Source organism: Falco cherrug, chromosome 4 (assembly GCF_023634085.1).
Source record: "Falco cherrug isolate bFalChe1 chromosome 4, bFalChe1.pri, whole genome shotgun sequence".
In the NCBI taxonomy this organism is placed as follows: Eukaryota; Metazoa; Chordata; class Aves; order Falconiformes; family Falconidae; genus Falco; species Falco cherrug.
The window spans coordinates 72,743,386-72,871,332 of NC_073700.1; the positions used below are offsets into that span (position 1 = coordinate 72,743,386).

At 39.2% G+C, this 127,947-nt stretch overlaps 2 protein-coding genes across 3 annotated transcripts; both read right to left on the reverse strand.

Moving 5' to 3' along the window:
- Nucleotides 1-10,959: 10,959 nt before the first annotated feature.
- On the reverse strand, nucleotides 10,960-44,496 carry LOC102051676 (macrophage mannose receptor 1-like). Its single transcript, XM_027800493.2, has 30 exons — nucleotides 44,328-44,496; nucleotides 42,244-42,642; nucleotides 40,826-40,999; nucleotides 39,700-39,864; nucleotides 39,260-39,376; nucleotides 38,252-38,395; nucleotides 36,701-36,883; nucleotides 36,365-36,519; nucleotides 35,339-35,452; nucleotides 34,505-34,620; nucleotides 33,509-33,657; nucleotides 32,885-33,084; nucleotides 32,379-32,500; nucleotides 31,502-31,589; nucleotides 30,646-30,790; nucleotides 30,137-30,172; nucleotides 29,880-30,049; nucleotides 28,951-29,018; nucleotides 27,225-27,325; nucleotides 25,877-26,019; nucleotides 23,604-23,718; nucleotides 22,290-22,438; nucleotides 20,650-20,752; nucleotides 19,559-19,791; nucleotides 17,798-17,963; nucleotides 16,884-17,036; nucleotides 16,503-16,619; nucleotides 14,897-15,064; nucleotides 12,973-13,014; nucleotides 10,960-12,544 (listed from the first exon to the last, which is right to left on the reverse strand). The coding sequence occupies exons 1-30, from the start codon at nucleotides 44,386-44,388 to the stop codon at nucleotides 12,300-12,302; spliced, it is 4,341 nt and encodes a 1,446-aa protein (XP_027656294.1). The 5' UTR covers nucleotides 44,389-44,496; the 3' UTR covers nucleotides 10,960-12,299.
- Nucleotides 44,497-48,456: 3,960 nt separating this feature from the next.
- LOC102051513 (macrophage mannose receptor 1-like) lies at nucleotides 48,457-115,050 on the reverse strand. Of its 2 annotated transcripts, none has more exons than XM_005432149.4 (30): nucleotides 114,816-115,050; nucleotides 110,550-110,951; nucleotides 108,901-109,074; nucleotides 103,912-104,076; nucleotides 100,636-100,749; nucleotides 98,150-98,296; nucleotides 93,369-93,551; nucleotides 89,124-89,281; nucleotides 84,278-84,391; nucleotides 82,775-82,890; nucleotides 81,252-81,400; nucleotides 79,476-79,675; nucleotides 78,253-78,377; nucleotides 76,993-77,080; nucleotides 75,911-76,055; nucleotides 74,356-74,397; nucleotides 74,074-74,237; nucleotides 72,918-72,985; nucleotides 70,851-70,951; nucleotides 70,203-70,345; nucleotides 69,373-69,487; nucleotides 67,337-67,506; nucleotides 65,300-65,402; nucleotides 64,209-64,438; nucleotides 62,968-63,133; nucleotides 61,918-62,070; nucleotides 57,501-57,617; nucleotides 55,390-55,557; nucleotides 50,932-50,985; nucleotides 48,457-50,555 (listed from the first exon to the last, which is right to left on the reverse strand). In XM_005432149.4, the coding sequence occupies exons 1-30, from the start codon at nucleotides 114,874-114,876 to the stop codon at nucleotides 50,305-50,307; spliced, it is 4,386 nt and encodes a 1,461-aa protein (XP_005432206.1). In that variant the 5' UTR covers nucleotides 114,877-115,050; the 3' UTR covers nucleotides 48,457-50,304. The 2 variants fall into 2 exon arrangements, with proteins under 2 accessions (XP_005432206.1, XP_027656286.1); XM_027800485.2 differs by having other exon boundaries at nucleotides 110,837-110,951; nucleotides 114,816-115,041.
- Between the last annotated feature and the right edge of the window lie 12,897 nt (nucleotides 115,051-127,947).

Consider the following 127,947-nt stretch of genomic DNA (forward strand, 5'->3'; position numbering starts at 1 on the left):
TTTTCTGAAAGAGGAAGGAAACTTCATAATTAACAGCACAGAAGGAGATGGAGAACGCAGATATTCACAGGGACTGTTACCAAAGAAATTTCTTGACTACAAAACTATAAAAAGAACTGTAGGGCTTGGTTTCTTCTTTTTTTCTAGGAAGTTATATGCAGTAGTTCAAATAAAAAGTAAAAGGAGCTCTTTGAACAGCTCTCGGGGCTGGCTTTAATCTGATTTTTCCCAGATTTCTCTGTTAGAAAGGGAATCTAAAACTATTATGGCTCTTCCAGGTGTAGTCTGAGGATTGCACTATCAATGCAATCTGTTTTTCCTTTATTTCTTTTTGGGGCTTGAATTAATAACTCTGGGAGCAGAAAGCAGTTTTCCTAAGACTCAATCATCAGTTCAGTTTACCTGCTTCTCACAGCTGCATAATCCTGAAGCTATCGCCTTACTTAGCCTGAACATGCCCTGGGCACACTACTTTGGTCATGCCATTTGTGCAGAATTGCCCGTTTTGGAGAGAAAAGTATCTATCCATTGCCTAATGTAATCCTTATTTACACAGTCAGTCATCTGAGCTCCACTAATAGGCATGAAAAGAGCTAAAAGGGTGATGGTCATGGTTAGGATTTATGATTCGGATCCTGTTTGTGGGGCAAGTTTTGTTTGCGCTGAGAATGCAGACCAGGCATGCCACAGGGAGCTGAGGCCAGGGCTCCAGGGCTGCTTTATACAGCCACCAGCCATGGCCATGCAGTTACCATCTCCCTCTTGCCTCTTCTCTCTGACTCGCCTATTCCTTACTGCATGGACACAAAAAGGGGTGGAGAGCATCCTCACCTAAGGAAAGACAAGCACCACGTTTAGGGAACTTTGAAGGGTTTAGATTCAACTCCTTTTACCCACTGCTGGCATTTGACAAATATCTTGGCTGTTACAAACAAGACAGTCACTAATCTGCAGCCACTGCTAGCATCATGTAACCATCTTTAAAAAGACTTCAGTAGACCAGAGCACAAAGTGTTGAAGGCATCTAATACTACTTGTTGAGTCCTGCCTTCTCAGCGAAGAGGTAAGCGCCTAGCATAAATGCACCAAGCTGTTTTGTGGGGTTATATATCCCAAGAAAGTGTAGAGAGGGAGAAGCACCCATTGTACTGCTTAGCACTCTGCTAAAAATAAATCCGAGAAAAATTGAGAAAATTGAGGGGGGGGGGGAAGTGATCAACCTGGGCATTTCGGACAGGAAGACTGGATTGCACTCACTAATGTCAACAGCCTGGGAATTATCTAATGTAAAAAAAGAAAAGAAAAAAAAACAACCCACCAGGTGCTCCTTTGCATTATTAACCAAAACCTAGCAATTTCTTCACTAAAGCATAGGTGGAGAAAGAGAAAACGGGAACTAGCAAAGCCGAATCTTGCCATTCCTGTCTCTGCCACAAATAAACATTAAGAAGATGGAAGAAGTGAAAAATAATTAAGAATGTAAGAACAAGCTATACATAGAAACATCCATTGACAGACAGCTGTGAAATGAGCTGGTCATCTCCAGCCAGATTTCCATGGACTAAACCAGAATCTCTATGGCGAGTAAGAAAATCTTGCACTTCCCAAATCTGCACTGATTTTCAACATATCTGGACACAGAAAAAGCTAAAGTTTACTAGTTTTGTTCCCAGCTCTGCCTGCCCTTGTGCAAACCTATCAGGCCACCCTCCTTTCCAGTAAAACTATACATCCTCTAATTTTTACATCTGCACAAAAATGGTGGTGTTTTGAAGTCTGACTGACATGTAGAAAAATCTTTTCAGTTCCTCAGATAAAAGACCTTGTGTCACAATACATGGCATTAAAAACTGAGGGTGATCTGAACTACCTCTAGAAAGCTGGTAAGCCTTGGTTGAAACTTCAAATTCAAGTTACAGCCAGTTCCCAACTAAAGGACTATTCAAGGCCACATTCTCTGCAGCCGGTGTCATGCTTTTTTTTTTTCAGTTAACACTTATCTTTAAGTGTTTGTCTAAGTAGACACATCGTCCATCGAAGTATCTTTTTGTGGATGCTGTTCATATCACTCCATGTACAGAGTGCTCTTAGCTGAATTTACATATTTGTGAAGCCACTGTGCATTTGAAATAAGTTTGGGCTCCTGCCCACATTTTTAGTAATCTTGCTCTTTTTCTTGGCAGCATCGTGGTCTGTCAAACTTAAGTCTGTTCTGGACAGCTTCAGTGCAGAATAAATTTTCCTTATTTTATCACATGATGCTGTGTCACTACATTCATGAGCTTAATTCGTAACCCCATATGTTATTTTCATCAACTATATATATATTTTTTTTTTAAAGAAGATAAATTTGATTAGTCTTAACACTTAGAGACTGGCTGGAGTACTTGGTGAGTTTTATAATTCTCTGTAAATGCTGATGAAAGCTAGTCAGGGTTTGAGTGTATCAGAAAACAACAAACAGTATAAGAAAAAGGAGGAAACAAGGAATTATAAATCAGGCAAACTAACCTGAATTCCTGGAAAGGCAGTAGAAAAAATGGTAATATTTGTTAAACATGAGAGGATAACTAGACAGTAAGGAATCATAGTCCCTAAGGAAAGAGCAGTGATTAACAGTTTATGTTGAACTGGAAGGTGTAATGACAAGGGTTTTATGGAAGATTTAGTGCTATTCTGTATGTTAGCAGCTCAGGTAATGGCACAAGGTGTTCTTAATAAATTATCAACACTTGGCAAATGAACTTAAACAGCGCTCAGGAAGAGATGTTATTGCAGTTGTCTATCCTGTAAACAGATTAAGGCATGTGTCCTTCACCTGTGCCAGCGAGCACTTCCCAAAAGGGACTTCTAGGTCCAGTTTGGCACATCTGACGTTCGAGGGACCATTCCCGTGAAGCAGAAGCAGGTTGAACATAGCCACCGCCAGCCTCTTCTGGAGCAACCTAGAGCTTATTACTAGCTGGGATGCTCTAGCCTAGCTGTCCTGAGAAGCTGGCAACATTGCAAAGCACACTGACATTATTAGTATAGAAGCTTTGATTAAGCTGCCCAGGGGAGGAATGAAATAATCATCACTGTTGGAAACTATAGAAGGCTGTATCTGTCAGCAGCTGCTTAGCTTTATCCAACACTGCTTTTGGGCAGGACCTTTTCAGTTCCCAATTTCTATTGTGTATCTGATAAAAGGTTCCTGTTCACAGGATATATACAATTCTAAGATCTTTAACCTTTAAATTATGTCATGCCTTCTATTGTGTACTTCAGCATTAGAAGAAACCCCATTAGCACTTTTCTTTTGGTTGCATCCAGAACAAAAGAGAATATGTTTATTCAAACATGATTGAAATCTCTCCTAAATTCAAAATCAGATATTTTTTTAAGCTTACAAATCTGAAGTGACACACTGTTCCACAATATAGCTAGTGTGACATGAAGTGACACGTCCCAGTACAAGAACATAACGTGTCTGTGTACTGAAGCTTTATAGACTGATTTGTTTTATCAGACTTTGAAGTAAAATGCAATTATATCAGCAAAGACCTTTACACTTCCAGTATCACAACAGATTTGCACAGATGCTGTATGTTAGGAATTATAATTATTTTTGTAATTACCTGGCTGGACTTCAAAATTTGAGTAGTATTTCTGAGTGATCCTGCTCTTGTGTACAAACTAGAATGGCTGGATAACTTCTACACTCCATGTGCAGGATCATAATCTACTTTTCCTCACTTACCAGGGGAAGCACCTTTGTGCTTTTCTGTCCTCTGTTGCTTCTGTCCCTTTGCACAGACAGGAATGATGTGAAGAAAGAGACTGGATCCACATGTACTCCTCCATGGCAATTTGCTTTTGCAGAGACCAGCAACTAATGGGCACTCACTGAGGGTCCCTGCACATCAGTCCCGTCATGAGAGATTGAGTAAAACAGGGAACTGGCAAGAAATGTGTAAGTGTTAAGATACTAACAAGAAGCAGAGGCCTGACAGGTAGATAGCAGTCTTGGAAGTGAATCTGACACTGAGGGACAGAAGATAAGTCACTGCAGGATGACAAACAATGTGTACCCACAGACACTCAGAAATATGAAGAGGAGGAAAACATTGCTTTGAACTCCTGCCTCCTTACTTTTTCTCAGTTGATTTCTTTGGTTTGTTTGGTTGTTGGGGGTTTTTTCATGATGACACTATAATTAATTTCCTGAGGACATGGGAGCTCAGTTGCTTGGAACCTCACATCTGGTTTGGGCCCCGATTTGGAATACCAGCTGCAAGTTTTACAACCTACTGGAAGCACTCATTTAATTGACCATAGGAGTTGAACATATAGGAGCATCAGCCCAGCTTTCCAAGTGGGTTAATGTAGTAGTAATCATGGCCACAGGAAGCGATCCAGAGTATCCTGTCTGATACAGAACATTGTCCAAAGAAAGTGCCAGTGAACTGTAATGAATGGAGATACATGTATTTTGAAATTAATATTATTTTATAAGCATATAACTTCTCAGTTAAATTAAAAAAATGCCTGCATTAAACCATTGGTAGAAACTATGGATTTGACAGTGGTGCCAAAAAAAAGCTAACCTTGTATTTGTGGTACCCTGTTGATGAGCCCTGAACTGTCTGGCTGTGAAGCCAGGCACAGCTTCGCTGCCAAGCTGCTCTGAGCAAAATGTCGTGCAGCAGATTGGGGAATCAAGTCTTGGACATCTGCAGCCTTGATAAAGACTCCACTCAGTGGTAAATAAAAGATTCTGCAGCTTTTAAGGGAAGCAGCGTGTTGGGAAGCTGCTTGTGGTCCCTGTGTCAGAGCCAGTGATCTGAGCTGGCCGAGCATCACCTCACTCCTGTCTGCAATCCAAAGCCTTGTGCCCAGGCTGATCTGCTTTACACAGTGAGACAGGTGCCATGTGAGCCATGCCCCCCAGACACCCCCAGTCTGGGTCTGGTGGGGCTCTGAATGCCCTGCCTGGTCTCAGCAGACCCGCAGCTGCAGCAAAGTCACTCCCTCGCCAACCAAGAGCAGGCCGTGACTTCAATGGACAGACAGCTTTCCCTGAAACAGTAAAGATCATAAGAATTTTTTTAAAATATAGGGTAAGGAATTACTTTATTTTACTCTGAAATTGCTTGCTTTTATCTCTGGCCCTGTTTCAGCAAGCGTTACCAGTGGCACGAGATCTTTAGCTCATTATCTACAGACAAATTCACAAAATGGGCTGGCTTTTCTAGCTATGTTTCCAGATTTCTGCCATTCTTATTCTTTATCAGTAACTATATTTATTACTCACACTGGCATGTATGTGTATGTTTCATTTCAGGTATTTTTACATCTAAAAATATATGAGGAATATTTTCATGAATATCTAGAAGAGGCCTCATCTTGTGCTTTATGGGCACATACATTTTCTGATGAAGCCCAGACACTGGGGCACAGAGGGACAGCAGGAAACAGCCATAAACTAAACCACAGCATGACGTTCGTAAAGAATATGGCGTGACTGGATAGTGAAATGAAATGCAAACCTGAAGATTCATATGCAAGGAAAGATGGACCAGACAAAGTTTCCTTTAATGAAAGCAATAGTAAAGGATAATACACACAGAGAGCTACCACTGCTCTTCACTGAAAGGTATGAATTAACATTTTAGTTGTCTGAACTAAACAAAATATTCTACCATTGGGCTACTTACAAAAAGAGAAGTATATTTGTTCTCAGAGATGCTTTCTTTTAGATAGAAATCATCAGTTGAAAAACCATGAGCAAGCCATGTTGGCATGACAGCAGGTATTAAGCAGGTTTATAGAATATCTTTTAAATTGGAGAAAAAAAAAACCAACCACCCAATATGTCTCTTCAAGGACACCAGATCTCTCTCTTCTGATGCACAGACCACTAAACATCTTTCCATATTTTGACACCATGTAAGTTATGCTACACTGCCCTAAGATGTTCATTCTGTGGGGCATTTAGTAAGATGAATTTGTCAGAAAAGAAATTAACTTTTTCTATGGTTAGAAAAACACAGCAAAGAATATTCCTGTTGGAAATTGTCTTGATATGTGTGAAGTATCAGAACATCTGAAGGGATTTAATAGGAAGAAAAAAGAAGTAAGCATGCTGAAGAAATACTGTATACCAGTACTGACCACAGAATTACAGAATGGTTTACACTGGAAGAGACCTCTGGAGGTCATCTGGTTGAACCCCTTGCTCAAAGCAGGGCCTCAAAGCTACATACTGTCACAAAGGTTGCTCAGGACCTTTTTCAGCTGAGTTTTGAGTATTTCCACAACTAATGACATTTCTATTGAAAAATTTATGTATGTTGACAGACTGAAGTGTAAGAACAGCCAGAAATAGTTTACAAAACTCACTCTGAATGGCACTTCAACTGTTTGAACTATGAAACACCATATGAATAATTGAGCAAAAACCCCACTGTATGAATATTTGGAGTGAGTTTTTAAACTTTTAGAATCTTAACATTTAAAACTTTTGGAAGTGAAATGATTCTAGTATTCACTGCAATTTCAATTATATTATAAAAGTGCAGAAGCAGAAACAGAAAAAATTTAGAGGAAGACAATTCATAGAATGTGCTTTCTCTTGTGATTCTTTAGCTGAATGCAAATAGCTTTCATGCAAAATTTAAGGATTTCCTTCCTTTTTATCTTACTTCCAGCTTCCTCATTTATCTAAAAACCCTTCCCTATTTTGTGTCACTATGCTAAAATTTCACATCTTCAGTAAGGTTTTAGTAGCATAATCGATTCCCTTTCATGTTTAATCTGAGAATGAACAGCTCCACTGTTACATGCACTAAATGTATCTGCTTTAACAAATAGTCAAGAAGCTAAATGGTCTCTTCTTGCCCAGACGTTTGTTATCTTTCGATGCATGAAGGTTGCACACTTCTACTTTCCCATTTCCTGTTAAAATTTTTTTCTTAACAGCTTTACCTCTGAATAGATCCTAAATTTTGCTTTTTTTAAAATGCATCATTAAGTCAGAGCATGCAGCAAACCGTGTCTTTAACAGATAGCAGCCTAACAACCATCACCATCCCACGTGGTAGCTCTGAAATTAAAGGTACTACCACCAGTAGAAAAGGCAGCTGTTTCCACTGCCTGGTAGTAAAACATTTTCTTGCGACATGGGGTGCAGGAGAAATCTTTGGGCAGATGGGAGATGTTTAATCAAGCCTCATTACTATTCCACCTGCCTCTTGACAGCTGACTCATCCCCCTCATTGATCACAGGCATTGTACACCTAATGCACCTTTTCTTCTTCCTATTTTTCTTGCTTCCCGCCACTCCACTAGGGGTAGACCCCAAGCTGGCCAGATCCAGCAGGCGGAATTTTCAGCACCTTTTCTTCCAACTGAACATGTCCCAGGACACCAGAAAAGCTTTTATTCTCTTAACAGATTGTTTAAAAACAAATGTCTCAATTCTCCACAGTATCTTCGCAGAGAAAGTGCTTGCCTGTAAGCTTTCTCTCAGCGGTTTCTTGGGTTGCAAAACAGCCCATACAGTTCCTCTGTAGCTCTTCAGGAGATGCCTCTTCCTTTCCATCACCCCAGAGGCTTCCCCACAAGTCCACTTTCTGTTCCTCTTAGGAAAACCCTGGTTTCCTTCCCATCTTGTGCAGTCCAGCATGGTGCTCCAAAGCATCCCTCTGCCTGCCTCCTGTGCACACTCTCCGTTCTCAAAGAAGAAACCATCTCCTCATCATCCTAGACAGTTCTGCCCTGTCAAAGATATCAGGAGCCAGGGCAAGGCAGGGAAGCAGTCTGCCTTCTCCCCTGATCCCCAGCTGTGGCCTTTCTGAAGAACACGGAGTACCCAGGCACATAGGAACAAACACACACCCTCCCTTTCCGCACCCCTCCCTTCCCTGGTCTGAATGGTGCAGCTGGGCTCCTGGAGCAACATTTCACTCCAGATGGCTTTTTCTCTTGGCTGTCTCCTATGCAAAGCATGCATGGCTTCCCCATGACCAGGAGTCCTATCCTCCTGCAGAAACCAACCATCCCTTGAAGCCACTGCATTTCCTGGACCTCTGCTGCGCCAGCCCATTGCTGACTGGCCCAGCCTTGCCTGGCTTTCCCAGGGATGGTCAGCACTTCTGGCCTGATCCAAACTCCTTAATTGCGATTTTGGCCTTTCCCTTCGATCTTCTTGTTTAGACACCTCACGCTGTATTTCTGTACCATTCCTTTACCAACCTCGGTCTATCTTTCTTGCTGCACAAGCTTCTATTCCTCTTATTACTGAATGTTATTTCCTCCAGAACCTCTGTCCCACTGAATATTATCTCCAGAATCCCTATCCCATCATTAGCCTCTTCTGGTGGACCACAGAACAAGTGTAACTCCTACACGTATGTTCCTAACTATTGACTATAAAGGAGAATTATGTCAGTGGGCTCTAAAACTAGGTAAGAAGAATTTCACTTAGCTGTCTAGATCAAGGGGCTGGATAAAAAGGCAGTATAATGGTTGCACTGTGTGCATTCTCCTGAAATGAGAGTAAATATTTACTCAGAGGAACCAGAACCACTAACCATAGCCTTAAAATGCTTTACATATCATTTAACAGGTAGCAAATTAAAAGTTGTGCCCTGCAAAATGTCATGGAAGGGGGAGAGCTGGATATGTCAGATAAGGACACAGCTGAGAAGAGACAAAATGAACCCTGGACTGTTCCTGTGTCCGGATGCAGTGACATCAGGACAACTTTATGCTTACGGAGCAGTTCACACTCTTCCTATTGACCTGGGAAAATCTGGCTCTCATCTGCTGGAATCTGGCCTGAAGGCACTAGTTCATTTCACAACTATCTATTCTGTTTGCGGGGTTTTGTTCCAAATTACTCTTCCCTTCCTTTTTCGGTCTCCTAGTTTCAGCAATGTAAATGACAAAATTAAACACTTCCAGTTCATAAACTTCTTTTTAGGTTCCTGCTTTAGCCAAGGAACTGCAGTTAATAATTTATTTTCTGTTCCAAATTACTGGTACCAATATTAGCAAATAGTTTCTATGTAAACTGGTATTCTTTTGGAGGAGGATGATGTTCCATTCTTCTTTGTACATCTGTCTGCTGTGGCTGTGTCACTGTCTGACATTACAGAAAGTAACAATGGTGAATTGTTCCACAGCTTTTCCTTCCCTAAAGGCAGTTACTACTTCTTACTTTGTAATAAGTTCAAGTTAGCTTAAAAAATAACTGATTGTTATCTTATAGATTAGGGATATAATGAAAATAGTGAGAAAAGGTGGGATGTTCTTTCAAAAATACCACCCTAATAGAGAGAAAGAAAGGGCAAGCAACTGAGAAAGTAGTTCTCCACATCTTGTCTATGTGGAGAGACATTTTATAAAACCTATTAGGCTGCGTGTAAGCCCAAAGCCAGAATCTATGTGGAAGCTGGACAAACCGCAAATTGTGGTCCCCCAAACATCTGCTTACAGCAGCTTAACCATGAAGGGGCCTAGACCCAGTAAAAAGCTTGCTTTCAGCACTAAATTCTCCCCATATCTGTTTCTGGGCATGTGTCCAAGCACCTCGATGAGCACTTATTTCATGTCTCCATGTAAGTAGTGTCTTTAAACTAGGTACTAGATTTGTCTCGTCTGAGGAACATTCTTGGAGCAGGTCTGTTAGCCAGGACTTGATATGAAATGCAGCAGCAGCCTTCAGAAATCCAGCTGCAGGAGAGGAATATGGAATCAAAAACATGAGAGACATCAACACTTTGAGAAGAAAAAACATCATACCAGGGTGTACAAACCACAGTTTCTTGTAAATTCCCTTTTCACTGATAGGGATCAGGGTGGGAGGAAATGCAGGTCATAAAGCAGTATTTCTTAGAACAAGGTTGTTTGAGGTTTTTTTCACTAAGCTGTTATTACTAATAGAATAAAACTCTTATAATAAATATCAAATAACTATCCACCCAGCACATTCACTTCTTCACTTGCAGACCTCATTTGCAGACAGTCACCCACAGCTACCTGGTCGGAGCTGTGTTTGGAAACCAATCCCAGCTGCACAGTCAGTTGCACAGAGCCATACTGGCACTCCAGGGGATTTTGGGGAGATCTCTGAAAAGTCTCTCAAAGGGTTGTACTCATCATTATCAGATAGAAGCCACTGCTGTCTCAGATGTCGTTGAAATTATACAATCCTCTGCTGATGCTTGTGTGCGCTAACAGCCTTGTACAGTCCCAGCACATTCTTGGCTCAGTTCTCACAGACGCTAGAGGACTACTAGCCTATAATGTTTATCAGTCCTTGGAAAATTTCACAGACTAACTTCTCATTAGGCACCTTTCCTGTCTTTGGTTTATTGTTTTCTGGTAGCCATTTCTGAATCCAGACCTACAGATCCTGTAGAACCAATCCAGACAGACAAGTCCTTCTTGGCAAGTGTTACAATGGTGGATTAATCTTTTTGATCTGCTCAGTGTTGTTAGGATCTCACCTGAAATACCTTATCCACTGGTACGTTGTACTGTCAGAAAGACCTACATGCCACAGAGTAAGGTTTAGAAGGGAACAACAAAAAGGATTAGAGATCTAGGAGACATAGCTAGTGAAGTAAAAAGGGAAGAAATAGTGTTGCTGTCAGAAAATACAGAGAGGAGACGTGACGAGCTACTAAATATATAAAAATCTATCTCAGAAACTGCTCATCAGTACAGCACATCAGTAGTCTTAAATTACACTTCTACTAGATGTTTATTAGGGTTCAAATGTCGGGGATAAAGAAGCAATGAGATACACTCTTTTCCAAGATGGTAAAGACAAATCGCTACTGCTATTTAAGAACATGCTAAGACTAGGAGAAGTGACTGCTCATCTGTGTATAGAAGTTTAAGAATCCCATCCCCTCTTCCTGTTATCTTTACTTTTATGATAAATTGTTTGGTTTAAGAAGACACACAAACTTTTACTTAGAACTAGCCTTTTAATGCCCATTTAGTGAGCCGACATAGAATAAAAACTTATTTACATGTATTTCAAACACACACAAAATATTTTAATTTAAACACAATTAAAATCTGTCAAAAGGTTAAAATATCAAAAAATACCAAATTAAATAAGGACCTTCTCTAGACTAAGAGCTTTGAGTCATTTGATTTGTTTACATTTGGCATAAAATACACCAGAAAAGTAAAAAACCCGCAAAACTATATGTGAGCCTGTTGTATATTTTTAGGGTTTATGAACCCAGAGAATATACCAGTAGACCAGTATGACATGCAATGTTATCAGCTCCATCATGATGGAGGTTTCGAATGATACTCAAAGAATTAAAACAGACAGATGGGGGGGATTTGGTTAGATACCCACTAGTCAGAAAAGACTTTTTCATGCTTTATCAGGCTTTGAAAATATGGCCTAAAAAGGTATGAAGTCTTCACTGCCACTGGAGGTTTTAAGAATAAATTTAATGTAATTTTTTCAGGTATGAATTAAGTATGAAAAAATGAATAGGCATGTTTATTCTGCCTATTCCCCCCCCCTTTTGCAGAATCCTTTGAGAACCCTATTCTACTATTTAAATAATAAAATATTTCTATTCATAAAACATTCCAGCCTCTTATTACAGTTGATCTTTCAATGCTTATGTTACAGAATTATAGCAGAAGAAAAACAATTTACGCTTTCCTTTCTATCAGTCATATACAGAGGAGGAAAATGCGTTAATTCAGATATTACGGGCAGCACAAAGGGTTTCTGTGGGTAGCTCAGTAGCAAAAGGAAGATGTGGACCCACAACACTGGAGCAGGCTGCCTGGTTGAGGCAGGGAGCTGGTCCTGCTTCCAGCACGGACATGAACCAGGTAAGCTTGGAGATCCTGTCCAACTTGTGCAATTCTGCCAGTTTGCACTGGAGATCAGGGTGGCATTTTCAGGATACCTACAGATCCGGATGTACTTTTTTGGAGTGTGCTAAGGAGCATATTGTCACAGCTGCCTGGGTGAGCATGGTTCTTCTTGTGCCTAAAGGTGGTGCTGGACTGATGCAGAGACTGGAACTGTCTTACACAGCATGGCTCCAGGTCTGTATGTACGCTCAACAGTCCTCCCAGGTACTACATTTTGTGAGCAGATCTCTGGACCTGCCCTGCAAGATTGCTTGTTCTTGCTAGTACAGAAAGCAAGAAGCATCCTGTGCAAAATGAACTAGAATTTCTGTAGGAGAAAATTGCTTTGCCTTAAGAATTCTTGTATTCCAGCACTTTAATTCCTTTCAAAATCAGGCCCAAGATTACCATGCTTATTAAACTGTTGCCTGCTCATTTTGTTCAATATTGGTCACAAGACAATTTGATTCATGAGTTCCAGGATCAGCATCACCACGGTATATAGCATTTTCAAAACTGGCTGTAAATGTTTGTCGATCACGTCTTTTCTTATAGAAGAAATAGACTATAAGGCCAGTTCCTGTCAGCAGAAGGAAGATCAGTATAACAACAATCCCACCTAAACTATTTGCTGATGAAACAGCAGCTTCATGTTTTGATGCTGTGAAAGACAAAACAGAATAATTACTACAAATGTCCGGAGACTGCTGTTGCATACAACAAACATCTTGCTAAGTAAACGGAGTGAACTGCAAAAGTTCACTTAACGACCATAACAACAGTTAAAACTGATGCATGTTCTGGATGGACAATGCAAAATTGGGCTCAATCTCTTCTATGTTCCTTTTAAAAGGAGCATTATATTGCACTACGGTATACCATTTGTAAAGAAAGAAAAAAAATATTGCAATAAGACATCCAGTTTGAGAGAAGACCTGTTCTTTTACACAGACTTAAAATAAAATCATCTGTGACAGTTAAGTGGGTATTTAAATGAAACTTTTCTGAAGGCAATTTTACTTGTAAATAATAGGTGCCTATGAACTTACTGAAATTTCAGTTTAATGGGCTTATAAGAAACCAACTTACCCTTATTGACCAGTGAATCATGGGTTGGCTCAACTTCAGTAACTTTAAAATTAAAATATAAATATATATTACACACAGTTTGCAAGCAACCATCCAAAGACTAAATACATACTGCATACATAATTTTTACTTTGTGTTCCTATCAAATTTTAAATAACTGCAGAATCATAGAATGGTTTGGGTTGGAAGGGACCTTAAAGATCACCTAGTTCCAACCCCCCTGTCAGGGCAGGGACACCTTCCACTACACCAGGTTGCTCAAAGCCCCATCCAGCCTGGCCTTGAATGCTTCCAGTGATGAGGCATCCATAACTACTTTGGGCAACCTTTTCCAGTGCCTCACCGCCCTCACGGTAAAGAATTTCTTCCTAGTACCTAACCTAAGTCTACCCTCTTTCAGTTTAAAACCATTACCCCTCATCCTATCACTACACTGTCTGATAAAAAGTCCCTCTCCATCTTTCCTATAGGCACTGTAAGTACTGGAAAGCTGCAATAAGCCGCAGAACATTTTCTTCTCTAGGCTAAACAACTCCAACTCTCCCAACCTGTCCTCCTAGGAGAGGTGTCACAGCCTGCTGAGCATCTTTGTAGCCCTCCAGTGGGCCCACTTGAGTAGGTCCATGTCTTATGCTGGGGGCCCTGGAGCTGAACACAGTACATGGACACGAAAAATACATGAAAACATTATCCCTGACCATTCAAGCTGAATCCATCAAACATTCTTGTTAAAAATATTTGGAGAAAAAACAAAACAAAAGACCAAAACAAAACTGTTTTCTCACTATTAATTGACTTGAACACTTTTTTTGGTAGTGGAGACAGATGTTCAAAGTTTTTACTCTTCCACAGTGTAAGGCTTGACACTGAAAAACTGGATTTTTTTTTACACTTTCAAAAATGAAAAGCACATTTGTACTTGGCATTTAAGCTGTTGCTGTTAGGCAACTTCCTTTTCCTCTCTCCATGGCTTAGGGAGTATGATTCAGTTAATTGCTTGCAGGACTGGCTGGCTGGGCCCTACAAAGTTCACGGATGACTCCATTGCCAACCTGCCAACATGTGGAGATCCACAAGCAGGAGACTCAGCTGGTTCCACATTGCAGCGGGTCTGTTTGCCAATGGCAAACCTGGCCTATTTCATATTGCTTCCCAGTTGATGTGGGCAAACACAGACTGAATCCATACATACATGGTGACTCGCTCTAGCTGCATGTGTGCAGATTTACATCCTTCATGCTTTATGCAACACTGCTGTGCATGCAAGGGGGACTCACCTCAGCCTGTAACACAGTCAGATTTTGCGTGAGTTGACATCCAAAAAGTCATAAGGCCACAAGCAACCATTAAAAATGAAATGCACTATGCTGTCTGGTTGTCTTGGCATGTCTCCCCAGGTCTGTGTCAGCAGACACATAAGTTGGGCCCTGCAGCTCACTCTCACTTGCCGCTTTCTTCTTGGTCATCCAGCAGATCCCAGCACACTTCACTGGTACAGACCCCACTGGCAGCACCTCCTTCCTTTCTGCAGGAGTTCAGTGACTTTGTCCTCCTGCCCCTCAGCTTAGCTATCAAGAGAGTGCCTTCTCACCATTAGTCACCTATTCATCATCTACTGCCCCTTGCAATCTGACCGTTAATGACTATGGATTTTCTTTGCACTCTCAACAGGTTATGTGTTCTCCCCTGCCTTGGGGTATGAAAGATGCCAAGACATCAACGCTTTTAAATGAAAGGAGGAAACAGCAGCTCAGGTTCTTCTCCAGCATTATTTCTCATTGCCTTGAACAGAAATTACTCTTGGCTTTGATGCACATGCATCAGCGTTGGTGCATAAAGCATACCTAGTGCATAAGCAGTATGGCTTGATGTATATTAACCACTACTGCTAAAATAACCCAGTGCACAGAAATTCAAAACTTACTTTTGGGGATTTTGCAAATAAAATTCTGGTCAACGGAGCAGTAATAGTTCCTCCAGGTTCCACTTGAGACATCCATGTCAACACAGTGTTCGTCAAAAATTACTGTAGGCTCTCCTTTCTCCCAGTTGACAAATTCTACTGCGCTTCTGTCTGTCCATAGCCATTCCCCTAAAATCAAAAGTATTACCTAGTGAGGGACTGAAGTGGGGGATCATTTCTAGTCTACCAGGCACAACAACATCAGACATGGAGTATATTCGTTGATTAAAATAACATCAAGGAGGACTTATTTCTCACTGGTTTAACAGCCAGAGATACTCAGACAGGAGTGTTCCAAATGTAAATACTCACAGACAAAGTGAACTCCATCAGCCTTCAGGGCCATGGCTGCCAGTGATGTAGGAAAGACATGCCCAGGCTGCCCAAGCATGTTTAGCTGAAGCCTGTGCCCAGGACTGGAGCCTTAAGAAAAGCAGAGCACCTGTGCAAGCCACGCTCTGCAGTTCAAGGATCCACGTTGCTTGGGAGGTTTTCTTTATGTGTGTATCCAAAATCGGTGAATAGCTGCTTTATTAGAGCTGTACTAATCAATTATCTTTGCAGACTGAATCAGCTCTCTTTCTGTAATAATAACTCTCTGCTCATCTCCTGCTGAGGCGCATCAAGTAGGAATAATTGCAGTCTCTGCTCCCTCAGCATGTGCTTTCATGGCAGCATATCCTGATATAACTCACAACTGCCTCAGTGCCACCTCCTCTGTCCCCCTGACTGCAGCTGCACTTTCTTCTTGCCTCTGCTTGCACTGCATCTAGCTGTGTGGCAGCATGGTGGGCCAGGTCAGGAATAAATCTCTGCTTTTGTACTGTTAGCTTTCAGCTAGATCAGATGAACCTGGCCCACCATGGGACAAGGTACCTGCCATTGATGGTGGGGAGAGACAGGGACCTGGGCAGCCGTACCCAAGGCCACTTGCTGCAGCCCAGCCCAGACTCATTCTGGAGATGTACCCTCAAAGTCTGCCATGAGAAACAGGCTTCAGAATTACAGTAATATAGAAAACAGGATCAAAAGTGCAATTAAGAAACAAAAAGCTGAAATATTGTTGGGTGAAATTAAAAAGTTCTAAAAAAAAAAATAATTTTGAAACCCCCCTGAAATTTAGATTAAGAAGTGTTGCTAGGCAGCTTATATGAGCTGCTATCTTCTGTGTTGTTTAGAAAAAAATTTCAATTTAAGGCTGCCTCAGCTTTTAATTACAAGACAACATTTTTCTTAAAAGACTAACATTGGTTAAATGTTGAGCAATTTGAATTAAAAAAAGCAAAAGGAAACATTTTAATCAACTAATGCAGTGCTAAGCTAGAACCATTTACAGACCAAAATATGCTCTAATTACAGTAAAGAAACAAAATGCGTAGACTTCTTGGTGGTTTACATTTTAAGTATTTTAGCAGAAAAGCTATTAAACATTTAACAGTTGATTTCTTTCTCATTTATTTAATATTTAGTATATTAACATTAGTATTTCATATGTTAGTGTTATTTAGTATTCTTTCTGTTTATTTATTATTTATTTTCATCTCAGTATGCATCGTGAAATAATTACCATCAATATTTTTGAACAATCCTATCCAAAACTTTCTGAAGTCACTTGCAAGTGGAGACAAATAAAGTAAGAGAAAGTTCATTTCAGCTGAATCTTCTATGGAAACCAGAGAAGAACCTAAAAATATCAATTAAATATTACATATAATATCAGCAACATTTTACATTAGAAATTAATTAGCTCAGTAAACAATCGTGGCATGTTTTGTGATCAGTTTTTTCATATAGTAGAAGAGCTTGATAACAAATTTAAATTAGCTGTTGCTTGTAATTGATATACATACACACACGCACATCTATGTATAACCTCTTAGTTCTGGATTAAAAAACCAAACACACAAACCACCTGTAAAATATCGTCATAAAAACCTCCAACACTTACCCATTTGAATACACGTCATGGAAGCATCAGGCCAGCTTTCCTCAGTATCAGTGTGAACATAGTAGCAATGACCACGGAAGGGAATCCAAGACCTACCACGCTTCGGTTCAGGACACTTTCCAGGAAGCTGTGGTGGTTCACTGGGAATTAACTCTATTAAGACACACAGGTTTTAGTAGGGTCTTAAAAACTAAGGGAAATGTACTCCCGCACCACCCCATCAGCTCTACCAATTTGACAGTGATTCCAGGAAAAGGTATATCCCATAGACTTAACTGATGATAAAAGATTGAACTAAACGTGGTAAATCAGTAATAAACCATACTGGTTGGAGCTGGTTCTCCAATCTGCTGAACAAGGCTTACGCCAGTCTAACTGCAATTGTTTTCAGCAAGGCAAGTTCTACTTAAAATTTGTGAAACAGAGTGAGTCAATATACATAAAGGATCTCGACACCACCACCAACACAAGCCAGTGGCATGTTTCCAGCCAGTTTGTAGCAAGATTGGTCAGAGAAGCTGTTTGTACCTGCCCTTGTACATACATCCTAAGCTATGTAAAAGTGCAATTAGTAGCCTATCGCATCGCCTAACTCAAGCCAAAGTAGAGCTTAGATGAATATAAAATTTGCTGTGAAGTATCGTGCAGAGATCATAAAAGAACTATTGCATGTGTCATGAAATATTGCAGTTGTCTTTATCATTTGCATGTGTTGACTGGCCTTGTGGAATTAAATGTCTGAAAATCATTCAAGACAGACTGGATCTGGAAGTTCTTCCTTGATAAACGCAGTAGTTTATCACAAGGCATACACCATCTATCACAACAGTTCATATGCAGAAAAGATAAATTCAGATAAGCCGTTAATTGAAATTCCAGCATCCCAAATCACATTTTTCCCATTCACAACTTACCATCAGATTGTTTACAGAGAGATAAAAATGTTTCGTTGCAAGGTGCTGTCTTCCAAAACCCATCCAAATCTAAGTAGACACAAGCTGTGTTCTTATTTGGTTCTCCACTTGCCCAGTTATGATACCTGCTCCTCCTTCTATCTGACCATATGTAATGGCCACGGCTCTAAAAGCAAATGACAGTAAGGATTATGTCACATAACAGAATTAGATTGAAAGAACATTAAGACATTGAAAGAAGACTTGAAGGTATATAAAAATTATGAAAAATCATGGTTGTTCACACAAAATTGATTTGTCCTCTCTCATGAACACATAACAGGCTGGTCCAGACTTCCACTCCCCACAGCAGTTAGGGCATTGGTCCTACAGATGTTTATTTAGTATGCAACCTATGTTATTGAATTCACACCATCCATCTCAGGCACTGAACGGTCAAAGAGCCTTGTGGTGACAAATACGAATATGTAGATGAAGATTGTAACTAGAGGAGTCCACATATACACACAGATCAAATACAGATCCTCTAACCCAGGGTTCTCTCTCTATATAGAAAGCAAATAGAAGAAGCAGAAGTTCCACTGGAGAGAGGAATACTGATGACGTTTTTCATGAGGCATGCACTGCAGACCTCAGCTACCCCTGCTAACAGGGCTTGTGGTGGTAAGTTTTTAGCTCTTGCAAGGACCAGCTACTAGAGACAAGCTAAGCATGCATTTTTTCAGCGGATTTCACCACTATTTGCAGAGCGTGAGCAACGTTAGTCACATCTGTGGCTTCTGTCACCCCATACTGTGCAGCCTAGCCCCTTCTTCCTGCAATCTTTGGAGACAGGCTCCCATCCATTTTTTTTGTGCCAGTTCCTTTCCTGTCCTTTTTTCCTTTTAAGTCCTTGGCCATGTTTCATTCCGGATTCCTGTCTCACCCTGGTTTCCCAATGCCTGCTCTCACTGAAGTGCCTCTCCCGTTCCTCTCACCTCAGTACCTATGCCTGCTCAGTCCTGTGTCTCACCGAGCTCCGGCTCTGCCTCCGTCCTCTTGATTCCCTCAGAACTCTGCTTCCACAAACACCCCGTTACATCATCTTTCTTCATGTTCTTTTGACATGCCTCTAATAGGTGTTTCCCCTTCTAGTCCTTTCCACTTTTTGTTGACTGAGTTTGTTGGCAGTTTTCCCCAAGGCCCTGGCTTCAGCTCCAAAAGCAGCCGAAGGCGTCCCAGTTGCCAGAGGTCTGCTCCCGGCCCTGCGCCGCACTCTGCCGTTTCCCCTATTGCCTGGCACAAGCACTTGTAGCGCTGGGCTGTGAATTAACACAAAACGTGCAATAACCTCAAGAAGAAATAACTGGTTTTAACCCCAGTTTTTCCCATGGTGTCTCTACAATGTGCCTTAAGAAATGGCAGTGCTCCCCGACACCAGTGTGTGGTAGACCGTGGCGTAGGAAGTGGAAACTCCATAGCCACTTGTACTGCTGAAACCGCTGCCGACGGCGCTCCATCCTTGGTGCCCTTTGAAATGCAGGCTGGGGCAGATCTCACTCACATTGTGGCCAAACAGTTTGATGTGTAAAACCCCTGAAGCGGAGGGAACTTGGGTACCTCAGCAAGGTTTTGATGCCTGCCACACATTCAAGGGTCTCACCAGGAGCACTCACATGGGAGCAGGCAGCACCCACAGTAGTGGATCCTGTCAACCTCTGAGCAAGATCTGTGCTGATCTAGGGTAGCAGTAGGATTGTCACAAGCATTTGATGGACTCACCATGTCACTGTTTAGACCAATCCATGCAGGCTCCCCGTGCTTTAATATTTGCAACCACAGGTAAGATTCAGCATAAGGATCCAAAACGCTGGCAAGTTCTGCGAACTGCTCTCTGCAGTTTGTCTGTGCCGCTTCCCAGGTCATTTTGCGGTTGATGACTGCATAGCTGTCATTACCGTAACTGTTAAAGCCAAATATCGGAACCATGGGTTCAGAGTTCTGCAGTTTGGGGTCTGTAAAGAGCAAACAAACAAAAGGGAAAATCAAACACTTTATATTGGCTAGACATGTAACACTGAGAGAAGATCTAGTGTACTGGAGTAGTCAAGCAATTAAGAGAGGCTGGAATAACAAAGATGTGTCGCAACTATAACTGCAGCGATGAAAGCCATGTTTTCGTATTCTTTGACAAAATTTTCAATTCTTGTCAGAATAACCTTTTAGCATAATTAGCTGTATCACCTCCAGGAACATGCCTTGTAAGCTCTAGACCTTCCCAAAGCATACTGTAATGATGTAGGGCATTGAAGGGAACAATTCCTCCGCTTTTTCCATTATATATTAGCATTTGTTGTGTTTCTGACAAGGAACAGGGTGCAGTAAGAACACCATGAGCAAGCAGAGGGATACAATGGCTGCTGATGTAAGATTGTAGCCCGAGTAAGACTGAGTAAGTGAGACTGAGAAAGACTGTAAAGGAAATCAGGCAGGGCAGTTTTTCAAAATAAAGTTGCAGTGCTTTTCAGTATGACAGTATTATTTCATTTTGAAGAATTTAGCTATGCAAAGAAAGACAAAGTACTGTCCTCTCTGTCCCACCTGATCACCAACAATAGTGAAATACATGATGATCGATGATTTATTCATTTTTTTTTAATTTACTGGTCTAGTTCTCAAAATAGGAAAGCTTAAGTGTTTTTCTCCAAAAAATAAAATGTGTGCTCGTTTTGTTGAAATGGTCAGTAGCACATGTGATACTGTCAGATTAATTTCAGTTAACATAGGGTTAATGTGGGAAAATCACTTTTAAGACCAGTTTGACATAACCACAATTAATCTGCTGTACTAGGAAGTGGTGAAAGAAAACTCACCAGAATTTTTATGGCATATGTAGCTTTTGCTTGTTTTACATTCTTCATCTTTCCATTTCCCTGCCTGTTCAATAGGGTTCTTCATCATAAAGACACAGTCGTCCTATAGGGTAAATGAGATTGACAAGAAAAAGATATGGATAGATAGGAAACATTCCTACTCCTCCTGGGTATACAGACTAGCTTATCACACACAAGCACACACAGATGGATAATACAAAGGTCATACACGCAAACACACACAAGCAGTGGTCAGGAGCCATGATATGACAGTAAGCATTTACAACTCAGCCTTAGGAAGGTTTGCACTTGGATGATGGGGGGAGTTGCAAAGCACAGCACAGAGGCAGGAAGAAGTGTTTTGGACTACCGGTATGTATATAATCCCTGTGCACTCACTTATATGCATGTGTGTGTGCCAGTAGACGTGCGCCTGCTAGCTCTGGCCCACAGGACATTTCAGCTCCGTTGCTGTTTTCCTGGAGGCTATGAGGAAGCTCCCCTCAGCACTGGTGCTCGTCTGCATTGCTGCAATCCTCCTCCTGCCCCAGTGTGGTACTTGGAACCAAAGTTGTCACCGCAGTGCGGTAATGTAGAGGTAGCGATCAGACTCAGCCTTTTGTGGGGGACACCTCCCAAACCCTTTGCACTGCAGGTTGGGCTTTTTACCTTCCTCCTTCTCCTCCCACATCGTGAGCAGCTGCTGCTTGGCTTTCTGCAGCAGGAGGCAGTGGCTCTCCCCACTTCATATCAGCACAGTCTCATGCAACTTCCAACACCCTCCAGGGGCATTAGCCCAGGTCTTGGTTGCAAGTGAAGTTGTATCTGGAGGAATTTGTGTAGGGAAGTGGGCACAGCCTTCTACAGAAAGTGTATGCATTTGTGAGATGGGGAAGTCCTAGAGAGCCCAAACCCCAGCTCTAGGCAGCAGGGGTTAGACCTTGCAGAACTTTTTCCCATTTTAAATAAACTCAAACAATTCTGTTATGAAAAAAGAGAGAAACTTGGTAAAGCTAGCACAGCAGGACAGAAACAGTACTAATGTAGAATACTAGGAGCAGTATTCTACATTAGCCATTTTACAATTATTGAAAAACAGTCATGTTTGTCTTGCATTTAAACACAAAATGATATAGCAGTGCTGAAAGTTTCAAAGCATGCAGAAGAGATCTTTCAGAAGGAAGACTAGTGGGGGAGAAGATAAAAATGGGAAAGGAGTCTCCTTCCCAGTCTCCTTTTGAGGATTTTGTTCAATCCATTTATCTGAATAAGTTCAGTCTAAATAAATATAAATATATGCAGTCATCTGAGTATTTTCTCCAAGTCTAAATAACATTCACTGTATCCCAAAATTACGCAGTTACTGCTCTACTGTGGTTTACTTGAATCTCCTCATCAGTCATGGTAAAGTGAGGGAAATTGCTCAATTGTCTGAGTTTTGCATAACGCTTCCAAACCTGTGCTGGATTCATAAAGAACCATACAAAATCTCCCACATGATTATTCTGCTTTTAAAAAGCAATGACATTACTAAAAATCTTCATAATGAAACCTTACAGAAAATATGGTTGTAACTACATATTTTTTATCCATCTACCAAAGTTATAATGTTTAAGTGATAAACAGAAATTAATGTTTACCTTACTATAATAACTTCGGGAACCTTTTGCCCAATTTGTATAGAAAACTGGGCTTCCATCTGTCCATAAGTATGTGTGCTCCTGATTTATGTCGTTCAGTCCAATCCAAGCATCAGTTGCAGCATTTTTCAGGAGGGACATGAGGAAAGCTGAAGAATAAAGAAAAATTGTACAAGCAGGGAAATTGAATGCACCTTTCCCATACAGCACAGACTTTAGAGTGCCTGGAACTGGGATGATGAGTTTAGGGTTTCTCTTTATTAATAAGGTGATAATCTTATGATAAAAATAAAAAGAATAGTCATTTGATGTTAAAGTCAGAAAAAGTATTTACAAACTCAAAGATGTGCAATTTTTTAAAAAAATGGGAATATCTTTGTACACTTCAGTGTTTTTCATCATCTGAGCTAACAGGGGAAATGTTTTAATGGTGTTACAGAAATTAACATGAGTATGCTAAACCCTGGCACAGGAAATGAGTCTACAGGCTGTGCACTCCCTTTTCTTCTTTGGTAACTTCTTTGTTAGCCAGACTTAATAACCTCATTTCTAAGCAGGCATAACACAAATAAAACTACTTAATAACCAAGTATGTATGTACTGGGATCTCAGCTTTTTGGAAGGCCAGATTATGTTTCCCTCAGCTCCTGCCTAGACTGACTTCCCACTAAAAGAATGTCCTTCTGCTGTGGAAAAAAGTATGAACCACAAGCACTGGTAGAGTGAGCCAGGAGATGGTCCATGTGCAGCCCTCAGGACCTGAGGCATTACATTTCCTAAGCAAACATGAGGCCTCACAAAAACCCCTGTAACATGCTGAGCAGCAAGACCAGCAAGCTGAGCAGAGCAAGGGGAACGGGGAAACTGGGACTCCAGCATTACAGCCTTCTACTGCCTGAGGATGTGTCCTCCACTGACACCCACAACATTTGGCTCAGCAGCTGGTGATTTGCACAGTGATTTGTTTGGGACATTACTCTCTTTGCGTGCTATTTTTAGATGTACACCTAAAAAAAAATAAAATATGGACATTTTATTATTTGACAAGCCCCTAATACAAAATCTTAATATTTGAACAGTATTCATTCCTTTGTACATCCTATATTAACTCAAAGCTATGATTTTAAAAGTTAATCAAGACACTAAAACCAATGCAAGCATTTTTGCAAAAGTGCAATTTCACATTCAACAGAACTTTGTATTAATACAGCATAAATAACAGCATATATTGCAGAACCTATAACACCTGATTTAATCTGTTTATCAGGAATTACTTAATATCTCATCCAGTATCAAAACATTAGTACTTTATACCTTGGATTTCCTTTTTGGATATAGTAGCCAGGTTTCCTCCAAAATTAATACAATTGTTCCTCGCAGCGTGCCATGTCAATGTATCATTTTCATTAAACCCAAATACTTTGAAACACTGAAAAAAGAGAAGCGTGACAAATATGTAACAGAATGGTGTTTTAATTTCTGGTGAAAGCACCTCTGTTTGTAACAAACAAGATAAAACAAGATATTTTAAGCAAAAAGGCAGAGTAGCTGGTTTAACAGTCCTTTCTTGCTTGTCTTTAGGTCTTTAAGAAAGAGAAGATCTATACTAGAAGACTAGTATAAATCCCGGTATTTCAGCACACACTTAGGAGAAGGAAAATGTCAGCCTAATGATTTCAGTAAAAATTATGTTAAAGCTTCTGGGCACACTTCTGAGGTGTGGCTTTGTGGGAGGAATGCCTAATGAGACCTCAGAAAACAAACAAGGATAAGATACGTTTTTGAAGCTGACCATCTCAGTTTCTGTTGCCTTATTTGTCAAACCAGGTTTGGTTCTCACAGGATAATCACAGAAAGAGAATGACTGTGACATTACAAAGAAAACCATGATTTACCATTTCTTGTAATATGATCTGTGAGATTTAACCAAGTCGTCATTAGCTTTGTCATAACCAAGCAAATCAATGTGCTGATTAAAGTAGGCAACTGGAAAGTTAATCAAGCAATTTGGGAAAAAAGTTGAGCAAAAGCGAGGTAGCTCCATCACCGTCAGAAGCAGTGTGTGAACACTTCAAGAGGAGTCAAGGAAGGAGCCTTTGGAAGCTCCTCTTGCAGGAGATGGGGAAGAAAGAGACATTTTATCTTGAGAGAGGACCACGAATGGGAACAAACTCTGAGTTCATGACTCTTTTTCCCAGGACTGAGAGAGTGAAGGAAAGAGGAGGCCGCAGCCAGGGGATCTCAAACAAAGGAGCTCTATCAAACTGAAATCATATTTTGGTTTAGTGTGGTGCGTTGACCTTAGTTGGGTACCAGGTGCCCACCAAGCCTCTCTGTCACTCCCCTCCTCAACAGAACAGGGGGGAGAAAATAAGATGGAATAAAAAAAACCCTTGTGGGTCAAGATAGAGGCAGTTTAATGAAGCAATAGCAAAAGGCACATGCATGGAAGTGAAGGAAAACAGATGTTATTCTCTACTGCCCATCAGCAGGTAATGTTTGGCTACTTCCCGGAAAGCAGGGCTTCAGTACACATGGTAGTTGCTCCGGAAAACAAATCTCATGAATAATGACTTCCCCGCCCCTCCTTCTTCCTCCTTTCCTTTAGCTTTTATATCTGAGCAGACATCATAAGGCACAGAATATCCAACCAATCACTTTGGGCCAGCTGTCCTGGCTGTGTCCCTTCCCCAGATCTTGCCCACACCCAGCCTGATGGTGCTGGGGGTGAGGTGAAGGTTGGGGAGACAGCCTTGATGCTGTGCCAGCACTGCTCAGCAGCAGCCAAAGCACTGGTGTGTCACCACCACCTTTCTACCTACCAACATAAGCACAGCACTGTGAGGCTGCTGGGAGGCTCAGCCAGCCACGACACACGACACACGTAGCCAAAAGGAAGACAGACAGAGGTAGATAAAGAGATGTCATCAAGGCTTGTCATCATTTCTAGCTGCGTTCTCAACAGTGTACACTGTTCTCTTACAGCTTTTATAGCTTCATTGATGACAATCTATAGATTTAAAAAATATATATATACAGTCTCTTACCCTGAACTTTTGTCTTTTGAGAAGGCTAAGAGTAATCTTAACTAATAAAGTGTAGTGAAGGTTAAAATTGGATTATTTAAAAACCTTACCAGGTGTTTCAGTTATAGAAAAAAAACCTGATAAATTTGCTCAAGGGAAGGTGCTTTTGTGGCTTAAGAGCCAGTGCATAGTAAGCAAGGGACAAATGAATGTTATGACAACCTGGGACAGCCAAATAAGCCCAACACAGTAAATGGGAACATACAACAGCTCCACACAAGGGAAATTGCTCAGCCACTCTTGGCAACACAAAACACTAGCAAAATTATAAGAGGAAGCTTTCTTCTTGTATGTGTCTCATGACCTCCCTCGTAACTGCTGTAATCTCAATAGAGGTTATAATTTTTATTTCAGGAATTTTATATTTATAGCCTTTAAATATACACAATCAGAACATATTTTGTGAAAACTGAAAACCCTGCTGCAACTGAAAAACTGAACCAAACATGGGTTTTATTCTGCTCTTTTTGAAACACAATATACCAACATTTCATACTGCACCTTGTTATCAAAGAGGAGCCAGCCTTCTGAACAGCCACCCTTTGGTGGTGGTGAAGTGGGAGCTACAGCTGGACGAACAGTGTTGTTAAGCCTTTCACAGATGAATAACTCAACACTGCCACAGTTGAGATCGTTCCATGTACCTGAAAGCAAATTAGAATGAAAGAAAAATGAAATGCAACTGAGACTGGGATAAAAAGTGTCCTTTCCTGAAGCAGATCTATCCTAGGAAATAGAGCTAATTCCAATATTTGTATTTCTCTGCCCCAGAAATAGAGTAATTTTTATGTATGTTCCTTAGAAATACTCAGGTTTCCAGCAAAATTCAGAATATGAATATTTTTGCCTGAGAACAGAAATATTTCAATATTGCAAAATAATAGCATTGCCAAAAGGGAGTTTTAGGTTCAAATGCTTAGTTCACCTCTCTAAGACCTGTACGATCCCTAAGTTCACTCTCTCTATATAAGGTACTTGGTCCTCGTTACCTGAGGCTCTTATAGTCTTCTGGGTATCTTTTCCCCCTATGGGAATCTGATGTAAGGATATAACACTAACATCATCATCCCCGTTTTATGGATCAGGAATGAATAAGAAAATGGCCTTCATTTCATTAGCTGTAGACAACTACAAGGTAATCCCACCTTATGTTCAATGTCATTATAACTCAGGGAAATTAAGGACATTATTAAAGATCTCCAAAAACAGGACATAATATTTACTCCGCAAAAGTGTTCGCTTCCTTCCATTGACCTCTAACAGAGCCTAGGAAGATTACCTCAGCTATAGATTTTGAGACTAGAGATGCTTAAAAGTAGAAGAGAGTAACTACTCCGAAGAATAAGTGCTTGGCTAACGTAGGCACAATTACTTCCAGCTCTCTCTATTACAGGATATCTGTATTTATTTTAACTAAAATAGTGTATAGCAGTGTTTAGTAATAATCAAAACCATGCCCAAGCCTTCAATTTTTAGGAACTGCAGAAATGATAACAGACAGCTGATGTCCCTGAGAGGTAGTCTTAAAATTGACAGAAGTTAGAGGAAAAAAAATACTGACTCTGTCTGCAGATAGTCTGATGCTTAACTGATTTGTTCATGTTGAAATTTTCTGACAAAGCTAGGAACCGAACTGCAGATGTAATCCAATGTGTTAGCTACATAGAGTTGAATTTTTTTAAAAGTGCATAAATGAAAGAAGAGGATATGATTTATGCTCTTTCCTATGCTTTTTAAACACTCTGTCAGGCACCAGCCTGCTCAGCATTATAACTCACCCAGCCTTGCACATGCAGCCCTCCCAAGCCTATGCCACACCATGCAGGCTGAATGTTGTTACAGCACACACCTGTTTGGGTATACATGACCACACAGTTCTCATCATTATTTGCAAAATTGGGTTCATTTGGAGCCCAGGCAACATAGTTCACTGGAGTTCCATCCATCCACCTGAAAGAAGTAATACAGGGCAATAATAATACTTCGTTGAATGAGTTAATATTTATTTGTAAAGGATGTATTAGAGCTTTGTATTTTAAGTTTCCTATAGCCTAGCTTACAAACACATGCTGTTCTCTGTTGAGAGAAAACCAAGACCATCCATTTGGAATTAGTAAAAAGTAACTTTGTATGTTTGGTCTGGACCAGATCTGAACTAACCGTCTCAACTGGTGGTCCCAGACTTTCTTGGTGTCTAAGCACTGACAGCCTGCAGGGAACACGCCAGCATAGCACTGGATGGACCTGGCTTTCTCTGAAGTACAGGAACAGAAACCTGAGCCTAATTTAGTAATTTCCTGCGTCCAAAACCAGTAATATGAGATCTTGCAGGGTAAGACAGAGCCCTGAACCACATACTGGGGACCAATTGGAACCATTTTGTTAAACAAAGGAAATCTTTAATATTATACAGCTATTGCTTTCAGGTGTACAACAATCATTTCCTAGTTTGGTGATTCACAAATTTTTTAAATTTTTTTTTTTTAAAAGAGTAGTCAAGAAAAAAGTGGAAAAGACTCAATGTGATGGAAGGAGGAAAGTCAAGTGGGGAATCTGCCGAGACTGAGAGACTTCAGACAACATCAGCTCCAGGGTAATTTAGTGGGTTTCCAGGTAGGCATCAACAGGATGCCTTGGTGCTTCTACTTGCAAATCTCCTGAGCCAAATAGGAAAAACCAGTACATAATAAACTGGGAGAAATAATATAAAGAATATAGTGGCACTGTCATCCAGCAGGGAGGAGGATGAACCTAGTGAGGGAGCAAGGGAGAACTGGACAAACAACATGTCTTCTGAGCAGTGGATGTGATGCAGAAAGCAGTAGCTCCAGGAGATGACACTATCCAGTTTTGTGGCTTGTGGCCAAGACAGGCATCCTAAGGCAACAGCAAAAAGACTGAAACGAAGAAGCTGAGACTCATCTGACTGAGCTTCAAATCCCAGAAGTCACTAGAAAAAGAGGCGGCGGGGGGCGGCAAAGTGCCACAGGAGAAATGTGTCTGTAACTCATCTAAGGCTCCAGGGGTAGTTTAGGACATTCCCAGGGCACTTTGTTTCCAAAGACATTTGGAGAAGTGTGATGACTCCGTGTAACCTGAAGCTGTCCTGCCCTAGGCTCTGACAGCACAACCATCTGGGAATTACCTGTCAGACAAGGGCTCTCCACTATTGATACTTCACCTCTAAAAACCACCCTGATGCCTCTCACTTCAGGTTTTGAGGGTTCTTTTTCTTTGATCATTTGTATATTCAGTAATGTCTGCAAGTACCATCTGGAACATCCTAGAGACCTCCAACCAATTTTATCTGTCATCTAACAAGGGGATGACACCACACCAACTGTGAGTGAGTATCTCAGCTGCACAATACAAAAGCAGAGTATAGAACCAAAAGAAGGGGAAAGAGAGAGTGAAATTATTAAGAGATAAATGCTCCCCTGAGGAGCAGAATCGTATTTTAAAACTGGATGTCAAGACATGGCTGTAGACAGGTTGTATCAGTCATTGAACTTCAACAGTCTCTTACAGACATGCCAAATACTCACATCTGACAAACTTGTTTTGTTTTGACTTACCGGAATGTCTTGTCAAGGCTCACGCTTAAGCCAATATAGAAGTTATTTCCCCAGTCTTTATAGAAAGTCTAAAACACAGAAAATAAGGATTTTAATGAGCTGTAAGAAAACAGATTTCAAATAAAATAAGCAAGCTCTCAAAAAAACACTTTAGTTTCAGTTGTAAAATTGCAAATTATGCAATGTCCGGGGATTTGCTGGGATTATGTGCCTGAACTGCAAAATGCAATTTTTTTTTCTCCTATTTCTAGTCTTTAAATTTAAAAAACAACCAAAAAAAAGGCAGAATGGCATGAAGAAGAAATGGAGCAGAAATCTGTTAAGAAGATAAGAACAACCTCTTAAGCAGATTATAAGATAAAGCAATATTTTTTAAGAATTTTAGGAAAACATCGTGATAATTTGCTGAAAGACTACAAGTAAATGGTGGGGTTTAGTACTTAGTCATGTGGAGGAAAGGCTGGAATCATATTTGGGTTTAATAGTAAGGAATTATTTCCAAAAGAGTATATCATCATCAAGTTATTCTTTTCCTATTAGAAAATATTCTGACTTAAACATTTTACTGAAAATCTGACATCTGTTTTGGCAAAAAAAGGGAAAAGCTTTTCTTGAATTCTGTGAAGAGAATGAGTTGGAAAAGAAAATATACACAGTAACTGTAGCTTTCAGATAAACACAGCAAGGTTTTTGAAATTTGCATCCTGAGAGTGTTCTTGAAAAGAAGCTGAGGATTTCTCTACATGTAGCAATTTATCAAAATAATGATTATGGTAAAGCTCCTAAGTAGATAAGCCCATAAAAGGTTGTACTGATTTTTTTTTTTTTTTATGTTGGGGACCGCTTTCTAATATTTCACAAGCCAGCTGAAAGAGATGCCTCAGTGCAGGACAGAACAGCACATCTTCGAAGTAAAACATGTTTCTTACGTATTTCCAAAGAAAATTTTTTTCACTTTCATTCTCAATAACAGCAAGATCACCACCATTCTTCTTGCAAAAGTCCCTGGCTTTTTCCATAGGCATTGGTTCCATGCTGAAGTAGTATTCCTTGTGATTATGTATTATCCAGTCATCTTCACTAACAATATATTCATAATCTGCAAGGTAAAACATTAATTTCTATTACAGACTGCTTAATGTCGTTATTGTGAATTGATTTCTGTTATTGGAAGTACAAGACTTACTGAACGTGGAAGTAGGCTCTGGTTTCAGTGGTACTCCTGCAACATAAATCAGTATCTGAGTATATTACGTTTCTCAGATAACTCTCGATTAAATATATTTATACAGTTGTTAGCATTTTAATTCCAAGTAATAAAATTAATCTTAAGGGTTACTCAGTATGCTTATTTTTGTCACAGAATTTCTCAGAATATCTGGAAAGAAGGTGTTACGCTCAGCAAAACACCATGTTATAGCTGATCACATGTTAAGCTTACAGAAACTATGCCAAACTTTACGTTGCTCTATTTCACTTCCTCAACATGCTGCATATACATCCCAAACTTACGTGTGTATCTCATGGATGAACCCATAGTTTTCAACTACTTATATTTAAATTAAAATTTATTAAGTGTTTTTTTTTGTGCTTGATGGCACAGATGACCCTAATACCTGCAGGTAATGTGATCTGACCTGGAAAGGATGTTTTTATCTGCCTCTCAAATTTTCTTAAGAAAGAAAGTTATCTTACCTTTTTTTATTTGGCAAACATAGTCCTGCATATGTTCACAAAATAAATCATTCCAGTTCATGTTATTGTAGCCATTAAATACACCACATTTTTCATTTCCATCATAATTGTTTGGTTCGCCACTTGCCCATTTTTCAAAATTTACCTATAGTGGAAACACAGTTTTGTTACTGTTTTCCTTTCAAGGTGAAATAATTGTCTTATATCGTCCTGTTGAAGAAGAATGTACTTCATTTGATTTCATGGTCTGTCTTGTGCTTTGATGACAGTCCTTGTAAGGAGAAGGACATGACCCTTGCATAGCATAATATATCAGCCATGTATTTATAAGCCATGTTAATAAGCCAAGAAGTTGTTGCCCTCTTTGTTACCAGGAGAGATAAAGTTCTCCTGTCAAGCTCTAGAAAGAAGTATCTAAGTACCATCCTCTGCCCCCTGGTTATCCTTCTCTGATGTTCCAACCTGAGACAATCCATCAGTGCTGCCATATGGACTTGGGCCTTGCAGACCTTGATCTACTTAAGATGGTGAGGGCAACAAAGCCTGGCTTGTGGAGACATACAAAATTATTTCTAACATTAAATGACAAATAGTAATATAGACATAAATACAGCCAGTTTTGCTTAGACCAAGAAAGATATTCCATGACCTTTGGCGTTATTTCATTACTCTAAATGTCATACTGTTAGCTGTAACTATGAAGTATCAAAAGATAAAAACTTGTTCCTAGAGTGGAATTAGGTAATAAAAAATAATATGGTCACTGCTGGCTTGTATAGGAGGAGTTGTGAGAGCTGCTGCCAACACAGACATGGAAAAGTAGACAAAAAGCTGGAACAATAAATTATTTACTCACTGGTGAGCCATCACTCCATATAAATCCACTGTCAGAGTCCAAGGCACTTAAACCCATCCAGTAAGATAAGTGAAGATATTCTCTGTTTCTGAATGATTATAAATACAGACAATTAGACACAGTGTGAAATAAAGAAGAATGTATAGCATATATTATATTATTCTCAGCGTTTTGATGCTAGAAGTACCATTTGAGACAGTCATATGAAGTAATCGTTCAATTGTCATGTAGGGAAAAACACCCTGGCACTGTATGTGGCAGGAAGCAAAGAAACACAGAGCTTCATGGGGAAGATCACGGGTGTCATACGTTCACAAGTACTGTGAACTTAAATGAAAATATATTTTAAGGTCTTGGTTCCACCAAGTAACAGGCATCCAAATTCAGACCTGTGTATACTCATAGGCTTGATTTAAATATTTATATAAGCACATCAATAGGTCAGGCTTTCCTTAGTCTCCCAATTTTTCCTCTTAACTAAGGAAGGAAAGGAGCACAAACTATTCTTTCAATCAAAATTATTTTATCTCCTGATCAGCTAAGAAGATCAGTTTTATCTCTTTGAACTAAACTTAGTTGAAACCAATTTTGGTGATCCTTCTTTCATTTTTGTGGATGTTCAGGATACTTCCATTCATAGCACCACTTCCCAAAGCCTGTCAAGAAACCCTTTGGCTCACCTCTTTCCACCCATTTCCTTCTGCCTCTTTGCAAGGATTTACACCATCTTTGCAAAGTAGAAATTGATCACCAGAAATCCTTTACGTCCTTCAGAAAGGTCAATTCTTATTTATTTATTTATATGTGTGTATATATATATATATTATTTATAATAAAATGTGATGAGGTTTAAATGATAGTCTATGCAGATACTTACAAGCCAGCTATTAGGTTTTGTTCTTCTTCACTGTGAATACATGCCAGATCTCCCCCGATGGCTCTGCAAAAATCTCTTGCACCAAACCATGTTTGCATTTTCTCCCTTCCTCCCTGAAAAATCTATGAAAAGTAGACAACTAAATACTGTGCTGGGTATTACAGAAATTTAGAAACAGAACTCTGGGCTTCTACCTTTCTTCTGGTCTCCTGCCCTCTATTTTTATCACTTACTATTTAATTGTGCAATCATAAGCCTGTGGTCATCTATCAAATTTTATTACTGCAGCTTTGCTTTCCCTACCATTTCAGACTCCCTGTGACTCCAAACTTCAGTTCAACCTACAGACGGCACCTTCCAGCACTTCCCAGCCAGCCACGCCGCCTGGAGACATGTTGCCACAGGCCACCTATCAGGCAGGCAGGGTAAGATGCACCTTCCATGCCTACACAAACGTATTCTCATTTGAAAGAACAAGTGTTTGCATTCAGACATTAAACACCTACTTTGAAGCAGGAGCTGCTCTGAGGAATGGATTTCCATCCCTCTGGGCACGATGGGAGAGGGGTCGTTGTTGGAGGAGGTGGGGGGGTCACTCCCTCCACCAGCTGCTTGCAGACAAACATGTTTGTTTCTTCACAGTTCAAAATATCCCATAATCCAGCTGAAGTTCCTGTTATCATCGCCACGCAGCCTGACTCCTTTCCTTCATGAAACATAACATTTTTAAACTTTATTGATACATGGCTGCATCTTCTCAAAACATGTGCTACCTGCTTAAGAGTAACCTGTCCCCACTGTGGATGCCAATAGCTCACAGTAATCCACATGCATTTCAATTAAATCATAAAAGAAATTTTATCAATTCCCTTTTAAATTATACTATGAATTACTTATCAAAACCATCAAACAACAGAGAGTGAATGATGCCGACAGACATATGCAGTCCCAGGCAGTCTACTGGAAGGAGCTACCACAATCCCTGATTTAATCCCTTTAGCACAAATGGAAAGTTGCACTGACATTACTGCCACTTTATGCCAGAAGTGTTTCTAAACCACTTTTTAGCTTTCAAACTGTCACTTCTCGGGTCCCCAGAGCAGAAACTCGGTGGCCCCCATGGCACATACCTGGCATTCCTGCATTCCAGTGAGTGAAGGTGACAGCATCCCCACTGGCCCATCTGAATGTCCCCTGCTCCTCTGCATCTGAGAGACCAATCCAGAAATACCTTGCTGGATTGAATCCAATTACAGAAGTCAGAAAAGCTTGTTCATATCTGTGAAGAATAAGTACCAAACGCATCACATTTTATCATAATTTGTTCATTTCTTCAAAGTGTTCATGGTAGCAAATCTGGTAAAGTTAAGGTGACTTAATATTTGGGAAAAGATAAGTATGGATTGAAGCAAGGGCAACAATCTTACTTTTAAAGTTCTAATTGTCACATAAATTGATTTTTATTTTATATTTTGGTAATGTAATTCATATTTAGAATTTAGAGTGACTCTATTCATCTTTTCTACTGCACAACGAGCAACACAAGCCAAACAATGCTTGAGTTAATGCATATATATTATTCATTCTGTATAAATAAGTTCCACCGTGTTTTACTGAGATTTATGATAAGGTTAGATCTTTAAATTTTGTTACTCTGGGGGAAAAAAATAATCTACTTTTATTCTAAAAAAGGTAAGTTTCCAGATACGCCTGTTGCAAAGAAAAGGCTGAAAAGTTCAGATCCAGAAGAAATAAATAGTTCCACGTTTATCTGTTTATTTTTAGTTCAAAAACTTTTACAACAGTCTGGCAATCTGGGGTTTTGGGGAGGTTGTCTCAATTTTTTAGTTCCTGGAGTCAACAAGAGTGTAGGTGTGTAGTAGAGTAGAAATGGCTTGAATGCTTGTATTGATGACATATCATATTATATTGATGACATATCAAATTATCATGACATATGAAAGCCCCTGATGTACTTTGTCATACTTCTCCAGTTCTACCACAAATTTTCCAGCAAAGGAGTGATGCCATGCTAGACACTATGAATAACTAACTGCAAAGAGATTTCTATTTGGCCCTTCTGTCATGGTTGCACGTATGAAAGGACAAGAATAATGTTTCCATACCTGTCTCTCACAGTAGCCAAGTAACCTTTGTTTTCTTCACAGATTTTTTTTGCTTCTGAAAATGTTGCTGGTAACTGCCCCACAGAGTAACAGTAAAAGCCGTGCTTCATCCAGCCCTGTCAGTGTCAACAGCAGAGATGCGCGGGGGGCGGTCAGACTGCACAGCACAGTGCACTTCCAAAAGCCACATTAATACCACACCCCAAGTCAAAATTCATCTCCAAAGCCATGAGAAGAAACAAAAAGGATAATCAAACAGAGCTTTTGTAACCTCAGCTCTTAGTCTTGCCCCTTGATAAAGGACACAGGAGGAGTCTTTGCGAGCAATGAGCTGGGGCTATGACTCGGAGCTGGCAAGCACACTCACAGCCACTTTGCAACTCCTTGTGTAATGCCTGCTCCACCTTATTGTGTAAGTGTAGCTGTTGCAAAAGGCCACACACAATCTGCAAAACAGTTGGCTCAAATATTCCTGCCTCCTGTGGCAGATTGATTGGATGGAGCAGGCTGCACACAACCCAAGACCAGTGAGTTGCAGCATGAAAAAATACCAACATGCTCTGCAGAGAGTGGCTTTTCTGGGTGAGGTGACCAGTTCTGCACTTGAAGAGAGCTGAGTGAAGTGCACGTGTAAAAAAGTGAAAAACAGAAGTCAATCTACATTTTGATTAAATAAAGAAAAAAATTCCCCGTTAGTCTAAGTATCAGTATATACGAAATTAACAATTTTCTAAGGTTCCACCAAGAACAGTCAAAATAATTGACTTGTGGGTTACCATCACAGGAGTGAGAGTAAGATGCAGTGACCTTTTGGTACTTGTGTTTTAAACTTACTTTTTGGCAGCCTGGGTAAGTAACCTCGCCTTTGTCTGATTCTTCTGCCAAAGGTTTCCTTTTACAGATGTAACCAAGTTTCGTTTCACAAGCGCTGTCAGCCCATGATCCATCCTGAGGATGGTAAAGAAGAAACAACAAAGAAAAGTGAAATCTAAAGAAAATCGATCCAACAGGAATATTCACCATCCTCAGAGAGAACCCTTCTCACTTGGTATGGCTAAGACTGTTCTGGCTCTCTTCCTTGCCTGGCTGCTTTCTCCAAAACTCCCGAATAAAGAACACAATAAAGACAATAAGGGCCACATTTCCTCAGAGGTGGGAGGATGAGGGTTGCGTGTATTAAAGATTCAGTGGCTGATGAGAGCAGGAAAGGAACACGCTGTTCCACTCTATTCTCACCAGCATGGTATTTACTATGTTCATATAACCAGATGACAATAGCAAAGAAATGCTGGATAGACTAAACACAAAATATTAAAAATGTATTGTTTAAGTCTTTTTCCATAGTATTATGGTGCATCATTTTATGCTGAGCATAAAGCAAGATAGAATTTTTTGTACCTAATTTTTTGTGCTTCCAGTAATATGAGCCTTCAAATTAGCTCTAATAAAACTGTATTTTAGGTGGTTTAGGGGAAACGTGAGGAAGTCCCTGCTCCAAGAATCATACTATGCAGCTATAATCAGCTGATGTGGGTGACAAGTTACTTCAACCAGTTTCAGGTGGGTGATTTATCATAACTGCATATCTTAATGATATGTATATCATAACTGCAACTCTGATTTGCAGAGCAAACCAAGTCTCAGTCCAGTGCATTGCCTCTGGTGCTCCACCATACACCTTCCTACATCTGGTCTCCACTCTCCCTCTACACTAAGATATTCTGAATTAAACCAAGTTTATAAAGCCCTTTAAAACCCTTGTCATTTGTTTGTTTGTTTGTTTGTTTTTGTCACCAATGTTTTCCTTTTGGGGGGCACAAAGGACAAAAAAAATGAATAAATTGGGAGAGAGATTTTTACCTCCCCCTTCATAACAATGCAGTCTGCTTTATTTGACGTGTGGGTCGGCCCTCCGTGGTGCCATTTGGTATAAGTCACAGGTGTCCCATCACTCCATTCAAAATACATTTGAACCCTGAAGTCATTTAGACCAATCCACAGCTCATCATCTGGTTCTGGGAACACAAAGGTAATTGTAGTTGTGAGTATGTCTTAAAATGGAACAATCACATCTCACACCCACTCTTGACTGAAGAAGGGCTTTTTAAAAACATTTAAGATCATGGTTACAATGATTATATGAATAACAGCAACAGTATAATTCCAGATCAAAAAGTGACCTGCAGGAATACTCACTGTACCCAAGCTGAGACACTGTGAAACTGTATTCCTCAATATTATGAATACTAGCCAGCTCTCCATCTTCTTTTCTACAGGAAGACTGGGCTTCTTTCCATATTTTGGGTGTTCTGTAAAGTCTGTAGCAATGATCTGCATAGGCCACCCATCCTCTAGGGCACTTAAAAGTCTTTAAGTCACCTAAAAAAAATATTTCAAACAATTAATGCATAGTCCTGTTCAATGTTTTCTTTTAATCAAAAAGAAAATGACCTTTACTGACATGAATTTGAAATATTGCAGTGCATACTGGCAGAGGAGAGAAGCAAGTGTCTGAGGATCACCAAGAATACAGAACAGATTAATACAACACAGTTGTGCTGGGAGCTATCAAAAAAAAATTTTTACAGGATTAAATAAATGTTAAGTAACTTGGCAGGTGAACTTGCAGGGCACAACTCTGTCAAATCCCCCTCAGAAGGGCTCTGGGTACAGCCACATTCCACAGAAAAGAGCCTCTTTTCCTACACAGGGGCTTTATCTTGGTGACTTTAGGATATTTTGCATATTTTTTCTCTGGAAACACCAGGTGCTTGGGAGTGAGTTGGAGCTCCTGCACAGCCCAAATCATATATCAGAAAGCCCAGGCGCATATATATACCAGACATCAGAAATCCCAGCTGCACAGAAATGCCACACACTTTGCTCAGCTGCTATTTCTTTGGTGTGAATTTAGCATCGCCAACCATCTTCCACTGCTTTGAAAGTTCACATGGTCTGCACCCACGCGGTAAATGGGAGAGGGCACAATGTGTACCCAGCGTTGGCATGTGATCAGCCACACTGTTCAATGCTCCCTGCACATAGTTTTGACCAGCGCAGACTTGCATTCCCCTAAACAACATCCAGGCATGGTTTGGAAGTCAGCATGGGTCAGAAACCATTCCCAGTGAGCTGTCTGGATACAGCCAGAATGTACAGGATAGAGCTATGATGTGCCATTCATCCCTTGAGCCAGAGAATAATCTTATATCTCTGTATATATGTAGTTGAGGGACTTATTGGGGATACTTGCATGCTGGGAATTCCCCGATGAAGTAATAGCGCACCTTTTTCTTGACGTAGATAAGACCTAGTCTGCCCCAGGTGGAAAGGGAGCTCAACTGGGAAAAGGTGCCAGCCCCATATTCTGAATTTTTCCTTTCGGTATAGAGTTAAAAGGGTCAGAGAGAGCAGGGAGAGCATGAACTCTGGCTCACATCTTTTAGCAGGGCACATCTTTAGTGTATTTTTTTAGAGCATAGGATATTCATCAGTATTTTGTGGTCCGGATAACATGTCTAAACACTAATGATGCCTTCTTTGGTACCCTGGGATCTTTTCAAATTGATGAACAACATCTAGACATCATCTTTAAAATGAGCCAGAAAATTAACGTCTTCTTAGTGTTTGACCCAGGTCAATAAGTATAATCCTTTTGTTTTGAAAATATATTGTCATTTCATACACGGCATCCTCCCAGTATTTCTCACTGACTGCAAAAATAGCCTTATTTTTTGACCAACTTACCTGAGGCAATAGTGGAGGAATCGAAGGAGGAGTTTCTCTTTTGGCAGATATATCCCAGTTTCCGATCACACACCTGGTTTTCCCATTTGCCATTCCTGCCTTGGAAGGTCCCACATATCTTTCCAGATTCCACAGAGGGATTTCCTTTAGGACAGAGGCACAGAATCCCTCTGTTAACACTGAAAATGTTCACCTCATCACAGGAGGGAACGCACGGGTCTTTTTCAGCTGCAAAGCCACTGGTGTATTTATTATTTAGAGTGATAATTCCCAAGAGTGGTGACAAGGGAGCACCACTGGGATGGCCGAGAGGGCCAACATTTCAAACATAAGACTTACCCCTCCTCTCCCATGCACTGCTTTAGAAGAAATTCAGTGTGTTTGAAGTATAGCAGCACACAGAAAAAAGCTTGCAAAAGTTCATCTAAGACACAGTTCCTTATGGGGTGGTAGTACTGCAAACAACTCACTGTCCTTTACTGTTGGACATTGGACATGAAATGCATATTGAATTCCATGAGAGTGCTCGCCCGTTGGATTCCCCTGTAGCTACAACTATTATGAAAATAGGTAACATTGCCACATGCAAGATGGTGACTTAGATCCTAAGAAAAGAGTGGAAATTTATTAAGACAAAATATAATGGCTAAAAGTCAAAAGCAGTAGCTGAGAACAAGTGAAAATATTTTTTTATGCACTGTTTCTCTTTAATTTTTTAACATGCCTGTTGATAAAATTGTAGATTAAAAAAAAAAAAAAAAAAAAACAAGCCAGAATGAGGTGCGGGTATTTGTTTTAAACTGTTTTCTGAACTATCTGCATTTTCTGGGAAATTCTCAGAACCATCTCTGGTGTGACCTCTATTACTGTAACATCCTACCTTTCTCACAACCTCCTGGAACCTCTTAAAAATTCTGTGAAGCCAAAGGAATTATGTAACATAAATTTGAAGAAGAGAAGAGAATTCTGGCCCAGACCCTGATCATTGTTTCAGAAAAGGACACCTACCTGGAGCCCAGTTGAGGTATCTGAAAGGACCGCCCCCAATCCATTGCCAGCCACTGTCAAGTGCCCTGAAAAGGCCAGTCCAGAGCTTCGCATTGACACCCAGGTCACTAGTGAGCCCTAAATGGCCAAAAGGAACATTCAAGTTATTAAATGCCTCTGGTTTTGTAAATTATTCAATAAAACTTGAGATCAAATTTTAAAGCCCAGAAAAAGGAAAAGTGTAATAGTAGATATCTCTTTTTAAAATATAGGTTAGATTTTTTTCCACTATTTCAATACCATTGATTTTAATATTTTTTTTAGAAAAGGACAAACGTTTTAAAAACGTCTCTAAGATCTATTTTCACAAGGTAAGTATAAGTATCCCTGTTCAAGCTCTTGGAGCTGACCTACATTTCCAACATATGTATTAATTTGTTTGGGGTTTTATTTTACTTTACCTAATAAATACATTTCTTCATGAAGGTCTGTGACACTTAATAATTCTGCATTCTGCTGCTGGCAGCTTTTTCTTGCTTGGTGCCATGTCAAAAGCGACTCTGAATTTATCTGATAGTAGGTTTCTGTCACAGGATTTGTTTTCCAAAGGTTGTTGTGTATGGTGTCTATAAAACAATGATAACATTTGACAAGATAATCATACTTGCTAACACAGAAAATAAAATCTTCATTGCAGACTAAAAATATGTAACTATGATTTGCTAATTTTTATTTATAGTTTGCCCCACTTAAATATATTTTGTTCTATATTGATAATACATTAATCACATAAGGAATTATTTCTCCTTCCAAACCTAGTTTTTCTACGTTGACCCTGTTCCTTCTTATTTATATAACCAATGTACTTCTCTCACAGCTCAGTCCACATTAACCCACTCACTGATACATTCTACCTCTACACACACATTTCTCTATTCCCCATACAGAAAATCTTGGTCTCCGCAACCATTTCTTACCTTGGAACCCCACTTACGCTCACTTAGACTCCCAATGTGACAGAAACGATCATTTCCAATCAATCAGATGTGAAGGGGTAGAGACTTTGTGTCGTTATTGGAAAGCTGTGTTGGATGATCTGTGGGTGTAAGGAGCACTGGAGCACCTAAGGCAGGTGAAGGTCGCTGCTCGTGTCCTACACCCTTCAGTTTACTCCAGCCCTGCTGTTCTCTGCTCCATCCTATGATACACCACTGTCTCCTGCTTCCCTATATCTCACCTTCCTCATTCATTGCAGCTTTTTCTGCCTTTCATTTGCCCTGACTTTCTTCTGTCCTGGTCCAAGGGATTTTCTCTTCCTTTTTCCATCAGTCCCAGTCACCATCCCCAGAATACTCCCCAGATGTACCATAGTCTCAGAAGCACTGTAGACCACTTCTCATGTCTTCTGGAGAAACAGTGAGAGTGAAGAGCAGATACCTCATCTTATTGCATAGCTCACCAGTGAACTAGGCTAGCCAGAATCCAGCTTGCTGTCCAATGCTACTTCCACATCCCAAGGAGACTTTGACCATGAGAGTGGAAGAAACTTGTTTAATGCCTTTCCTGAAATCTTTATAAATAAATTACCTTTTAATGGACACTTTCCAAAAAATTGGTCTTTATCAAAATCTGAAGAAGTTGCACACCAGAGAAAGCTTGCACTGCCACTCCAAGGGATGCACTCAGCATACCATTTACCATTGAACTTAAAAGGGAACACACAAGGTGCACCAAAGGCATTTCCTTCCAGTGTATAGATATCTACAGAGAGAAACATAGGTCAATAGTGGTCAGTTGGTACCAGATGTTCACCACAGTCTCTGCTCATAAGCGGCTCTCCATGGACACAACAGAGCTGTGCAAGAGCTTAACACATCAGTACTTCATTACCACAAAGCCTTCCAAGGCTGTGGTGCCAGTCAGGTATGACTATAGCAAAATATTCAGACCTAAGGCTCCCAAACAACCCTTAATTGGCCCTGAGACTAATTTCTGTCTATCGTTTCCTTTCATTGCTCTCTGGACTACTGTGTCAGAGGTGCTTATGACTCAGCTTCACCTGTTGCATACATACTTCTGTCCTTGGATGATGTTTAGGTTCTTTATTTCCCTTTTTCCCCTGTATGGTTGAAGAGGCTTGGAAAGGAGATATCAGAATATTTTTATTAGTCATCATGAGAGGAAGTTATATCTTAAATTTACATGTGACTGTGCTGGGATGTGACCCTCCCATCTCTATGCAGTCTAATTAGCTGCTATCTGAACAAAATCATGACAAATTTCAATCTAATTCAAACTGCTGTAGAGCACAACAAAAATTTCATCCCATGGTATTTAACTTCCCACCCTGCCAATGTCACTGTAGAAAGGAAGTTGAACACTTGAGCCTGGATGACCACGCTACATAGCCCAGGAGGGATAATAATGCAGGAAAAGGAGACCTAACTCTCCAGTGTTCCTTTATTAGTGTGTTAGGACTTACTGCATCCTAAACTATTAAGCACTGGTTTTCTTTTTGCTTTTTCCTACTTTTTCTTCTTGCTGGGCCTGGGAAACCCCAGGTAAGCACTGTTAAAAGTGGATTACATATATGTTAACTAGAAATTAACTTCTTAGAGATAGTACATGGCCAAACCAAGTAAAAGCAACAATAAATATTCAAGTATAACACAATCACCACTTCTACAAATTGATCAGACATATTTTGAAACAGTCATAGATTTCCTCCCACTGTTGCTGTACAAACAGAATTCCCATTCTTCCTTATGATTATATCATAGGCCTTTGTCATTTTATTCCATCATTTGAAAGAATTGTGCTTTCCAAGGTTTGCAGAAATATATACAGTCATGTTTGCCTTGCATTTCTACACCCTATTTGTAGTTAGCTCTGCTACTGATGTCTCTGTAAGAAAAGGGTTGCTGCATGACAAGCAGGCAGTGGAATGTTTTGCAAACAGGGGCAGTCAAGCTACCTAGAAATAGAGATCAATTTTCAGTACTCACCCTCATAGTGCTTAGAGCACACGCTGTCTGCAGTTCCATGGATTTTCCACCTGCTCCCTTTGCCTGATCCTTCGGACAACCTGATTTTCTTCCCCTTGCCTTTGCCATAGTTGAAAAATAAATCCTTGCCATGGGTTGCAAGTGTCTCATTTCTACATTCCCACCACTGGAGCTCATTTGTCCTGTTACAGGATTCCAACATGATGGCAGCCTCGTTGTCCTTGCTGAGCACTCCCAGGCACAGCTTGAGCGCCATGCTAAGCAGCTGCGTGGCAGAGACCCACCGGAACTTTTGAAACTCATTGTGCTCATCACAAGTGGTAGTTATGACCGAGCTAGAGTTTTGAGCTTCAGCACAGAGCTTGCTGTCTTCATTATAGATTGAAAAGATTCCACTATCTATAAAATAAAATGAGAGTGCAAACATTTGAGGAGAGATTTCAGAAGAGGTAAGTCAGCTACTTGCTATTTGTCAGTCTGCTACAACAAGAAATGGAATATGTAAAAGAAGAAAGCAAGAGAGGTGAATCATCAGTATGAAGGGTATTCATCAAAATGTTCTTAAGATGCAAGCAACACAGAAGCTGAAAATATAGCTCTTTCAAGAGAAATTACTCTTCTTCACATCCCTCCACACTGTTCTCAAATGCCATTCAAAAATTACCTTTATTAAATTTCATGAGTTCTTCAAAGTTCCATCACCACACAGCATACTAAAGAGGCTTTAATTTTGGAAGTAAAAGGAATTTTTCCTTTAGAGCTATTAAAAATGGTTTACATATTCAAAATTCAACCATTTTTATATTTGGCCTAGGATGACGTTGCAGTTTGCAGCTTATCAGGCAAGAGGGGTATTATTAATTTCCGGTTAATTATTTTGGAAATTTTTGGCAAATGTGCAAAAAAGTTGTTTCTTCACAGAGTTCAACTTGTCAGTTTCTCAGGAGGGAAGCCACAACTTGCCGCATCATCACTTTGGTTTTGAGCATAGTTAAGCTAAGTAAGTATCCTGTGTGCCATTAATAGCTACACTTGTAAACAGAAATGTGAGGCACTGCACAACAGGGTTTTGTTTCTTAAGACCAGCTTCAAAAAAGGGACAAAACTTCAGCCTGCTCCAAAACGTAACCATTTCTGCACCTTGCCTCGCATCCCTGAGCAACTCTTTAAGTGACAGCACCATCATCCAACTCGCTTTGTTGTGCCATTGAATTTTACTGCCCCGCAAAGCTTCTTGCCGGGGTGGAATAGTTAAATGGGGCTTCATAACCACCCCCCCACCCCCCATCCCAGGGCTGCCAGGGGATGGTCGAACAGCCTCAGTGACGTTTCTTTGAAAGGCTTGCAGACCTGAACAAGCCAGATGGCATTTCTGGCACAGCTTTCCTGCCGCAGCGGTTCTTGAGAAGGTTAGCAGAGGATAGATTAGAGCCAGATTGGTCTCACCCAAAAACATGTACAAAGGAAATTCTCCTGTAGTGGATTAGATCTGCATTTGGCTAGTCCCTGCTGCCATCCCAGTGATGGCACTGGGCTCTTGCAGTTCTCTAGCTGGGAGTTTCCTGTGAGAAAAAGCTGCAGACAGAGCGTCATTTGTTTTCCTCTCAGCAGTAGGAGTGTCTGAAATCTAACAGAAGCTTTTAACATCCTTCCTAAAGCCATCAGCTTGGAAACAGGATTCCAACATGCAACTGTTCATAGGCCATAATCTCTATGAGATATCTAAGAAATTCAAAACACGTATCAGCCAATGGTTCTGTGCATGCTGAGAGGACTTCTGAGCTGTCCTAACCTCCAGTGGAGTAATTTCAGACCAGTTTTTGTCTGCATTCAGCTGGCAGATTTTCAAGAATTAGCACTAGTGCCCACATCTGTTGGTGTATTTCCTTCATTCATACACCACCTCGAAAACTGGGTTAAGGAGACAGAATGCCTATATAGATACCACCAAATTTAAGAATTGAATAAAACTGTTTCAAATTACATGCTGTGACTAGATCTAAACTCACTGTCCAGCAAGGGCATCAGGAAAGCACAAGAAAGAACTTGTAAAACTCCCTACTCAGCAGAGAACAAAGACTTACCAGCCATTTGAAGAGATGTACTAAAGGAAGAGAGAAAAATCAGAAGCAGGTAGACAGCCATGGCCAAATGTTTCACTCTCTTCTCCACTCGCTGAAGTGCTGAAGACCAAATCTTGTCTTGCAAGAAAATCCTTCTGCACTGAACCTGATTAACAAATCCTTTTTGTTTTTTAAGACTCAACAGATACAGGGAAGTTCTGAGCAGCAAATAGGGAACTGGATCATGTCACATGAGTAATCTTGAAATAATACATTAATGAATAAACTTTTCTTTTTAAGCTGGTTTCTCTACTATATGAAAGTTTTCTCTTCCGTGGAAATATGAGATCTAAGAGAGAACATTTTAGTGAGGATTTTTGGAGACATACCTTACAGTTCAGGATCATTATTTTTACGAAGAGGTGACATGAATGTCTCTTTACCAGAAAGAAATTAAAAAGGTGAAAAAGAAGAGGGGGATCTTTCTGTATCGATAAATGATGAACAAAGCCAGAGTGAAATGCAACACTGTGAAAAATTGGCTAGGACACCACGCAAATCAGGTAACTACGACCTTTGAGACAGCGAGAACCAGAATTTCCCATGTCTGCAGTTCCACAGAAAAGAGAAAAGCTGTAGAAAACGGAGCCTGCATTCTTGAGGAGGCACCTGTCCCCTCTTGTGCTCCATTCCTGACTATATGCAGCAGCAACGTACCCAAACTGACAGCAACAGCTGATGACATTCTGAAAAGAAACCACAGAATTCTAGGGAGAACCTGTAACTGGAAAATAGATTTTCAATTATTGTTAGAGAGGAAAACTAAACTGGTAAGGAATACTGCCACATTTTTCGTGCCACTAGTCTGTGAAAGTTTGCACCCCATACAGTGCACACCCTTCAGGCATTCTGACAAAATTCTGATGTTTAGTCTGAAAAAAGCTCTCTCCTTCATGACAGGTAAAAGAATTAGAAAAACGTCAAAGGCAGGGGAAGAGAAAAGGCACTCCTGAGGAAGGTTTACATCCCTTTTTTTTTATGGCCTTTGAAAAATTTCTGTTACCAAGTCTTCGGGAGAGGCTGGTTTGGGATAACTTTCCCCATATTGTATTTGAAGCAAATACCCTTTATGGTCTTTCCCTGAAAATCGCTGCTGTTGCAAGCAATGAAAACACCTACCTGAAGATGTGTGATCCTGCTTCTATTGTTCTGATTTAGACGCAGATAGATGACTCACTGGGTCTAAAAAGATGCACAAGGAATTACAGCAGAACAAGAATTACAACAGTGAGAGAAAATAGTGGGACCTGAAGGCCAGCAGGTACAGCTAGACCAAACCCATGGAAAGAACAGGAGCCTGAGAAGGACACTGAGACCTGAGGAAAGTGGGAGAAAAGAGAGGGCTGCCTCCGCAAAGCAGCAGATGGTCAATTATGCAGTGAATTATGATGCATAAGAAAAGATGGCTGCACTGAGTCTGGAGTAAAGCGTTCTGGTACTCCACTACATGGAAATGCTTGACTCCGCAACCTCAACTTCCCAGCTTTTCTTGCATCCTTGTTCAGAAGCTCCACGTGTGCAGATGGAAAAAACTCTTGTTTATTATTTAGGCAGGAGAAATGTAATGTCTTGTGGTTCTGCTGCCTCCAACATCTCAGCATCTCCAGAGCTACGGGGAGGCAACGAGTACAATTACAACAGGGAAAAACAACCTAGTTTTGTTCTGAAGAAAGATCAGCGTTTGGTGAAGGACTGTTACCAATGATCTGCTGGGAGATGCTGAAAAAAAGTAAAACATACTGAGGTCGGTTCCACTTCAGTGTTTGTATGTTTGTCTGAGCAGACCCCATCACAGTCCACAAAGCAGGAGAGGAAATCAGAAGACTGCAAAGGTGCACTCCAGCATCTTCCACTGGGTAAGGCACGGCCTGACATTTTAGAAGCGGCAAGGAAGAAAGGCTGCTGGGTTTTGTGTTGAGTCAGCATTGTTCCTTTGGCAATCTGCTCCCAGGCAGGAAGTTCACTCACAGGGTGCAGATTCACCACCTTTTCTGTGAAGTCTGAACTCTTCTGGAGAAAAGGGGAAATGAAAATTAAGCAGAAGGGTATCAAGAAACGTAGCAACGTGCAGAGACAAACCTTTACACGCTATCAAATATTGCCGTCGAGTCATTCCTCAGCTGCCCACAGAAATGCATGGGTGAGTCCATTCGCATTCAGCTGGATGTTTCCCCACAGAATTGAAATAATTCATTTTCAAAAAACACTGGTAGTAAAATCTGAAAGGAATTTTGTGGTCATTTAGCCTGCTATAACTTGATATAAGATTTCTACTCAGAATCCCCACATATAGTACAACCACAGTTTCCAACACAAAACAATACTTTTACCAAAAAAAAAAAAAAAAAAAAAAAGAAAAAAGATATGCTCTAAACCTCAGTAGATACATTCTAGCCTGGGGGTGGGGGGGGTGGGGGGAAAAGAGTGAACAACTTTTCCATTTCTCTAGACAGGCTCAAAACACACTAAAAGAGCAACATAAGGGATCCTGCACTTTCATGCTATATTTTCATGCTACATAACCAACATTTATTTTTCTTTCATGTATCTAAACCGCCAAGATCAAACATGAGAAATCTTGGCAGAATCAGAGGATTATGGATATGAATTATTAGTGATCAGTTAAAAATTTGCTTTGCTTTTCTATCCATCACTTACGTCTCATCTTGCTTGCCAAGAAATTATTTTTATTGTCTTTACAGCAAGAATATTTCAGAAAAGCAAGATCTCAATTCCTCTGTGAATGTATATTTACACAACATCCAGCCTGAAACCTCCCCTAAGTAGCGGCACCTACTCAGGAGACAAAATAAGAGAACACAAGAGCAACAGGGCCGTTCTAAGGCAACCGACTGATCCTGATAGGAATAGTAGCCAGTAGTAGAAAATGGCTGAAAGAATTGGTGGAGGGCCAGAATACATGAAGCAACAAGTTACATTGCGTCCATATGAACGTCAATAATTTCCAGGAAGGCACACTGCTTTTTTTCGGTCAAATAGAACAACGTGGATAACTTCCCCAGCCCAATCTTTGAAACTTTTTTGATGTAGTCAATCACTTGTCAGGAACATTGCAGCCTTAGCAGCAGGCAAAAGACATGATGCCAGATCACCAAATGGTGTTTGGTAAAACTATTACACAACAGCTGAGGCCAGGGAAGCTGGAAACAGCATGAGGCTGTGGAAAGAGAATACTAGTTTGGAAGCTACTCTCCCAATTTTTCTTGAACCTGTATGATCAGTTTTGTCACAAGTATGACCAAAGGAATGATAATGTTAAAAATCTGGGACTAGACTCTGTATTCAGACAGTCTAATAAATGAGTAGCCATCACTGAAAGGTACTAGCTGGAAAAAAAAAAGTGAAAAAAGAAAAAGCAAACAAACAAACAAAACCGCCACCAAAGCAAAACCCCAAGAAATTCTACTTTTTATAATTAGAAGTCTCTAGGTAAAATATTTTTTTTTTATAATTACAAGTCCCTAGGTAAAGGGCTTCCATTTAATCGTATATAAATTAGGTATTGTTTAAAGTGTTCACGCCTGTTCATTTCTCTATCTTCCATTCAAAAATTCCTGTTAGAATTTGTGTATAAGGTTTCAGTGTTTATCTTCAGCTTACTCCACGCAACTGTAATGATTACCTGTGCTGTAAATGCCACTCTTCCGTGTTTTCTCTTTTTAATGGGAAATTCGCTTCAATTCCATTGCATTGCAATAGGAGGGACAGTAAACCATACAGCTTAAATTTCCTCCTCTTCCGAAAATCTTGCAAGTCTTTTTCACTTACACTCTTTCTAAAATGAGCAGGCCAAGTACAGTCTCAGATTTGGAACCTCCTCTATTTTTCCTGCACCCATTTGGACAAGAGAGCAGAACAGACGCAGCATCTCACAGAGGCAGCTACACCCACTGCCAGCTATTAACTAGCATGGCATTTTTAATTCTCCTCAACTGGAAGATGACGCTGGATTTCAGGCAGTATAAACGCATGAATAGGCCCGGGACTACCCAGGCTCCAGTGGCCAGATTCTCTCCCTGACACTTTTTAGCTGTACACGTACCTGACAAGTATTGCAAAGAACCAGAAATGAGACATTCCCTCAACCTTTATTTTCTTTCCAATCATACATTTGCATACATACATGCGATTAAATGTTATCTGGAAGAATCACTCGAGGTGCAGACACGGCCTTAAGATTGTGCAGGGCCCCAGAACAGGACTGAACTTCTTTTGGGTAGAGACTGCAGCCAGCGCAGTGAGGCTCGGATTCCAGTTTGGGCCTCTTGACCTTTCACTGTCCCTTTCACATACCTTTCTAGCTGGCAACGCTTCTCCATATCATTGAAACGACATCATCCTTAACATCATTAATCAGTCAGTGAGGAGGCTTCTGGCACATAAGCCCCATCGGGTGGCACGAAGAACCATTAGAGGTACTACCCCTTGAAAAGACATGCTCAAACAACTGTGCATTAAAAATGGAAACAGCAGTAGGAACACAGGCAAGGAAATAACTGGGAGAAAGGGAGCAGAGCCAGAGAAAAGTTTTCATGATAAATTTCCCCATCTTACCTACACACACATGTAATTCAAGATTTTTACGAAATCACTCAGCTGACATTATTGTTTTCATTTTAAGCAGACAATCCTGGGACAGATTCAGGAATATATAGTCAATATATTACTTGATTACTACTTGGAATGTCTCCACAGTTGTACCATCTCCCTTCTAACTTTATCCCGTTGCAATGTCTTATATAAAGACTATAAAATGAAAAACTATTTTAAAAAAATCAAAGCTTGTTGCTGTTTATTTCACAAAACAAAATCTGAAACCACAAAATCAAACCTTGCAAACCTTTGTATGCAAGTGAGGCATCATGCATGATTTAAATTTTACAAGATTTACAAAAATTAGGAATATAACCTCCACACTGAGGAATCTAAAATTTCCATAAATGGTAACTGATCTAGCCATTTTAGAAAGGAAATAAAATCAATAGCAACTAATACACTGATAAAGCTAAATTGTTCTTGACTTCTAGCACACATCCCACAAACCTGTGCTACTCAGTGAAAGGCAGTAGGAGAGCAGTACCAACATGTGATCACCGTAACAGCTATCCAGTGCTCCTGTAGACCTCCAGAACACATCTAGGTAATGTTCTCCCCTCTCCTCAGTAGCTGCCGTCCTGATAAGAAGAAAGTTTTGCCATGACCTTCATCACCTCTCCCAGACAAACCCACTTGTGGCCAGCCAGAACTCTGGCAGTTAACAGCAACCACACTTCTCCATTCCAGAGGCCTGCCCCCAGATTTTACCTGGTTAAATCCTAGAGTGCATAAATACAAGAACTACATACTTGGTTCTCTGTTATGTGAAATCGTGGAAACTGAAATTACATCATAAAATTATTTTTTCCCCACGTAGTTCAAAGAGGATGTGCCTAAATACAGACTTGTAATCCAGCAGTTATCCCTGTAGTTAAGTCCCTAGGAATATTTGAAAGATGGTAGAATCAGAGAGGTGTTTGATGAATAGCTTGAAGAATCTGTGCATTAGCATGGTTTGAAATAAATCTGGTACAGAAACTTCAAATCTTGGGAGCCTTCTCAAGCGGATCTAGATACATCCATTTCTATTGTTCCTTTTAATAATTATTCAATATTATATCTTTTCTTAAGACCCAAACTCACCAGTGTGGGTCATCAAATTGTGAGATCTGAAATCTGACACTTTATACAATGGTTACAATATAAAGTAATTGCTGTATATAACATCACACACACACTGAAACCGGCTACTGCAGTATTTGCACATGAGAAAATAGCTTTGGCTTAATTCTAATTGCATAATTTTATTAAAACAAGGCACATTTTACTTTATTACATTACATTTTACATTACATATTACATTACATTCCATTTTATTACATTACAGTGTTGCATGTTCGTTCCGTTCTATGTTGGTCACAAGATCCTTTGTGTCACTAGTTCCAGGAACTGCATCACTATTAAAATACAAATTGTTCTCAAAGCTGTCATTTGTTGACAACCGATTCTTTCTTCTCTTGTAGAACAGATAGCCAGCAAGGCCACTTCCAACTAGGATGAGGATGACAACAATAACTACAACACCTGTTTTACCATGGTTCAGAGTAGGAGCCTTCTCGTCCTTTGTCATCGCTGAAAACATACAAAGAAATCAAGAGGATGCTATATACTCTGTCTGATTACTGAAAACAATTTCTTTAGAAAGCATGATGTTTTAAGAAGTGTTCCATTTGTTTCAAAATAATGAGAGACAATGGTAGCCACATAAAAGTATTAGATTTTAAAATGCTAACATTGTATGCTATATCACAAATTATTATTTTTTAAAATCTGCATTTATTTGGATACCAAACGGAGTATAACTTATTCTACAAGGAAATAATATGCTCCTAGGAAACAGATATGGTAGTCAGGCATACCAGAAAATGTAAGAAAGAGACACGATACAGAATATGATTTGTCCTGTTTATGATCTAGTTTTTGTCTACTTGAAAGAAAATATTCTTACCCTTTGTAGGCATTTCAGTTGGTGGCATTTCAGCTGCTGGTGGCACTTCAGTTGCTGGCATTTCAAAACAGTGAAAAAGAATTATGTTACCATATTACTCTGTAATTTATTTCTATATTATTTATTTCTATATTTTGAAAATATCCAAAATCATATTCAGAGAAATATATGGTAAAACATACCACGAAATACTGAAAACACTTGGGGTTAGTTCACACAAAGCTATAGACACCAATCAAAAGGCATAGCACAACAGCTTATTCTGTTCTGGTCTCATATGTAGTTATTTACATAAACCAGTAAAAAAGAAGCATCATCAAAGAGCCCCACAGAGACAGATCCTGACATCAGCGTAAAACCACGAGAAAACCTACCCAGCATCTTCAGGCCAGAGATGATCAAACCTAATCCTTAATACAATTACAAATCCTTGAGTACTTATCTTATATAAGCATAGCAGATGTAATAAATTTGGTTTGCAAACAGACTTTAATGGCCTACTTACACAGAGAATTGAAATCACTCATGAACTCCAAAGTGTCTTAGCACATATCACATTCAAACTAAAATGTTTGTAACTCATTCAAAACTTAATACCTGGGCCACAAAATCTTGTGGGAAAACCAGGCCACTGTTTAAGATGAAGATCCATATTTTGCCATGTGGACATAAAAGCAGCCTATAGCTAAATCTTGAATCAATGCATCAATGCATTGCATTCACTCCCACTGTCCATGTCGCTGACAAAGATGTTAAAGAATGCCAGTCCCAGTACTGACCCCTGAGGAACACCACTCATCACTGGTTTCTGCTTGGACATCAAGCTGTTGACCACAACTCCCTGAGTGAAACCATCCAGCCAATTCCTTATCCACCAAGTGGTCCATCAATCAAATCCACATCTCTCCAATTCAGAGACAAGGACGTCATGCGGGACAGTGTCAAATGCTTTGTGCAAGTCCAGATAGATGACATTAGTCATTCTTCCCTTATCCACCAATTCTGTAACCCTGTTGTAGAAGGTCACCAGATTTGTCAGGAACAATTTTCCATTAGTGAATCTGTTGGCTGTCACCAATCACCTTATTTTCCATATGCCTTAGCATAGTTTCCAGGAGGATCTGCTCCTTGACCTTGCCAGGCACAGTGGTGAGACTGACTGGCCTGTAGTTCTCCGGGTCTCCCTTTTTTCCCTTTTTAAAAATGGGGGTTGTGTTTCCTCTTTCCAGTCAGTGGAAACTTCATTGGACTGCCCCAGCTTCTCAAACATGACAGATAGTAGCTTAGCAACTTCATCCACCAGTTCCCTCAGGACCTATGGATGCACCTCACCCGGTCCCATGGTTCCTTAGATGGTCTCAAACCTGATCTTCTCCTACAGTGGGTGATTCTTCATTCTCCCAGTCCCTGTCTTTGCCTTTTGCGATTTGGGCGGTGTGGCTGGAGCACTTGCCAGTGAAGACTGAGGCAAAAAAGTCATTGCATACTTCAGCCTTTATACCTCAGGTAACCAGGTCTCCCGTTTCCTTCCAGAGAGGGCCTGTCTCTTCCCTAGTCTTCCTTTTATCACTGATGTACTTACAGAAGCTTTTTTTTTCTTGTTCATGATGTCCCCGGGCAGATTTAATTCTATCAAGGCTTTAGCTTTCCTAACCTGATCCCTGGCAGCTCAGACAATTTCTCTGTATTCCTCCCAGGCTCCCTGTCCTTGCTTCCACCCTCTGTAGGTTTCCTTTTTGTGTCTACGTTTGTCCAGGAGCTTCGTGTTCATCCGTGCAGCCTCTGGCATTTTTGCCTGACTTTGTCTTTGTTGGGATGCCTCGCTCCTGAGCGTGGAGGAGGTGATCCTTGAATATTAACCAGCTTTCTTGGGCCCCTCTTCCCTCCAGGGCTTTATCCCATGGTACTCTACCAAGCAGATCCCTGAAGAGGCCAAAGTCAGCTCTCATGAAGTCCAGGGCAGTGAGCTTGCTGTGCACCCTCCTCACTGCCCTAAGGATCTTGCACTCTGCCCTTTAATGGTCACTGCAGCCAAGGATGCCCTTGAGCTTCACATTCTCCACCAGCCCCTCTTCGCTGATGAAACCAAGGTCCAGCACAGCACCTCTCCTTGTTGGTTCCTCTATCACTTGGAGAAAGAATTTATCATTAACACATTCCAGGAACCTCCTGGATTGCTTATGCCCTGCTGTGTTGTTCCTCCAACACATATCAGCGTGGCTGAAGTCCCCATGAGGACCAGGGCTTTTGAATGTCAGCCCACTCCTATCTGTTTATAGAGTCCGTCATCTGCTCAGTCTTCCTCGTCAGGTGGCCTGTTAGCTAGCATACCTCCACTATAATGTCACCTGTCCCTGCCCTCCCTGTAATCGTGACCCATAAGCTCACAGTCATCTCCTCATCCATCCCCAGATGGAGCTCCATGCACTCCAGCTGGTCATTGACATAGGGGGAGACACCCCCTCATCACTTCCCCTGCCCATCCTTCCCAAAAAGCCTGCATCCTTCATTCCAACACTCCAGTCATAGGAGCCATCTCACCATATCTCCCTGATGCCAATAAGATCATAGCCCTGCCGACACACACATGTCTAAACTCCTCTTGTTTATTCCCCATCCTGTATGTGTTTGCGTAGAGGCATTTAAGTTGGGTCCCTGGTAAACTGACTTCCTGGTTGGAATGGCTGGAATTCCTTTGTGCTGCTCTTCAGGTGCTCTCCTGCTGACCTGTGATCCCTCTCCAGGCTCTAGGCATCTACTGCTGACACTGACATCAAACTGGTAGGAGTGGGATGGATGGAGGTTCTCCTCCTCCTAGCATATACCTAGTCACTATTTGTAGCACAATCAACTAGCACCCGATGAACTGCTGAACAGTCCTTTAGAGTACCTCCTTACTTACAAAATAAAGTTAATTTTTTTATGGAATAGACCTGTTACAGGATTTCAAACTACTATGGTAAAAATTACCTCAATAAATGGAACAGAAAATAGCATCTATTCTATGGGAAGACTTCAGTCACAGTTTTGCATTCACAGTCTCTTCAGAAAACAGCAAACATAAGCCATAGCAAGCACAAGTAAGTAAATTCATGCTTCAAACACCCTATTTATTAGGCTATAGCTATTTAATACTTTTTTCAATTCTGTAAATGGAGCACTATCACAGTTTTGCAAAACTGTGCCAAGCCAAGTTGCATTTTTACAAACAGTGTAGGACTCAACTGTGTCCTGTAATTGAGTGAGCAGCTATATAGTCCTTGCCTTGATGCTGACATTTGGCTGACTCCATGGCATTCCAGCACAGGAGACTGGACTGGCTGAAGCCAATTGTAGAAAAGTAACTAGCTTTCATCTGCTGCAGCTCTTTGAAATGGCTCAGTATCAAAACTGCATGCCAGTAGCAGCATAAACAGAATTGAATGGTTGGAAAGGAGAGGTGGTCAGTGAATGTTTACACTTGTTACCTACATCTATGACTATTCTGGAGAGAGAATGAAAATAAAGTGCCTTTTTGTTTGCCAATCACAATATAAAAAGACAGGTAAGTAGACTCTGAATGGCTGGTTATGTCTGACAGTTCAGCAGTATTTCCTGTAAAAGATACAGTCATCATTACAAGCAGCTGATAAAGTAAGAATAACTGCATGAGAGTAAATTTATAGAAAGTATAGCAGAATTTCTCTCATTTCCAGTCTTGTAGAGGAAGTGGGCAGATTTCAGCTACTGCACGCATTCCACTCTTCTCAGTAAACATTAGTAAGAGATTTTGATATTGCAATACAAGCTGGAAAAAATGATTAGGATGACTTTTAGGAACACATATGCACTAGATGTCCTTATTGTCAAATCTGCACATTCAGTTATTTCAGGACACTTTCAGTTTCTCACATTCAGAGTATATTTGCTTTGCACATCCAGACTATGCTATTTGCTTTGCTTTTCATACTCTCAAAACAGAACATAGGCTCAAAAAGTCCAAACCTGTTCATTAATTCAAAATTCACAGAAACACTACTTCATACTCAGAAAACGCATGCACATGAGACTGCCAGAGGGAAATAAGCAAAGAGTACTCCTTGGACTGAGCAGAGGGGGAATGTGTTTTCAAATAGATGAGACGAATTTGTGTATGCAGGACACAGTACTAACACTGATTATCCAACAATTACTGATACAGAGCAGGCAAACTTGTTAAGTGTACACACCAGGTACAGTTAAGACAGTCACACAATTCTTTTAAAACAGATCTGAAGGGACTTGAGCACTGGTCAGAAGTTCTACTTTCTAACAAGAGTTATTCTATCTTTTTGTAGGCAAGCAAATTTGTATTCCTTGGTGTTTATAAGAGCTCAAAACACTCAGCTAAAAAGTACTGTGTATAATGGCCATCTATTAATACTGGCACACAAGGAACATACTGCATACATAAAACAAATTCATAAATGCAGCACTTACTTTTTGGCTTTTTACAAACATAGCCTTTGTAGGAAGAGCAGTAGATATTATTCCAGTACCCAGAGTTTGCATACATTTCAACGCAGTGCTCATTTTGTTGAGGGGAAGGTTCTCCTACATTCCAGTTGACAAAATTCACTGCAGTGTTGTCTAGCCACAGCCATTCTCCTAATTGGAAAGACATTGAACATGGAAAAACACGATAGTATTCATTTCCATCTTGACACCTGCTCCACATGTACTGCCTTCCTCAGAAACCTACTTGTGGCTACTCTTGGAGACAGACCACAAGACTACTTAGGTTTCTGGTCTGACACACCATGTTGCCCTTAAGTTTTTATGCAAATGATGTATCATCAAATTTGGAAAATGGCAGGCCAATCTGGCTTGTGATGTTATAAAGGCAAGGAAGTTTGAAGAAGTATCTCCCACAATTTATTGCAATGGTTCAGTGTCAATTATTTATTGAGGTTATAGAAATTACTGATGTCAAAACATAATTTGTCTTCACCAGCATGCCCTGTATTTCAGTAATTGTAGGGAGCTTTTGTATTATTCTTTTTGAACTCCCCACTGAAGTCTTTCTAAGCCAAATTTTATTCCATATGTTTTCCAGTTTCTGCTCCTTTCCACTGACTTTTTTTCTTTTTCTGACAATTCACTGACAATTTTTCTTTTTAAAGATCTACTTCAAAAATCTCGTGATCAGTGTCATTGAAATACACTCACTGTTGTTCAACTATGCTAGAACTTTCTGTCTCTTCCTTCCTGTTCCTTTTTTTTTTCTTTCTTTTAATAGTGTTATTTATTTAGACTAAGTGTTCCCCTTGTGACTCTTAAGTAGTACTCAAGTAAATTCTTAGACTCTGCATGAAAACTGTGTTTTGATTTCTTATAAGATTCTTCATATTTTGCTTTTTGCTTTGTTTTTTGGTGTTTGTTTTTAATACCTGCTACCCTTTGTTTCAGGGCATGGCATCTGGATACAATCGCTTTTCCAAAGATATGAAATGTAGTTATGTGGTTATGCTGAAATCACTATAATCACTACCTACTAATATGACATGTACTTGCTGAAGCAACTCTGGTGTTTATGATCACTGTAAGAAGTCTATTGTTCTGTACCTGCTCTAGAACCACTTTAAAAAACACTTTATGTGTCCGTTAACCTTTTCTTTATGTGTTTTGCTTATAAATCATCATTCCCTTCAAATTCTTTCCTCCTCTACAGAGAACTTTTCCTTTTCCTGGTTTAGTTCAAGTACTGTAATTGAATACTTGTCTTCTCCCCAGCTAGTTTGACACGGAAGAGTTGAGCAGGCATTTATAAAAAAACCCTCCAAACCCAAGGAAACCCCACTCCAAATCACCTGAACAATTCTAAAGTCCTGTCTCTGATATTGTTATACTGGAACTTTTAGTCTGAAAAGCACAAGACTGAAGCAACTTCTAGGTCTATTGTAAAGACAGAAATATCCATATAATTGAATACTAACTGTGTTAATGAAAAAGCAATAATTAGTAAATGCAAGAGTTAATTAAAGCTGTCTATTGCCTGTTCTCTCTTACCTTACCTTCCTTACAGTGAAGCAGAAAACAGAAAAACCTGTGATACACAATTCTGAAGACACAAACAATTCTAGCTTCAAAGTGAAGATGTTCTGAGGGCAAGCTGTAACTAAAGATGGTTGACTAGTCATTCCTGGATAGTGATTCCAAAAACTAGAGGTAATGTTAGCTACATTATTCTCTAGCTCAAAAATTGGAGTATCTCAATGACAAGCTCATCAACCCAGGGTGTCTCCACATTTGAGAAGAACCACTTGACTTGGGTTCAACTTCCAGCATGGTCCTATTTGTAGTTTACTATATGCATGTTTGTGCCTTCCTTTGTTGTGAATTATTTTTCTTGCTTTAAGATGAATTTTCTGTGCCTGGTCTTTCTGTTATATATAGCTTGATTACAACTGAGCAGCTTCCCCTGTGATGATAATACATTGCCTTTTCTAATTTCACTTTTTATGTATTCAGAAGCATAATGTGAAATTTTCAACATGTCAAACAGCTTGTGACAATTATCCACGAAACAAAAAGATGTCAAAAGAAATTACCATCCACATTTCTGTACATTCCTGTCCAAAAAGTTGATGTTTTCCCTTCAAGTGGTTCAATGGTATATGCCAGAAAGTTGGCTTCTGCTGAGTCTTCAACTGATACCAAAGACGCACCTGGAAGATACAGAGAAGAAAAAAAATCTCTTTGAGACATAAGTTTCACAGTGGAAAGCATTCTCATTGTCCTGTCAAATGTCAGTCTTATTTTTGCCACTTAATTTTGCCCAATTCCAGAGTTTAAAGTTAAAACAGAAACTAACTTTGGAATATCTTATATGAAGGACTGTAGCATTGTTGTTGATGTATTTCTTATCATTCCCATGACATTGCACTAGCATTTTGTGTGTTGCCTCATCCATTGGGAAACGGCAACATAACCTAAGAACAACTCCAGGCAAAATACAACAGGCCAATATGGTAAACAGTATAAATCTCTATTGGAGTGTTACTATTAAAAACAAAACAACAACAACAACAACAACAACAACAACAACAACAACAACACCACACACAAAAAACCCCACCCAGCACTCTAAAAAAATAATTTAAAAAATATTTTTTTAGTAAAAAGTATGTATAACTTCAGTCTGTCCACAGTATAACTTTGCACATTGATAATTAAATGTTTTCTGAGCCTTTGTATAGCTCATGCACCTGAAGCACAGTCCTTAGTGTAACTCCTTAATCAGGTCTTTTTTATTTTCCTACATTCTCTTTGTAGCCATCAGAGAAAGAATGATCATCTTGGTCATCTGTTGCCCAGTTAGTGTAGCACACTGTTAGTCATCCACATACAACACCTGGTATTCTGCCATGATTCATTCTGTATGACGCTCTAGCAGTCAAGGAGTCACAGCGTGGAGCCAGCAGACAGAATGAGCTACATGACTTTGTATGGAATGGCATTAAACACTGGAGAAAGAGCATCTTCAGTTGTCTTTAGTGTGGGCTTGTGTCCAGTCAATAGGTATGGAGCAATAGCTGGTTTTGGCACTTGACTGTTTTGATTTGGCCGTTGAATTTTTGAAGGTATTTTTTCTCAGGTAAGGAAGGCACAGTTACAGAGAATGAAAATATAAAAGTAATTTGAATCACTGCTGAGCTACTGACAAATTCTACTGTGGTTCAGAATTCTACTATAGGTAAGATGTAATTGGATAACGTCCAACTGCAAACAAAACCCAGAGTGCAAGCAGGGACAGCAGAATATAAAAGAACATGAAATGTTCCTCTTTTTTCACTGCAATCTTTATGTTTTTCTAGTTGTTCCTCTTCTGCGGAACAGTATCAGATGTTTGGTTACTGATAGGCTGTGTGATAAAAAGCTTTACTGCACATCCACAAAGGAGCTGAGTGAAACAATAGCAGATGGGGGACCCCTTCCTTGGCTACTCATAGGCCCATGACAAGAGCCATCAGCTCATCAAAGGCCAATCTCCACAAGCCCAGAGGAGCAAAGACGCACAGTGACAGGGCAAGAACCCAAAATATGGACTCGGAGGATATGACATCCTGCTCAGGCCCCTCCTAGGGTTGCAATAGGACATCCTCAGCCCTTGTGTCCAGATATGAAACCCATCAAGAAAAGTCAACATCAGAATACCTTTCAGACTGAGGGGACTTACTGCCTAGAGGTATGGGACACACAATGAGATACAGAAGAGCATTTCAAGATTGCACAAGACTTATTATGACATGTTCAGGGCAAGATCCGAAGACAGGGAAAGGGATGGACCTAGATGATTGGCGAAGAACAAATATGGGAAAATAAAGGGACAAGGGGATAAAAAGACTGGTCACGTGTAAACAGTTTTCTGGTCAGTACGGTTGTCTAGCCATACCCTGTACCTGATCTGGGCAGACAGTCTTGTCTTATTAACCCTATTTCTAACTATTTTCATGGGTGAAGGACTCTTCACTCTGTGTGCATGTGTGTTCATGGGGGTCTAAGTACCAGCAACTGGAGTGGGACCATGAGTCAGAGACTCTTGTGTCTGTGGTGCCAACAACTGGAGCAAGTGCAGTTAAGACAAATAAGCGTGTAATCGCTAGGGAACATCAAGTCAGCCCAGCCAGCAAGTAGGTGAGCCAACTCTGTGTGTGCATCACCAAGGGTGAGACCACAAGTTGAGCTGGTTATCAGAGGAACCAGGGGACTCTCAGCCAGCTGCTGAAGGGACCTTAAGGGCTGAAGGTCTCTAAAGGTGACTCCTGCTGGTATGTGTGCATTTCTAAGGGTGAAACCAAGGAGCCAGTGGCTGCTGGGAGACCAAGGGAGGTTCAAATAGCTCTGCATGTGTGTGCCGCTGTGTATCTCTACAGGTGAGACCATGGAGGATTGACTACTGGAGGGACCAGTGTGAGTGTGTAGCAGGGACAGGGTTTGTATCAGCAACAGAAGCCAGGCCGATGGCCATGGGGGCTCCTATTTCCAGGTTCCAGCAACTGAGGAATAGATCCATGGGGCAGCTACTGGGCAAACTGAGTGTCTGAGTCCAGCTGCTGGAGGGATTCACGTTGTATTTATGTACATATTCCCACTAACAGACCTTCACCCTGATCAGCTGGAGAGTGGAACAACATGAGGGTGTTGGTGCAGGCTGTGTTCATGTGAGTGCTCTGTGTTTCTGTCTGTGCTGATCTGTGTGGCCAGCCATTAATGTATGTATAGCTGTGTCGTATCTGTGTGTACACCTACAGGGAACACACAGATCTCAGCCTTGTCATTGCTTGGACTTGGGAGCATAGAGCCATGGTAAAGTTGCTTCTGCTGTGCTGCCGGATTCAGCCTGCCCTAACAATTATGATGAAAAATTAGAAGGGAAGGGGATGTCAGTGACATGAAGTCTTAACCATACTAGTATTCAAATTTTAAATTCCACTTAATGCCAGTCCTTTACCACACACGCTGAAACAAATGGTCAGTGTCTTTTATCAGGAATCTTAGTTTTACAGAAAAATGCAATTCTGATGTAACTGCAGATTCCAACAACAAAGACGTGTGGACAACCTGAGCCAGTGAGTGGAGGCACCTGCCATTACACGCAACATCATTATTCAATTCCTCTCAAACTTCACCTTGAAACTCTTTCATTTATTTGCCACACTCTTCTTACTGAAAGTCTGTTTCAGAAACTCAGTCCTCCAAAAAAAAAGAAATGTTATTTAATCTCTTGCACAAGCTTATTCAAAATTACAATCATTCCACTCTAAAGCAGAGAACTGCAGGTAACAGATAACAGCTGTTAGGCACACAGCTATCAAGGTCCTTTTCACTGTTCCTAACTAAGAACATTCACTGCAGCTTTCAAAGACTGACCATCTGTCATGTCAACTAAAGAACTCAGAAGACTGTATGGAAATGGTTCACACTGTAACAATTGTCAGAGTCTTAAAGGCTGAGCTACAGCAGGAGTTTTCTATTGTGGAGACTTTTCTATATTTAAAAGTATATTATCCAATACCTTTATCCAAATGTCAGACAAAGTTGACGTGGAAAATATAGTAAGATTTAAAGAACATATAACAAAACTTGAATCTTCCCTCAAAAATACTAGTTTCTCAAACTAGAGCTGGCAACAAACTAGGTCATGAGAATCCAAGAATGAAACTGAGAACGAGCAGAAAGAGTGAGAATTTTCCTACCCAGCTCTAGATGACTATATTTGGCATGGGTTTCACTGGTAGGTTTACAATCAGTGGAGAGCTAATCAACCCAATTAGTGGAGTTTAGGGGTCAATTCACCTGACCAAATGTCAATATATACTTCCAGTGAAGATGAATCTGTATCCAGTTCCACTGACAGCATGAACAAGATCTCTGCATACTCTAATTGAAGGTTAGACACCTAAGTCACTTTGCCACCAATGCTATAGACATAGCTTTGTCTTTAGCAGATAGACAGAAATGGAGCATAATGAATCTTTCACTTTCCCAGAAAAAGAAGTTGCAAGAATGAAACAACACAACCACCCCATTTTATGAATATATTGTCCAGCCTAGAGAGCTGTAGCTTTCATTCCAGTGGCATAAAACTGCAACAATCAAGAGGCAAATTAGATCAGAAATACAAAAGATATAAAATGCCCTTAAAGTAAGATTTAGTGATCGCTGCGGATGAGGTTGACTACCTCCTAGCAGGATCAAAGGGCAAAGTTCCTGCTTTTGTGTTCTCCACTCCAGGCCACACAGCTCCTCTAATGCCTGGTCCCCCATACAAGAAAGACAGTGTGTGCCACTGGTAGACAGCTGTTTGCCATCTTCTTCCAAATTAAGGTAATAATTGGATGCAATCGTCCTGTCCAACACTTGGACCATCCTTGAAATCACAAAACTACACAGCACATGTTCAGTTTTCCACAGAGAAGAAAAACAAATCAAAAGATGTGCTCTTCGCTTAAGGAGTATACTTACCTAGTCGAAGACATTCTAAAGATGCCTGGGCCCAGTTCCTTGTAGATGAAGATTCAATGTAGTAGCAATGACCTCGGAAAGGGATCCAAGACTTGTGTCCTTCTGATTCAGGGCACTTTCCTGGAAGCTGAGGGGGCTCGGTGGGAGCTTGAACTGTTTAAAAAAAATATTTAAGATGAGGCACAAAATTTAAAGAAATCTTATAGATTCTTTTATCATTAATAGATTATTTTAACCAACTGCTGGAAAACTCACTCAGGTCTTAAAAAAGTGTAAACATGGTAGTTTATACTGCTTAGTACAACACAATAATGGAAAAAATCCCTAAATCTATGAACAAAAGGTACTGCAACTGCAGTCTTAAGAAATCTAATTTAGCAAAGAATACAAGTATATTTTTATCTTTTAACACATTAAGTTCACCTCAACTCTTTACTCACAAATGTATTTTCATACCTGATTGCTTTGCTCAATTAGGGCCCATATGAACTTGGTCATACGGGCTGTGACCTAGTATCATGGAATGCAAAAGGCATTATCTGATGATAGTAACAGGAGTTTTGGGTCAAAAACATAAAAGAAGGCAGCCTAAAGAAGTATCCTTAAACATTCCAATACCACCTGTACTTTGTTATTCAGTTATAAAAGGAAAACCTGGAAAGCTGTTACAAGTAAACATTCCTTATGGGCTGGTCATTCAGCTCTTCCCCCTTCAACACCATACTCGTTGACTAGTATCTAACATTCATTGCCTTTCGATTTTTGAGGGTTTTGGTCTTGCGTGCTTTCACAGTATCAGAATAAATAGCAGAGTAATGTGAGTCTTAAGTTTTGCAAAATATATCACACATTACTACTGTAAAGTGATGGCTATTCACAGTCACGCTAGCTCTTTCTTAATATGTGTTGGCCCTCATTTTAAAGCAGCTTTCATCTGTTTAGTTCTTGAAATAAAAAACAGCATCTAAGTACGTATCAGCAGACGATCCAGCCCAACGAACTCTAAAGAGATAATCATAGTAATTACAGTGGTTAGATGGAAGTTCTTACCATCGGGTTTTTTGCAAACAGAGAAGTAACTTTCATTGCAGGATCCTGTCTTCCAGGTTCCAGCAATGTCTAGATAGACACAGCCTATTTTCTGCTTTGGCTCCCCTTCAGCCCATTTAGTATACTTCATTCTCCAGTTATCAATCCATTCATAACGGCCATTGGTCTAAGAACAAAACAAATGAACCAGAATGATTAAACTCTAATCATTAACCATCCCTTCATCAGTCAAATGTCTGTCTATGCAGCACCTATCCTAAAAGGTTTTTTTAGAAATCAATAACAAAACCAAATAGCTCAAACTTTTAAATGTATGTGGCAACAAGCAGCTATTCATTGAGAAATGCAGCAGCACAACAAATGCTTTTCAGTAAAAGGAAATGCAGAATAAGCGACACTGAATTAATTTTGAATGTAACAAAACTGTTAATTTGGGATGAATAAAAATTTCATTTAAAATTATGTGTAGGAGCGCAAGTCTGATGACTAATTTTTGTACTATTGGTTTCCCCCCAAATTTCAAGAAATGTAGATTATTTTAACTTAAAGTATATTTGAAAACTTAATCACTTCCCATCAAAGCTGGTGAACTCAGTGAATCATCTTGTTGATTAGGTTAGGGGAATTTTTTGGGTTTTAGGAAGTGGTGTGTTGTGTTCACACATTTGTCTTTCTTTCCTGTGTTCAGCCAAACAAAGTGAATATGGGACAAGTGTCTGTGCCAAGAAGAAAGGGTGGTGTATTTTAACATCCAGAAAGTATCAAAATATCAAAGAACTAGGAGAGGGAAGACAAAATTAAATTAGGTGAACAATTAATTATTTGGCTAACTATCCTCAAAGGTGTTAAAAGAGTCAAAGAAACAGCACCCTATTCCAATTGTGAAAATTAGGTATTGTTATTTAGAATAAATGCTTTCTACTGCACATCTTAAAATATGTGGATTTTATGTCAAATACACCACATATCAAAGAGGTATTTCAAAATGCTAGCCTAAAATGTCTTATTTGAAGAGACTGTAATATCACAAAAGAAGTGTGAAAAATATGTGTAATATATACAATTTACTCAGAGTAATAGAAGAGGATGGATTCCTACCTGTAAACCTGACAGCACATAAAAGTATTTAGGATCAAGGTATAAAGTAATAAGCTAAAGCAAAGCGAGATAGTAAGACTTTTCAGTTCCTGATTTTTCCATAAAAGAAGTAGCATCATGTTCAATTAGTTTGATGTTCTTACCACATTACTGTTAAGACCAATCCACATAGGCACTCCATACTTTAATATCTTTAGCCACAGGAATGAATGACTGTAGGGGTCTAAGATGCTGGAAAGGTCAAATTGATCACGTTTGCAGTTTTTTCGTGCATCCTCCCATTTCATTTTGGTATGGATGAAAAAATAACTACTGTTACCATAACGGATAATGCTGGATGGGGATGAACTTGTAGAAGGCAGAAAATCAGCATCTGTAAAATGAAATGAAATTATGAAAAAAGATTCATATACTTGTTCAAAAGGGGATTATGATTTTGCTGTGGTTGCAAATAGAATTAAACAAAAAGCTTTTTTTCTTGATTTCACATTCTCTGACTTTTGATCAGCGTGGGCTAGATGCGCTATTCTTTAAGCCAGATCAGGAGTAAAAATCAATTACAAAGCCATAGAAAGGAAAAGAGCTGCTTAAAGCAAGCTCTGACGAGGAATAAAGGAGCATTCTGTATAAACCTCCAGAACAGTATTACTGAAATGAATTAGGATTAGATTAGGTCACAATTTCTTTAATAAAATACTTTTTCATCAAAAGAAATATTTTGCAGAGACTGTGTCGTCTTCCAGGGTTGTTGATTTTTTTTTTTTCCAGAGAAAAGAAAAACTCCACAACAGACCAGTCCTTAAAAGTCAATCAGATATTTAAATTCAGGTTTTCACTGATTTTTAATTTCCTTTTTGGAGTAAAATCACTCAAGTTCAGTGTGAGAAAGTTACAGTTGTATTTTAGACAGTTCATGCTGCATGTACAAGCCAGTATTTTCCAGAACAGCTTTTGAAAGCCAATGCGTTCAGAAAATGACAGAAAAAATCATGAAACAAATACCATGTCAAGGGGCATACAAAACACAAAGATACAGATACAAATTCCAGTTCAGGAAGGCAGCAACACGGCAGTTACTAGGAAGGGTCAGCTGAGAGCAATGACTTTAACTGGACCTTTGACACACATGACCCTTGTGTTCCTGCTTGAAAAACAATTTATGGAATCCACACCCCTGAGCAATTCCCTGAAAAACCATAAGGTTTGGTTGTGTTTTAACTAAAAAGACAAGTACCTGCAGTAATTTGGCATATATATCCTCTGTTGTTATCACAACCTTCATCAGCCCACTTCCCTGCTTCTTTAACAGGATTATTTCTCATGACAACACAATCAGCCTTGAGGCAAAAAGATATAAAATCAGTTACAAGTAGCTAGCAGAAGCAAATACAAAACTTTTGTCCCCCTTTTACATCTACAGACACAAGTAATGCTGTAGTTTTACTCTCACATCTCTGTAACATCTAATAGTAATGTTGTTCTCTTTTGCACAACATTGAGTTGGATAAGCAGACCAGAGAAATTCTGGTATTCTCATATCTCCAGGCATACAGCAAGGAGAGAAAGCAAGCCACAGACAATTTAAAGAGAAGTGAGATCAACTATTGCAGAACAGACCAGTTAGCTTTACCCAAGAAAATAACCAGAACCCTCAGGGGGCAATACAATGTTTCTGACACATCAGTCTCCAAATTTATTGGTGAAAGCTGTAACGGCACACACAGCAAAATTAGAACTGCTCCTGCCCAAAGACAGCCACTGACCTGTCAGTACCACTTACAGTGACATTTCAGCTTCTCTGACATGGACATGATAGCTACAACCTATGTTAGCCCAAATTAGACAAACAGTGATGAATGCAAAAAGCTACATGGGTACAAATGGTTTTCTGCAATGAAGCATCCAGATTTATTTTATTCTATTTACTTATTTGATTTTGCTGTCCAGGAGGAGATGCACAGAGAAAGACTTAATTTGTAAGTGAAATTAAGAATCTAATCTTTCAAACTGAACAGCTGCATAGTATTTTGTATTAACTATGATAACTTACTTTTTGCTAAAGTCAAGTAAACTTAAAAACAAATCTGAACTTTATAAAATAGGGTCTTCATAAGTTTGCACAGAAGACTTCATAGAAATCCTACTACTTTACATAAGAAGAGAAACATATATATTGTTCCTCCCAGAAGATTTTTTTAAAGATTTTAAAGCATTTTAAAGATGCTTTCTCTTTTGAACTTTGAATTCTCCCACATTTTCTCCCTCCATTAGAGATAAGAAGCTCCAAGGTACTACTTTACTTTTAAAAACAGGAAAGAGGACATCATACATAAAAATAATATTCCTACATTAAAAATGGCATTCAACACAAATATAGCATAAGATCAGAGAGAGGAATTCTATGACCTATCAGATTAGTTTGTATGGCAGAGAAACAGCAGAAGTGGGTTTCTTTTTTTGTTTATTTTTTTGTAAAAACTGAATGGCTGTCTTTTTATAGAAGTACATCCTTCCCACAAATGTGACTGATAGAATTTGCTTCTATGTAAGACACAGCTGTTTGAGGGGAATGTTTGTAAGTGCCTCTTGCAAGCTACATAAGACAAGAGGAAATGGCCTCAAGTTGTGCCAGAGGACATTTAGACTGGATATTAGGAAAAATTTCTTCACTGAAAGGGTTATCAGGTATTGTAACAGGCTTCCCAGACAAGTCCTTGAGTCACCATCCCTGAAGGTATTTAAAAGACATGCAAGCATGGCACTTAGGGACATAGTTTAGGACGGATTTGGCAATCCTGGCTTAACAGTTGCAGTTGATGATCTTAATGGTCTTTTCCAACATAAATGATTCTATGATTCTATGCCAACTGAGAAACCTGCTAAGTTCAGGCACATCTGTGGTCAGAGGACTAGAAGGATGTGCTCATTCAGTGTGCTTTTGGGGCAGATGCCATGAGGCAGGAATCCAACTATTCTCTTTACCAGAGCCTATGAGAGACTGGGGGGTGAACACAGAAGCAATGTAGCCTTCATGGACACAGAGAACTGAAATCTGAAATCACTCTTTGTAAAAGAACTGCACGGATATTGTCACAAGCTAAGACAGCAATTGCCCAGGGCTTAAAACCATTCACTGTATTTGGATTTATATTTGGCATGTATATATTGTATGAAAGTAATAAGTCAAGCAGTAACATGTCTCAAATTCCAACAAATACATAAATGCAATCTAAAATCAAATTTCAGTGAAAATTTTGTGATTGCTATTTACCTGGCCATCATATGAGTATAAATCTGTATGTCCTGATGGGAAGCCTTTGGCCCAGTTTGTAAAGTAAACCCCTGTTCCATCTGTCCAGAGGAACCTCAGTTCATGATTTATATCATTCAGTCCAATCCATGTATCAGTAACAAAATCTTTCATATGGAAGGTGAGAAAAGCTGAAGTAATAAAGAAAAAGAATAACACTTTTAATGAGGGACCATTGAAAGGTCTGGCCTCACTGAGGTTGGTGGTATTAAAATATTTTTCCTGAGATACAGAACACTTCATTGTTGACAACACAAGCAGGTAAGATGAAAAGAAGGTGATTTTTTAGTTTAATGAACAGGCAACCAGACATACAACTGTGGGTTTTGGCAAAATACTTCACCTAAGTATCTAACCTGGTACTGGGATGAATCCCAAGAGCATGACGGAAATGCTTTTTTGTAATGTCTTAAGACATTTTTGAATCCTAGTCCCACATTTGACTTACAAATTTATATCTGTGCATATCACACACATTTTTTTATAATCCCACCAGAGTGGTTACCCCCCAATGGCATCACACAGCACCACTGAGCACCTGCTACTCGCACATCTGCACAAATGGTGCTGTTATAGAACTGCAAGTGTTTCCTCTCCCCCTGGAACACACGGGCAATAGCCTGCACTGTCTTAGCAGGGAGCAGAATGCACCAGTGACAAGTTTAAAATGAGTCTCAACAGAACTATTCATCACAAGCAGTTCAATTGCTACAGCTTTGCACCATCCAGGAAGGTGCTCATGTGTCTTAGCTACCATAGCTAACTGACAAATAGGGCAGACTAGGGCAGCTGGTATTCACTAATCTACAACATATCAAACAGTGTGATAAAATTAATATATCGTGGCTTTTTCCAGCTGCTACAGTCATTCTTATAAGCATACTTTTCTCAGCAAACAATAGATGAATTTGTGTCTGCTCTATTAACCGTTCACCTTCCTTTAGTTTTTTTTAAAATGAATGCAGCTTCCAGGAATGAAACCTGTAGATATCTTTGCCAAATGTTGACATTGCTGTTCTGCCAGAAACTGAAACAGGAACTCGAGCCTTTATGCCTACGTTGCCAGCAATAACAATAATTTAGTGCTAATAGCTTTATTGCTCATTTCTCTTTTACCTAGCATTCAAGCCCTGTGCATGAACCAGCCACCTGAAATCCGTACTGCAGTAATTATGTTGGATAAGAATTTAATTCAGCTATATTTGAAAAGTGAATGTTTGATTCTTGATCTCTTCACATGTAGAAAACATAAGTAGTACTAAGTTCATGTCAGCAGTCTAAATTTGAACTATTTAATTGCTCAGATGACAACACAGACTTGTTTTACAATGGTTGCTTTTTCAGTATGCTGTTTTGAGTTCACAAAGAGTATGTGTTATACAACATCTATTTATCTTCGCTGTAGTATAAAACAGTACTTCTAAAAAGAGGGTGTTATTAACATCTATCAAAATCTTCCCCAATTTTTAATTTGAATGTGTACCATGTTTATTGAAGTACGAGGTAATTTCCCTGTGTTCATCTCCCCCTGTCACAGATGCAGCACTTAGGTTCATTAAAATAAGCTCCTCTAGTGAAAAGAATGGTACGTTTATGTGGTGAGTTGTGGACAGGTGTATGAGCAGTCAAACCTCTGCCCCAAGCTGCCCAGAGACATAAAGTTCTGAGCCTCAGGGCTCAGAAAGCCATGCAGCAAGTTAATGCCACCTAGTGAAACCGCATCGTTTGGAATGGAACTTGCTCAGTCCAGCTGGCATCATGTGTAAGCAGAAACAGCACTACTTTGGCTGCCAGCACAATATATGTGTGTATATATATATAAGCCGACATTAAAATTTGGCATATTCAGGTGAAAACTTCATTGTAAATTACTGAAGTCTATATGTTTTGGAACAGAAATCTTTATTCAAATCCTGTCCATATTCACACAAATACAAAGCCATTCTGTAAAGATTAAATGTCATCTCATCTAGTTGCTACAAAACTATACACAGTACCTTGCACTTGTTCATTAGGGATAGTGGCCAGGTTTCCTCCTAAATTCATGCAAGCTGTTCGTGCAGCATGCCAAGTGACACGTTCATCTTCTGTAGATCCAAATATTTTGTAACACTAAAACATAAAAAAATTCTCTATGTATTAGCTTTATTCCAATATCCCTCACAGATTTAAAGCCATGCTTTGAGCAAAGCAGGGTGGAGAAAAGGCAGTAAAATAATACATTTATCTGAAAAAAACACATTCAGCTTAAAATAAACTTTATATGCTGGTCCTTGTTCTATATAAAGGTCTCAAGAAAGTGTTTGGCTCAAGAAGACATATACTAGTTTTGATCTGAAATCCCTAGAAAATAAGCAAAAACTGACTTTTTATAGACACTCATCTAACAGTGGTAAGTTATACATGACTGATATTAGTCTGCCTATTTGTTTATTTGACTCTACAAAGCATACTGTGCTAGCAAAGTTAAGGAAGACAAAATGTATTCAGTACTGAAAAAGTGTTATGGTTTGGCTAAAAAACATCAAGATCAAAACATCAACGCTTCAGGAACTCTGTCTAAACTCTCTAGGAAACATATCAAAAGGTTTGAAGAGATGACTTCCATCAACTGCAACTGAATATGCTTCATTAAAAGCATCAAAAAAGCATCTTTCCTGCAAAACAATGGATGGGCAAACAAACAAAAGCATGCAGGCATCAAACAGCTCTCTAAAAATTAATAATATTTTATGCTAATAAAAAAACCAATATTATTAAATAATTCCCTTGTTTTCTATTTAATGCTTTGCCAAATACCCAACATGCACTGTATTTGTTATGGTACCTTATTATGAAAGGAAAGCCAAGTTGGATGACATCCTCTTGGAGTTGAAAATGTTGTTGGAGGAACAGTTGAATTAATGGAACTGTTGTGCCTTTCACATATGTAGGGATTTGGATAACCACAGTTTATATCATTCCAAAATCCTGAATGTAAGATAAATGGGGAACTGTATGACACCACATCCAGAGCTGGTTAAATGGAAATCAACTTCACTCGTTCTTGCACAGAGTGCTTTTAGTTGAAAGGTAAGATCAAATCCTCAGTATCTCAGTTTATTATCATTCTATATCAGCATCTAGGATAAATATGTCACTTTATACACACTGTAATTACAGAATGTTAAAAGCTGTGTAGAACCAGGTACTAGAAATATCAATTTTATAGTGGCACAGTAGGCCAATTTTAATAAAAAATACAAAGCAGTTGTATAGCAATCACAGACCTCTATCAGAGCTTCCCCATGCCAGGCTTAAGGTAAACACAAAAGCACAAAACTGTTATAAAGTCCTGAAAATAATACTATGGTCTGCTCCTATGATATTTTGCAAAAGAGAAAAAAAAGTGGGGGAAGGGTGCCTCTCAGAAGAAAAAAAGTTGTCACACAAACACACAAATAATGAAACTCAGGAACAAACACACAAAACTCACCTAAATTCTTATACATAACTACACAGTTTTCATCATTGTTTGCAAAGTTAGGTTCATGTGGTGCCCAAGCCAAATAATTCACTGGAGTGCCATCCATCCAGCTTAAGAAAAACAATCCAACAAACACTTCTTTAACATACAAATAGAATTGCTTCCATGTTACAAAAAGTAATTTTGCAATATGCTTAATACAGCCAGTCATAGTTTAAGGTGTATAAGGTTTTTTGACCAATTTGCCTCTTCGCTGATGGCACTAAACTTACTCTCTGTGCAAAGACATAGGTTTATATGTTGGAGTCGTGTTTACTCTGCATTTAAGCGATGTGCTAAAACTTTTGCAACTGATACGACAATACTCAACCATTTGGGCCAATGTGAAAGTCAGACATCATTTCAGCATAACAGAGCCCCAGTGCTCACCATTTCCCACACCCCATGTGCCCGTTACAGGGGAAAGAGATTTTATTCATAACACTGGTAAAATGCTTGATCTTTCCCCCATGCAGAGGAAAAGGGCATGACAAACCACCTAAAAGGAAAATCCTGTGACAATGTGCCTTACCATAAGGTAAAATACCAACTTTGAAAAAGTTGTACACCCATGTAGATTAAACAGTAAAGGACGAAACCAGGCAACTAAACACTTATTAGGAGACGTATTCTTATTGGACTGCAAGTGCAGAAGTGCACAGGCTTGCCTTTCAGGCACATACAAAAGGTACTTCACTTAGAAGCACTTTCATCCTACGGACCCTACAAAAACAATGGAATATTTCATTTTCAGAAGGTGATCTGGGTCCCCTAATATCCTCATTATCCTCTGGAAGTTCCTTATTGTCACTGTGGACTATAAGGAGAACTAAGAACTACTAGGCATCTATCAAGGCACTTCAAGACCCAGAATGAACTGTATCCAGGCCTAAATTAACATCACTTCTAAAAAATTATATGTTACTGCATACTGACATTCAGAAAGGCTTGCAGAAAACCTGCTTTTTGAGTGCACCTGAAGTTATATAATGACAACAGCTATCTTTTTCCAACAAAAAGAAAATGGGTTGCATTTTACCCTCTATTACAGTCTGTTCCCAAAGGTTAAGCACAGGGGAAAAGAACATTTTTACCTACCAAAACTCTTATATATTTTGAATTGGGGCATCTATTTATATTTTCAATATAAATCACGGCATAAAGGAAACTAGAATTCCTGAATAAAGCCCCAAAATATATCATCTGCGGTGTAATTTTTCTGCTAGCTTTGGGTGAATTCTACTTAGGAAACATGCAGTATTTCTCCTGGGTAGTCTGGAACTAAATTAACATGGAATCAAACCACTTGACAACATTAATATGTTTAAATTAAGACTCAAAACTAGGTATGTCCTTTGAAAATCCATGCCCTATTGAGTTAACTTCTTTGGTCCCACAGACTACAAGGTCTTAAAACAAACAGTAAGGCAAAACTTTCCAAATCCAGCAGATCTGATGTAAAGTTATAACAAAATTAATGCTTTTATATTGTTAAAGGATAAGTCAAGTTTTAGGGTTTATGAATCTACTCTAGCTTCCAGTGGTGTCAAGGAGAAATTCCATTTACTTAAGAAGGAGCTGGTCTTCTATGAATAAAAGTTTTCACTAGTATCCACAAGAAACACTTTTTACAAATTCCTTATATTGGCTATATTTTCTTGGAGTATGGACAGGACAGACAAAAGCTGAGAGCAAAATTCAAGTCAAGCTTTCTTCCTGCTATAATCAAATATAGAATAACAGTAACAATAACAGGGTGAGAATGCCTAATGACAGAGAACCCCCAGAAATGGGAGTCAAAAAAAAGTGGATTAAATATAATGCTACACTGTGGTACATTTACTACAGAGTACATTTTTACAACCTTCATAATTAAAAAACACTAAACACGAAAATCCCACAGAATTCAGAGGAAAAACGTACTCATTTGTTTTGACAGGCCACAACTTCATTCAAGCTCTTCATTATTTTTGCTGCGCTCAGTAAATTTCTTTATTTTAATGCCCAATGCAAGTTTGATGGTTCTAGTTGGCCTACCTTGTTCGTTGGTCAACACTCAGTTGTAAACCAATGAAATATGAATCCTCTTTGCCATTTTTCAAGATCTAGAATGTAAATATTAAAATTGTATAAATGTTCTCTCTTTATCACAGAAATTATTATGTTAATAATGATTAATATACATCTGACTGACAGAGGATATGACCTGATATATTCTTTAGCTGCAACATTCAAGTTAAAGCAGCTCACCGTGGACAGTCCACAGTCAAACTTCAACATTGGCCAAAATCAGCACCTCTTGCATAGTCTCTGCAGTTGACATCATCTGACAAATTTCTTGCAAAGGACAAGCCTCCTACAATTTGGATATAAATCAACATAGACCCTTGTGTCAGCTCACTGCCACTCTTTAGGCAGCCCAGGAAAAGTTCTATGTAGTTCATATATGACTTTTAAACCCACTCCTGATTAATGAATTTGGACTCAAGACAGTATAAACAGGTAACCAACCCCCACCACCAAGGAAGTATCATTTAAAAGCTCTTTCTCATGGCATAATCCATTATTCAAGTTGTTCTTCCTGCATAATTATATTCTTCTTACAAGAAAGGAGGCAAAGGAGCAAACTTGAGAATGAAAAAGAGGCTGCTGGATAGACTACATCTCAGATATACTGACAAGATCAAAAGCCAATGCTCTGAGTGTTGCATGTAAGCCAGTATCTGTTTTGATCCACTAACTTAAGATATCTTGAGTTTATCTGTGGATAAACTGTATTTTCAGTTAACTCACCTGCCTTACAGAATCATAGCTCACAAGTATACTACTTCTTGCTAAAATGAAGCCACAGAACAATTAAAAGTAAGCATAACATTTACCTTAACACTTTACTGGTTGCAGATAGATATAATGTGGTGTAACTGCTACTTTGAATAGGAAAAGTAGATAATGATCTGTTTAATGCTTACTGTAATTATGTCTATACAAAACACTAAACCAAAATGTTCTTTGACTCAGCTATGAAACAATCTGAAAAAAAGACTTGAGTTTGTTCTTCATATTAATCTGGCTTAATGCTACTACAATTACACTATCATAAAACTTGCAGGGAGAACACCGGGATGAAAAGAATTTGTGCCCATGCTCACTTGTTTTGGATGATTTATTCCATAGTATTAATGATTTTTCTTACATATCGCCAGAGGAACTTTCTTTCACTTTCACTCTCAATGACAGCAAGGTCTCCGAAGTTCGTTTTGCAGAACTCCCGACCTTTTTCCATAGGAACACTCTCCGTGCTGAAATAATATTGTTTATCTTCATGTACAATCCATCCATCATCAGTAGTCTTGTATTCTGTAAGACAAATTGTAAGCAAACTTCATTGTTCCTGAGATCAAGACATTCTCATCAGTAAAATTTTTTAAATGCTTTTAAACATGCACACACAAATAGTAATAACAATAAAACTTACTGGGTGCAGGAGATTCTGTTGGTTCAGGCTTTACACTTGCTCCTGTAAGGAAAAAATATAATAGTATGATTGTATGCTTTCTGCTGTAAGAGAAAATATTTAGTATGATTGATAGGCATGTTTTTCTATTGACATTGAATTTCACAGTTAGCAATGGATTTAACACCAAAAAGTAGAAGGAACTAAATAGCCTAAATCTCTGATTTTTCGTACACTATTTAATTTTAAACACATATTTTTGTTTCCTGAGGCTATTCCTTATGTGCAAGGTATTATAAAATACCTTGAAATTTACCTGAATTAAGTAATAATTTTTGGTATTCACTGGAGGCAGAAAACCTTATGTCCCAAAGCTTTTAAAGGGGATTTTATGTCCCAAAGCATTAACTTGATTAAGACAGTCCTGTATCCCCCTCTTCCTCCTTTCCTCAGGTCACTTATGCATTAATTCTGGCTTAAACCAGAGGCAACAGGAATGTAGGCTGGGTTACCTTCTTCCATGGTGCCCTAGCTAATACAGAGTGAAATTCCTTCTATCTTTCTCTCGTTAAGAGGAACTTCTATCCAGATCTTGAAAATTTCTCTAGATAAAATCTCACTGGAGAAGATCCCAAGAAATTTAACTGGTCCCCGAAAAGAAGACTTCAGGCTAAAGAATTCCCCTGTTTGTTTTTGCTATGGTATCATGGAGATGGCGTCGTGGATGACATCATTAGACTCTCAGAAAAACTATTTCTAATACAGGAGATCTCTGTCTTTATAGGTTTATCAATTTATTTTATGCTAAAATATAAGCTCAGAGATACTGACTTTTAAAAAGAAATTATCTGCCTAAGAAATTCTTTTACCAATACAAAGCAGAGCTGGTATTTTATTGTCAATAATCTAATGCAGAATCTTTATTTTGCTCCCCTCCCTCCCAATATAAGAATGTGGTAAAATTTTAAATGAGCACTTGCTAAAATACTCAGACTTAAGTAGATGCACTGCTTGTGGAACTCAAGGCTTCCCTAAATGATAATTTTTGTCTCAATGTCTTCAAAAAAACCCAAAATAACCAAACTCAGCTCTCAAGAGAATTTAGCAAGAAACCAACATGTGAATTACTACAGATTCAATTAGCTGAAAAAACGGGAACTGAGCCAAGTAAAGGAGAGAGTTTTCACACACAAAAATTCAAGTATGTGAACTGATTTGCAAAGTATTTTCTAATAACTTGAAAATCCGTAATTTATTGGCAACAGTATGAACTTTTTAAAGTGAAAAGTCAAAAGCGAATGTGAATATTCGAAGGAACATTTCCTATTTCTCAAGTATCACATTTCTCCTTCTGAAATCATAGAGCAAGATCAGTGAGAAGTCCCCACAGGGCACCAAAGGCACTGTATCTTCAAATGCATCAAAACCTGGGAATCCTTATATCACTTGGATATTTCACATTCCACAGGGAATCATCCTGATAAACAGGTTTTGAAATTTTTGATTTCTTAAAGTAAAGGAAAAAATGAAGTGAGAATTATTTCTTACTATACTAATACCCAGGAGTAAGCGATACCTTTTCTTATCTGGCAAATCCATCCATACAGATAATCACAGTGCCTGTCATTCCAAAGCATGCTGGAATCACCACTGATCTCTGCACAAAGTTCGATTCCTTGATAATTATTGGGTTCTCCAAAGCCCCAGTTTTCATACCTCACCTATGACAGAAAAGGTTTTGTGAAGATTCTGTTCTATAGAAAGAAAATAATTGAAAGAGGGAGGGGAAAGCATCAAACCACAGCCCTACACCTTGTTCCTACTGTCAGTTTTAAAACTTAGATATTGGGAAACCAGAATCTCCCCATGCAAATGCTGACATTTCAAACTTTTTTTCAGATTTCAACTGGACTGCAGCTTAGATAACAGTTGTTTCTGATCACAATTTGAAGAATATTGATGGTTTTTATAGGACCTAAATTCTGTAAAATTCATCTGATAACAATGATGGGTCATGATACATGTTGATATTAAATTAAGTAAATGTCCTGTATGAGCTAAAATAGTATGACATTATTGAGACACAATAAAAATATTGACATTTTTCTCAGAAAAATATTATTGCTATTCTAATTTTTCCGTATAAATTCCAGTTTCAGTTTTCTGTATGGTAAAATTCCTTCAATGTATTTTGGTCAGCCTTGCATGACTTACACCCACATCTCCAAAACCACTTTTTTTTTTTGACAATTTTATATCTTAGTCTAAAGTACAGTCAAGTCACACCAGCATAAAACAACTGCCTTCAGCTACACTGAACATAGGTCATTTCAAATAAAGATCTAATTAGCAAAGAAGAGAAATACTAAAGATGTACTCTTTTATTCACAAAATCCTTGCATTTATAAGAACATTCTCTTAGTCTACAAGAATTTAATTTTCTTGTTGATTCAATGCACATTTTCTTATCACAAATCAATAAGTTTTAGCCAAAAAAATCAAGCCATGAAAATTGCTATTCATAAGCTTTCCTAAAGAGAGCATGATATACTAAAGGGTTATGATTAAGCATAAAATTACACAGAAACACATACACCACACACACTTGAGAAGCACAGGGACTGCAAAATAACAGCTGTGGAAAATTAAATCACTCACTGGAGATCCATCACTCCAAATAAAGCCATCATCAGGATTCAAGTAATATAAGCCCATCCAGAAACGCTGGTGGTAATAGCCATTATTCCTAAAAACAAACCCAAAAATAATAAATGTCCCATTTATAAGAACTTTAAACATAAAACCAAAATTAATAAGAGGAATCCAATATTTTTATAATCTGTCATTCACAACAGTTAATAAACTTCTCTAAAAATAATCCTTAAAGCTGTTAGAAACAATAACAACCACAACAGAAATTAATTAAAATGCAACCACTTCTAGCTGTTATCACTGTACATTAACTCAGACAGATTGAAATACTGACCAAGAAAATGTCCAGATCCAGTCCAAGTCCTGAAAATAAGGTGACTTAATATTTTTGTGTAATGGTTCAATAACTACTGTTGCTCCATTTATCAACTCTCCATTTTCTCTGTAGAGGCACTTAGGGTTTCCAAACACAAACAAGGAAACACTTGTTGCAGTTGAAATGCATTTAAAAACCAGCACCTTAAACTAATTCTTGTCTGCAAGCATACACATTTACTTATCTTAATTTATTGAGTCAATTTGTGATAATACAGCATCTAAGACTTTTTCCTTGCTGTAAGTATGTAGCTGGGGTTCTAGTACTGTTAGCATTTTGCAAGGCTGCTATGTTTCAGTCTTGCTTCCTAGTTAGACAAGGATGTAGAAGTTAATTGAACCCAATCTATTCAGGTCATATTGCAAGTGTTACATTTTTGAGGGTATTTGACCTCATTCCAAAATCTCACACCTGCTTTTAACATTCAGGAACTCACTAACCTTAGTTACATTCCCTGTGTAGGAAAAAATGAAACTGAAGTTGCTTCTGCTTTCTGATTAGTTCATAAAAATGACAAACAATCAACATATCGACCAGATTTATATCACAACTGTTACCCTATTTGTACACTTGCTTATGTGAAAACAACTAGCATCTGTGGTAATTTTATAAGATCCCCAAATCCCCAGTAAATATTTTTACATCAGATGATAAATGTTGCCTCAGCTAGATATCTTGCCAATCTCATTTTAGCATTAGTTTCTGGGGTAATAGCCACTAGTCATACAACTCCTGCTATTTCATCAGCTTTGCTTTTTTGCTGTGTTTGATAAAGATGCAGATTATTAATGCAGACTGGTTTATACAGAAGTAAAAACATACACCTTAAATAAAATGTTTCAGAAAGGTCAAAAAACTAGTTAAAGGATGACCACAGTACAGATACTCACGCAATAGAACGCCATATCACGTACTGTTCTTCTTTCCCATTAATGGAGGCCAGATCTCCTCCTATAGCTCGACAAAACTCCTGAGATTCAAGCCATGTTTTCTTTTGCTCTCCTCTTGAAAAAGGCTAAAGAGAGCATTTTGCAATCAGGCAAAATAGGCCATAGGTCACAAGATCAAGATTAGCTACCCAAAAGCAATTAATTTACAATTAACTTGTTCTGTGGGGATGTGGTGGTTTAACTCCAGACAGCAACTAAGTATCACATAGCTGCTCACTCACTCCCCACCACACCTTCAACAGGATGGGGAGAAGAATCAGGAAAAAGGTAAAACTCAAGGGCTGAGATAAGAACAACTTATAATTGAAATAAAATAAAAATAATAATAATAATAATAACAATTGTAATGAAAAGGAGAGGGAAGGGGAGAGGAGTGAAATCCAAAGGGAAGGGAGCAAAAAACCCAAATGATGCACAAGTGATGCACTCCCTGACCAATGCCCAGCCAGTCCCCGAGCACCTAGCGGCAGGTCCCAGCCCACTGCCCCCAGTTCATATACACAGCATGACATTCTATGGAACGGAATGTCCCTTTGGACAGTTCAGGTCAGCTGCCCTGGCTGTGTTCCCTCCCAGTTCTTATGTCCCTCCAGCCTTCTGGCTGGCAGGGACTGAGAAACTGAAGTGTCCTTGACTTAGTATAAACATTAGGTAGCAACAACTGAAAACATCTGCTTTATCTATCTTATTCTCACACCAAATCCAAAACACAGCACTGCACCAGCTACTAATAAGAAAAATAACTCTATCCCAGCTGAAACAAGGACAAAGGATTACAGGAACTTTGAATATAGGGTTTCTGAGTGCTCATTGCTGTGAAACACAAGCTTAGTATGAGGGTCTTCAGGCCCAGTTAGCAAACTGCATTGCTGACAAGAGTATCTGCTGCAAGACAACAACCAGGAGAAAGGCATTTTTACTCTTAAAAGAATGGGAAGTTCAGTCTTAAACAAACTGGAAATTCAGAACAGAAGATCAGACCTGAAGATCAGACTTTAATGGAAGAAACAAAACCATAAGCATTTCAACAAAAAGGGAATGAGACCTCTACATTTAATCTGTAAATAAGCTTATGAAACAGTAAGACATATGTATACTGATTTTTATTGCATACATGTGCAGAACAGAAACTACCTTAATGGAGAAATAAGCAACATACTTACTTTGAAACAGAAGCTAATACGATTGTTTGAGTCCCAGCCTTCTGGACACCGGGGAATAGGAGTTGTTGTAGGAACAGGTGGAACTGTCACTCCCTCTGCCCACACTTTGCACAGGAACTTTGCCTTTTCTTCACATTTTATTACGTCCCATAATCCACCTGCAATTCCAGTCTTCATGGCAACGCAGCCTGGCTTTCTTCCTGGTTGTAAACAAGAATGCACAAAAGCAACACTTAAAGAGTCATAAGAGTTCAGAAAAATTCATATTCTATCCTGACAGAAATTAAGTCTTTGTGTAGAGTCAAAAATGTTTCTAATGTTAGAGTAGATCCAGAGGAGGGCCATGAAAATCACCAGTGGGATGAAACATCTCTTCTGTGAAGAAAGGCTGAGGGAGTGGCATTGTTCAGCCTGGAGAAGACTCCAGGGAGACCTTACTGCAGCCATTCATTATATAAGAAGGGCTAATAAGGAAGACGGAGAAAGACTTTTTACCAGGGCCTGTAATGACATGACAAGAGGCAGTGGTTTTAAATTAAGGAGAGTAGGTTTAGGTTTGATATAAGGAAGACATTTTTTTACTATGAGCCTGGTGAGACACTGGAACAGGTTGCCCAGAGAAATTTTGGATGCCTTATCATTGGAAATGTTCAAGGTCAGGTTGTAGAAGGGTTTGAGCCACCTGATCCAATGCACGATGCCAATGGCAGGGAGGCTGACTTGGCAATCTTTAAATATCCCTTCCAAGCCAAACCATTCTGTGATTCTACAATTCAATGATTCTAATCCATGAAGTTAAAAAAAATTTAAAAAGAAAGAGAAAAAAAGAAAAAAAATCTGTGGTTCAGCCACATCTGATACTGAATTTTGCCTCACATCAAATCACCTCCAGTGGCTGACTCTAGCAACATCATAACCTTCTATCCAACAACTTCTCCCCTAAAACAGAAGATGTGGTTAGAGCTAGGTTCTCAAATTTGTTTAATCTGACTATGATTTTCAAAAACAAACTTGTTATATACAAGCCTAGTATTGGATTCATGGTCTACATAGCCTTACCACTCCACCTGACACATTCAAATCAGCATTTAGGCACTGAAATTAAAGAAAATTAAAAGATCTCCTGAAAGCCAAATGCCAGAACCTTGATAGCTGATGACTATCCCCTTTCTGATGTGATCATCTCAGAGATGAAATGACCTCCCAGTCCTATAATCTAATTAGCACACAAAAAAATGCCATGTTTTCATCAGCAAAACCTGGCAAATAAGGAAATGACAATTAGTCTGGTAAAGATATTAACTGAGAAAAGATTAAATAGAAATCTTCCCTTTGACATCCTGTCCTTCCCTACAATCCCATTTTCTCTAGGACCGGAGATGCTCCATGCATGCTGTGATCTCACACATCTCAAAACGTGCAGCTAGCAAGTGTGCTATGAGATATGGCTGAACAGGCAGGACTTGTAAGCAGGACGCGATATGCCTGCAGAGGTTGCTTTTCCATAGTACAGACACAGACTTTCTCAGAACAGATGCAAATCAGAAACTTGATCTCAATTTAAAGTTTATTCCCAAGCTCATGCTAAAAACTCATTTCAGCACTAAGCTGGAAGTTAGCAACAGCACTGCACACTTAAGAAAGCAGCCAGATACATTTGAGAGCAGGCAGTCAGCATACCATCAAGAGAGGACTAAGGAACGAAGTAAAGGAATTCAAGTAGTGAGTATTGCTTTTGGGCACTGGATTTATTAAACAGTATAGAGTCATACCTACCAGGCATTTCAGAATTCCAGTGTGTAAATAAGACAGATTCACCATTAACCCACTTGAACGTTCCCTTTTCTTCTACATCTGAAAGTCCAATCCAGAAGTATCTTTCTGTTCTCAGCCCAACCAGGCTAGTCAGATAGGCTTGTTCATATCTGTTCAAAAGAACACAACCGTTAATTTAATACTGTTAAATATATTTTTTAAAGTTGTAAAAGGGTTTTCTCATAAATTTATCAGAATGTTCTCAGAACTTCAACTGTAAGTTCTTGAAAGCATAGCTTAGATGGATTTACTTGAAAAAAAACACGTAACAAAAAATTACATAACAGATATTTTGTAAACTTCATAATACCAGAGTATTCTGCCTTCTCTTCAGATATCCAGTAAAGAAATTGACATAGTCATGGACTGACATGAAATTGGTGGGAAAGAAGAAACCTGATATGACTTATATGTTATAGCACTGTATTTTTTGAGAGTTTCTAGTACCCTTGCATTTTAATGACTTCTTGCTTCAGGCAAATCCAAAACTGGAAAAGGAATCTCATCATTATTGAAGAAATACACAAAAATAGAGGCTAGAGTAGTATGATACTAAATTATCAAAACAAGGAACACTGCAAATTACATCCAATGATCATGCAAGAAAAGTTATGTTTGGGAAACCAAAATTATGTAGAGGTAAAGCCTGTCATGGTTCATTATGGTGTCTAAACAAACAGCTCCTAAGAAATCAAACCAAATAAAAGTCTCCCCTTAACAAGGTTTAGTCTGAAGACCACATTAATGTTAAACCATTTGTATGACAGCTGCAGTGCTACCTACATTTAAAGAGCTACCGTTTGGATATAGAGCTTCCACACTAGAACAGATCTATGTAGATTATATAGAAACAAATAAAAGAAAGTGTCAATCATTGAGTCAACTGCAAGCAAAATAAGCTGTTTCTTAACCCTTTCATTTTCCCTATATGCCGCATTCAATAATGTGCACCAGTTGTTCAGAAATGGAGAACACACTGAACCCTGTCTGAATTGTGATGGATTTTCAGGTACCAAGCACTTCTATCATCACTGGTTTCTTATTTAACTTTTTTCAAATTAGCTCAATTCTGAGAAGACCAGATAGGTGCAAGCGATATCCTCTTGTTCATTTGAACTAGTTTTGAAAGGAATTCAGAGCCATATCTCTTCATTTAATAATCAAAACTGGATTCTGCACCCTTCACTCAAGTAAAACCCATCCTCAAGCCACTACAATTAAGGAAATAGAAAACATAATTCTATTTTTTTTTCCTTGACATACCCATCTATATCAATACTGAATTTACAGCCATAATATATTTTTACTATAAACTGAATTCCTGGATTTTAATATACAAGCAAAAACTGTGAGAAGTTCTGTATCTACAGACAGCTGTCCTCTCAAGCAACATTTTTGTCCAGATCAGTCTTTATTTGATGTCCAGATGATGCTAGGTGTTAAATCCTCATGTGATCCCCTCATGCAAGTAGACTTTTACATACCTATCTTCAATAGTTGCTAAAAAGGCCTGATGCCTTCCACAGGTTTGATTTGCTTGGGAAAATGATACAAATGTATTTCCAATGAAGTAACAATAAAAACCATGTCTTTTCCAACCCTGCCAAAATAAACATTACATGATCACATATGTTGCAGCTTTTTAAAACATCTTTAAAAAAAAAAAAAAGAAAAATAAAAAAGAGAGAAAGAAAGAAAAAGAAAATGAAAAAAACCCAGCAAAAAACAGAACTGATTTATACCACTGTCAGTTAACCACAGGACAAAGGAACAACTGAACTGAAAAAGCCAGACTGAAAACAGGCAGGATCAAAGCTTTTTAAAATTTTGTTTCATAAATCAATTTTTCACATATAATGAATTTTTAATCAGTGCATTACACTTACAAAGGCATGAGAGGCTTTGCTGTGTGCATTTAATGCCCAGTATAGGATTATAACTGGCACAGAGGCATTGTACAATCATGGGAATGGTCTTGAGAAGCAAATTTCAGCTTGGTTTTTCAGAAAGTGAACGACACCTCAAACAAGTTTGTTTATTATTAATCAACAGTAACACTCTCTTCTAATGTTTTGTTGTTCAAATGTCATTAACCCAAGAATATGCTTACAAAGGAAGAGTTTGCTCTGACCAGCCACATTTCACACAAATTTTCTTCTAATGGTCTCCAATTTCTAACCTATGAGAGACTTTTTCTATGAGCACACACTTAGTTCTCTAGACAAGGATAACATCCATAAAAATGAGAATCCCTTTATCTTCTCCAGTAGTTGGATATTTAAGGTTCCTGGGTAGTCTTTTACAAATATCGGGAATAAACATCAAAGACTTCCTATGCAGCTGTAGAAAGCAGACTTGGGAGAAAAGGCAGTTTCTTCATGGAAGACAAAAACCCAGTAAGATTCCTTGTGACATAACAAATTACAGTAGCTTTTCCAGAATTTCTGAGTGTTATGTTACCAGAAGGCAAGCATTACTGAATAAACAATAGACCTGCTGGCAGTTCAGAAGGAGAACAACGGATTCGTTTTGCTCAGACACTCCTAACAAATTTTTCAAGTAGAAAGCACTGCCAGAGACCATAGCAAAGCCTTGAGAATAGTATGTAGACAAGCACACCCTTCCTGCTGTGAATAATTTTAAGAAAAATATAGGCAGAGCTGAAGAGCAAAGGCTGGTACAGGCAAATTCCTTGGGAAGGCTTGAATGCCAATCAAGGAAAAATGGCCTGCTGCAGGGACAACAGGTTTCAGTGTTGGTTTATGTTCCAGAAAAAGAAAGGGAGCATCAAAAGCCAAATGACAGTCAAAGCCTAGATTTATTCATATGTATCACCTATCCCATCTGCCATAGAAATGAGAAGGCCAAATCTTATAATGACAACACAGAACCCATTTTCCCTGTTTTATCTGTCACCTAGGTGGCATTTTCTCCTCTTAATCATTCCTAGCAGCCTACTCAGAGCAGACAGCTTTCTGATCACTTACTCTCTGGCAGCCCATGTCAACAGTTTCATCTTCTGTAGGAGCTTCTGACATGGGTTTTCTTTTACAGATGTAGCCAATTTTCTTTTCACAAGAACGGTCTGCCCAAAATCCATCCTGAATATAAGAAGAGAACATCACAATCAAGTGGGATTTAGCCTCCAAATTTTTTTGCTAGCTTTAAAAGAAGCAAAACCTACATCTAAGTTCAGTACTTAATTTCAACCTCGTTCCAGTCTCACTTCTACTGGGGCTGATTCACCATTGATGTACAATGAAAAGTGAACCCTTGGAGGCAACAGCAATACAACATCTTTACAAAGACTACTGATTTAATAAGCATGCAGGAGGAAAGGGAAATGTCATCTCTCTCTGCAGAAACCCAGTTTCAACAGAAAAAAAACCAAGAGAAGACTACATTCCTAGTTAATACTTATATAAAAATCTGAAGATACAAAAAGTTCCTTGTCAAAATTAGAATTACCATTGTTACTTTTCATACTACAGATTCTCAGAAGCAGTAATGACATTCAGTGAGAGCTGTACTGAAGGTAAGGAACCTCACACCATGTTCCCACTATATTTTACATTTTTTTTGGTTTAAAAGATGAACTAAGGTATTGGGAGAGTAAGAGAAACGTCTGCAAAGCACTCACTCTCCTGTGCCTTAAAGACTCCACTTTCATATAAGTAAAATCATATCGGTTGGTGGCAATTTTTCTCCCCCCCCACCTCGCCCCGAAATATAAAATAATCATCATGGTAATACACTGTCTCCTGTGCCACAGTGTGCAAAGTTCTCATGAACCTTTGCTTCCAGCAAAAACTCTCCCAAAGCTCAACACTACTGCCTACAACAATGAAGAACCCTAGGATGTTCGGGTAGTGCTTGTGTCTTTTCTGTCCTATCCTGACTGCAAGGCAAGTCCATTGGTGGCTGCCTCATCATCTCCTACTATTTGTTTCTCACTCTCACTAGGCTGGTAGGCACTCCAAATAACCACCCAGAATTCTGACCTTCTCAGTCTGGAAGAAATAAGCACAACTTTCACAACCTTTAGATTTCATCAACACGGGAAAACTCACTCTGAAGCTTTGGCGCTCTAGTTGCAGGAAGATCCTTTGCTGTCTTCCCATAACTGTGTCTTCACTGGGAAATTCATACAGTAATTTCTAGGGACTTCTTACCATGTCTTAGGAGCTGCTTTTTGCAAATATCTTTCTGTTTTCCTACCTCCTCATTAACTAAATCCAAATACTTCCTTTAAAAATAAGCTGGTGTCATTAACAGGGGCAGGTTTTGTTTCATAAAAATAAGTGATGGATTCAGGTGACTTCAGCCAAGGAGTGAATAACCCGGAACAATCAGCAATGTAACCATACATGTACTCTAGGTAGACAAACCGCAACAAAAACCAGGGAAAACCAACTTATAATTATTCTTTGGTCAGTTGATGGCTGATCCCAGGAGATACTGGACCAGTGCAACTTCCATGGAATCTGAAGTTACTTTTCCTACTAAGACCAACTATTAAATAGATATGTATTTTGAAAGAGTTCAGAAGAATCCACAATAAAATTAGCCTTCTACACAAAAGTCACATGAAAAGTCTGTATATAGCTAAAATGTGTGTAGTTCTTTTAATCTATAACTCTCACAATAGAAATTACTGACTTTTTAACCCAAAGGAAAACCTGGTCTGATGGAAAGCATCAAGACCTTAAAATTTAGCCTTGAAATAAATATTTACCAGTCTGACTTACAACTTGGTATAGAAAGCAAAAGAGTCTTCTCATCAAAAAGAATGGTAGAAAAATGTGGACAGCTATCCTTTTGAATCATTAAACTGGACAGATAGTAGCTTCTTTATATTGTAACAAATTTGTATCACATTAATTTGCATCACTGTCCAAAAGGTACTGAGTCAAATTAAAGTAAGAACAGTGAAGTGAAGGAGGAGTTCAAATAAAACTGCCTCAACAACCATAAAATTCAATGACAAATAGACAAAAATTGTTACACAATGAACAAACATGTTAAAAATAGAAGTCCTTTTTAATATCATTGTTGTATGCCTTGCTGTTATAATTAATTTCTAACTTTCTATTAGTGGAGTGAGGGCACCAATAGACCTAAATGGCCCCCCACCATCTTCACCTGGGGCCTCCACCCACCTGCCTGACCATGGGCCCTTGGAGCTCCACTTAAACTCAGACCTGGGCCTTCCATCCCTGCCTACACTGTAACAGAAGTACTTGTCTCCAGCTCCAGCAATGTCTGTACCTGGCTATGGGGCTTTTTGATCCAGACCCTGACCTTTGGACTGCCTTCCTGGCTTGATTTTGGGCTTACCTTGTCACTATGGGCTTGCCCAGCCATCACTGGATTGTGTCTGACCCTGGTTACTCCCTCCAGTCCTGATCCTGACTCAGCTACTGGGCTGGACCTTGGACCCACCTTATCATCCCAGATGTGGGGTGTGGTCTGCCACCAGCTGCCTACCCCTCCTGCAGTGCTCCTTCACTGGGGACAGCGGGACAGGCTCTGGCCGGACAGGCTCTGTCCCTGCAAGCTGGAGTATTTTGCTTGGCTTCTGGCTCCTCATCTGTTAGGAAGGAGTTGATCCTTGTTTCTCACCGGTGCTTTCTGTTTTTTCATTATACTTGAAGGTTAATGATCTGCTGTTGCATCTATGGGCAGCAGAGAGACCAGCCACATAAAGCAATGGGTATGGAACCGTTTTGTAATAGTTCACACTCTCTGAGAACCAAAGAAGTAGTTGTAAAACCTCAAAACATCCTTTCTCTCAGTCCCTCAGAGGGGAAGTAACTTATTTCAAATATCCCCGCTGGCTTCCAGCTAACCTGTTCTTACTCACATTAAAAACCCTGCTGTAAGTAGCTCATTCTGCCTTTTTACTAAATGAACTATTGGAAGAATTGCAACCTCTGTAAAAAGCTGTGTATACTTGAAGACTTTTGCTCTTTTTCAAATTTCTCTTTCACAAATCAAAACTCCCTTTTATTTCTTCAGCCAAAACCTACATCATGCTTTCCATATTGCTTTGGAGCACTAATACAAGCAAAAGGATGACAGCTCTCCTAAAGCAGCAGAATGGAACAGCAGGCTACTACTTTTATTTATAGCTACAGCCATAAACATCTCTATCCATTGCTGTTGGAATTAAAAGGGCCCCTGAGGTTCAGATACAAGTCTCACTTGATACATATTCAGTGCTGGAGGACCCCAAGATCCTTCTGTACTGACAAGCTAGGTGAAGGAAGAGGAAAAAGCTTGGTGTACCAGAGGATGGAGTGTTCTGCTTCTTCCCTTCCCAAAGTCAAGGCCCAGCAACCCAAACTGGTGTCTTCATCTGATTCTTGACCATAGCATTGAGCATGCCAGCCTGCCATCAGAAACTCCACTTCTGAGTAACAATCACAGGTTACCTAGCTGCACTGAATGCTGCCACTTTTGGCATGGCATATTGGACACGACCAGTCAGTCCAAATCTTAATGCTTTGAGACCCTGACCACTGAATTAATTTTATTTTATACCCAACCACATGTTGCCCTATGAGGTAAGCTCTGAATAGTATTCAGGCCAACTGGGAAAAAAAAATTAGTTCTCTTCAATTTATAAGCACACTCACCAAAAGTACAATGCTCAAGTTTTAATTTTGCATGGGTAAACAGGTTTTTTTCCTCCTGATAAAATAGGTAAAGCCTGAACGAGATGGTAAATTCAGTATTATTAATTATCACAAAAAGGAAAAATACAATTTTTCAAAATCACACACAGACTTCTGCATTAGGCATTGTCTCTGTTCCTGTAGTACACCTTGGTCATCAACCATTGTCACACTCTGGAAGACAGCCCTTTCAAAGCACAGCTGTTCAGTTGTAGGTATATGTTGTAGTCAGAGTCCAACTCAATCAGCCTCACACAGGGCACCGATTGTTGTGGCACAATCAAACCAGTAGACTGCAACAAGGATTTACCATTGGTCAGATTCTACTGTCCATGCTCATGCTTCCACAAGACAGACCACACTGCTCCTCCCCCATCCAGCCCCCTCTCCCACACCCCTCAGGGCTATTTAACCACTTAGCAGGACGAGCTACAGCTGCACATCATCCATGCCAACCAACCCACTGCCTCTGAGGCAAGGCCACAGCTGCATGTGATCAATGCTGATCAACCCACTGCCTTCATTCCTCTACAGGTATACACTCACTCAGTAAAGGCTTTTGCTAATGCCACTGCTAACTACTTCTCTCGTAGCTCTTCATGGGCAGTGCAGATACAAGCATAACATCTAATCCACCTAGACCTGAGATTTATAGCTTTACCTAGAAAAAGAAAAAGGTAGCTTCTATTTTCTTCTACAGATAGTATTTCTCTTTAACATAATTAAAAATTGCTAGTACATTTTTTAAGGTAGGTGTATATCCCATATTCAGTCAAAGCAGAAAAAATCCAAACATGTCCGAAATGTCTTTGAAGTTTCCTCAAGAAAAGCATTTACATGTTCATGTGCTTCACAGTGTAACTAAAAGTTTCTCCAAAAGAGCCCACATGCACAAACTGAAATCCAGAAATATGGGCCAGGGGGGTAATTGCTCCCAAGCAAAGCCACCATTTGTGTGCTTCTCAAGGAAGACAACAAAAACAACTTTCTAGCAACCTTGAACAGGGATGCTTCCTCAAAAAAGTAACACCTATAAGACTCTAAAATAGTCTGCTTCAAGCACTGATATCCCCTACTTCTGTGCTCCTGCACAGAAAAAAACCCAAATGATAAATGAAATTTAAAAGTAATTAAGTTAATAACTACATGACTTTACCTTTCCCTTCATAACAACACAGTCCTCTTGCCTGTTGTTTGCATGAGTGGGTTCTCCACGAAGCCATTTGGTGTAGGTGACAGGTGTCCCATCGCTCCATTCAAAATACATCTGAACCTTGAGGTCATTCAACCCAATCCACAGCTCATCAGCTGGCTCTAAAACATATGATTAGCAAGGTTGGTAACAGTCCTTTTATATGATGTGAGATTTTATCTGCATAGAACACAAAATAATTTATTCTCAGGAAGTTTAAAAGGCAGTCACAGGAAATTAAGGCTCCCTGTTTCATAGAGGGCAGACTGTTCCTCATATACTTGCTCATCATCAGGAAAGGACACTTACTGTAGTGGCAATAAAATAAGAGTGTTTAACTTTGTATAAAACAGCCAAAATACTTTCTTTGTTGAATTATGTTGCAACACAACTAGGTTCATTCTTTTTTCCAGCTCAAAACTCTTGTAACAAGACATGAATAAACACCTAAACAAAATGCCACTTCTCCTTTTCCTCCTACCTTTAGTATAGTGAAGAAAGATGTGCCCTCTTTTCTAATGTTCAGACACCCAGTGCTGTCTTTTAGAGCTGACAACCAGAGTACCTGCGAGTTTTCCCATTACACGTGTTCCTATATTGTATTTCATTTCAGAGCAAAATGAAATTAATGTAGTTGTTGGACTTTTTTCAATTTACAGTTAATAGACTTACTGCTGGGTTTTGGCTGGAAGGGAAATGCAGGACTGATCAAAGATGTTACTTTACAGCAGCTGTTTCTTAGAGGTCTAATTTGTCTGTACCCAAAATGCTCCACTATAATGTGTTGCTACTACAATGTTCATACCTAGCTTTGTTGCAGATAAGCTATTTGAATAAGGAGGATTAAAAATTTTGGCATTTATAATCAGTCAAAATTCCATCATCAGCAAAGGGTATTCCTCTCCAGAACTGATTTTATGACTTTGTTCAGCACAATTGGCAATTTTTAGTTATTTTTTAATTATTTATTTGTAGTCTGTTATCCAGCCTACACTAAAGCAGCAGGTGGGGTTTTTTATCCACAGCACTGTGATTCAGATCACACTGGCCAACTACATCCACAGACCTTTCTTTAGATAGCAGTCTTTCCAATCAGAGTATGAACTACTTGGTTGCTAGAACTTACTCATTGGGAGTATTTTTCACAAATGACAGGGAGATTACTTTTTAACAATTTTTACACCACTTATGTGTAGAGGAATGAAGGCAGTGGGTTGATTGGCATTGATAACATACAGATGGGGCCTTGCCTCAGAGGCAGTGGGTTGGTTGGCATGGATGATGTGCAGCTGTAGCTCATTCCCACTAAGTGGTTAAATACCTCTGAGGAGTGTAGGAGAGGTGGCTGGATGGAGGAGGAGTGCTGTGGTCTGGCCTCTAGAGGAAAGAGAAAGCGCATGGACAGTAGACTCTGACTGATAGTAAAGCCTTGTTGCAGCCTACCAGTTTGTTTGTGTTGCAACACTTATGACCTTGTGCTTCTACCACCCATTTATAATACTCAGAGGTTTTTTCCTGATCAGTTTGTTATCATAGTTCTGGCTGTCTTCTGTTAATTTTCCTCTAGCACCCTTTATCCAAACTAACCACAGTTAACCTAACAACACAATCACCCATGGAAATTAAAGATGGGATTGTGAACCTATGCAAAAAGACATGAGCTGTAGGAGTAGGTCTCTCACTGGAACTGGAACTTTCTTTTCTGCTGCTGCTGTCACTAGCAACAGAAGTGCCTCTGAAAGAGTTAAAAATCATTGCTCCAAGGCAATGCTTTCTGATTAACACATTTCAGATGGAGGTTTTCCTAGACAGCTTCACAAGTTACAACTCTCCTGTGACATTTCTCCCATCTGCTAGTTACAGGAACATGGAGGCCTTCCATTTTGACCAACCAAGCTGCTGCAAAAATCACCTTCCCAGCCTGTCACTTTGAGTCAGCTCTCTCCTTTCTCTTTTCCTCTCTCATCTTTATTATACTCAAGTATAATCAGCCCTCATAGCTCATCCATACTGTCTTTACTATCTCTTCCCCAATAAGAAGGGCTCAGACTCACAGCACATCAGTCTCTATTTTCAAACAGGCACCTTCACCTCATCTTCCAGACTGCTCTTCATGTTCAGAAGTCCTCCAACGTCAGATCTCATTACACCCCTTTAAACTCTTCTCTGCTATCAAAATGGAAACCTGTTCAAATTCCACTGCACATCATGCTTTCGTTCACTCCTTAGCTACTGCCATCCATGCTTTCTAACTTCTTTTTTGTTTAGTTACCTGTTTAAATCTTTCTGTCCATGTTTATTGAGCACCTAGCACAGCAGAGGCCTCATTCATGGCCAAAGCTCCTACTCTGGTGAGCTCACACCATGGTAATATGAACAATAAACAGCATTCTTTAACAAAACGATTACATCAAAGGCAGCTAAATAAGCCATGCAAATCAGAAATTGCCAAGAGCCATTTCTGGCTCTGTGGAGCTTCTTCCTACTTAACATTTTCTCCTCTGAAGAAGAAATGCTGTCACAGAGTTTTGCAATCATCTCGAAAGCTGGGTGACTAAATAACATATATTTTCTTTTCCAGCCACTTGTAAATAAGCTGTTTCCCACTCTCTTAGATATGCATTCTGGATGTTTGTGCTGTATCACATGCTGGATTTTTGTGTAAACATCCAGAATGCACTTATTTATTCGTGTTCCTCCCTGAAGTTCTCCTTTGTGGGTGATGCCAACAAAAGCTCAGCTACTATGACAATATTCATCTCATTGTACAAATCTCATGATTTGTTTTATCATGGGACTGTGAATTGAAAGACAGACTTTTGTTCTTTCTGTACAGCACTTACTGCAGCGGAGTTCTGATGCAGACAAGATTTTCTAGGCACTGCAATACATGGTGTTCTCATCTCAGTGGTGAACAAGGGTAATGTGATACTGTTATAAACTGCCTTAGAAGGCTTCTTTACTTGTTCCAATTTCGCTCCTCTGAAAAAAATGCTTTCAAAATAGTCTGTTGCAGTGAGTGTGCCGTATGTGAGAAGTCTGGTTTCCTTCAGGACTATTGGCCTTTCAGAAACATTTAGTTTTACAAAAACAGTGCAGAGCAGTCAGTTCAGGAAAGGTCTTTGGAGAAGGCATTGAACTGTGAAATCATCTGCTTCCAAGGAGTAAGGTGAATATACACTAACTTCCTTTAGAGCCTAACTCCTTTAAAATGTCCTAATCTTTCATCAAGAGGTCCCACCTTTCTTAATAATCTCCTTTGAAAAAGTAAAAGTTTCATGTTCCTGAAAGAACAACAGATCACTCTTTCAGGAACATGAAAACAAGCACAAGTTGCCATGGAGTTGGCTAGGATACAAAAACAAAGCATATCTGCTTTTTCGTGACTGCCACTGCAAGATTGCTGTTACGCTGCAGCTCAAAGCAGCTTACTGCACTTTCAGTGAAGATTAAACAAACTCACACTACTTGGCACTAATAGCACACACAGCACCAGTTACTGCAAAGAAGCATACACAGGTCTAAACACGCTCCTCCCATCAAAAAGCAATAACTGATCCTACATGCAAAATCATGTTCCTGTAAAGCAATAGCAACTCAAAACTGTTTGAGGGTCAGCATGGTTGCATCTACCCTAATGAGCACACAGCACCTGTAACTTAACTTGCCTTGCAACAACTTCAACATGCACTCAGAAGCCAAACACCTAAGTACCATATTTAATTTAGGGCACATCTGAATCCACATACTGGGACTGACAGCTTCCTTTTTCAGAATAAACACAAGCAGCGTGACTTGAAAAATGACACGGCAGTGCTTATAATAGGACCCAGATCTTCCCAAACTGTCTCTGACCAACAGACTTTGTTTCCCCTCATCTATCTTTGCAGACCAGTAGTAAGAATACTTCCACCTTCTGATAAGGCTGAAAATTGGTTTAATCTGTATAAAAGGAGCTAGAAGTAGACCCTAAGAAATAAGTATTTGGGTTTGATGCAATCCACAACATTGACCATAGCTTTTCTGTGACAGTAGAGGTTGTTTGGTTTTCATGCTCTTTTTCATGCTCTTATTGTGCATTTTCTTCTTTCAAAGATTCTTTAAATTTACAATTTAAGGCCTTCTGCACCCAGTGATCAGGACAATTAAAACAGTGTCCTCCTTTTATTAACAGGAAATATATATAAGTTATTGTTAAAAAATACTCACGATACCCAAGCTGAGAAATAACAAAGCTGTACTCTTCAACATTATGGATGCTCGCCAGATCCCCATCATCTTTCCTGCAAGATGTTAAGGCATCTTTCCATATTTTGGGGTCCCTGTGAATTATGTAACAGTGACCAGCATACGACATCCATTGATCAGGACATCGAATAGGCACATTAGTCTCTGAAAAGAAAAATTGCAATGAAGAGTTTCAGAATTCTATTCTTAACTAGAGACTGAAAATCACATAAGGAAAGATTTAACAAACAAATTAATTATATGTTTTCTTCATGAAAAACAGCAGATCTGAAAAATATGTACTGGGATAATAATCTACTCGCATGATTAAAAGTTAAAGCCTCCAGATTTTTTTTAAGAACACTACAGTTGCAAACAAGTGCTTCCATCTTTTGAAAAGACAGAATTAAAACTTACCATAAAATACAGTGTTGACTTTTATATGCATATATAAATAGTAAAAGGTAAGGTTTGCAGAGCTGTGTTTTATCATTTTTCTACAGTCATGTCAGCATTTCTCTTCCTTCTCCACGCTATATAGCTGTGTATTAAGAACCTGAGCTTATATAACATATTTATGAGGGTAATTTTTTTCCCCAAACCTTAGGCATTTCATGGATTAGCCCCATTTGCTAGACTAGGGGGAAAAAAAAAAAAAAAAGTAACTGGTTCTACAAGATCACAAGAGAATCTAAATAATTCTGCATTTAGGAATCCTTTTAAAAACCTTCATTGAGAAAATTATACTGTCAAAGTAAATTATTCGTACTTAAAACTTGCTTTTAAAAGTTCAACAGAAAAGCACCAGAGTCCTGCCAACCACCACATTAATGTTTAGCAAACAATTCAGCCTTCAGAGGAGTTCCACCCAAACATATAATGAACAAAATATTGCTGTTGTAGAAACAAATTATGATTCTTGCAGCACTTTATTTATAATCAGTAGATGGGTTTAGGAAGCACCAATATATTGAGTAGAAGAACAAGGACAGCAGGTTTGCGGAAGTTCTGCTGGCAAAATGTCTTGTGTATGTCAGGGAAGGAGAAGCAACATGTTTGTGTGTAACACTGGGGTATATTCCATAGAAATATTTAAGTAGATATCCAAAGTCATGACCAGTCAGGCCCAGGTTGCAAGCACATACCCAGTTTCAACTGGAATATGCTGCTGATTAATTAGTAGATAGTTAGTTCACAACACGGATTGCTAGAACAGATATAAACAGTCCCTGCTGCTCACAGATCTGCCTCAAGAAAGTGCTAGCATGTTCTCACAAGGTTTAAGTACAACTAAACTTTGTCACCCAAGACAAGGTGCTCAGTGCTCAGTCAGAGCCCTGTCAATCCTGCCACAGGAGAGGAAGAAGTGGAACAGAGAGTTGGGAGAACCCCAGAAAAAAGAGACTGAATGTATGTGGTGGTGGTGGGAGAAATAAGAGAGGAAAGAGGTGGCAAATGCTGTTGTAGAGGTTAGTCTGATGCTTCAGACTGCTGCCTAATTTGTCCTATGTCTGGTCTCAGCTCTCAGCATACGCATTTCACAGTGCTTTGCTACAACAGTCAGAAAACTGCTCTAAAAAAAAAATCTAGCCATATAAGCACCTCCAACAAACTTAGTGCACCCTTCTGGAAACTGTAAACACTGAATAGAACAGACATCGGCAGTTCAGACATGGCTACAAAGTCAGTCACACAGGTATTTATTCCCCAGTGAGACCGTGAGAGCCTCTTTTTCAGACCAAAGGAGACTGTGAGACTATTACTGTCACCACTAAAGCAGCTTGGCAGGGCGGGAGAATCTTTTGCTTGTAAATCCAGTAACACCAGGGAATTTGTTACAGGCCACAAAACAAGAAAAGCAATTGACAATCTAGTTTCTTTGGTGCAAGTCTTACTGAACAACATAGCTGTGGATTTCTCAGTAAGAAAAAGTCTTCAGTTCTTCATTTCCAGTAGTCAGCAAAAATGAACTCTGTGCTTCCTTATTCTCTTTTTTTAAAAAAAATACATGACAACACAAAGCCATGCAACCTATTTTTTCATCCTAATGGAAGAAAGTACTACCTCTGAACACTGTTTGACTTAAGCAAATGAAGCAATGCAAATGAAAAAAAAAAAAAAAACAAAAAAACCCCACCAACCACCAAATAAGATGTAACAAAGAAAATCACATTAATTTGTAAACAATGTTATCACAAATGTCAGGCCAATGAATTTACTGTGGAATAGATCAAGACAACAAGAAATGAAGTGTGTAAGCACAGAATGGTTATTCCTCACATAGAGAGCAAATACTTTTGTAAACTATAAGCTTGGCTTCCTGAAATCTGAAGATCTCACAGTGATTGACTTGGGTGTCTAAAAGGGTGAAAGCACTAGCTGAAGTTTGTCTGGTGATTAAGGCATACAAATTTCTCTCTCTCATATCCATTCTCTGTGGTCTGATAAGAGAGCTCACACAGCAGTCATGGCAGTGACACTATAAGCATTTATTTCCTCTAATCAAATGCTTTATGAAACATTTGGAAACGATAATTTTAAGATCACCACACCTTGTTGGATTGGAATGAAATCTATTTTGGCAGTCACCTGGTGGAGGTAGACTGCCAGAAAGCCTTTCCCTAGATAATGAACTTTTAAAAAAAAGTAGGTTTTGCAGGTGAAATTAACAGGTTCCTGTCAATCCACTTTGCTGTATTACAGGACAAATGCTGTCAAGCCCTAGGGTTCTACACCACTTGGATGTATACAATTCTGTGGCCCCCTGCTGGAAAAAAAAACTTCTGCTACAAAAAGACTACAGCTATTAGCTTTGTGAAAATCTTCATCTGTAACAAAAATAACAATTCCGTAAAGATTTTTCTCTTTGTTTTGAACACAAGCATAATTATGTTCTGTTGTAAAGTGGTGTTGTGTCCCACAGTTCTCACATACTACCTTGTTAGACTCAATTATAACTTCCAGGGTTACCATTTCAAAGGATTGCCTCTGTCTTTAATGTTAAGTCCACAACTAAGTGGCTGTATGAATTTATGATTAATTTATTTCCTTGCTCAGGAGCCCTAGTCAGGAAAACATCATCTGCCATGAGTTTTCCTTTACATCATTAGAAGCTGAGGGCACTTAACACCTTGAATGATCGCATGCTTATTCCTTTTATGACTTCCTCCCATGGGACATTTTGGAAAATATTTTATGAAGTGAATCACTGCCAATCTCTCATTAATCTGTCACCATGTTTACTCAGCAATTTCTGTACAATTGAAAACTTTTGTCTCATTTCTGTTCTTCCTCCAATTTACTGGCAAACTGGGGGAGGTGGGAATCAAAAGCCTCAAACATAAGAAAGAAATTATGCCACTAAATGCCCCAAAACTAAATTTAAATCTAAATAATAGAGCAGCCAGTATTGAATTGATGGTGTATTTATAGGCAAAAGTATTTAACAACTGATGTATGAAACCTGAAAAGCTGAGGACTAGCCGACTGAACAATCAAAGACAACCTATATAAATTAAAACTATTTGGTTATATATAAATTAAAACTATTTGGTATACAAATACTAACAAAACTCAAAGCATCTCAATTTAGGAAATAATTAAAATATGCAGCTACAGCAACAAATACTCTTTATTTAAATACTGAAGTATTAATTTAATGAATTCAAGTATTAAATATTGATTTTAATATTTAATTATTGAAACACTATCTCATTCTCGTGGTTTTCATCTCTTAGCAATAAAGCAAAACACATTAGGCACGAAGCCACTGTCCTAAGTAGTTTTGACTGGACTGGTTATATATTGGCAAAAGCAGGAAAAACACTTAAAAATATGGTTTTTAAGCCAAATGTCAAACACTTAAGTTTCCAAACCATCTGGTTTGCCAGTAATGCATATTACTAAATGGACATGAAAACCAGTAATGGTTTAGCTTTCTGCTTCTACAACCTCTACAAAATAATGTCAGTGGATTTAGGAGATACCTGTATGTCCTGGAAAGATAAAAAAGCTTGGAAAGAACAGAAAGGAGTAATGAAACAAAGGAATAAGTTACAAGGTTTTCATAGTACACTGAGAGATAGTAAGTAAACAGGTCTAAATAAAGCTATGAAAACTTATTCCTGTTTGTCTTTCCTATGTACATTTGGCAAGTGCCAGAATTACATTTCTTCTGAAAAAGCGTTTGTTTGTATATATATAATTTAAATAATTTCATAAGCAACATACTTTATATATCCATAAATAAATATTTTATATATCAATATATAAATAGAGATAGCTATAAAAATTGTTTAACTCTCTCAAAAGAATTTTTTTAAATCCCTCTAGTCCACTACCAACTTGCACTGGCAAACTTACTCTATTTCATAAGTAGTAAAAATGACAGCAAGAAAAAATAAATTAGTTTCACTAAGTACGTAGGGCTTTAGATAATTACTTTTTTATTTAACATAAGATTATTTCTCTTTTTATTTTATGAACAAAACCTGACAGTTCTGCATGGTTTTGGAAAAGAGAACTCCACGATTTCTGCAATTCAGAACTCCAAGCTACTGAAGAAAGATTACTACACAGGAAGTAGGGAGGCCAGAACAAAAAGGAAGTACATGCTGTTCACTTTTACAGGGAATCTCGGTCAAGGCACACCCTGCAGAGACCTTTGCTTGGTTTTAGCATATGCAATAACAAATACTTATTGGAATTACATATAAAAAACACTGCTCATTAATAATTTGTTGAGAGTTTATTACCAAACCTACCTGTAGGAATAATGAAAGATTCTAAAGTAGCATTTCCGCGTTTACAAATATAGCCAAGTTTCTGATCACATTCCCGATTCTCCCATTTAGCACCTTTGCCAGGATTTAATGCTGCACAGATTTTTCCAGGTTCTGGAGAAGGGTGTCCTTAAAAATAATAAAAAAAAACACCACCAAAAAAAAAACCCCACCTTCAACATCATGGTTACCCTCCAAATTACTCTCACGTTCTAATCTGTTCCACACTAACTATAAGACATATTAACATATAGACAACAGTCCTTTAGACTGAATGGGGCAGTTGATTCCATTTAAGCAGTATTTTTTCACAGCAACCACAAACTGAGGTATTTATCCAGTTCACAATTTAACAGCCTCTTCAGAGGTCCAAAATCTTGATGAAAGGTATTAAAGTGCACTTATTCATTTTGTTTGGGGTTTTTCCCTTTCTAAACAAAGAACGTCTAAACTCCAGAGCACAATCTTTACGTGTTCAGTAAGCTAGTAAAATTCTGTACTTAATATAACAGTAAAGACAGAAAAATAGTAAGGAATTATTTTGCTAATACGAACTTCTTATCCACTTGTCTAAACAATACAACAATAGCAGGATATTTCGATTTTTTCAGTTAAGATTAGCATTAGCACTAACAGAAACATCTAGTAGAAAAGCAGAGCCTGTAAAACAGAGAAAATTTATCCAATAAACCACATGAACTTTTCAAGATCTGATCTAATGTGATTAAACTTACTGTGGATTTTCTTTCATTACTGAACACATGCCACTATACTACATAACAAGCAAGTGTCTGTACTGCTCAGCAATAAACACAGCAAACCAATATTTTTTAATGTGCAGGATTGTTCATTGAAAATTTCCTTATATCATTATGATTTCATTACCTTAAATTATAGTTAGCTTTATATTTGCAGTCAGGTTATCTCTTCTTTCCACAGGAGAAAAAAGATATGCTTACCTCAAAAATACAACTTCTAATTGTTTTAATGCACAAAAAAGTTCATCTGTTGGCTGTTGGCTCTCCCAAATGCCTAATCAGCATCATTTTAGTTTAAATGTAGATAACTTAGTTCCCATGTTTTTGCATTATTTATTTAAGGCTAGCGAGATGGAAGAATATGAAGCTTCCACAAATTCTTTTAAAACATACTAGTGGAAGAACAGCCACCTCTTGAACATCCAGTGTAGTGGGAATCAGATAGAGAGAGGTAGGCTGACCAATGTAAAGTCATGAAGGAGACAGCACAAATATAAAATACGTTACATGGACTTAAAAGTATTACCTTTGAATGAAATTATGGAACATAAGGAGTTAAAGATAAATGGAGCCCATTTTGGTTACACCAAAACCCACCCAATTCTTTATACGACAAGACCTGGCAGTTTTAACAACCATGCACAACTCCCCTTAGTACTTTGGCTCCACCTCACAATCAGTTTTCCCCAACTCTTCATTATCTGCAGATCTGCATCAGTGCACTTGGGTGACAGACCTATAAACACCTTCGCAGCATCTTGCAGTTCAGCCTATCTGTTTGCCTTGTGTGCTCACTCCATTAGAGAACTATTTATAAAGTAGTTCTGTTCACTCTTCAAAGCGTACCTACTTGAGAAGCTGTTCACCTAAAATGTGCTTTTGGCTTTATCTACACAAGGAAGCCACTGGGTGATAACAATGGAACGTGCATTTAGTTACCGCAGTTTAAATACGTGACATGCTCAATGAAGATAAAAAAGTGTTTACACTGCATAAGTTTAGACATCTACTTCAAATTAGTCTCCAAAGCCTTCCTGAATAGCCAGTGCAAGGGAACAAGGGTCCTGCAAAAAGACACCTTAACACAGGTACTCTGAGTAGTAAACCAGAAAAGTACCTCTTCTTCACTGTGTACATGGATGGCATAGACTAGCTTTTTAATAACTGCACCAGAGTTCACAGAACTGCAGGTATGAAGCTGCTGGGCTCGCTTCAAAGTAAACTAGCCTAACATGTTCAATTTGTGTTACTGCCAAGGGTCAGTTAATCCCAAATGAAAAAGAAAATTTAATCTTTAAGCAAATAACTAAAACAAATTGGAAAGGAATTAAAAAAACCCAAAACCTACAAAGAAAAAAAAACAAAAACAGACTGACCAGTCTAATCTCAAAAATGAAGACACATATAGCATCAGATTTATTCTGTATTCATACAGAAATAAACTAAGAAGATATACAAATGAAGCGTAAATAGATGACTCTTTCCTCTGGATTTTGAGGCTGCCATTTACATTATGAATAATAAATCAAGTCCAGTGTGTATCCCTAGCACAAATGGCGTTAACTCACAGTGTTTATAGCCACAGTCAGAATCTTTCAACATCAAAACAAGCTCAATAATTGCAGGAGAATAGAGTACTAGAAAATAAATATGTTACACAGTGACCAAATTTTTACCTTTTAAACTGAGCAGCAACATATGTAACCTTACCTGGAACCCAATTTAAGTATCGAAAAGGAGCACCACCAACCCATTGCCATCCACTGTTGAAATTCAAACTGTTAAGACCAAACCAGAGAGCAGAACTCAGTCTGCCAGTCAAACCTAAGTAAGAGACAAAGAGAGATACTGGATGTGTACAGCAAGAGCAAACACTTTCTCAAAACTTGAGAACTGAATTCTAGCTAAACTGTCTGCTTCTCATTTTTTAGAAGTTTTAACAACTTTTAATCTTTCAGTTAAGGTGGGTACACTAAACCTGCAAAACATGTCATCTCACATGTATCACTTTAGTTTTGGAGTTCCACATTCTTAGGTGTGGAAAATTTTATTACAATAGAAAACAAAATGACACTTCTGCATGCTCTTTGTAAACCAATGATCATAAATACGAAACAAATCACCTTTTTCCAGAACTATAAAATATTAAATTGATAAAGTTACACAAAAGGTCACAAAACTGAAAATCAGTTTTCTAAAGTGAAACATGAATAGTTTCCTGTTGTATATTTTCTTTTCCAATAAAATTAACAAGTTTCAAATTTACAAAATATTGTAAAGTTAAAAAAAGTTTGCATTTTATCAAACTATATTAATTTGTGATCATTCCAATCATTGTCTTATTAACAGTACGTACTGTATATTTTTCAGACTCATTTCACTTCTTTAGCCAATGATATGTCAGGCTTCCAAAATCAGTTCCAACTTACAGCTTTAGTTCTGAAAACCACCTAGAAATATCATACTTATATATGGTCCTTCTGAACTCTCTAGCATTATTTATAGTCATTATTAACCAATTGTCTATCTCTGCCTCTTGTGTAAGACTTGGAGGCCCAGCTGGATGATGGCTGATATTTTTATTTAAATGTGTTTCTACATAGCTCACAGGAAATCATTGCGCAATATATATATTACTGATTTCTGCTTCTACCAATGCCATCATGCAAATATGTAATTTTGCTCTATGTATTTTAGTTGTCTTTGACACCATGACTATGGGCAACACTTGAAGCATGGCAAGGTTAGAAGGTGGGGTAGTTAAGCACTGGAAAGGACTGGAATGTCATACCAGAGCCTGATTTGGCACCAACACATTAATGTGTTCCAGTACTTCCTCTCTACAAACAAGTTGTGGTTAAGACAATCAAGAGCTGAGCATGGCAGGAAATCCTGGTACTGCCAGGGCAGCTGTAGAATAAAAGTCTGATTTTTACATACATTTGGCACCCATATCCACTAGTTTGCAATTAAAACACACCTACTAATAATTCATTCCTATATGTTAGTGCCAGATTGCTCCCTTGAGCATCAATTTCAACAATATTTTTCATCACGCTCAGTAAAAAAAAAAATAAAAAAAGACCCATGTTTTGTCCAAATCCTAAAATTGAAAACAAAAGTTTAGACAGAACAGACTGTTCATAGCATTAAAAACAGCTTTCTCATTCCCCTAAATTGGAGAAATATGGATTTGACAGATAAGGACAGATAAGGAATATGCTGGATATTTCCATGCAAAGAGTTACAGTCAACAGCTCAATGTCCAAATGGAAACCAATAAGAAGTGGCATCCCTCTAGGGTCTGTATGAGGACTAATACAATATAATATCTTCACCAATGACACAGACAGTGGGACCAAGTGCCCCCTCAGCACATTTGCAGATGACGTCAAACTGAGTGGTGCAGTTGATTTGCTTGAGGGAAGGGGCAGCACCCAGAGAGTCTTTGACAGGCTCGAGGAGTGGGCCCATGTGAACATCATGAAGTTCAACAAGGCCAAGTACAAGGTCCTGCACCTGGGTCGGGGCAGTCCTCAATATCAATACGGACTGGGAATAAAGGGATTGAGATTAGCCCTTTGGAGAAGGATGTGGGGATACTGGTGGATGAAAAGCTGAACATGAGCCAATAATGTGCACTTGCAGCCCAGAAAGCAAGTTGTATCTGGCACTGCATCAAAAGAAGTGTGATCGGCAGACTGAGGGAGGGGATTCTGCCTGTCTGCTCTGCTCTAGTGACTCCCACCTGGAGTACTGCATCCAGTTCTTAGGTCCCCAGTAAAAGACAGACATGGACCTGTTAGAACAGGTCCAGAGGAGGGCACGAAAATTCATCAGAGGGCTGGAACATCCCTCCTGTGAAGAGCAGCCAAGAGAGTTGGGGGGTTTCAGCCTGGAGAAGAGAAGGCTCTAAGGAGACCTTATCACAGCCTTTCAATATATAAGGAGGGCTTATAAGAAAGATGGAGAGAGAGTTTTTAATAGCGCCTGTAGTGACAGGACAAGGGGCAACAGTTTCACAATGAAGGAGGATAGATTTAGCTTAGATGTTAGGAAGACATTTTTTACTGTGAGGGTGGTAAGACACTGGAACAGGTTGCCCAGAGAAGCTGTGAAATCTCCATCATTGGAAGTGTTTAAAGTCAGGTTAGATGGGGCTTTGAGCCTGATCTAGTGCACAATGTCCCTGCCCATGTCAGAGAGGGTAGACTAGCTTATCTTTAAGGTCACTTCAAACTCAAACCATTCTCTAATTCTCTGATTCTATGAACTTACATATTACAACATATAGCTTATGGCATAGAATAGTTTATCTTCCAACTGATGTGACATATTCAAAACATTTTCTGATCTATTTAATAGATGAATTAGTGAACTATTTCTTGTGTGTACACAGGCTAAAAAGGTAATAAAAAGGAGACTGCCTCATTGTGGAATGTAAATATATTCAAGTACAAATTCAGGAGAGAATTTTCTCAGAGAAGTTTGGAAATTACTTCGAAAATCATTAGAGGAGATGGAAAATAAACCAATCTATTTGCAAGTCCTTTTGTTTATTAGTTCTTTTTTTTTTCTTTTCATATTTTAGCACATACTGATGATACAACAGCTTTAATGAGATAGGCCAAAAATGATGACTAGTACACACAATAAGTAGAGCACAAAAAGGATGCAATCATCATATCTGTTTATTTGGTTTACAAACCATTTTGCATTTTCCTGCATTTCAACATTCATTCTTTATTGCTTGCATTACTTAATTGCTGTATTTTTTAGTTACTGTAACTTTCTGACAATATTTAATCAGGATAAAATAGCCATTACCTGTCTGATTTTTCCAGCTGAATCATTCAAGATAACAATTTAAATCTACTAATTACCAGAACTGAACAAATAACTGTTTTTAAGATGGACATGCTGTAGAAGTGTCTCTGTTACAATAATGCACTTTTGTAAAAAATCTGATGGATAATATTACTTTACCTGTCAGGTATGTTTGTTCATGCAACTCTGTGATGCTTAATAACTCCGCCTTCTGTTGTTGACAGCTTTTTCTTGCCTGGTGCCATTTCAGAGCTGCCTCAGAGTTTATCTGGTACTGAACATTTGTTAAAGGATCTGTATTCCACAATAAGTCAATATTATTAACTGTAGGAAGAAAAAGAAATGTGTAACTGATCATGAAGGTGGAGCCAGATAAAATATAGAATAGATTGCACAGCAAAAGTACACAAAACCTAAACACTTATATAAACAACTGGTTTGAAAGGAGTCCTGAGGCTCTCTAATATGTTGGTAAATCCAGGGCAAAGTTAAACCATGACAGCCATGTTGGACAGTACACAGATAATGAAACAAGGTCATCATTTTCTCTGGTATAACAAAGCTGCTGTTTAAGGTGGAAGATGAGTTGCTAAAGTCATGCTAAAAGAGTTGATTTGTCAGTGTGGAGAAAAAAAGACTAAAAACTTCCAGACTCATGGTAGCTAAGGTGTGTATCAAGCTGATCCTTCTTCTGAGATAAGAAACACCATTTTTTTTTACTAAATTTGGGTATCATGTAAGGTGGTTATGGATTTTCTTAATGTGATAGAGGTAATCAGACCCAAAGACTGAACACAAAACTTACATTATCAGCATCTATCTCACACTTTCCTGCAATTCCTGATTCATCTTGTACATGTACCTGACACCCTCATGCCTTCCTCTCTGCCACATGACCTGTGATCTCCTTGAATACTTGAACTTTGCACATTGAGGCAATGCCAGACTGGTGAAAATGTCATCCAGGCCTAACATTGCAAGTGGCCCCAGAAAGTACCACACTTCTTACACTGCTGCAGTCTGTGCTGGCTCATCTCACTGGAATCTCCACAACAAGCAACAGAAAACAGTGTGATTTTGCTTTGCCAAAAATGGAACTTATAGGAGGCCCCAACACTCAGCTAAATGTCACATGAAGAGATTAAAGTTGCATGACAAAAGCAGAATATAGCAGAGGTCACTGTATGTCTGCTGACAATGGGAAAACAACTGAAATTCCTGCAGCCTGTATCAGTTTCTCAAGTTGCAAGCTGTGAAAAATTTGAGAGAAAGAGGTCTTTTCCTTTTCCGAATCAGAAAGCTCAGAAAACTTAAGTGTGCAAGTAAGAGGAAAATGGTACAATAAACAAAGCCCAAGACAAAGAATGATACATGTTAAATGTTAACAGGTCAGTAGCCAGTTACACTTTTTCCCGTATTAAGTCTGACAGTATATAGATAACATGAAGGTTTTCTTTTCAAATTATCCTTATAAGAAAAAGAAAACAGCTAACCTAGTGTAATAATGACATTTGACTAAAAATGAGAACTTTCATCCCATTGTCATTATCCATGAACTGATTTCTGTCCAAAATACTTTATGACTATCAGAAGGCAAAAATTCTTCACTACGCTATGTTCCACAGGACCATAAATTCCTATGCACAAGCACAAGCCTGGGATAAAACGGAGATTGCAAAAATAGTAAGATCTATAATTCAGTAAAGAAAACTGGCTCTGAATTGATAGAAAGGGTTTTATAAATCTTGTACAATTACTAGAGGAAGAGGCAAACAAGTCTCAGGCATTCATCCAACCTTCCACATCACTCCCCCAGTCTTATAATTTATAGCTGACTTGCATATAGTGCTCTCCTGTAGAACTTTGGTCTTTCATAAAAATAAAGTTCATTTCTGAACCTTGGAAAATTTGTTTTTAAGGTATTGGAGTTCTATGAGATCAAATGTCTTCACAGAGCAAGATACTGGAAATTCTATATGCTATTGTTTAAAGCTTAGTATGCCCAGAGAAACCAGAAGATTAATCACTTTTCTGGATAATATATTTTAGCATCTAAAGTAATGTTAAACCACACCTGTCCTTAGTACATAACTAGAAAAAGAATAAAAAAGCTGAACTTTATCCCTACACAGACAAAATCAGCATGCATTTTTTTGTATACACTGAAATTAGTGAGAACTAGTTATTTCCAACACAATCACTACTGAAATCACAGAAGTACAATATGGTAAGTCAGAAGATTTCAGTCATATCTTTGAAGGTTCTCAGTTTTAAAGCAAAGCAAAGCAGACCAAAAATGAACTGAATTTCAAGTATAGCCCTTGAAAGACAAGTTCAAACTTACAGGAAAGACATAAAAGTCCTGACCAATGCAGACATTTATGACATTTACAATTCAAAACATGTCAACATGATTATCATATCAAAATATAGTATTTCTCCTGAATTAGGAAATGGAAGAATCTTGAGAGATTCTAATTTCAAAACTGCAAGCTGAAGTCTGGACCTTTACTAGCAGTAACAATAAAGTGTTCTTGTTCGTTTAGTTATCCATCGAAAGCAAGCTGGAGTCTCAGTCCAATACCCTTGGAAACTGCATGAATAGAATCATGGCAAACAAGAACTGAATATAAATCTTGTTAGACAGTCTATAAAGTAACTGCCATCACTTCCTCTCTAAGCATACAGTAGAGAAGGAATCTCATAATAAAGACATTACAGTTTCTGTGAATTTATATATATATACTATATATAGTATATAAAGATATTATGCTATCAATAGTAAAAAAAGTCTAAATTATACTAAACTTTCTTCGCATGCTTATCTTCACTTAAATATCTTTTCCTAAAGTGCTCATCTCTTTCTTTTTCCTAGATAAATTTGTGAGAGCCAAAGTCAGGTTATGAGGTCCAGATAAATCAGAAGTAACAACACAGTTAACCTCATATAACTTAGTTGACCAATTCACTAGGCATTTTGAACCAGACAACAAACCACAACAAAAAAACACCTTCAAAACATCTTGAAACACCAGCATGGGGGAAAAGCCTGTCACAAAAATTAAATTCAGTATTTGTGAATGAATACAAGGATGTAGATTTGCCCAATAATTAACATACCAGACTAAGACTATTTAATTATTTCCTTATTCTCTGCACTTCTTGTTTCCTTCATAGTCAGTGGCAAGTTTTATGCATCACTTATAAGGCTTTCTAACTCTTCACAGAAATTCTAGCTCTTTCATCTGTCAAGGAAGGGGCCTCAATGGACTGTTGCCCACTTGGATACAGCTATAGGCACACCTCACGACACACTATCCTGACAGTCTTAGGCTGTGCAACCTATTTTCTTCCCCAACACCTACTTCTATATTGCAGTGCAGTATACAGCTCAAAAACATACAGTGTAACCTGTAAAGAACCAGTACTTCCTAGGCTACTAAAAATTGTCTGATGTAGCAATGCTTCTCAGTTTCTTCCTGTGGGATTTAAGTTTCTACTGTCACTGTATCAGCATCTCTTTTTAAAGCATCAAATAAAGAGTCATACAATTATATTATCTCCACTGGTCAAATTTCTACACCTCTATTGAGTATAACAACTGTTATAAGTATAGTCTTATGCCCTTTTGGGGAATTTTTGAGCTGGTTTTGCTCACAATGAAAAAAAGCGGCTGGTCCAATCATAATTTTACTGCATGTCCAGGCCCCAGTATGAATGAACATTGTAATAGTCTGCATCACATATTTTTGTATTGGCACCTTTTCTCCCCAGACAGTTTAAGAAACAACAAACACTTTAATGTTATTAAATTAAATTTAACATACAGACTTAAACACTCTGTCTTTAAAGGTGCTGTTGGAGTTCATTAACTTATTACTCTCTCATGCAGTGCGTTCCTCTTTCATAGGGCTGACTAAAACTTCTGCTACCACAACCTCTCATTAAAATATATGACCAAAACTCAAATATTTTATAGCCAGTATTGAAGAATCAAGAAGGAAATATGCAGGCAATCAGCATAAAGCAGCTTTTTCCAAAAACAATCACAGCCATCTGAATGGATTTCCTTGAATTATGCCAAAGAATTAAACAAAATTTTAACGATGCCTCCTATTTGCTATATTTAAAAGAATGCCAGACAGGTAGCATTCTTAAGTTGATCTTGCATGTGCTGTATAAATGGGATTGATATTCCCAACATGTTTTTAATATCTTGAAAATAGTACTGGCATAGAAGAAGAAAACATGCAAATTTTATTTGTCTGAAATAATGAATGCAACATCCATGGAAATCAGGCAAGGGCACTAATACTTCATCACCAAACCAGTTAAGATCAACCCAAACTGTTTTATTCACATCAAAGGAAAGACATATTTTCCTCCTTAGCTCTGATTGCGGTCAAAACACAATAATAAAGAAGGGAGGGAGAAGTGCTACCTCTCTCAGTATGACAGAAGCAGCTTGCAGACAAAATGCTTAGTACATATTTTACAGAAGTTCAGAAAAACTTTATCCAAATATAAAAGAATTCAAATACATACAGGCATATTACTCCAATTTAAGTATTTAATATCAACATTTCTAAATAAAGTTTGTATATTCATAATACTAGAGTTGAAACTATGCTCAAACCAGGGAATGTAAAATACAAATACTTCTCATTGATTTTAAATACAGAACTACAATGCAGCATACAGATTTGGGAAATACTGGGATTTTGTAAAAAGTTCATGTAAGTTCCTTCATGTTTAAAAGGCAACTCATTCTACAAAGTAGTCTTAATTTTCAGTTAAGCTGTATTTTATCTTCCAATTCTGCTGCACAAATTTCTGCACAACCTTTTGCATATGCTAATGTAGCATCTTTAAATGTAATTAACTTGCTGTTTAAGTAAATGGAGTAATTACAGATTTCAGCATGTGATTAACACACTTGCACCCAGATGTAGCAGGCCAATTTTTTTTTTTTATGCTGAGCCCTATATTTGCACATTTAAGCAGTTCCTAAAAGGATAGCAGACTGAATGGAGACAGAAAAATGCACCATTTCAAACTGTATTTTGTACAGTAAAGCACATGACAAGGATACCAATATTTCCAGGCAGCTGAATAACAGCACAGCAGTCATGAACATACAAAACTTACATTTCAATGGGCAAAATCCATATATCTTGTCAACATCAAAGTCTGAAGTGGTTCCACACCAGAACCAGCCATCTGATCTGCCAGCATCTGTGCAGTCAGCATACCATTTATCACCAAACTTAAAAGGGAATACACAAGGTGCTCCATTGGCATTTCCTTTCACTGTGTAGGTATCTAAGGAAACATAATAATTTAAAAATTACTAAGCAATAATAAGCACAGGATATATATCAGTTCAACTTTATGTTCATGTGATAGCATATTATAGAAAACAGAGCTCCTTAGCTTAGTATAAAAACTGTACTAGAAATGGAACATTGATAATTTTTGCTATCTATGTCTAAGTTAATACCCATGTCCACAATGACAGGAATTTTTATTGCTTAAGGAGACCACTGACCAGAACTGACTGAGCCAAAAGAAGTACATTCCCATCCTAAATTTTACATGCACAACAATCAAAAGTATAAAATCTACACAGTTAAGCAATTTTCTTTTTAAGCACAAACAACCGCTGATTATTCTGACAGTAACCCACTCGATAGCTGACCATTTTAGACAGGGAAGAGTGTGTTCATACAAACTTGCTACCACAGAGTGACTGCAATATGCTACGCCCAAACAAAATTTCCATTGGCATCTAAACATAATTTTTGTTTCATCAGAAACCTGACTCAATGAAACTTCTCAAAGTAACAAAAGCAGTCTTCTGTGCGTGCACATACAATGTACATGCATTGATGGAAGTACATACAGAGGAGCACTACTTGACAGAGACTGCTAGAGAGGTGACATACTGAGGTCGCTGTCATGGACCTTATAGAAAATGAAGGAGGAAGGAATGGCAGACCATCACTCCACCTCCCCCCTGCCTCCTTTCACATAATTTCCTTTGCTAGGGCTCTTTTATTCTGGCTTTAGACCAATGACTAGTACTGTAATCAGCCATTGCGTAAACCACAGAGAATGCATCCGTACCTCCCTCTGTGACCACTTCTGTTTATCAAAGAATACTAAATTGGAACCCAAATGTGTTCCCAGATAATTATCATAAATATATGCATATATGTACATATGTATGTATCATAGATAACTTTTTCAAAATTAAATATTTCAAGTATCTTATTTATCTAACACTTCAGCGCTAACTCTGAGGCTCACTTCAAACACCTAGAAAGGCACTTCCAATGTACTACAGCTGAAGATATCAAGAGTTAACGAAATCCTTAGAAAATAATAAATATTTGCTCCCTAAGAAAAAAAACCAAAAACAACATTATCAACAGACAGATTATGTAAGTGTAAGTACACTTACACTACGTCTTTCTGTACACATGTATATATTAACAGCTATCATTAACAGTTGTGTAATAGTTATACACATGTTCTGAATAACTGCAGATGTTTTTCCCCTCTCCAAATGAATAGCCACCAGGCATCATCTATCAGAACTTTGACAACTTTGACAAAAAAGCAAAATGAACCCATCAAAAAACATAAAACACAACTCAAGTATTACTGATTTCACCGGACGTCACACTCACTGATCATTAATGAGATGAAGGAAATTCTCCTATACTTCTAAATATTTTAATTAGATACACATAGAAATTAGTTTGAAATACAGAAATTAATTTGCAGAACTTTACCTTCATAGCCTCGAGAACACAGATCGTCTGTGGTTCCGTAGACTTTCCACCTACTCCACAAACCAGATCCCTTGTACAGCATAATATTCCTTTCCTGTCTGTTTCCATAGTTGAAAAACAAATCTTCCCCTTGGATTGCAAAGAGAGTCTCATTTCTGCATTCCCATCGCTGAAGTTCACTAGCCTTGTCACAAGGATACAGCGTGATCGGAACCCAGTCTTTCTTCGAAGGCACTCCCAAGCACAATTTCAATGATACGCTCATAAGCTGGTGATCTGAGACCCACCTGAATTTTTGTGACTCATTTTCTTGAACGCAAGGAGCAGTAGTCACTGAATTAGAACTTTGAGCCAGTACACAGCGCTTGTGATCTTCATTGTATATTAAGAAAATGCTAGTATCTGTAAGATAAAAAACAGTGGAATCATTTGAAGTAGCTTACCTACTATCTAAATGAAATATACATCTGGATACTACTCTTGGGGTAAAAATCTCATCATCTGTTCAGGAAAAGAAGGTACAGTACTCCTATGGCCTACACCTGTCAAAGTGACTGTAGAATGCAGCTAGTTTAGATGTGAGGACATTTCAACTGTTTTGAGTCAGTGAAAGCATCCACCCTCAAAAGTGCAAGGCAGCAGACATGCAGACCTCATGTCTCCTATAACTTTAAAGCATTGGTTAAACTGAAGAGGATAAACACATAGTATTTTTCCAAGCTGTACCCATGGGAGTTACTGAAACAAGGGAGCCACTGCACACTGCAAATCCTGACAGTGAACACTCCAGGAGCACTGGCTCCTTGATCCTGGCTCCCAGGCACGAGGAGATGACAACAGTCACTCAGTTCTTCAGGCTCCATTTCCCCATAGTGGGGGTTCTGTTTCCATAAGCTCTGCTAAAATCCTTAGAGTCTTAACTGAGAGGAACTAAGCTTTATACACAAGCTACTTGTAGGGCTAGAACAGCATATTTGTTTTTCGCTCAACTGCAGTCATCAGTGATTTCTTCCTCCTTTCTTACATTCCTCCATTATGAATGAAATGCTGACAGCAGTGGGATTTGCCGTCATCGGGCATGCCTCTTAAGGACTTACAAAAATCTTTGAGGCTCTCCACAGCTCCCAAAGTTATCTCCCCCTCTTAGCAAATAGTGCTTCTCAGCATGCATTTTCACGTATTGAAAGTTTATTTCAAAATTGTAACCACTAGAAAAGTATTTAACATGTCCTACACCTTGATGTGCTATGGACTGCAACATTTCTGAGCTGGTGCTGCAGAAAGACTGAGAATTTCTCTTTTCAGGTCCCCTTCAGATACATATTAGCATGGAAACTAAATAGTTCTCTCTGGTACTAGATCACAGAACGTAATAGGATGCACAAGGTCTTAAAACTATATTTTTGCTAGGCTATAAGCTAGAAAAGAGAAATACTAATTTATGTGAATCTGGGGATTGAAGCTAATTAAAACATTATTTATTTTAGTGTATGATTACCAAATTAAACAAATTCTATTATGAAGAAATATTTAAGGAGAAAAACAGGTTAAACACAGAAAACTTTCCCTTCTCTGCTGAGGCTCCAGTGTGGAAATGGTCATACTTTACTGCAGAAGAACAACCTGGGAACAAATTACCACTCTCTCGCAGAAAGAGCTGACCTATACTTATCTCATCCATGGTTCAGTTTCCTTCTCCTGTCCTTTGACTTCCAATTCACTGGGAAGTAGTCTAAAACTGATGAGCACTGGAGACAGAAATTGTTGCCTTTTGCCAATCTGTTTTACTTACAGACAATACAAGGAAATGTATAATTATCACTGCTGGTGATAGCTTTTTTAATTCTGCTTTTCTACTAGCATTTAGCACAATGTTATTGCAAACTGATATATGCAAAGCTTGCAACTCTCCCTTTCCTGAAAACTTATTCAAAGTTTCTGGTTAAAAGAGATGTCAGACATTTATTTTCACATGTGTCGAAAACACTGCCTGATCTTTCAAAGTGCTAAAACTGCATTTGTGGCCTAAAATAACATTCCTTATTTTATGCAGCTTATGGTATTAAAGAGAGGATGCTATGTAAATGAAAACAGTACCCCAAAGTCAAAAGCCTGGATTGCTGCACGCTGCACCCAGTCTGAAAGGGTGCAGTTTTGGCTTCAGAAATAAGGCTAGAAATCTAAACAAAGAGGTTTGCTGGGGGGGGGGGGGGGGGGGGCGGGTGTTGGGGGAGGGGGGGTAAAAAAAAAAAAAAGTCAAATCTCTGGCCCTCTGCTATTCTGACTGCCCCTTTACAAAGTGTTAGCAGTGTGTAAATGCAACACGGCTGCTTATACAAGAGCCCCAGTGCATGCAGGGCTCTGACAAGGAATACTATATAGGTAAGCAGCTAAAGAGCCAACACAGCCAAGCAGGTATTGAAAATAAGCTGGCACCAAAACAGGACAAAAGAGGAGGTAGCAGGATGCAGGAGCAACTGTGGCTGAGACTGTAGTTGCAGGACTTCCTTCCCCTCAGGGTTGCTCCTGTTTCATCCACGACCATGCAGCAGACTCATAGCATGTTCCTGTATTGCTCTAGTTTACAGCTTTATTTCTGTGTTTGTTCTCCCTACTTGGACACCAAAGAGGAGTCCCATACAACACTTCCCATGTGAGTTATTAGATAGCCTAGAAGAATATGAAACGAGTCAGGTATTTGTGCAATACTTTCTATGCCCTGCCATCTGTAAACACTTGATACCGCTCCTGTGAACACGATGTACCTGTAAAATGGGCTGAGCAGAATTACTCCTGTCACCATTAACTGTGTTCCACTATTCTGTAGCAACATTTGTTATATAGCTCCCATAACAGGATGCCATTCTTCATTATAGATGAGCTGTAGGTGGTACACTTAAAGGTCCACCACAGCATGATCATGAGTACCGCAGTCTTGGTACTTTGAATTACACCAATTTCTAACAGAGTATCTGTATGTTGAAACTTAATCCTGAAAGGAGGTTCTTTAAAAGGCATAGGAACACGCCAAGCACAGAAACCAACTTTACCATTATAACCCATTATGGGGGGATCTAGCATCTTTTCCTCAAATGTCCCAAGGAGATCCTAACGGAATTTTTCTCAGAGGCTTTCATTTTTCTTCGCCTACCACACTGTGACTATTTGCCTATCTCTGGCCCCAATTATAATCCAAAGAATTGTGCCAAGTACTGTAAAATCTCACTGACCAAGTATCTTTCCACAACAGATATTTCCAGCATGCCAAGGTAGCTTCATTTCTGCAGCATTTGCAAACTAATCATAGATTATGCAAGTGTAAATCAAGAAGTAACTCGTGAGGCACTAGCAGTGTTAAAGCAGTGATGGAGAGCACCAGAAGAGCACACCAAAAGCCAGGGCAGGTAGGGGGGAGTAATGAGGCAGCCATCAGGTAGGATGACTGTCTTCTCCACACAGACTCTTCTTACCAGATGGCCTGCAATGATTGCTGCTAATTACACAAAGCAAGAAGGGTTACAAGGTAGTGTCACGAAGTTTTGCTTCAGTAGACCTCAAACTGGAAGAGTGGAGGATGCTGAGAAGCTTTCAGGAAGGACAGATGCAAAACTTTCACTGCAGAATAGCTGTGTGATGCAAATCACAGTCATTCTAAGAGTAAGCAGGTGCAAGCCCCAGATTTCACTAAGAAACACAGCTTTCATCTGTTTTCACAATTCTAATCTGTATCAACACCTCAGCTACCTTAACACACACACCCCCCCCATGAAAGCCATCTGCCGGGAGCAGGTCCCCAGGCCCGTTAAAGACCAGAGGACTGGAGGAAAGGCAGAGCCCCAACACCAGGCCCTTCCACAAACCTCGGTGGTGAGAAGGTACCTGAGGGAAAGCTGAATGATGGTGTTCAATCGATCGGGGACTGAGCCCCCAGAGCAGTGGGGGAAACTGAGGCACTGCCAGTGGCAGCCCTCTTGGTGCCCACACCACCAGGGGCACCCAAAAGGCCCCCTCATGCACCGGGCAGCTTCATGCACCGGCACCTCGGGGTGCAGGCAAGGAGCGGGAGGCAGCTGGGGTGGGCAGCTGCCTGCCCCGCCGCATCGCGGCTCCCCTCAGGCAGCACCTAGGGGGTTAAAATGGCCGTGGTCTTCACCTGTGTGGGTGTTCCCTTCCCTCAAGCCCCAGGTCAGGCTGGGCTCGGTATCCGCCGCGACCCCACTCTTTTCTCGGCACATCTCTTCCTGCACAGCCCCTGGGGGCACTTACCCAGCAGCGCACAAACCGGGGGGAGAAGTGCGAGGCGAAGCAGGAGCAGGGCGGGAGCCATCGCCGCGCCTCCGCCGGTGGCGCCCCGCCGCTGAGAGGAGCGGGCTTCCCGCGGGCAGGTCCTCCGCACTTGTGAAGGGCTGGTGGATCAGGGGAAAGCGCTGGACTCGAAATGATAAGGAAATATCCTGTCACATGGGGCGTTTTGAAATAACAGGAATTCGCTGTTCAAACTTTGCTTTCCTAAGCTGATTTTTTTTTTCCTCCCCCCCCACCAGCGAAGGGAAGAGCCTTCTTCCAGGCACACGCAGGTGATAAAGTGGTGATAGCTGAGAGGAGGGCTGTTGGTTGGTTTTTTTCCTTGTCGTTGTGGTTTTTTTTATCCCCTCCGCGGCCCCGTCAGCTTGCACGTGGATCAGTGGTTTGTTTTCTGAGGAAAATCAGCCAAACCCGCGCCGGGGGAGCGGGACATCCCCCTCCTTTCTTTCCGAGGTGACCTCAAACAAAACCTCGCCGGAACGACCGGGTTTCTCCCGAGAGCGGGGACTGCAGAAGTGGCAGAGACCCGGTTTTGCGAAGCCGGGGTTTGGGCTGCGCCCCCTCCCCGTGGCCCATCCCTGCTCCCCCGCGGGCCAGCAGGTTGCTCCCAGGGCTCGGGGGCCGCAAGGAAGAGCCGGGAGGGACGCAGGGGCTGGGGAACTCTGAGGCATTTTCAGAGAGCCAATAAATGAAATTCGACAGATTTGTTTGTCGTTCTGACTGGGGTGGCTGTGTTTGCTGTTAACAGAATTTGAATCTTGCTCGGGAACGAGAATGTGGGGAAAACAGAACTTTGCCGCTAGCTGGGTTTTCACAGGCTGAAGCACCTACATGCAATGCAACAATCTTTCTGAAAAGGTGCCTTTACTGTACCATCCGCCTTGGGGGTTTTATGGCTTCTTGCTGTGCTGGGTAGGAGGGCCACTTCTGGTATCCCTGTGCCTTTTTTATTTTATTTTATTTTTTTTCGGGGGGAGCAGCATGTTATTCCTTGGAGGCTGTTATCAATGTACCGTCTGAAGGGTCCCAAATGGATTGCAATCAGCAATCTACTGCTGTTTTACCTACAGAGGCTCTTGTATCATATGGGACTTACTGAGCACTGTGATACACCATAGATGAATTTGCGAAGCATGAAACCTGCCGTGTGTATGAAGCGTGTTGTACAGCAGCTCTCCTTGTACTGTCATTCTCTCAGAAATTTCTGGTAAGCATTGCAAATCTTCAAAAGCCTCCTTGCTGGAAGTTCTGGGTGGAAAAGTAGAGCACATCCAGGGAAACACTAATGTGAGCTTAGTATGGAAGGAGACAGGGCAAGGTCAGAAGGTACTTTGACAATATTATTAGAGGAGAAGAAACAGTGAAGTCCAAGCTCATTTGGAGTCAATGATGAAACTCCCATTAACATCAGAAGGGATTCCAGTCAGGCGCTTTAGCAGTGCTGGACCCTCCTGTGGACTACGTGCAGGGAGTGAAGAGGAAGTGCTCCACAATATCTCCTGACATCTGTGGACCCGTTGAAAGGTCAGGAACAGCCTGGCCCAGGGACAGGAGGTGGGAAGTATTTCAGCCATAATCAGCAATGTTCTGTGTTGTTATGTTGATGAATTCACATCTGGGAAATTTAATCTGTTGCTGCAGTATATGACAGATATTTATTATTTGCTAACTACTTGCAACGTCCTTTATGCTGAACAACTAAAAGATCCGAATGCTTGCTCTGAGATTATTGCTAACTCAAATAATCACAGTACAATTCAGAATTCCTCCATATTCCAGCACTAACACCTTCAAAATATTCAGGCATTCAATAAATTTATAAAAAGTGGGTTTAGAGGTAGAGGAAAAAATATTTTTCCAAGACACCTTAATTTTGTTTACATATTTCTTTCACTAGCAGTTAGCAACACCTGGAAGCCCAGGAAAGCATCTAGTGCTAGAAGGAGTAAGTCAGACAATGGAAAATAATGCTGCTGCCCCAGCAGAATACTGTTACTTGTAAGACTGTCACTGAAAGTTTGGGGATTTGTGGTGTTCTTTTGGCCCAAGATAAAAAGAGAAGGGAAACACTGTGTGAAGTTCAGTTTCAGTGGAGGAAAGTATAACTGCCACAAAACTCTTTAGATTAAACCTAGGTGATTCAAACAGCAAAGGGGGCTGCACATAAAGTAAGTGCACGTGTCACACAAATAGGCAGAAAAATGAAAGTAAATAGATGAGTAGTTATACCTGTTCAGCAGTCAGTGACTATACCAGGAATGAGTTATACCCTGAAGTGACAGAAGGAGCTGTATTAGGCCATTCTTGGAGATTCTCAAAACTGAACTGGACAAGGAGCTGAGCAACCTGATCTAAATTTCAAGTTAGCCCTGCTTTGGGGTGGCAGTCATACTACATGGTGACTTCCAGAGGTCCCTTAAAACCAAAAAGAGACATCAGAAATACATACTTCCAAGACAAGTATTCCAGCCTTTCTTGGGATATATGCCTCACCAAATTAGCTCCCTTTCTGATCTGAAAACTGTCTTTTTCTCATTTTCCCTTGCACACAGGGGAGAAACTGCCATTTCAAAGCCATTTTGACTGTGGGGGGTAGGGGTGTGTGTGTATATATATATATATATATATATATACCCCCTTTCTAAAGCAGCACAGGTCTAGATGAGTTTATTCTTATAGCCTCCATGTCCCATCTGCAGCATACTCCTCAACAACCATGTCTGATTCTGGCTTGCTCCTTGAGAATCATCACACAAATACATGAATTGTGCATTCTGATCTGACATAGTCCAAGGGAAAGATTGTCTCTCTTTTGAGACAAAAGGATTCAGCAGTCTCAGGCTACAGTGATTTCTAGGCAAATAGTTACCACAAGTCCCATTTGCTAAATAACATGATGGGGCACATGCCCTAGATAGACATATGTTTTCATCTCTCTCTGTGGATAGCAAGCCAGCTGCCATTTACATTTGGAACAGAAAGGCCTAAATTCCTCTGAAACAGGTCAGATGCTCTCTACTTCTGACACATCCAGTACTTGCAACTGGTGACTCTTCCAGGCAAAATACCCTGAAATCCTGAAATCACAGTAGCCCTTCACTTTGATAGTCAACAGGAAGATGTACATGAAATCGTATCCAGACCTGAAACATAATATGCCTAATTTGTTTGTGTTCAAGCAAAACAACTGCATTATTGTCTGTTCTTTCACATTTGCATGCAATATGTTTTTTGATGTTTCATCTGGGAACCTGTATCTCTCAGATGGCATTCAATAGTTTTTTATACATTTCTAATGTTTGCGTGGACATATATAATAAACACATACTCAAGAACAAAATGCACATCATTTTTGTCTTCACTATTATCACAATACATATACTATATTAAGAAGCTATATAAACAAGACATTGAGCAGGGAAAGAAATAGAAATTGGCAAAGTTAATATTCCTCTTTATGCAAATCAGATTCCTTTGAAATGTTACTCAAAAATTGATTTTGATATTTCTGATTTCTAAAAACAAAATACAATAAAATGTTTTAGGAAGGAGAATGATCAAGGTTTTAACATCTGTCACCACAGAACCTTTATCTAGTAAAAGTCCCTTGAGGATATTAATATCACATACAATATTCACTTTAAATTCAACTAATGCAAGCTTCTTTCTGGGCTTTAAACTTAAAAAATATTTAAAATTCCAACATTTTGCCTTTACTGCAAAGCAAGAATGTCATTGTTCCTTGCATATACTTTAATTGCTTCATAAATATACATGGCTATTGGGAATGTATGTATACTTTCATGTTTTCTAACTTTTCAAGTTCAGTTTATGCTTGATCCACACTATGAAAATAAAGAGAAATGTCCATGCCCTTGCATTTCTGGTTGCTTACAGCTACAAATTAGCATCACCTGCATAGTTAAAAGCCATGGCAAATACAGCCCAAAGTTTTCAGATGCTCAGGCCAAGTAAAAAACTCTAGAAGGCTTCTGCTTTCTGTCATCATAGAAAAGTCTCAAGCGGTAAAGGAGAGAAGATCCATGGCTGTAGAACACCCAGTGTGCCTACAAAGATCCTGTCATGTGCCTTTTATCAGTTCTAATTTGATTTTTCCATGGTATTCTACTATGTCATGTTTCAGAAACACAGCTAGGTATCGGATTGTGGAGTGAGAACTGTTTCATATAAAATACAGATAAGGAATCCTTACATATAAGGTGTTTACATCTTAAAATTAGCATACTATGTTAGGGGCTACTTGGTGAACACAGCCGAGACTTACTTTTAGTGAAAGGACTTTTCCTTAGCAAGCCACTAGTGTAGCATATACACGATTTTTTATCTCAAAACCAGAAACTTTGTAAGGTATGTATTTCAGAGAATAGCCTGGAAAGCAAAAGTATTCTGCGTAGGGACAGGGAGGAATGTAGCCATAAACTAGGCCACTTTCTAGCCACACACCAAGAAAAAAACACCTAGTTTCAACAGAGTCCAAAGATACCAAAGATTTTTGTATTGAAGGATTTCTTCCATGGGCATCATGAAGCCTTCCAGCATTAAGACACTGATGTTTGGAAGTTCTGCAGTGGAAGAGGCTGGTGACTTTCCCCTAGCTTAATTCTTCTTGAACGCTTGATATCCCACCCTACTTGTGAGATACCAGGTTGTAAATGCTTTCTCTCTCACAGTGCTTGCACAGCAGCAAGGGCTTTTCTGCTTCTCATGCTGCCCTGTCAGCGAGTTGGATGGGGGTCGGAAAGAAGCTGGGAGGGGACACAGCCAGGACAGCTGACCCCAACTGACCAAAGAGATATTCCACACTGCCTGATGTCATGCTCAGCAATAAAAGCTGGGGAAAGGAGGAGAAGGAAGGGGGGACATTTGGAGTTATGGCATCTGTCTTTTTCCAAGGCCCTGCTTCCCTTGGGAAGTAGCTGAACACCTGCCTACCAAGGGGAAGTAGTGGATGAATCCTTGTTTTGCTTTGCTTGTGCATGGAGCTTTTTGCTTTACCTATTTAACTGTCTTTATCTCAACCCACAAGTTTTCTCACTTTTAACCTTCCAGTTCTCTGCCCAGCCCACTACAGTGGAGTGAGTGAGCCACTGCACGAGGCTTAGCTGCTGGCTGGGGTTAAACCACGACAGACACAGACTAAAACATTATTTAGGAGGATCATGTCAGGAATTTTACTATTTATACATTCTAATTAGTATAAAGAAGTCAGAGAATGTAGCTGTATTTAAACGGGAATCTTTCAGGAAGCCTTACAAGGAGTTAAAGTTAAGAGGGAAATCACAGAAAATGAACAGAAATCTTGAATTTTCTCTAAAAATTTTCAATGGCAGACAAACTAAATGTAACTATCAAATTGAGGGAAAATTACAGCACTGTTGCACATGAACTAAAAAAGCCAAGACACAAACCTATGGATGCTGACCAACAGCCACCTGAGCTGATTTCAAATGCAGCTAAGGCTGAACCAGGCACCTTTCCTCCATACAGGAGCCAGTAGAAAGAAGCATTATCGAAACTTTTCGCACTTTTTCATCTCTTGTCTTGGTTTGCAAGGCTTAAGCTCATCCTGTTGACTTCTGGAAGCATGTAGAAATAAGACAGCTAATAGGAACAGTGAACAAAACAGTGCATAAGTAAGATCCAGTTCAATACTGGTTTTACAATACTATTATCTCAAAAAGAATTTGGCCACTGGTGAGAAAAAAAGAAAGAAGAAAAAGAAGTAAAGCACTGCCAAGAAAGTAGATTCATTTTTCTGTAATTACTTTAAATCCCACAAAAAAATCTCCTCTAAATCCCCAAATGTGTTCAGCCCACCTACACAACTCCTAAGACAGCAGTGCAATCATCCTAACCTCCCTTTGCTGTCAGTGGAAAGAAAGAGGAGCAATTTGGATCTCATACCTAATTTGAGCCTGGGCCTGCATTCCTGCACAGGATAAATACATCATTGTGCTGAGTGGAGTAATAGAATAAATACTAAATCTGAATAACCATTTTGTTTTTCTTAAGGCAACACCTCAAGCCCTACATGCTTTTTTTTTAAAAAAAACCCACTTTTTAAACTACCTTTTTTAACTTCCAGTTGGGCAACATAAAGCAAATGGGATTCACTTCTCTATCATCTGTCTACAACCCATGGCAGGTATCTGTTGTACAGGATGAGAATAGCTCACCACTGATTTGGGAGGTGAAGTACCTTAATTCACTCCCAGAACAGAATCTCTCAAACATGAAATCCACGCTACAAATCTCCAGCCAGGAGGCAGAAAGGGAATGCCACTGGAGTAAGCATTGGTCGCTCTTCACAGTCAATAAACTCAGTTTTCTCTCCCATTCTGTAATAATAAAGCACTCCTGTGTGGTAACTGTGGGAATTCTGTTTTAATTACAGCGCTCTCCATGGCCAAGAGCTGTACACAACCAGAGCAGTGGGACCCACGGTGCTGTTATCTGCACAAGAGACAGTTATAAAGCTCTGGGCTGCCATTTCTCATTTATCTAGGTGCCATGAGTCTTGTGATAAGACTACTTCTCAATTAATAAAATTAATACATATCTTAAATCCCTCACATAACTTTGCAAGTACACCAGTGGTCTCTAAGTTTTCTTCATGCATAATAATATCTAACTATGTGGATGTTATTGCAGAGTCAATGCTCAGCAAAATTTGGAACTCAGTGGAAGCTGAGCAGAACACACCTTGAAATTAATGTAACACCATAACATGCTGATAACAGTTAATACTTTGGAGCTGTACACTCAGTTCTAGTTATTTATCATGGTTAAAAAGAGACACAGCAGAAATGTGGCAGTTCACAGATGAAGCAGTGTTTAATAAAGGATGAGGAGGTTTCCTTGCCAGGCAACAGTTTTTTTTAGAAATGAAAGGCAAAAGTTGAGATATAATAGAGAAATCAAAAGGGATAAATGGTACAGAGCTGGTTTGTCAGTCCTTTCTATTTGCCATATCATGGTACAAGCACAAAAAAATCCAGTTTAAATCAAAACCAACAGTCTTCATATCTATTTTCACTATCAACTCAAAATATAACCATAGACATAAGCTGTCAAAGAGGTCCCTTGAAGAACTGTCATGCTTCAAGATAGGAATAAATCACTGGGAAACAGTATTTAAGAAGAAACAACTTCTGACCAGGCTATGGAATCGACAAGCAACTGTGAGAGAGTCTGGGTTGGTTTTGTTTGCAGAGAAGAGGGTTATTTTGAGGCGTGTGTGGGTTTTGTTTGCAGAGAAGAGGGCTATTTTGAGGTGTGCGTGTTTGTTTGTTTTAACTCTACTTCACATAATCTAATTTTGGATGAAATCACAGGCGACTCTCCTTAACCGCAGATTTGATCCTGTCTCACTGGAATAGGAATACTGTTGTATTGCTGTAAGTATGAAGAGGATACCCGAGAAATCTTTGTCATTCTTTTGGCCACTATTCTGTTGGGTAGTAGTTGAGCAACATTGCAATATTCTTTATTATAAATGAAATTCTACACCCATGATCAGTATACCAGTAAGTCTATGCCATCATGAATATTAATTCATGATGGTTACAGTAGTAAAGTACTGTAACACACACATGTGACAGAGCAGTTTTATTTGAAAAAAAAGGAAACAGGTTTCAGTGCGATTTCCCATGGCATTAAAAATGAGTTTAAAAAGGCACATATTTTTTGAAAAATTGATACTGTCCCTAATATCAGTCAGATTATTGTTAGAAAAGCTTAAATATATGCTAACCTCAAGTTTATGAAGTTTTACCCATGGTATAGGGTTTATCCATTGGCAGAATATTTGATTTTTGGAAGGAAATACACCTAATATCACTAAAGGCACAGAGAATTGCAGTTACATCTGTGATTTCAGTTCAAACTTCCTGTCTCATTCGATGAACTCCTTAAGCCTGTGCTGTCTGGAGTTTTTTTCATGACTTTTGCAGAATTTAAAAATCTTTTTTCATCAGAAAATGAACTCAGTAAAACTGAAGTATCATGAAGTATTATATAAATTATACAGTCACTGAGTACATATTATTGCATTTTCAGTATAGTAGGGAGAAAATGAAATTTTAATTTGGCAGAACATTGTTACATTTTATTCTAATTTCAACCACAAGATTTTTCTTTTGATAATGTTTCCTGCAGAACAGAATAGAACTTCCATTCCTCGGTTCTGTCTGTGCCAGAACAGACCAAGCATCCCTCCCAGTGATTGCCCTTTAGGCCAGCACCGTGCTGCGATGGCCTGTGAGATGACCCTCTGCCCCACTACAGCTCGTCCTGTGTTTTGCTCATAAAGGTGCTACGTTCGTCTCTTCTGAGAATGACCAAGATTGATAACTATGTTTTTATTTGACATTGTTTAGTCACCGAATAAGGCCATTTTGATTAGTCCAAAATTGTTTATGCATTCAGATGCAGTTCACCAAGTTTGTTTGAAAAGGAATTGTCATGCTGGATTCACAATACGGGATGACTCATTAGACCACAGCAGGGTGGATTAGATCTGGGCACGTGTACAGCGACGGATGCCTCCCACAGTAGATTTCAGATCTGTGCAGCGCGTGTCCTGTCGCTGCAGCGTCACCCAGGAACATCGCCAGTCCTGATGAACACAGAGTTTTCCACAAAGCCAGTCTCAAGTACCTAATTTAGTGATCCTGTAAATGTGTCACTTTATTCCTCCTCTTACTTCCTTACCCCTGAAATGAGGTAGTTACTACTTTCCTCAACTTACTAGAGGAGAAAATATAGTGATGTGTATAGGGAGTACTGAATATAGTGACATTTATGAGCCAAAAAGTGACTGAGGCAGTCTCTAAGCTATTCTACCCTCCAGCCTATTGCCTATGAAAAAAAAGCTGTGAAACGATTTTGTAGATCATGGTCTGAATAGGTATGCATGAAGGAGGATGACCTGCAAGACAGGGGTAGAGGGAGCAAGGCTGGTACTGTGTGTGTGGTGTGTGGGAGTAGTTCTGATGGAGGGAGCAGACCTCTGATGGAGGCGCTGGGATAATGCTGAGTGCTGCTGTGAGAAGGCACATGGTGAAAGAGAAGGCTGGGACTGGTGTAAAAGATACCTTGGGGCTAAATCCTCACCTGGATCTCAGGAGGCTGCTAGAATTGCAGTAACGCGCCTTCTTACTTCTTCATTCTGCTCATCCATAGCTGAACTTCAGGGCAGTGCTGCTCCAAGAGATAAACACCTTACCTCCCCCTCGATGCAGTGTCTCCTGCACTAGGTCTTACTGGGATAAGATAAAAAGAAGGCAGAAGTTTAAACTACTTGCTTCCTCTTACAAAGTTTTGATAATGTACGAGTGGTGAGTCTGTAAATCAAAATTTCTGGGAAATTCAACAGCCTTGCCTTGAATTTTGAGAAGTTTGGCAAGAGCTCCAAAGTTACTGAGAAATGCAGCAATATGCTGAACACGCAAACAGCACTAGCCTGCCCTGAAGAACCTGCCCTCCAAAACCAGCTGTGAACTAGTGGTGAAATGACAGACTGGCCAGAAGCATCCTAACGTAAGCTATCACTGCAGCTCTTCACTGAGCAGCATTTTCAGCAGAAATGCCCTGGCATGAAAAAGCAGAGAAACTGAATCACCTTTTTCTCTCCTACTGGGAAGTGTTATGAGGAGTCAGAAAATCTCACACCGCCTCAAAGCCAAGCTGTACCTGTTGTATAGTAAGGAAAACAGCCAATTTCACTGTTAACTTGTACAACTGGTTTCCTATTAAAAAAAAGATTTTTAAATGTTGAGATTTAAGTGAAATGCCTTGTACCGCTCTGTAACAGACTCAACAGGCATTTCCCTCAGAATATTTATGAATATTGACTTTGTAAAATCTGAAAGGGAAGTAGTCCAGATTCCCGGGAGCTATGCCAAGAGATTTTTGAATCCAGGGAAACAGCACTCATGATGTGCAAACAGGGCTAGAATCCAGAGCTCCTGGAATTTAACCTCAGCTACCGGTTTTCTGTGTGTTCACAGAACGTGGTGCAGTCACTGTGCACCTTGTTTTTCACCAGTTTAAGGCATGCTGATGTAGCATACTGTGTAGGTCAATCAGTACTTATGATGACCACTCACAGGCAAGGTTGTAATGTTCCTCATGATAAAACTTGTTGGCAGAGAGAGCAATAAAGGACAATCATGAAAGCTTTCCTCAGAACAGCAGGGAGCCAAATTCCAACGTCGTTCTGAAAACCATGTAGAAGACCAAAATGGTGGGCAACAGCACCCGGTCTGGGCCCTAGCTGAAAAATGTCCTACCCCACAAAATGATTCAGAGCACGGTACGGTACTATTTTCTGTGATCATTATATCCTTTATCTTGCACCAGCAGTGGGGATCAGCCCCCACGCATGTGGACATCGACAGCACTGTAGGACTGAGCAGCCTCAACACTCTCACTTTCTCTCTTACAAAAGAGTCCTGTAACTCCCCCCTGGCCAAAAAGCAACGGTCCCGTCACTAGGAGAGCTTCAGCTCCTGTTCTTATACAGATACAGGTTGTTTATAGGTGACTTGGACTCCAACTTTTCTAGGTATTTCCACAGACGGACAAGACATTTCTTACGTAACTCAAAGTGAAAAACAAAACAAAACAAAATCCCCAAACAACACACCAGAAAGAACATCCAATAAAAGGTAAAAGGTGCCTAGAGGAAAGGCATAATAATCCCAAACCAGGCAGGATTTGGGATTAGTTTTTTGCCTTTCCTGGTGCCTTGGCTAGGGATCAGCAAGAGATCAGCCACAGTCATGGCTGGATTATTTCGATGCCTCATTTCAGTGGGAGTTAGGCATCAAAATGACTTTGAAAATGTGAAACCTAGCTGTCAGTTTAATCCTAAACGTGAAGTCTCAAAACTGATCAAATGCCAGTTAAATCGGAAAAATTAGAATGGGAACAATTACTCTGATGGGTTAAGAACAGTTCTGTGATAGGGTAGGTTTTTCCCTTTTTAGACCACTCTTTTTGTCAAGACCAGCATCTTTTCTGTAATTTGCCATCTTTACCATTTCACAGAAGAAACTTAATATTTCAGAGCACTTCTGTCATTTCAAACACTGTGAGAGTTCCTTAGCTAAAACATACTGATTTTTCATTAACTAGTAGTTGGCTGTGCTCTCTGCATTTAAACCCAGATTAGATTACCTCCACTAGGAACCCCAGAAATTAGATATCTGCAGCATTCAGTTCAGTACAAGAGTTCCAGATCCTCACAGCCTGTTTCTGAAGGTCCAACAGCAACTGTGCCATTTGTTATTTCAGCCAGTACAGCATGTAACTGCTCAGGCAAATGTATTGTGGCAGCCTGCCAAGCGATCCAGGCAGCAGTGACACAACAACTTCGTTCTCTCTCGTTTCATACTGACATTGTCATCTTATCTAAGTTTTCTGTAGAGCAACGGGTTTGAAATCATGAACGACTTAAAATATTTGTACTTTCTGGGAACTGCTTCCTTCTGCAGTATCAAATAATACCATTTGCTTTTTCTTCCTAAAATAAAAATACTCACTTCAGCTCTATGCTGTATGGAGGGTTTATACGGACTATTCTTCTCAGGAGTCCTGGCAGCTCTTCCTGCCTATTATCTATGGCCAGAAGCGAGCTGATGTATCAGTTTTTACAGGAAACCAAATCAGCAAATGTCACACAGACAGCGAAGCAGGATATAGTAAACCATGCTCCATATATACATCCCATGCTTCCTTTAAGCTCTTAAAGCCGAGACCCGCGTGGCAAACAGCAGACGTAGGTATAGGGGCAAAGCAAGCTGAAATGCTTCATAAATCATAAAAACTGATTTTCCCTACGAACTAGTCAGTGCAAATGTAAGCAATTGAAGATGAATACTAAAGTGCTCAGGATATCATGTGCCATAGAAGTCAGGATACTGTCCAAAAAGATTTGCCTATATATCCTTCATTTTTGTTTGTTTGAATAATTTTGCTAGGTGAAGTACTTTAATGCACCCAAAGCAGGAAACTTCTGTAAGCCTCTTGACATTACAGAACACGCCATAATTCTGATTTCACTCAGAGACCTGGCTTGCTTTACATCTTTTATAACACGGAGCTTACTTTTTACACAGACTGAAAATACTGCTTTGTTTACAGACAGTTGAGGTTTGCTATGGATGAATCCTCTCTATACAAAACATGCACATCCTAGAAACAAAGTTGTATCACGGCAGACTCATATGTTTGCACAGTCGCCTTCCTTCTTTGTCTTTCCCGATTGCATCATCCACCTCAAATACTAATTTGCTTTTTTCTTTCATTCTCTCCACAGCTCATGTTCTTGAGACCCTACCCCACATGTCATGCCCAATTCAAGTGAAGCCAACACTTGAAAAATTTGGCAATGAAGTACTAAGAAAAGAAATTTCATCACAGTCTCTTGCTTGTCATTGCAATTCCAAATTACAACATCACCCAAAAAGATTGACTAATATATTCCATGTTTTACCACAAATACCTTCAATAGCTGCCCTTTCTGTTCTTTTCTGCAAGACGAGTACTAAAAGTAAAAAATAAAACAGGCCAAATACCTGTAGTGAGCTATGGAAAACAAGTCTGGTTTACCTGAGAAATTCAAACAAAATTAAGTATTTTGGGGTAATTATGACAGGCTAGATCTCCAGCGAAGATCTGTTTCATAGCACAAAATACATTACAGTCTTGCAGTGGGAGTCACAGCCAATGAAAGGTGAAAGAACTGGTGAAGCAAAGATGCCTATCCATGCAAGGCACATGATAGAAGTGACAACTTTATCAATCACAGCCTCCACCTATCAAAGAAGCTAAAGACCCTCGCTTACCCTTCCCAAATGAAACACGAACTCTTTAGGCTTGCACTGCTGATACTGATCTTATGCAGGACTGATTTTTATTTTTAAAATAAATTAACCCAAGATTACTGTGCCTCAAGTGGCCAAGACCATTTTTTCTTCCCAAGGGACAATTTAAAACTTTGTGCCCCCGACGGAAATAGACAAGAACTAGGAAATCTTGACATTGTGGTAAACTCAGTGCACAAGGT

Bases quoted from the DNA above. Each gene is read 5' to 3' on its own strand.
- LOC102051676 (XM_027800493.2), bottom strand. From the start codon at position 44,388: ATGGCTGTCTACCTGCTTCTGATTTTTCTCTCTTCCTTTAGTACATCT. The intron at 19,792-20,649 runs GTGAGTTTTCTT...TGCTCTTTACAG, and splicing joins CATATGCCATAAAAATTCTG to ACCCCAAACTGCAGAACTCT. The intron at 17,964-19,558 runs GTGAGTCCATCA...ATTTGCTTTTAG, and splicing joins TTGGTCTAAACAGTGACATG to AGCCGTGGCCATTACATATG.
- LOC102051513 (XM_005432149.4), bottom strand. From the start codon at position 114,876: ATGGCTCCCGCCCTGCTCCTGCTTCGCCTCGCACTTCTCCCCCCGGTT. The intron at 109,075-110,549 runs GTAAAGTTCTGC...ATGTTTCCTTAG, and splicing joins GTGTTCTCGAGGCTATGAAG to ATACCTACACAGTGAAAGGA. The intron at 104,077-108,900 runs GTAAGTTTTGTA...TTCTTCCTACAG, and splicing joins TGGATTTTGCCCATTGAAAT to TTAATAATATTGACTTATTG.